The sequence below is a fragment of the Hypomesus transpacificus genome, chromosome 17 (assembly GCF_021917145.1).
Source record: "Hypomesus transpacificus isolate Combined female chromosome 17, fHypTra1, whole genome shotgun sequence".
NCBI lineage: Eukaryota > Metazoa > Chordata > Actinopteri > Osmeriformes > Osmeridae > Hypomesus > Hypomesus transpacificus.
The window spans coordinates 14,170,502-14,292,707 of NC_061076.1; the positions used below are offsets into that span (position 1 = coordinate 14,170,502).

Sequence of the window (122,206 nt, forward strand, 5' to 3'; positions counted from 1 at the left end):
TGCACACACACACGTTCCAAGCATGTTACGAAAAGCTTAAAAAATGAACAACACCAATTACACATCTCTCTGAAGTTGGGTGTGCGTGTGCGTGTGTGTGTTTGTGCGTGTGTGTGTACAAGACGGGCACAAATGTATGATGCCATCTTTTTTAGCTCTCTCACAAGAGAGTGTCAGAAAACCTCCATATATGGTCAATAACGTATAGAGTGTATCTCAGCTGTGGAGAGAGAGGGTAAGGCTCAGTGGTGATTCTGCCGTGATGGGCAGCGTGGCTCCATTGATCAGCCCACTGCTGTGTAAGTGGGGTTGCAGGACAGAAAGGCCAATTCCTGGATTCCGTTTGTTTTGATGCGAGAGAGAGAGAGAGAGAGAGAGAGAGGGAGAGGGAGAGGGAGAGGGAGAGGGAGAGGGAGAGGGAGAGGGAGAGAGGGAGAGGGAGAGGGAGAGGGAGAGGGAGAGGGAGAGGGAGAGGGAGAGGGAGAGGGAGAGGGAGAGGGAGAGGGAGAGGGAGAGGGAGAGGGAGAGGGAGAGGGAGAGCACTCCACAGAATTTGTATTGCAGGATGTCAGGCAAGGTAGAACAGTGTTATTTGGTCTGATGAATAAAACTGTTAAAAGCATTGCAAAGCAAAAAAAAAAAAAACAGTCACACACTCTACGATCCAAGGGCATTCCAGGAAACCTGCCTATTGACTAAAATGTCTGCTTGGCAAGGGCAAAAGAAGAGAGCTGCATTCACAATCTATTTATGTATGTATGTATGCGTTAGCATGTCAGTTTAACAACCAGGCCTTGACGCAGACCAGGAGGTGCGGCAGGTCAGGTTCTCATGGGATCCTCCATATGGCGACCTGGACAGCTGGCTAACGCTCCCTGAGGACAAATAACAGGAAGTAAAGACGCTGTCGTCTCTCCAAGGTTCTTCTTCTATATTACTTGGTGGAAAATGTTCATGAAAGTATGAGTTGTAAGAGTGTTCACGCCACACCGGTAGGGATGAACGAGGCTTCAATTGAAAAACATAGTTGAGCTCTCAAACCTTTTTCTTGATAACGGCTTCATTTCTTGCGAGAGCGAGTGTTTCTCTTGTAATTGGTCTTGCAAATAGAGCTGCAAGTGGATGTTCGTTTTGTGAGGTGGCAAATGAGAGTGAGGCAGAGGAGGTCGACGCAACGAGAATGTCACGCCTCTATGAGAAATAGATATGCTTCCACCAGCATTCTGCTTTCTCATTAACCCCCAGGCCCACCGCTGTAGCGTGGCCTACCTACCCAGGACTCATCTGAATACTAATGATGAGGTGATCTGCGCCTGTGAAAAGGGGGGGGTGGGGGGGGGTGAAAATAAACTAAGAGAGATGTAGAGAGTAGCTAAAAGATGTAAACAAAGTGGGGGGGAAGGGGAACGAGAGAAAGGAGTGAACGTAACCACAGTGGACAGTTTAAGGAGGATTTTCTGTGTGAAACGAAAAAGAATGAGAACGACATCCAGTGACAAGGAGGGAGACAGAAATAGAGACACAGGGAAAGAGGTTTAGAGGAGAGGGGTCAACATGGCCTGTGAAGGGAAGATGGGTAGAAGAGGAGAGCAGAGGGGTCAACCAAGCGGAAATTCCTGGGCGATTTAGGAGGCTAGAGGAGAGCAAGAGGAGAGAGAGAGAGAGAGAGAGAGAGAGAGAGAGAGAGAGAGAGAGAGAGAGAGAGAGAGAGAGAGAGAGAGAGATGTCGCGAGAGGGGAATGACAAACAGACAGTCATACAAAGCGACAGCTTGAAAAGATAGATGAGGAATGCTCGAACAAGCATAATTGAACACGAGAAACACAACGCCCAAGTGAATCCAGAGGTGACCAAGACCGTATACACTTTAAAAGAAACTGGTGCATCATGTGACCTTCTCACTTTTGTTTTGATAACAGACAGTAGACTCGTCAGACACGGCTGCACAGGATAGTGGAATGGAACGTGTAGAGCAGGGGTGTCAAACTCATTTCGCATCGTGGGCCACATACGGCCTAGGGAGATGTCAAGTGGGCCGGACCATTAAAATTATACCATACTCTGCTATAAATAACCAAAATATCATGTCTTTCTTCTGTGTTATCTAGTTTAATTGATATAAAGACCATATCGTTTAAACTCCGTCCAACCGCTTTAACAAGTAATGATCTCTTCGGTGGTGTAGTTGGTTAAAGCGTTGTACGGCTACATATTGTTAATGCGAATCTGGGATCCCAAGTTCGCGCCCCAGTCCAGTGAATCTCGTACGATATTCTTTAACTTTTACTGTGAGAAAATGACATAATTCTAAAGGCCTACGGATGTATCACAACATTTTAATGTGTGAGCACTAATATCAGATCAAAATGAACACATGTAGCCTTAATTAAATATTGAATAACGTAGGGTAGTCTACCGTCGGAGACAACCACTACGCCTCATTCAGCCAGTTTAAACGGCTGCTAGATGACGCTGTTCATTTTCAAAGCGCCGATAGTTCGGCTCTTTGGGCCGGCACAATCCGGAAGAAACCACCAAAGCTTCACAAGGCATCGTTCGCCCATCCCTAGTAGAGACCAAGGTATTAATTGATACCGTCTGCTGTTTTCAGTCTGTCTCAGTGATGCGGCTTGTCTTCTACTCTGATGGAAAGAGTGCGCCCCTTAGCGGATAATCCATGAATTACAGCGAATTAAAAATATTAATTCCATGTCTTTTATGCATTTTTTCCACTTTCAAATTATCCTGCGGGCCTGATCGAACCTCCTTGGGGGCCGGTTCCGGCCCGCGGGCCGTATGTTTGACACCCCTGGTGTAGAGACAACATTTCTATCGTACAATTTTGACATTTGTCATATTCATTTATTGTATGCTGTGTGGGTACATCTCATAGGCTCGGAAGTGAGCACCTGCTGTCAACATGTGTTCCTCTGGCCATTTGACAGGCCATAGTGAAGCTGGGTGCCCTACCACATTAGGTGATTTATCGTGAGCACACAAGGAGCCACTCAATTAGTTAACCCCCTTCTCTTCCAAAGCCTGAGGACTACACAAAAACGTAGCTGCTTATGCAAATGTAGCTCAACGGTTGCTGTGCTGTGTTTTATTCCTGTCAGGACGCTCAGGCGGGCCAAGGTGACATTGGTGATGACGACACCTTCATCTAGTTCCAGGCACTGTTTTACCTAACTCTGTCTCATCGTCGAACCCCCCAACCCCCAACCCCAACACTCTCCTCAGCCCAAATTTTGCTCATGCTTGTCTTAGTGAGTCACATTATGAAGTAGAAAGAAGCACTGCCTGTCATGTTCCAGTGTCAGCGGAAGAGGCCGGAAAGTGACTCAGTGTTATTCTCACAGACCGACGTAGCAACATGTCAACTACTTTGCCCTGACATGAGTTTAACTAATTTGACAGCGGTTTTATGTTTCTCAATTTGAACCCAGCATTTTCCATTGGAATGGAAGCCTGGAAGCTTCCATTAAACCAAGGAGAAATTACTGTATGCCTGAAAATACCTCCACATGAGTCATTTGAAGGCTTGAGCTAAAGGTTCTTCAACTCATCTTCAGTCAATCACATCTGTCACTAAGTTTATTTGATCATATTATATGGCTACTCTTAGACCTACTGTATATGTGTGTTGAGCTATACCCTGCAAAGTCATACTGGAAGTCACAGAATTACAGTTTTAAAACCTGGAGTAAAACCTTTTAGAGATGGAGTGATTGAAGGTCACTAGATAGAGCGAGAGCGCCCCTTGGTGGACAGTTCTGGAAGAGCAGCAAAGATAAACAATACTATTACTCCGTGTCTGCAAATGATGCGTTTTGACAGGACTGCCACCGAAGTACAGGGCGAGTATCATTTTCCCTCTCTCACTCATTCTGAATTCTCCATGGGTACTGAGACGTGTGTTTGTTTGTGTGTGTGTGTGTGTGTGTGTGTGTGTGTGTGTGATTGGGGGTTGTATCTAGACTAGCATTGCAGTTTCACTACTGAACCAAGAGTGAAGAACAAACGGTCAAGTAATTGCACAATAAAAGTCAAATTAAAATCTGCAATCATTGGCTTTATTTATAGATAGATACAAAACAAGTGAATAAGCAAATGCCAAATAATATTTGCTATGACATAATATGACTTTTATAAACAACCATACACAAATATATTATTATCCAGAAATATATATTGAAATGTCTCATTACAAGTAGCAGCCAGCAGTTATTAAATCCTGAATCAAGTCCTATAGCATGTAAAAGTATAAGGTGTGGAGGGTTTGTGTGATACGTTTCAGTGGTCAGGTTGGCTGAACATCATGCAAGTGAAACCCAGTGAGTACAAAACTCAGGTGATGGCCTGGGCTCGATTGCAATCTGTCGTCGCAACATACACAAACTACTGTGGGAACCACCCATCTAAATACAGTATTCCATCTGTTGTTTACAGTCTGCTCGGCCCAGAGGAGCTCTGTTCAGCGCCACTGGGAAGAATGCTTTTTTTGGTTTCGTTTTTTTTTGTCAAGGCATATGTCGTCTGATGTCTAACTCATCTGAAGTCGTTTTAGTCATTTTCTAATGAGTTTTGATAGGCTAAGTGAATGTGGTTTTATTGCCAGCCCTGAAAAGCTCACAGGACATTTGGTCGGAGTAGGTTAAACGGTTCAGTCTATGTCCTCTAGTCTCAATAACAAAGAATTCTCTTGATATTTAAACGATGTCAAGCACTGAAGTATGTCTGAATGACAATAAAGTGTGACTTTTTAAAGTAAAGTGAAAATCGAAATGGCAACTTAGAGCATATATTGTAAACTCAAGCCTGGTGCCAGATCTGCTTTAAACCAACTCGAGGTTATAGTCTTCATCGAGATAGAACCGAACCGTGTTACTGCTGATCTGGTGCTAGGCTTCTAACACTGATATGACACTATCTCAATGTAAACACAACCACACATTCACAGTAATAGAAACCGTGTGTATGCGAGAATGCAAAACGAATGATGAAGGCACAGGGTTGTATGCGTCACAAACACACACAGATGGCAGGTGTGCCTACCACACACACTCTGGTGGGAGGTCAGCAAGACCATTGAAGCCCACACCCTCCTGGCCAGAGATACAAGACAATAGTCTCATGAATCATATATGAATCAATCTCAAAGAGACATTCTCTAGAATGCTCACGATGGACATATTATTCAGTTTTCATTACAAAGTGAATTCAGAATGTCAGTTAGTTTACACAAATAGGAAATAATCAAGAATAGCATTGCTGATGGGGAAAGAATCAAATCATGACCAACAAAAGCACGAAAAACCAAGAGACTGACTACTAAACTCACTTTTAGTGGATCAGGTATCCACTTCTTTCTCCAATCACACAATTCCAACGAAATGTGAATTTATCGTGTTTACCTAAACGTGTATGTGAGCGTGCATAATGGCGGGTGGGGTGAATTGCGATCTGGCAGATTTAACTGTTGTGGCGTCCGTTGATGACGTTGCCCCCTGGAGGGGCGATGTGAATGGAGTTCAGTATGGGCCGCAGTATCTGACCGAACGGCCTGGTGGGGGCAGAGAGAAGGTGTGAACAAGAGAGCTCAAGTGTGGGATAATAGTGAGATGAGTCATCATGCAACAGCTACTAAGATGCACCTGCGTGGAGACTGGGTTCAGCTGAAGAACAATGTCAGGTATATTTATGACATACACACACACACATATATATATATACATACACATATATATATTATATATATACACACATACATATAAATACACACATATATATATATATAATAACTATATATATGTGTGTATGTATATATATGTTGTGTGTGTGTGTGTAAATATAATGACAGAAAACAGCTCATTCTACACAGTAACAGGAGAAAAATTAACTGCCAAGGTCATGAACTGCCAAATCTGTGAGAGGACTCTCCTCTGGCCCAGTGTTAATCCTACATCCTAATACAGGTTCTAGAGGCCTATTATCTGTGAGGCTCCCACTCACGTGGACAACACTTCAGAAGGCAGGTCTGTGATGTAGGAGGGAATGTTGCTGCCGGTCAGGAACTGGGCTACCTCATTGGTGAAGGTGTTACAGTTGTGCTCAAACAGCCTGTACCTATCACCTCTGTGGAGAAGACAAAAGAGAGGGTCTGTCTCAAGCAGTGTGTATGTCACTAACAGAGAGAGGAGAGAGAGAGAGAGAGAGAGAGAGAGAGAGAGAGAGAGAGAGAGAGAGAGAGAGAGAGAGAGAGAGAAATAACTCACCTATATGCACTCTCACCCAGAGAGGCAAGATAGTCCATGAAGATATCCTCTGACACTTCTGTGTCTCCCAACTCGACCACATTGTCTGGAGGCCCAAGCATGGTCCCACCCTATAAAACAAATACATTCTTCAGACATAACTAGTTGGTTATGGTAGGTAATAAACTGCACAGATATTCTTATGTGAGCGGGAGAATAGTCCATAGGGTTGGTGTCCTGTTTCTGTTTCTGTCGTATGAAGCAGCTGGATGTACAAGTGAACCCCCCTGGACTGGGAATGTGGCACACCAGTCTATTCTGAGTCCAAAAGCTGAACGATTCCATTTTGAAAGTATTGGGCATGGGATCACAAACATCAAATAATCAGGCAGACATGGTTTTCTCCTGTGAATTTTGTTAACCTAATGTCTGATGTCATGCTGGACTTACTGGTGAGCAACTAGAGATGCCCACTCCTCCAAAGAAGAACTCGTCTCCATACACCACAATGGCAGTGTGCCTGTGAGGATGTACACACACAGAGAATCCATGTTGACCCACAAGTCATTGGTTCTTAACAGTGTATGAACAATTCTGGTATCATACAACATGGAAGTCCATTGTAGGTCTACATGTATAGGAGGGCTCATACCAAATTCCATCAAGTTGTTTTCCTGCAATAAAGAGGGTTCACATAATTAGCTGGCAGATGTTCAAACAATGTTAATGCATCGCAGACCTACGTTCACCGGTCACCTGAATTGATGACTCATGTGAATGACATATTCCTCATGCAAATATTAAATCATTAACGTCAACTATGGCCCACTGTCTGGTTCGCTTGACAGCACCACAATTATGTTCCTTAACTCCAACACTAGCTGACTACTACTGTAGCTATACCGATTAGATCATGTTTCCAGACAGCCATGCTTACCCAACATTATGGGGCTGAGACTACGCGCCATTCCTCTTGATAGGTCGTATATATACAGTTGTACACTGTACTTCATGCCATTTGTATCCATCACGGTAAACCCGATCAGTTTATTCGCCGGTAGTGTCTTGCAGCCCTTTTGTCCTGAACTGACAGCTGCAGACCGGCTGGTTTTGCTTTTCCGTAGTCAGTGAAATGTGAAACAAAAAAAACTGCGAAATTATTTGAAGGTTACCTAAATCGGCGTTAGACGTATAACTCTTAAAGGTCGACGATTCGAACACATTCCCAGCGACAGTGGTCTCTTCTCCCTATTGCAAGAAGCTAGTAAAAGCTAGCTAGCTAGCTGTTAGCTAAAACAAGGTGCTTTGGCGCCTCCTTCGGAACACATTGACGATAACCATTCTAGTTCTTGATTATTAGCTAGAATCGAACATCTAACTTGCTGGTTCTAAATCGAACATCTAACATGCTGGTTCTAAACTAGATGGTCGTTGTGTGTTTTCTCCTGAAAGAACCAAACAATGTCATTAAAACATACTGGATTTATGTTGTCAGGTCAAGTCCTTGACTTTGTTTTGTCTGAAAGAGATTTGTTACAAAATCTAAATAAATGTATCCTGACAAAGACCGATGAGTGACCATATGACCATGTGATTTCTAATACATCCATACATTCACCTAGCCTGGCTGCCAGCCCAACTTCTCCCCGCCCCCAAAAAAATTTGGTCGGGAAGTTGGGTCTGGAGGGTCTCGTATTGGGGACCAACTACAGAAAACCAGAATCTGGGCGAACCAATTAAATTGCCAGGGCGGGCTTTATACGATGATGGACAGATGATCAACAGTAACGTAATCACCCACGACACAAAGGAGCGCTTCAGTTGAATTCGTTTTGAACAAACATGGCTACCGCTGGAGATCTGGGATGTTATGATTCTGCCATCGAGTCTGTTTTAGAAGACATCGACAGCGCATTAATTTTGAAAGAGGAACAGAGAGACGCAATCAAGGCATTTGTCGATGGAAAATATGTTTTTGCCGTCCTTCCTACGGGAATCGGTAAAAGTTTAATTTCTGTTTAAACTCTGTTGCTCTGATTGGTTGTAGATCTATCCAATTGAGCGAAGAGGCATTTGTTTTCCAGGCTCGTTTGAAACACGCCTCGTAGTCAAAGCCCAACGGAGAGTTCTCAGACTCATATTCTGACTAGAATTATGAGTATGACAACGTCAGGCTAACATTCACCCACCATCATCGTAGACTGGGAGATAATTACTTTGTGTTTAGATCAAAGTATGATAGAACTTGCAACTGAATCAATGCTTGAATGTGTCCTGTTAAATACATGGCGTGGACAGAGTATCCGAAAGAGAATAGGTGTGTTCGACTTCATGCAGCGCCCGCGATGCTGCAGTCGGCTGAATTGAAGCTGAGAATGCCATTGGCTGCTTCAAGTCAGCTGGGCTGCAGGTGGCTGCAGCCACTTCGCGGCCCTTCGCGGCGCTTCCAGGCCCTTCGCGGCGCTTCCAGGCGCTTCTAGGCGCTTTGCCGCGCTTCCAGGCACTTCGCGAAGCATCCAGGCGCTTCGCAGCAGATCGCAGCCAGTGTGTCTTAAGACAATGCGGTCTACCGGGCGACATTCTCACTCAAATTTCAAGAAGTGACCCAAATCAAAATTCTGATTTGACAGATCAATGGGGAATCGCATTCTCTCTTAAATGCTGTTCTACTAGACCTTTTTGGTCTTTTTAAATCTAAGTATGTGTTTTATCAATCCATTTAATCCTCTAGCCGTTATAAAGGCTATCTTTTCCCGGTTTTCTACCACCATGTTGCGGGCCCATCCCGGATGTTTACAAACAAATAATTGGTCTATATCGTAGGGCTATTAAGTGTTCTGTTGTTAACTTTTAGGTTTGAAGGCTTGTGCTGCTAAATTCTGAAAACATTATCACTATCTCTCCCTGCCGCTGGCACACTCGTGAGTCATACATGAGTCATGCGTGTGGGTGTATGTGTTCTGGCTTGTTTGCTTTTCCACCCATCCTCACTTCACTACTGAGTATAACAACAGCTTGTTAAAAACAAACCTTTGTTTGTTTTTATATGTAAAAGTATGTTTGCCCTTTAGACCTCTTGAGCAGGTCAAAGATGGGAATGTAGAGGAATTGACCAGGCAACAGTTTTTACTCTGACCTCCAACAATCAACACTCCTCCATCATTTCACTGATTACCTTGGAAACAGTTACCATGACACCCAGGGCCCATTGGTGATGCAAGTAGGCTACTACCAGGTGCAGAGAACTGTGGCTGTGGCCAGCTTGATGGAAGTTTGTTTGAGAACGTTGATATTGCAGGGAGAGGTAGAATGAGCTGTATACATCCATATACCGCCCATCTATTAGCCTATGCATTCCATTAATTCATCTAGCTATCCATCCATTGATTCATCCATCAATTACATCAATGCTGTAGCCATTGAGTCAACATTGGGGGGGACAAATGTATTTTTTCATGATCATTTCGGACAGCGTGGGTGGTTACCTGTCGTAGCGTAGCACGTTTATATTCTTATATCAATATATTGGGGGGGACATTTTGACAAGATTTGAATATTGGGGGGGATGTGTCCCCCACAATATGTATTATGATTACGGCCTTGAATTACATCTACCTACTACCTACCCACTCAGTCATTAATGTATTCATTCATCCATCTATCTGTAGTACTTTCATCCATCCTTTCATCCATCCAGTATATTCAACAAGGTTTTTTTTCCATGTTCTGGTTGGAAGACATTGTTTTGTGTGTGCTGTAGTGATGTTTTTCCACTATCACTGTCTACATTGTAAATAAATAGGCTATTACAAGAAAATAACATTCTTTAAGCCATTCTACGCCTTCGGCTGTGCATGATTTAGCTGAGGCAATACCAATAACTAATAATATACACTGTTGGGAGAGTGGGTATTTTCCAATCAAGAGCAAAGGGCTTTCATTTCCAATGCAGATTGCAATCTTTCCTGTCTTTTTAACTGTTATGTAATTCTTTGCTTCAGACTTGTGCTGAACTGTTCATTCAAACATAAATAGGATGGCTGAAAAGATGTCTTCCTTTCTCAGCTGTGACAATGCACTATTGTCAAAATTGTGAGAATAAACATATGAGAAATGTAAAGCAACATGCTTTTTTAGGCGAAACGTTTAGACCTATATTTAGATCTAGCCTAAATAAATAGGCATATGCTTAAAAACTGAGGAAACGGAATGTTCGAGTGGTACATGAAAACAGCGGTGCCACTTTGCAAACGTCTCAGAAGTAGGCCTTATTATTGTTGTCCCATCCTTCCCACCATTTCGGTCTTTGCGCTCTACTCTCATTTGCGTGCGCGGACTCGCAGGCACGCAACTTGGGGGCTCGGCGCATCGCAATGGAAAGGGGGCGCGCCCTAGCGAAGCACGAGCTAGTCAGTGTTGATGTGTCGCAGATTTTAAAAACTCAGAAAGAAGCACAGTTTTAGCGCTCAGCGTAGGAGATTACCTGCATTTGAGGATGAAAGAAAAACCCAAATACCATAGAACGGGTTCAAATGGGAAATTTCGATTAGTTCAGTCGCTCCTGCAAGTTTTTTAAGAAATTATTATTTCTTAGGAAACGAGAAAAGAACAGTGCATACACTCGCGTCCTACTGCGTGCTGCCAGCTCTGTGTATGAGGGATGGAACTGTCATCCATAGGAGAACAAGTGTTTGCAGTTGAATCGATAACCAAGAAGAGAGTTAGAAAGGTAAGAAATGTTGCCAAGTTTGTCCATAGTTTGAGTTTCCAATATACAGAATGTGCTGCTGCTTAGTCTTTAAAATACATTATCTAGGCTACTGAACAAAAGTCCTACGCAGTTTTCGTATGAGTTTACGCAAGAGAACATGTTGTTGGTTAACATTTTATCTTGTAAGAAGGACATTCTATAGCCCCTATTAACTATAACGCAAAGGTTTAACATTGTTTTAATGGTGTGACTATGTTTAAGGACGGAAAAGAAGTTCCCCTTTGTACATCGACTGACTATTTTTCAGCGGAAGCTTGTTTTAAAGCAACTTACGCTATTGTAGTAAAATGTAAGGGGGGTGTGTTTGTCTATATCGATTCGCCTCCGCTGTATAGGGATTACAGCCATATAGCCGATGCGCGCGGCCAATGTGTGGAAGCTACGCAGTTTATTTGTAGGTTACGCCAATGGGAGAATCAAGGGGACACAGATGAATGGGGTTTTGTGAAACTGCTGCGTAATGTTAAGTTGAATTTGTGAAACTGCTGCGTAATGTTAAGTTGAATTCATGCACATCTCAGAAAACATAATGCTATGAAATGCCCTTTGGGCAATTGTATTTTTGTGGTGGTATTTTGTTATTCATCCTAATGTATTTATTGTCTTTCTAATTGAAAACAGTTCGGATGACTAGAGGTTTTTGTAAGCTTTGTGATGTTGCAACATCATTCGATAAAGAGCAAGGCGAGTTGCACATAATGGTAGGAGGTAGACGTAAATGAGACCTTAGCTGCACAGCGCGTTGCGCAATACCAGTTGTTTACATGTTACCATGGCCCCACCTATTTCCATCACTAGTGTTCTAGTCGTGCTGCTACATTATTAAACCCCACCTATACCACATGTGCGACCACGCAAGCACGGTAGTGCTGTAGGCAACCGAGACCCCTTGTCATTGACGTCATCCTGCACGATCTCCATTCGAAAATAAAATTCTCCCAATGATCTCCTCACGGTACTTGCCCATTAAAGAGACAGTATTTCTTTTTTTGCACCCGTTGAGTTAAGCATTTTTATTGTACTAGAATCCAGAGTGCGTGTATCTTTGAGATGTCTTTTGCTCTCTGTCTCAGGGTAACGTGGAATACCTACTGAAGTGGCAGGGATGGTCACCAAAGTAAGTGGGGGACGCCATTATCTGTTCATGAATACCTGTGTATGAGTCATGAATGTGTCATCGGAGAGCTCCTTGCACACAATGTGGATGTATTCACATACACAATGTGGTGTGTGTTTGATAGGTACAGTACTTGGGAGCCGGAAGACAACATTCTAGACCCACGTCTGGTTCTGGCCTATGAGGAGAAGTAAGTCATCCTGAAGGTGTGCTGATAGTGACAACACTTCCAGAATGAGACCAGTCGGCTTGAGCCTAACGTCTTCTACTTTCTGTGTCATCCTCCTTCTTTCCTCAAACACCCTCCTTCTCACACTCCCTTCATTGCTATCCTACTCGCTTTCTTTTTCTCTAACACTCTCTCTCTGCAACTCTTTCTCTAACTCTCTAACTGTTTTTCCAATTCTTTCTTTCTATCTCTAACTCTCTTTGTCACTAACTCTAACTCTCTCTCTAACTCTCTCCTTTCTCTACCTCTCTTTCTCTTTCTTCTGTCTACCAGGGAGGAGAAGGACCGGGCTCTAGCGTACCGGAGGAAAGGCCTGAGACCTCGAAGGCTGGTCTTACGGGTAGGACGCCTACCTTTGTCCATGTCCAGAGACACTCTTCCGTAGCCTATTATAAAGTATAGCAGACTGTGGTGTTGATAACATTACACAGCCGTAAATAACAAAAGCTCATTCAGAAGTTGTTACATGACAGTTGTCTTTGTTGTCCTGGGACACACACGGTATGACTGAAGCCAGCGGGGCACATTTAACCTTGTGGATACGGTATCCCTCTTGTAGAACATCTACGCCATGGATCTCCGCAGCTCGCACAAGGAGAAACCCCCCCCTCGCCTCCGGCTCTCCCTCACCCGCTCCTCAGTAAGCTCTGACCCAGACCAGGGTGAGAGGGCGGGCATGCTTCGCCGCCTGGTGAAGCGCAAGACCAGGCAGAGAGCGTCCAAGCTGGTGCCGGACAGAAGCCCGCCCCAACTGCAGACTGCCTTACAGAACCCCGCGGAACAAGACTGCGGAGGCACCGAGGAGAGGCAGGAATCAGAATGCACCACAGAGACACATGATGACAGTCTGTATGGTTGGTTATCAGCGATTGTGGGCTGTCAGTTGAGCATTAGTCAGTGTTCTTATTCAGGATTAGTCCACTTGTTGGTTTATTTTTGTTCAGCACACTATATCTGTATCCTTGTTTTTACAGGGCAGTCAGAGTGCAGTTCTCCTCCTGTTCTGGAGCGGGAGGTTGAGGTGGACGACATGATAGGCAGCATGGAGGAACAGAACCGGGACATGGAGATGATTGACAGAGTGGAGTACTGTGGCTCCCCTAAGGAGTTGTTGCTGGGCGCAGCCTCAGAAAAGATGACAAGGGAAGTGATTGTGACTGACAGGTCAGAAGGTGAGGCTTCCGACCTCAGACAGGAAGAAGTTATTGACCTATCTGAGAGTTATATGTCTGTACTGGAAGGGCCAGAATACATTGTTATGAGCAACGCTTCAGACAGCGTTGTGGAAGTGGGGGACGATATTTCAGAGGAGAAAGTATCAGAAAGCCACTCAGATATAGAGTTAGGGAGCGAGGAGGGAAGACAGGGTAACACTCCAGTAGAGGAGGTGGGAGCAGGGGGAGAAGAGGGAGGAGGAGCCAAAGAGGGAGAAGGGGCCTGTGGTACAGTGGCCGAGGGTCCAAACACCTGCCCCGGGGTGGTGGAGGTCAGGGAGGACCTCACCAAACAGGTAGACCAGTTGGAGAAGACAGAAATCCTGGACAGTAGTGCCTCAGCCTCAGGGCAACCAGGTAAAGTGCTTGTGACCAATGTGACTATCAACTCTCTGACTGTGACCTTCAAAGAGGCCCTGACAGCAGAAGGGTTCTTCAAAAGCTGTGGGATGGAGGTCTGAGAAAATGAGGAAAGAGAAAGGAAGTAGGGGGAGTGGTGGAATGGTTATAGCTGAAATGTAACTAATGTTGAATTTACCGTTCATGAATTGCCATGTATATAATCATGTAGTATATAAGCGTAATATAATTTAAAAAAAGCTTAGATATGAAATGCATACTACTTCCTATATGTTGAATGAAGAATATTTCCCTTTGGAAAAAATGGGTGGTAAATTTGACTGGTGGTTAGGTTTTCAGGACAGTAGCTTCAAGTATAAGAAAGACTGGATTAGGGAAAGTGCAGCAACTGACTCCAGAATGTCATCTATTACTACTTCCAAATGATAAATTCTACTTCCCCAGTCTGTTGTAATGTTAAGAATATAGCTAACCTGCTAATTTCAAATGTGTTCGGGGGCTTGTTTCAGTCACTCCGTTTTTTAAGAAAAAGTTTTTCTAAAGTCCTGATTTTTCATCTATTCTATAGTCATTTGTGCACCCCCTGCCAGTGACAAAATACCCTGTTATATCTTTGAAAGTTTATTTTCATTACAAAGGAATACAAGGTGGTCAATGTTACCTGAAGGCATAGAAGCAGATGAGCAATTCAAGGAAATTTGAGGCGCTATATACAATGGTGTTGTGTTGCTGTTCTGTCTTTTATTAAGTATAAAATGATACCTGGTTCTATTTTTGTATTACCAAATTGATAGTTCATTCTTGTCATGAAGCCTTTGTGCATTAAAAGAGATCAGTTGACTCTACTATGCTACACTGTAGGAACCGTAAAAACTAGGATAGATGAACTGAAGTCGTAGGTCTTTATCGCATGTCACATGTACTGTATATGCTAACTTAAATTACGTCACGTGTCAGAATGAGTCTTGTCATGACTTGTCAAACTTTTCTCTATAACAAAAACCTTCCTTTTTTGACTGTATTTCCAATAAAGACACACTTCAACCTTCTTGTTGCCAAGACATACTTAATATAATCTTTTTGCACAGGTGATCTTTTTTTTATTTATTGTTTATGTAATATACCACCATTGTGCCACCCAATATGACCACTAGGGGTCATGTTTCACTTAGGGATGGGAAACCCAGCAGAGTACTGCTCTGCTTAGCCCTTTGTCCTAGCAGTAAGACTTGGCATGTGTATGTGAAGAGAATTTTCCAAACACTGCATTACAAAGCCACCGCTCAGTTGTTCCAAAGCCAGACACAACTGAGTCATTGTAAGATAAGACACCCACTCGGCGTACATCATATATTTGTCATTTTCATTTTATTATAAAAAACAGTATTCGAGTCCACAGTTTGTGTATTCTTTGTACAGTAAAAAATATTAAATTAAACTCCCAAAGTTCTGAGCAGAAAGATAAATTGAGAAGGTGGGGTTGTCTGGGGAGGAGTGACAGCGATTCACCCACGGGTGGGGTGGGGGACTGGAGGAGAGCGACGGGGGTTGCAGCGGGACCAGTGCATTCGGAGCTCTTAAGCTGGGGTGAGGGAAGGGTGGGTTCAAGTCCAGAGAGAGGAGCAGCATGGAGGGGGCGAGACAGGGGGCGGGGATGTCTCCAGTCCCTCCCCCACCTCAGGTGCAGTACAGTCATTTAGGATCCATTCCCAGAGCAGAAACATCCTACTACAACACTAGTGGACTCTCCTCCACGCCCACCCCGTGTTCTCTCCTCATTACAGGCACACAGGTATGCACCTCCCACCTCCAGTACTCAACAAGTGTCTTTAAAAGGAAGGAGTGCACACACATTCAAGAGGGGGCTTGTTTGTAAGAAATGTCCCTTCCAGTAAAAATGTTCAATGATGGGGGCATTTCCATGGTAGCAGGCCTGTATCCATTGGCCCCACTCCCTGACGCCTACAGCAACACCCGCAACCCAAGAACACTGACATTTATTCCAGGTTAGATAGGCCCAACCTATGACATAGCATGTGAAATGAAATAACCACTCCCCCGATTTTAACATCCAATAACAAAAATATATTTCTATGTGAATTGTAGCAGTCTCAGGGTATATACCAACCAACAAACCGTCCCAATGGAAAAAAAAAATTAAGAAAATAAATAAAGTCAAGCAAAACCCAAACATTTAAAGGAAGATATGCATGATGTTTGGATTCATAATTATAACAATAATAATATTATCCACTTCACTCTGCAAAAATGATAAGACAGACTGAATGGAGAAAAAAAAAAAAAAAAAAAATACAATTAAAAAAAGTCAATTGCATTCAATCATTTGCTCTTTAATTCTTAGTCACTTTTAAAATCTTAAAAACATTTCTTAAAAAAAGGCAAATACTCCCATAATCCTCCAAACCCCAAAAATATCACCTGTTGTATTCTTTAAGGGAAAGAGACCATCCCCCTCTTTGTACACAATTGGCAAAAAAATATATTAACAGCAATAACTTACCATTCATTTATTTTAATTCATTCATTGACTTGTTGATTTATTGTTGCATCTCCCATAGGAAGTTCAGTTCAATGTATCTTTATTGAAAACATTAAATAATAACATTAAAAGTATAAAAAAAGGCTAACACTGTCCTAGGCGAGTGCAGTTCTGCAAAGCAGGAGGCGAGTCTCTGACACCCTACATGATGTCTAAGGTGTGGTTAAGGTCCTGGCTGTTCCCAGACAGCATATCAGCCCCCCCGGGTCCATGAAGGCCCCCCATCCCACTAAGCTGGGACAGCATGGCGTTCTGCTCCGACCCAAACTGGTCCATAGAGTTCTGCTGCTGCTGGGCCGCTTGCTGTTGCTGTTGTTGTTGTTGTGGGACCACCATCCCAGGGTGGTGCTGGTTGAGGTGGCCCGGGTGCGGAGAGCCCGTCTGGGTTTGAGGGGAGATGTGGTGGGGGGAAGGCTGGGGCTGCATGCGGGGGGACGGGCTGGAGTGCGGGGGCTGAGACTGGGGCCGCGGGGAGGGTTGTGGGGAGCGGACCTGGTTGCTGAGGGAGCCTGCGCCCAGAGCCTGTCCCTGGAGATGGGGGTGGGGCGACTGGGCCATCTGCTGCTGTGGGCTCATAGGGTTACTGTGCTGGGCTGGGGAGCCCCCTCCCAGGTGCTGCTGCTGGAGCAGCCTCTGGTGAATAGCCTGCTGGAGAAGGGCCTGGGAGGACGGTGGCTGGGGGCCTCCCTGGGGGGGCTGCGGCTGCTGCTGGGGGCCTCCTACACCCCCACCGGGCCCCCCGTCACCCGCCTGGAGGCCTGCCATGGCATTCTGCTGCTGCTGCTGCATCTGGAGGTGGTGCTGGTGCTGGAGCCTCTGCTGGAGCGCAGCAGCCTGCTGCTGGGATACCGTCCCTGGGTAACCCTGCTGCTGCTGGCCAGGCTGACCTCCAGCCACCTGGGGAGGAGGGGGGCCTCCAGAAGGGCCCTGACCCTGCTGGGGTGGCTGCATCCCAGGCTGGCCCATGTAGCCCTGGCCCTGAGGGGGCTGGGGCTGTTGGAACTGGGCATGGTTCCCCATCTGTTGTTGTTGTTGTTGTTGTTGCTGCTGCTGCTGTTGTTGTTGTAGGTGCCGTCTCATCAGTAACTCTCTGAACTTGGGGTTGATGTTGGCCATCTGAGGGCCTTGTCCCGGCATGTTTCCTGCTTGCTGCTGCTGCTGCTGTAGGGCTGCAACCTGCTGCAAACCAGCCAGCATTGGCCGCTGTTGTTGTTGTTGCTGCTGCTGCTGCTGCTGCTGCTGCTGTTGCTGCTGCTGCTGCTGCTGCTGCTGCTGCTGCTGCTGCTGCTGCTGCTGCTGTAACTGTTGCTGTTGTTGCTGCTGTAACTGCTGTTGCTGGACCTGCTGTAACTGAGCCATGGAGGGCATGTTGACATTCACCCCCTGACCCATGTGACCCATTCCAGGCTGGCCACCTACAGCGTTGACATTCACCTGCTGGCCACCCATGACGTTGGCCCCGGGTAACCCTGCTGGTCCAGGCCCTCCGGGGGCCCCTGGCCCTCCCTGGGCCCCCTTGTACTTGGAGGCCCTCTGCTTGATGAAGGCAGCCATGAGCTGGGGGTTGGAGCGCAGGATGTTGAGGACCTGCTGCTGCTGGAGAGGGGAGCTGGGGGAGCGCAGGGTCCGTAGGAGCTCCTGGAGGGCCGCTTGGGGCAGGTTACCACCCCCGGGCACCACTGCTGCACCCCCCGGGACACCCCCTCCAGCCTGCTGCACCATCCCTATAAGCGCATTACGCCCCTGGACTTGCTGTTGTTGTTGTTGTTGTTGTTGTTGCTGCTGCTGCATTTGTTGTTGTTGTTGTTGTTGCTGCTGGGCAGCCACCATGCCTGGATGTCCCATCTGGTTCATCATGGCCTGCCTCTGCTGGGGCGGCATGCCCTGTCCGGCCCACTGCTGCTGGGGGTTCTGGAGAGGGGGGCCCCCTACCCTCTGTTGCTGAAGCTGGACCTGGGCCTGGGGGGGCAGCCCAGCCTGGGGGTTAGCCTGCTGGGGCTGCTGCTGCATGGGGCCAGGCCCCACCATCATCCCCGGAGGCCCCTGCTGCTGCTGTTGCTGCTGCTCCATGTGAGCCCTGGCCGCCACTGCTGCAGCCTGGGCCTGGGGGGGCAGGCCCTGGGCACCTACCATACCCACTGCCCCGGGGTGAGCCATGCCCATCTGCCCCTGGGGCTGTTGGTGGTGGGGGTGCTGGGGCATCATACCCGCAGCTTGGGCCGCCTGCCTCTGCAGTGCCATCTTCCTCTGGGCGTCTGCCACCTGTTGGATCTTCATGGCGATCTCCACGGCTGCCGGAGGTGGGCCGGACTGGGGCTGCTGTTGCTGGGGCTGCCCAGGCATGGAGACCTGGCCTGGGGTGGGCTGCTGCTGGGTGGCCTGGGGCTGCTGCTGCGGAGGGGTGGCTGGGCCCAGCCCAGGCTTACCCTGGGACTGGGGGTGGAGAGGAGAGGACCCTGGGGGTCTGTTGGCATAAGGGGGTAGGCTGTTGGGGTGCTGCAGCTGCTGAGGGTTGGGACCCTGGTTCTGCTGCTGTTGGACCTGGGGAATCATCTGTTGCTGTTGCTGCTGCTGCTGAGGAGAGCTCATTATGCCCCCTCCGCCCTGTTGCATCTGCTGCTGGAACTGGTGGTGCATGTGGTGCTGGGGGGGCATGCCTCCACCCTGCTGTCCCTGCTGGAGCTGTCCTTGTTGGGGCCCGGCCCCGGGGCTGGGGCCCATCCCTGGCTGTGGGCCTGGAGGTAGACTGCTGGGCTGCGTAGGGGTCTGGGGCGTCGGGGGCTGGGTCCCCACCGAGGTGGGGGTGCTGGGGGCTGTGGTGCCGTTGTTCCCCGGGGAGGGAAGCCCTCCCACGGGGCCTCCTCCCCCGGCCGGCTGGCCTACCCTCTGCATGCTGGCCATCCTCCTTCTCAGCATCTGGGCCTGCTGGAGGCGGTGCTGCAGCTGCTGCTGCCTCAGCTTGTGCTTGATGTTGAGGCAGAAGGGCACGGGGCACTTGTTCTCCTGGCAGTGCTTGGCGTGGTAGCAGCACAGGGCGATCAGCTGCTTGCAGATGGGGCAGCCGCCGTTGGTCTTGCGCTTGCAGCCCTTGGTGTGCTGCACCACACGTTTCATCTTCTGGCAGGACGGTAGCGAGCAGTTGGCGTTGCGACACTGGCAGGCGTGGACCAGGGACTGGATGCAGCGCTGGATGCTGAGGCGGCGCGAGTCTCCGGGGCTCTGGGTGGCTGCGGCGGCCTGGCTGTTGCTCTCGTCGTCCAGACCCAGACCCAGCTTCTCCATCTTGTGCTCGTGGCCCTTGGTGTTGTAGCAGGTGCCACAGAGGTCATAGTCCTGGGGAAGGAGGGAGGGGTCAGTATTTTTGTATATTATCTGTGAATGGGGAGTTCAACCATATGCCCTTATTCCTGAACATTGATCAAATCTCATACTCATACCATTAAAATATAACAATCCAATGTCTAATGCTTTACTCAGTCCCCCCAGGTTTTCGCAGGCCTTTTTTGTGATAGTTGCGGGCTAAAATTCCTGATTTCGCAGGAGCTTTTCCAAAAGGTTGCGATGAAGGTTGCAGTGTTTTTTAGGAGTTTGTTGCGATGAAACTGCGGGTGCAATTAAAAATTGCAATAGAAAGTTGCGAATGTCCCTCTTTGTAATTTAAATATAGTTATTGGTTGAAAAATAAGTCATTAACAAACATTCATTAAAGAATACAACTAGGGTGACTAGACATCTTCTTTTACCCTGACATGTCCTCTTTCGAGACCTAAAGAATGCATCCGGAAGGGATTCAAAAATTGTGTGGGATTTTGCCTCGTCGGATATTTATGTTTCTCTGGGTCTTTCACCAGCTATTATGACCTTACAAGTTTTGGAAAGGGTATCTCCCTTACGTTCCACCTTCTTGCGCAAGCACTGACTGTAGAGAGAACTGTCATTTTAATCAGATAGTGCGGCATGCAATACACGACCAGCACTACTCCACCCCCCCCCACACTTCGACACGATGAAGTGTCCTCTTTTTCACAAACTAAAATCTGGTCACCCTAATAAAACCATTGAGAAATGGTCCCCTAAATAATCTTACCAACACGCCAATTTTAATCATATCCAATTTGTAATCCTTTTCCAACCAGGATTACATTCGCCTTGAAGGGAGGAATCTCCCTTTTTAACAAAAAAGATTGAAATCTCTATCTGTCTGCAATACCGTTCTACGCCTCTACGCAACTTTGGCGCTCTCACGCTTGCCAGACATAGACAGTAGAAGAAAGCATGTTGAGCGGAATTTGCGGGGAATAGTTGAATTTGCGTGAATTGGTGCGATCGCAACATTGCGAATTCCTGGAGGGTCTGTTTACTGAGCCAAACTATGTAATCCTATCTTCATTCTTATATTTCTTTCATTTCTTCTCACCTACTCAATTTCATGGAACTGATTCCCCCCAACTCCATCATCCCTCCCTCCCTCATCTATCCTCCCTTCCATATCCATTCTTGCTCCCTCAGCCTCCCTCCCTTCCTCCCTCATCTATCAACCCCCCTCCATCATTCCTCCTCTCCATCCCCCTCTCCCAACCTTATCCCTCCTCTATCTATCCCTCCCTCCTCACCTCGCAGACGGTGCAGTGGAAGCGTGTCTCCACGTGGTGCTTGCATTCGTTGCAGGTGTAGACAAAGCGGTCCTGGCTCTGGTTGTGCAGCTCTACCAGCATGCACATGGAGCTCCACTTAGCCCTGCGCAGTGAGCTGAACTCCAGGTGCTTGTCCCGCGCCAGCGTCAGGAAGGCGTCACGTCCATCCATCAGGTCGCACGCCATCAGGGGGTCGGGGTCCGTGATGGGGGGCAGGGAGTTTGCCGTGGGGGCAGCGATAAGGCGGATCACAAAGAACACCTGCAGAAGAAAATACGAGAATATGAGAGATAGTGATGACACCGGCGGCATTTTGTGTGTGTACACAGTACTAATTGCTAGGAGTCATAAAAAAGGTTTTACTATTACAACAATACACTAAACATGGATGCTCCACGTCCAGAAATGTGTCTGTGTAGGAGAGTGTGTATGTGCTCAGGAGATAGAGTGTACAGGAGTTTGGGTGTTTGTACAGGAGAGAGTGTGTGTACCAAATCGCTACTCTAACAAAAAGGTACAAAACCAGATATTCTGAAGTTATAGTAGTACCGAATCTACCCGGTACCCATGCAGAGTTGGGAACTTTTTAACTTTTTAAAGCAGTATTGCCAAACAAATCTCACGCGAATTCGTTAGTGCCAATCTGAAAAGACGCTCAAAGTCACTAGCTTGGTCGCTAATCATCGGATGAGACTTTTTTGTTGCTAGGGAAGGCGAAAAGTCACTAAATTTGCAACACTGGACGAGCATAAAATGCCGGCATGGTGACAAGCAGCTGATGATGCGGGGGCTGCACTAAAACTTGTCGACAAGATAAATGGAAAGATCCAGGTATAGAAATACTGTGTCAGGCAGATGACCATGGAATGATATTGGATCACCAAAAACTAATTTGCTTACGTAATACCTAATACTGGGGCATACGAATGGAAAGGGCACAACAGGGTAAACAGAGGCTTTTAGATGACAGTTTGCCAAAATGTGTGTTGGGGTTTGGGATGTACATTTACGTTTAACAGCGTTTTGCCACTTGTGCTTGTAGCGCAAACACAATTTGAAGAGCCCAATGAAGCGGGTTGAATCCACTCTTTCTCCTTCTTACAAATTATGTTTAAGATTTCAATTTTTTAGATATACAAATGATCTGCAGAGTTTGCTTAATGTCTACACTCAGTCCACACACGTTTTAGGCCTACATGCATTTTGATTGTATTCATGTTCTGTTGTCATAGGTAGGCTGCAGACATGAATTGTTCAGTAACCCGTTTTAGTTTTTTGCTTTGGTATTGAGTACCGTGAAATTGTACTGGTATTGGTACCGACTACTAAAGCTTTGGTACAATGACAACCTTAGTGTGTGTAGAGGATAGACTGAGTGTGTATAGGAAAGTGTGAGTATGTGTACAGTAGGGCTAAATGATATTTTCAGTAAAAGATCATTTACTTAACTCGTTTGATTTAATTTGAACTATTTTAAGGGCCAACAATAATGCGATTTGATCAGTGCAATGCTGTAGCGCTAGACTGTAATGCTCCCGTATGCAATCCAATAATAGACGAGATGACACGGTGCTTATGAGAATGTTGGAGTGCAAACAAAGCCGAACTAGCAGAGTGTTTTGCAAAATGTCAAACAATAAATGCTGTTGTGTGTAATACATGCAGGGTGGAACTTGCATTTCATGGGAGCACAACGTGCATGTGGAAACATCTCGGCACGAGAAGACACAACTAGCCGGGGTAGCTGCTGTTAGCAACACCAGGAGAAAAAAATAAACTCTATAAAATGCGCTAGCTGTGTGTGTACTTCAAGAGAAGGCTCAAGATGCACTTGTTCCGGGAGTACAATGGTACTTAGGAATGGTTTGCTGAACCCAATGCTAGTTTCCTCAAGGATCACAATGACTCTTGCTTAGAGACTTGTTGCTCTTGTTGGTTAGTGGTAACTGATTTAAACTGTTGTATTCGCTGCGAAATATTCTATTTTAGTTCATCTTATGTAATTGTTATTGTTGCTTGCTTTTTCTACAGGTACACTTGCACTTTGAGATTCATGTTGTTTAATTGTAACTTGCTTAACTACATGCTCTTATGGTTCTTCCCTTTGGCACTTTTTGGTTGTTCACAATGTGTGCTTCTTGTTTTTGGCTACCCGCAATGCTTTGCCCTTACAAAAAAGAAGTATATTAAAGTATACTATAAGTATACTAAAATATGGATAGTACACTTTTAGTTCACTTTTGATATACTTTTAAGAAGTATGCTTTGAAAATAGTTCACTTTTAATATACTTCTAAGGAGTGTACTTAGAAAAAAGTTCACTTTTGATATACTTTTAAGCATGCTTGGAAAATTGTTTACTTTTGATATACTTTTAAGAAGTATGCTTAGAAACGGAAAATTGTATACCTTTCTTCTGGAGTAAGATGTACGTTTTCTATTATTATACAGCAAAAGCAGTCAAAATAATTTTGAAGTACATTACAGGTTACATTTTTTAGATCCATCTCATTCTAATTATTCATGTCCATGAAAATCTATTATGCATTGCACATTTAATCTTTTTTTGTTACTGAAGCTGTAAACTTAATTACTGCCGAAACATTCTGAAGCCCTATACTCTTATACTAATAATTATCAATTGGAGTATTAATGGAAATAAAACGAAAAAGCTACTTGAGAATTTGAAGGTTATACTGTCAAACTGACTGAAGAACGAAATAACGACGTGAAATAATGAAGATAGTGTGGCGCATTGGCTAGTCAATTCCCATGATGCAAGGCGGTAAATAGTGTAAAAAATTGCTGATAAGTTTGCAGTTTGTTCAAAATACAAATGTAAATTCATGAATTTCGTTTTTTAAATGTGTCTGCTTAGAATGTAGTGTTTTGTTGCATGGTAATTGTCATTGTTGTGCTGGTTTACCATTGTAACCATGAGTTAAATGACTGTTACGTTTCATGAGAAGAGCTGTATTCGTAAATCGTTGATACTCATGCAGTAAGTAGCTTCTTTCAGAATCTGCAGTGTGACTTTGTGAGGGCCCCCGTTCTCGCCATATGATGCAAGATCTGAGGCGTCTGAGGGGCCCATAAACATTTTTATTTATTAGTAAGTCATAGTAAAATTATATTTATTAAGTTTACTTCTTGAGGTACTTACATTAATTGAAAGTGCACTTGAAAGTATTGCAAACTATACTTTGAGGCTCTTTAGGAAGTATACTTCATGAACTGAAAGTGCACTACACAGGTTACTTTAGAGTATTCCAAGGTATACTTTTAAGTACTTTAGGAAGTATACTTTATGAACTGAAAGTGCACTACACAGGTTACTTTAGAGTATTCCAAAGTATACTTTGAAGTACTTTAGGAAGTATACTTGATGAACTGAAAGTGCACTACACAGGTTACTTTACAGTATTCAAAAGTAAAGCTTAAAATACACTATAAGTGTACTTTAAAGTGTACTAAATGACCTAAAAAGTGGGCCAATTCAGTTTACTTAGTACAAAAATAGTATATAAATAAGTACACTGCTAGTATACTTTAAGTAACATGATAATAGTATACTTTTTATACTAAGTATACTTACAAAATAAACTTGAAGTATACTTCTTTTTTGTAAGGGTGGGGCTATCTTGTTATTATCAGTTACCTATGCACTTTGTAAAGCTCTCTCTTGGAAGTTGCTTTGGATAAAAGCGTCTACTAAATGAATAAATGTAAATGTAAAATGTAAATATATTAGGTAGAGTGCGGCATCGGTTAGCAAGTTACTTGTTAACACGGGTTTCCAAAAAAACACCTTTGTAACGTCACAAAGGTGGCTCCACTTTTTTGGCTCTGGTCTTTACCTTAGTCACAACCTAATCTCAGGCTTAGCGTACATCTCAGACACTAGTTTAGCTGCGCGATGTACTTCCACAGGAATTACAAAGAAGAAAGTTTGGAAGTTTTTCAATGATATTGAAAATGGACCATGGTCGTAAATGCAGTGTTCCAGGCAGTACTAGGAATGCTGACACTTTTCATAATCTTCCCAAGGAACCAAACACTCGACGGGCATGGCTGATGTTTGTCTATGAGAAGATCCCTGTGAAGTTCGACACTCAATTATTCATTTGCTCGAACCATTTTGACAAACACAGTTTTGAAAAAAGATTTGCTAAGAAGCTGTTGCTGAAAAGAGGTGCTGTTCCGACCGTATGCTCATCACAACCTCAAGCTGTATGATTTTGTCGCTAAAAGTTATTAGCAATGCTAACGTCTTCTATGTCTTGTATTGCTAACGTCTTCTATGTCTTGCATAGGTAGAATGTGTGATGATTTAGTTTATTGGCAATGGGGCTAACATTATTACATTTTCCTTTTTTTGCGATCAAATGTTTTCATTTTCCTGATTGTGTTTCATTCGAATTAATAACCTGTGTTGTCATGTAAATCTAAAATTCACGATGCATGTTTGGCTACGTTGCGTCTTTGGTTTGTTTATAACGAACGAAGCAGCGGAACAATCAGCGCGCAGCTCTTCTAAATATTTATGAGCATACCATAAAAGGGAGAAAACCTCTCGTTTTATTCTAGGGCTATCTCACAGGGTTGCATAAGGGCGCATAGAACAGCACCCGGGCCATTTCCAGCCCAACCAATGTTACATACCCTATTCAGAGACCTTAAGGAACAGTGTGAAATACACTATAAAATCAGTCAATGACCCCTTTAATACAATCACAATGCATGTAGGCTTAAAGGCAATAAAAGTGTGTGGACTGAGTGTAGACATTAAGCGAACTCTGAAGATGACTGTTTGTTCATTTATAGAGTTCAAAAATATAAATCTTGAACAAAATTGATAAAAAGTTGAAAAAGTGGATTCAACACGCTTCATGGGCCTCTTTAAATTTGGATTGCACATCAGCACAAAACGTAAATATTAGAGCTGTCAGTTAAACGGGTTATTAACGGCGTCAATTTTTTTTATCGCAAGATTAACGTTCTTTTTGGCGTAGCAGACTTTGTTGTTTTTTTTCAGATGCCGTTGCAACAACTACTGACGTTAGAAAACTACAAAATCACACTGGATCTAGCTAGACCGGAAACAAAACAACAGGCACGCCGCACACACTTGTTTGGGTTTGCGAGCCGGCTAAAGAGTAGTAGGCTAATGTTTTGGTTTTTTTGCCAAATGGTTCCATTGACAAGACCAAAGTGATCTGTGTGTTTTGTCATTGTGAACTGATCGCAGCAGGTCCAGTCTGAAATACAACTTGATGGCCCAGCACACAGCTGATGCGAATTCTCCGCCCCCTCGTCAAAGCCGGGAATTGCAATGTTGTTTTCAATTGAAAAAAATATTTGCACTAAGCAATCCGATCCACTTTTCCACGTTGATCAAGAGCATTAAAATGAGAACAAATTATGGGACAAAAAGAAACCAAGTGACATTTATAATAGATAAAAATGTGCAATTAATTGCGAGTTAACTATGACATTAATGCGATTAACCACGATTAAATATTTAAATCGTTTGACAACACTAGTAAATGTACATCTCAAACTCCAAAACACAAATTTCAGCAAACTGAAATTTTAGCTGCTTGTACAAGTGTTGCCAATTTAACAACTTTGTCAATAGATTTAGCGTCTTTTCGCCTTCCTTAGTGACAAAAATTCCCATCTAGCGACCAATCGAGTGATTTCCCAGCCACTAGCAACTTCTGGTGAGATTTCCTGGCAACACTGTGCTTGCCAGTGTCCAACTCCATGGGTACCGAGTAGACCCAGTACTCGGTACTATTGTAACCTTAGAATTTCTGGTATTGTACAGTTTTTTTGGGGGGGTTTGAGTACCGACTTGGTTGGTAAACACTAGTGTGTATACAGGAGAGAGAGTAATACCTCCTTGTGTTTCTCCATGGTGGCGTAGAGCTTCTGGGAGAGGTCATTGGACACGTTGGGCATCCCCGGCTTCTTCTTGTTGGCTCGGCTCAGACTGCTCTTGTTCTTGCTCGTCTTTTTACTGTTCTTCTTTTTGGCATTCTTGCTGTCACCTTTCGTGGCCTTAAACAGAGAGGGGGGGGGGGGGGGGGGGGGGGGGGGGGGGGGGGGGGGGGGAGTTTAGATGGACATTGATTCCTGTAGTGTATAACACTGCTTCTTTCCTGTGTTCATTCGATAGTGCAACAAACCCCATTAGGCTACCTAACCTCGCCTCAGGCGTGCTTGCGGACACCAATACCATAGCCCTCCCCTCCTGCCGTGTTCCAGCGCTTCCTACTCACATCGATGCTCTCGCTGGAGGTGCTGTTCTCCTCCCTCTTGCGCTCCTCCTCCTCCTGCTCCAGCTCCTTGATGCTCTCCTCCAGCACGTTGGGCCAGAAGTCGCCCTCAAAGTACGGCAGCTCCTTGGCGCTGGTGAGACGGTCCTCCGTCGCCTGCTTGAAGATGTCCTGAAGATAGGAGAGAGCGAGAGAGAGAGGAATCATTCAACGAGCAGACGGTATAGATTGTCTATTGGCAGTAGGGCTGGGCAGTATGGCCTAAAATATGTATCGCAGTATAATTCTGAAGCACGGACAGAACCGGTACATATCACGATATTTTAGTTGGGTGTGCTCACGCCTTTGGCGAGCGCAACCATTGTTCTCTCACATATATATTTATTATTATTTCTATTCCCACCCCTAAGGATCTGTCAATATTTGGACTACATAGATAACGTAGGTGTCAAAGGTTTCGTCTTGGTGGCGATTAAGTTGCTTGTATTTTTATTTACATTCCATTCACGGTTTAGGCTGAACTTTAGTTTTTGTGGCAAAAAAAGTGCCTTGTGTCAACAAAGGGTACTCAGTGGTGCAAACATCACAGCGTCAGCACACGTTAGCAACGACGCATGGATACAACATGCATAGATGTGCTGCTGTTGCACAGCGAGTATCGTATCATGCCGTGGTGTACTAGCACCATCATACATGTATATTTAAACAAATCAAGACTTGCATGTCCAGTAAGTAATGTCACATTAAATAATGTTTTTTAACTCAAGCTTGTGCATCGCTGTCTTCAATGCCACAGCCTAAACTTTAGGTCAAAAGAAACGTTTCTTATTTCCCATGCATTCAAACAATCCACTCAGTGAAGTTTGGCTAGCAACAGCAGCTAGCTTGCTCGTAACAAACTTGTTTTGAATTAGCCATTTCCACCTAAATAAATGTCAAGTTTTTACGGTTTTGGGGGGCATATTTTCAGTTAGCAGATGGTACTGGTTGAATCGAGATTCCATCTGAAATACTGCCGGTGACAATGTTGTTACAGTAGCTTGTCTCAAAGGGGGTTCTTAATGAATTATGCAATATGAGCAGACTAGGCTAAATGCTCGCAAAATGTCACTAGAAGAGAAACACTTAAGGGGACGGACCCATCTGCAACCAACGCCAGTGAGCACACCCTACAATTTACCCAGAAATGGTACTCTCTCTTAGCCTGGCTGCCAGCCCAACTTAGCCCCGCCCAAAAAATAATTTGGTCGGGAAGTTGGGTCTGGGGGGACACGTTTGGGGAAAAACTATGTCGGAACAGGAGCTGTTCGGACCAATTGTCAGGGCGGGCTTTATACAATGATGGACAGATGATCAACAGTAACGTAATCAACAACGTCACGAAAGAGCGCTTGGGTTGAATTTGTTTTGAACAAACAACATATTACGTTGCTCTGATTGGTTGTAGGTCTATCCAATTGTGCGAAGAAGCATTTGTTTTACTAATTCGGTTGAAACACGCCCCATAGTCACAGCCCAACGGAGAGTTATCAGACTCATATTCTGACTAGAATTATGAGTATGACAACGTCAGGCTAACCCTCTCAAATTTTCCTTACACTTTCATGACAATGTAATCCACACCGCTGGGGCTAATCTACCGCACTCGGACGGATTTGGATAGGGTACGAAGAGTGTGCTTTTTTCAGTGCTTTGCAATGGAAGAACAGCTAATATGTAGCTTTCAACAGTATGCGATCACGAGAAAACTTAGTTCAATATTTGTAGTGAGCTAACTTTTAACAAATAATTAACATACATGGCTGAATACTCGATTCTGTTGGACTACAATACACATTTCACCATTCCAACCTGGCATCATTGCTTGCATGGCTACTCTTCCATGCGGCATTTTTTACGTTGTGTTGTGTCATACAAAGCCTGAGAACGGGCTACTCCATCTGTGCAATACTGATTATGAGGATGCGGAAGATTCCCTGCAATGTTCGCTTAGATTGATTGCAATATTTGCATTTAAGTTCTGTGCTGTACTTTTATGCCATGCCTGGTGTGAATGGGGTTGTGATAAATCTTATTTCTGGAAGGCTCTACCGTGGTTAGCACGGTATAGTCAAAATACATATCGTAGGCCAAATTCATACCGGTATATTTCGATACTGTTCATAACGCCCACCCCCTAATTGGCAGGCCTGTGTAGGACAATCTGTTCCAATTATTCATTCATCCTCCTTTCCTCTCCTATCCACACACACACACACTGACCTTGTAGTCATGTACAATGCGCTCGGCCACAGCCTTGTCCAGCATCTTCTTGTACCACTCCTGCAGTCTCTTGGGCTTGGGGATCTTCTGGTCCATGGGGTGACAGTGGAAGATGTAGTCGTCCCCCTCGCTGGGAGGGCATGCCCAGATGTGGCCTGTCGTATACCTGAGAGGAACGAGAAGAGGATTTCGTTTAGGAGGTGCAGTCAACGTAAACAAAGGCAAATCCATAGGTCAGGGGGCGACCAGTGGAGTTTGGTTGTGTTTCTTTTAAAAGTTCAAGTTTTGGCTCAAACGTGTGTTGTGCAACATCTCTTACCCCAGCCTCTTGACGTACTCCAGGTAGCCTATGAGGATCTCGTGGTAGACACCTGTGCGCAGGTGTCGAGGCTGGAAGAAGTGCACACTGTCCAGATAGGAGATGTAAACCCGCCTCTGATTGGGCGGCGGGCAGTCCGAGCCGTACTCCTGCACGTGCATGCCGAAGAAGCAGACGTCGGCTCCGTCGATGTCCTCAAAGGCAAAAAGAGCCTTGGTCCTGTAGGGGAAGGACTCGCACATCTCCCCACTATCCACAAACCTAAAGGGGGACGGGGGAGACGGTCAGCGAGCACGCACTACATTGTCTATTCACCGTCTCAGAACGACACACAACTGGAGGTGTATGAAAAATCATCTCTCTTTCTCCCCAAATCATATACTGAGACAAACCGTACGCCTTCCTCTTAAGTGTAAATTTGACCCAGGAAGAACAGTGACCCCTGACCCCCTCCCTCACCTGGACTTCATGCCCGGCTTGACCTCCACCACCTTGTCGGAGACGTGGACCACGCGTATGGTGACGTCGCCAGACTCTGGGTGGTTCAGGCGCTTGAGGTAGTCGTTCACTCGTGTCTCCAGGAAGGTGCCCAGCTTTGTCTGGGGGAGCCCTGGGAGAGACAAACGCCGTGGGAGGAAGAGAGAGGAGAAATATAGAGAGAACAGGAAAGAAGGAAGGAAGATGAGAGAGAGAAAGAGAGAGCATATTTAGGAGACCAGCCACATGTTTGGAGGAAAAAGCCAGCTCGGTCCAGTATGGATCAGGGGATGTAACTGTCAAGTTCTTCAGAGTTGAGGGGTAGACTACCGAGGTCTGCTGACATTTAAAGCCCAGGTACGGGACACTAATCTCTGAGGCTGACTAAAGGGCATGTCAGTAGCACACAAACATGTGACAGCAGCTCAACTGCAACACAGTAAGTCATCCAGGCACTTTGTCACTCCTTCAAGCGAAGTCTGAAAAAAAGCGCGATGACTGCATCAAAGGGCTTTTCTGACCTTAAAAAGGGGTCAAATAACGAGACTTCATAACAAGAGAACTGGTTATACCAGCTCGTTGATTTGAAGATCAGGGCTGAGGATGCCAGTGTGGCGTGGTAGACAGACCGGATATCAACACACTTCCCTCATAGTCCCTCCCACTTTTGACATACACACTCCATGCTCTCAGTATGAGTGACGGCTGACAGGTTTGAGCTGATTGGTTCGTCTCCGTAAGTGTCAGCCTACCTGTGGCTTCCTAAAACCATCAGCTGCATTAGGTGAAGAAGGATGGGGATCACTGAGTATATCACCAGGGAAAAGGATGAGGTACACCAAAAACGTGGTTAAATGCTCGCAAAAAAGCAGCATAACAAGAAACAAAAAATTTGCTACAATCATTGCCCGCGCGATATTTACAAAGGCTGGAAAGTCGCTAGTCATCGTGAAGAAAAAGAGGATTTGATCAAATATCTTGGAAGAGACATTAAAAAAGAAAAAGGTGGTATCGGGCATTCATTAAACTGCCTCACAAAACTGCAAAAAGGCTGTGAAAAATTGAATTGAGAAAAAGGACCCTAGGCCTTTCAGAGTGTAGCTACAGGCCTGGAAGATATGAATGAAACCAAACCACGAGGCTGCCTGGGAGTCTGGCAGCAGTGCGCTAGTCTGAGGACAGGCTTCTGAAAGGAAAAGACAAGTTTGGTTACAGGTAAAATTTTTGTTGGGGGGGAGGGGGGGGAGACACGGAGGGAGTGGGTTGGTTATGGGAAAAAGAAAGAGAAAAATATATTTTGTGTATTTTGTTGATCCACTTGATCTCGCAAGCTGTGTGTGGTTCTCCCATGGCGAAAGGACTGCCACCGAAAAAAAGGAAAAAAGGACGATTTTCTTAAACGGAAAATGGTCCCTGTGAACCCAGAGGAAAAAACGTAATAAAAAGATTCAGTGTCCGTCGAAGGCAAATAGTGCGTTTGCTCTTCACAGGAAATAATTGCTATACTTGTAGCCAGTGGGCTTCCAAAGAGATTAGTGCGTTTGTGTATGTGTGCGTCTTAGTTAAATGACTGAAGTCTGGGACAGCGTGGAGATTAGAACATAAAAATAAAGGTTAAGCGAAGGAGAGGGAGGGGAGGGGGAGGACAGACATGGACGGACGCCCCAATGAGTGATGGTTGTAGATGTGCGCCCCCCCGTTTTTTACTTACTCCACTTACTTTTGGCCGCGTACTTGTTCTCTTTTCGTGTCTTATTAGCCTTTTTAAGGCAACTTTCACACACAAAGCTGAGGAGAGGGGAGAACAGGAGAGACTCGATTGTTTTTCATGTTTCCATTTATCTCTATCCGTCGTGTCTGTGAAAGGACGGCCTTCACGGCGGAAATTTTTCATATAGGACTGGATAAGATGGGGTGTGATGTCGGAATGCTTAGTATGTGTATGAAGGCAGCTTGGCTCACCCTGCCGGCCATATGGTGTCGTTATGAAGGACACAAATCTGGTGCATTTTACGACCGCAGTCATTACATTCCACAAGCCTACAGAGAGAGAGAAAGTGAGGGAGAAAGATAAATGGAGAGCGAGAAAAGTCCAGAAACAAAAAGAGAAGAACAAAGGCCATTAAGCTGTGTCATTCAACGTAGGAATAATCATTCTTTTTTTTTGCAGAGGGATCTTCAATGAAGTTGGATAATCTGGTGCTTGAGGACAAACAATCCACTGTGCTAAGACACTAACCACAACAACAACAAAAAGTGATGAGGACGTACAGTTCGGGGTCAAGGGTGTCATTCTTCTTCCTCTGAAACTGCTCTTTGCTGATGGACCTGAGAGGCGTGTGTGTGTGTGCGTGGGGGTGGGGGGGGGGGGGGCACAGAGTGGGGAGGGGGGCATCAGAAAACAATCATCTAACACCCTCTGCTGGTCATACACATTCATAGTAACAGGCTACGTTCCACACACACTAAAAACACACGGAAAAAATAAGATAATTAATAATATAATATCTTAATGATTAAATTGAGACCTATGCACAAATATAACATTAGAAGCCTGTGTGGAAGGAGGAAAATGTCTAAAAAGTAGTAGCTCAAAATAAAGGGAAAGCAAAGGGTGAACCCTGCATTTACAGGGTTGAAAGAGGAAAGGTTTTTACTCCAAAAGTCACTAATAAGAGGGAGAATATAGTAGAGTAAGAAGAGGACAATCCTTCAGAAAATAAAACAAAGTTTAAAGAATACAACTAAGTTAGAACATCTCCACAAAGACTACATATTATTCAACAAGATGGGCTGTAAAGAAGTCAAGTATTTATATGGGGAGTAGAGTAGGGTATTTGGATAGGGAGGTTGTGGTACTCACGTCTGAGGTTGGGAGGGGTCGTCTCCTAGCGACACGCTCTCGCCCTGGATTTCGTTGAAACACTTCTCACAGAAGTGGTACCTGTCAGCAATAAGCCCATATTGTGGTGAACTACACCGTTCGCCAACAGCACAGCCAATCACAGAGTAGCCACGAGGAAGCAGCCACCAATCAGGGCAGGGCAGGGCACGGTAGGCCAGGGGGGCCAGGCACACAGGAGAAGGCAAGGTCGTCGCCAGGTGGCAGCCAATCATGATGCAGGTTTTTTGTGTGGGCGGGAGTTTGAGTTTGCACGTAAATTTCGGAGTGGATGATTGGTCACACCAAAGCAGGCCAATGCAGACATCACAAGCGTTAAAAAGGACGGAGAGAAGGGAAGAAGGGAAAGGGGGAGGGGGATGTGGAAAGGGAGGGTAAAAGGAATATTAAAATAGCGTGAAATAAATCGTTACAGGTCAGATGAGGACAATAGAGGGAGGTAGGGTAGGGATGGATGAAACAACATCCAATAGGAGACAGACAGCCAAGGCAAAAGCAGAGGTTAGCGTTGGACGCCCAAGCGGGCAACACTCAACATTACAGTAACACAGTTAACAGGCGAATCTGCTGGTTGTCAGAGGGGACAGGAGAGAGGGGAGAAGAGGGGGAGGAGGCTGGCAACATAAAAGACGGTTAAAGAAATCAAGTAGTAGTTGTTGCAAGAGACCCATCATCTCTTCAGTCCATTTAGAAGGAGGGTACCCATCTTGTCAACATTGGTGAGGCTGTCCTTTCCCCTAACAGCTCTAATGTATCATTAATTTAATATAATAACACCTAATGTGAGATTTTTATTTTATTTCAGTTTCAGTTCAGAGTTTTGAGTACTAAATAGCACAAACGGGTTTAGGACCCAAAATAGACAAGTCCAGGTACCCCCTTTAGAAATGACCAACAAATGGGGGGAAAAAGAAGGTGACAATGAAGATGAGAATGGTGGCAGGGTAACCAGTTAAAGCCAAATTAAAACGTCCCTAATTAGTGATTGAACAATGCTGTATTACAGAATATCATTGTGCACAATGTCACTTGGGTATAAGCCCATTACCCTGTGTGTGTGTGTGTGTGTGTGTGTGTGTGTGTGTGTGTGTGTGTGTGTGTGTGCGCCTGTGTGTGCAGAGGTGAGGTGTGATCTGTTTGTCTGCGCCCCTTACCTGTTCTGGTAGCTAAAATAAGCAGCGTCTCGTTGGATGGTGCATAACTGTTTTCCATAGCAGCATAGAGTTTGGGGGGAAAACTCAAGCTGTACCATGGAAAAGAAGAGAGAAGGGGAGGGGGGGGGGGGGGGGGGGGAGGGAGGGGGGAAGCACAGAGCTTAGTAAGATGTGGGTAGATTCAGACACAAAACTGCATGGTGTTATTGATTTGATGGAGAGAGGAGTGTGAGATGCCATCGTTCACTGATGTTACAAACACGCACGCACGCACGCCAAACACGCCACAAACTCCCCGCACCTTCCGCCCGCAGCAGTAGCCCATGCCCTGCATGACGGGGTCGATCTCCTGCTCGAACACCTCGGCCAGCTTGGAGCAGTACTTGTAGACGCGCGACGTCTTGCGGTTGTACAGCCAGGCGTTGTTGAACATGAGCCAGATGTCGTCCACGTACTGCCAGGGCTCCTGGTACTGGCCCGTGTCCAGCTTCCGCTTGATGGTGGACAGGTCCATGGGGGTCTTCACGATGTCAAAGTAGTCCTGGTGGGGGGAGGCGGAGGAGGGAGGAGGGAGGAGGCAAGGCCAGGAGCCGGAGGGGGGGGGGGGGGGGGGAGAAGGGGAGGGAGAGCAAACGGAGGCAGACCCGAGGCGGTGGAGTGGTCAAACGTGGGAGAGGAGGACATGAACGTGGTCATCGAGGCGGTGGCGGCGGGCCGCGAAGGTCCAGGCGGGGCCGGGGCAGAGGAGAGAAGAGGGTGCGGGGGGACAATGTTGAGAGCTGCAGAGAGGAGGTTCATGTGCAGACAGAGAGACATGACAGCTTCTCCCCTCCAACCCTCCGCTTTGCACCCAGACCCCCCTGCTGCAGCTTATCTTGGGGGGGGGGGGGGGGGGGGGAGTGGGACAAGCCGACTCATAGGTAAGGTCAGGAGCCATTTTACAGGGGTTGTACTGAAGTTCACAACATGGGAGGAGTCAGGAGCTAGGAGTCAGGAGCTAGGAGTCAGGAGCTAGGAGTCAGGAGCTAGGAGTCAGGAGCTAGGAGTCAGGAGCTAGGGGTCAGGAGCTAGGAGTCAGGAGCTAGGAGTCAGGAGCTAGGAGTCAGGAGCTAGGAGTCAGGAGCTAGGAGTCAGGAGCTAGGACCCCGGCAGAAAGATGACTCTACTACGCTTGTCTAGGTGCTACTCAAGAGTCTGCAGTCAGCTAGAGGGGTCTGGGTGCAGAGGTGAGGTCAACAGAGCAGACAAGATTCACACTGTGGAAACACCGGTTGGTACACTCTCTCCGCAGCTTTTGGCGATTGGCCTTGCTGAGCCAGCGGTGAGGGTGGCAGCATGGCACAGTCAAAGCCAAGGGCACAGAGAGGCACGGCACAGGCGAGGGGATTGGGAGGGAGGGGGTGGGGGTCGGCGTTGGAGGGCACAGCAGAAGGTCTCTCTGTCACCCTGGAGCAAGAGATGAGACCTTTTGGTCCGACCAGAAACGGCTACGCCGTGGAAGCCAAGCGATGACGTTCCTTCCTTCATGGATGTGTTAGACCCGTTGTCATACGGGTGAGGTCGAGGCCGCATTCAGAAGAGGCTTCTGGGGTGATGATTCAAATGGATTTTATTTACAGGGGCAGTGCACATTAATAAACATGATTGTAAATGTGCCAGAAGTAGCCAAATGGCTATTTTTCACCTGTAGACCGGAAATCGTGCTGGTCATTTGAGGCTGTACGTTTAAGTTTTGATTATGAAAAGCCTTGTGGCATTTCTAGATCCGTATCAATAGCTACCATGATACAAAGCCATGGATATATGACATTGTTTATTGACAAATTCTCAGTATGTAGGTGTCATTCTGATCCAGCGAGAAGGGGAGGGGGTGGGTGGGTGGGTTGTGGGAGGGGTACTGGGGTGGAGAGATGTGCCAACCACATACCTGCCAACTGAACAGTATGTTTAAAACCATCAAAAGTGGAATAAGCGTTCCAGCGTGTGGTACAACTGACTGGCTATCCAAATACAGTCAACATGTGGCCTTTGACTGGGACATGTATTCAGGCTTGTATCTCTAACGGCTGGAGGACTGAGAGTTGGCACACCTCAACACGCAACTAAACACACCACTCAACTCCGACACAGTACTGACTACTGGCGAGGAACTGACTAGGAAGCTATGAGTGAGACGAAAACAACAAAACCATAATACAAATTAAAGTCTACGAAAGCAAAATAAAAAGCTTGGAAGCATAAAAAAGGCAATTAACTAAAAATAGGAGTATGGAACATGATAAAATAAAGCAAAAAAGACTATGAACATTCTTTGGGAGGCCTTTACAAGTCAACTTTATTCCCGTAGGATTTGGTTCATTGAAATGCTGAATGGTGATGTGCCAGTGATAAAATGGCGGCTTATTTTGCCTCTTTGATGCGTGATGAAAGAGAGAGAAAACAAACAACCATTAACTAGGCCCGAGGGGGCAGAGGGATACACAGCCCGGGCCAAAACGCCCAGAAAGGTGATATTCACACAGCTAAATCAACTGACTAAATTGCAAAGGACAATCAACAGTACAACACATTTAAAATGAAAGTCTATGCCCATGTTAGAATGTTCATAGCCTTGCTTTGTTTTATCTTGTGGAAAAAGTTTTCTATTTTTGTGTATGCAGTGTAGGAAACTAACTAAAGCAGTCATGAGCTGTCACACAAACACACACAGACACACACACACGCCTTCCCAACAACCTACAGTCCAACCAATTGACCTGTACGTGGTGTTCAAACTACCTGAGTAGAGACAGAACACACTCAATTCAACACATTCAAGTTACCACACATACACATTTCCAGGCACCAAATGTCAATCTCTCAACTTCTACACTTGCACGCATATCATGTCACTAAGATGGAGAAAGTGAAGGATGAAAGAAAAAGCAGGATGGCAAATAAAAGAAAGAGAGAAAGTGAGAACAAAACCCAAAAAAAAAAAAACTAAAAAGGAGTTTTAGAGGGGAGCAAAATGGAGGCCAGCGCAGTCCCTTACCAGGTTAGTTTTGTTACTAGTTCGAATACGTACGGGTATTCCCAGTAACTGGGGGTCCACCGGCTGTCTGAAGGGCAGAGACTCTGGGTCCTGGCGGTACAGAGCCTCCAGGGTGGGCATGAGGGCCTGCCTCAGCTCCTCAGGCTTGAAGACTTGAGGGGGGGGGGGGGGGGGGGGGAGATGGAGAGGAAGAAAGATACAGGAGGTGGGGAGGAAGAAAGGAGGGTTGAGAGGAAGTGGTTGGCAAGACAGGATAGATGGTCGAGAGAGAGAGAGACATTATATGAAGGAAAGGGGGGTGGGGAGGTGGAGGGGTTACCACAAAATGTATTGTTATACATTCATATGAACTAAAAGGATAAAACAGCTGCATTTCCAGAGATCCGATGAGATCGGTCTGGAGAGAGAGAGAGGAACGAGGAGGGCCGACTTACTCTTCTTCTTACTCTGAGCGCTGGCGGGGGAGCTGTGCGTGCCTGAAGACCCCGACCCTTCCTCTTCCTCTTTGGGCTCCGTCTTAATCTCCGGCTTCCTGTCCTCGCTGGCCGTCCCCGACGACGACGAGGACGTCGTCGAGGACGTCGAGGTGGACGTGTCCATGGGCTCGCCCTTGCACCCGTCGCCCGAGGGCTTCTCCTTCTTAATCTGACGGGACAACGGAACAAGACATTGTTTAGTCACTCGGCTGCACCGTTACGGCGTAGCATCGTTTGATGACGAAAGATCCTCTGATCCAACGCGACAGGGCAGGGTGAAAGCATGTGCTTTCCCAGCCCTGTCGTTAGCATCACTGTCCCACTGGATCAGTGACGTGGGGAGGGCAGGACGGCCGGCAGGGACCTGTCCTCGACCCACCTCTGGCTTCTCCTCCGTCTTGATGTCGGCCTGTCCCTTGCCCGTCTTCCCCGAGGCCTTGCCCTCGCCCTGGGACTCGGCGTCCTCCTCGTCTTGCTGCTTCGCGCCCATCTTGGACTCGCCGTGGGCGGGGCCGTGGGCGTCGGGCGGGGCCAGTTGGGAGGAGGGGTCAGTGCTGCTGACGGAGGCCGGTGTGGAGGCCTGGCCGTCGGCCGTCAGGGACGACTTCTGAGACAGCTGGAGAAGGAAGGGGGGGGGGGGGGGGGGGGGGGGGGGGGGGGAGGGGGAGGGACAACAGAGTCAGAGACTGAATTTGAAGAAGGGACAACAGCAGAGAGGTGAGAATGAGTGAGAGAGAGCAGGTGCCCGTGGAGCAGGGACGTTGCCATGGGAACCTGGGAGAGGCGTTCGAATAAGTCAGGAAGGAGCCCGGTGGAGGCAAGGGACGCCCTCTCACCCTCTGCAGATGCTACCCACCAGCACCAAGCTGCTGAATGTAAACCAGGAGGGATACTCACCGGTGTCCGTGGTAACTGAGTTGGCACATGTGCATTCTGGGTAGGCACAGACTGAGCCTGCCCCGTCTGGGGGCCTCCTGAAGCTCCGCCTCCATGTGGCTGCTGCTGCTGATTGGCCTTCTCAGAGTTCATCCCCTGCCCCATTGGCTGCGGCTGCTGCTGCTGCGCCGACTGCTGTTGCTGGGGCTGCTGAGGGGTTGCAAGCTGGGGGGGGTTGGGCGTGTGCGGCTGCGGCGTCTGCGAGCCAGGCAGCGTGGGCGGAGTCTGGTGGGGCGTGGGGGTGAGGCTGCGCGCCGGCGAGGGGGAATTCTGTCGGATGGGGGGGCAGTGCGGGTGGGAGTTAGGCTGGGAGTTGGAGGATGGGGGCAGGTTGGAGGGGGGCCCTCGATCTACGCTGGGGGGGCCCAGGGAGCCTGGGGGAGCCCCGGGGCCAGTGGCCGTGGAGCCTGGCTGGGCGGCAGGGCTGCTGGCCGGTAGGGAAGGCGGGGTGGACATCTGGTTTTGCTGGGGAACACCACAGGGACGAGGAGACGAAGGTTAACAAAGGTTCAAAGCTCTAACCCTGACCCATCGAAACCAAAAGCATGCAACTTTATGTGGCGTTACCTGTGCCATGCCTCCTTGCTGCCCAGGCTGGTTCATGCCCACAGGGCCAGCGCCAAGGCCAGGACTGGACCCAGGGAAATGTCCAGGAGGGAGGTACTGGTTCTGGAGCTGGCCCACATTGGGCTGGCCCATCCTTGCAGCAGCCATACCCATCTAGAAGACAGTGATGGAAAAGTATGGATATCTTGCAATCGTTTGCGGGAACGATGATCTTGTATTTTGTCATTCGCACATCTTGAATTTTACATGAGGAACATAGAAGACACTCACCTGATTTAGTGGAGTTCCAAGAGGAAGGGGCGGGGTTGACCTCTGACCTAACGACTGCAGTCCCATCTGACCAAACTGGTTCATCCCTGCTGAGAAGACAGACAGACAAGCGCACACTTTAGACAAATACAAATGCAACTTCTTGATAAACATGTGTCCTTTCATTAAATACTTGGTCCGATTTATACCAAGGTTATTGGGTGTGTGAGTGTGTGTGTGGTGTGTGTGTACCTGCAGGGTTCTGCATCCTGTTGACCATCTGACCAGGTCCAGGGGGTCGGACCATGGAGGGCTCAGCATGGGGACCATCTGAAAGAAAGGAAAGACAAATGCGTGTAAAACACAACCAAAACACTGGGACCTGAGTGAGTGAATGTCTGTGTTACACAACATCTAGTACCGTATTTTTTCGGAAAATGAGCCGCATTTTCTAGAAACCGCACCCCACCAGAATGGGAGCTTTGTGTTTGTAAATCTGAGTATAAAACGCACTGGAATATATGCCGCACTTGATACGGGAACAATGATACCAAGCAATGCACGAGTATTGGTGATCTTACAGCATGCCGTGTGTAACATACTTCGAAAACAAAAGTAAGTAAGTGCGTAATGTATGTTTTCTATTGCCCAGGAATTAAGTAATATTTACCTATAGACGTGTGAGTTCTAAATATTTCCAACGGTCCCCAAATCTGAAGTTATTTTTCCGAAACGGTGGATAGCTAGCTTTAGTTAGCTTCTGGGCTAAGTTAGCTAGCATAATACTCGTAGCAATGCTACTACCATGCTAGTGTACTTGTTAGCCTTCTCATTTGTACATTTTTAAGCCATACTAAAGTGTTTGTGGCATAGTTGTTGCTGAAAATCAGAAAATATTCAGTTGGAATGTTTTAAATCGCATATATGCGACGTTACGCTGTGAGACTCGCATTAGGACGATCGCATATGTGCGACGCTACTCCTTAACGGGTTGAATAGCATTCACAAAAAAAAATATTCTACTGTTGTTTTGTCATAAAAACGTGCTATAGTGCCCACATCGAAATATAAGCCTCACCACAAGAAAAATTTCAAATCTGGGTATAAACCGCGGCTTTATTTCAGAAAAATACGGTAACTGTGCATGCGTATGTGAGCGTCCACTCACTTGGAGGCAGTCCCGGAGCCATCGGCGGCTGGCCCATGCCAGGGTGCCCCTGAGGCAGGCCTGTGGGCGGCATGCCAGGCTGGTTGGGCATCATGCCCTGCTTCTGAAGCCGCGTCCTCCTCTTCTCCTCCAGCTCCTTCTGGATCTTATAGATCTTCTCGGCTAACAGGTGGTAGTACTCCGCCTGGGACAGAGAGAGGAGACATGCATTAGAGAGTATTTCCCCTCTCTATTATTATCACTCTACCTGTCTGTGTGTACAACGCCAAGACTCATTTATGTGATTGAGTGTGCCTGTGTGTGTGCATGCCTGTGTGTGTGTGTGCCTGAGTGTGTGGTAATAGTTTTCCTACCCTGCTGTTGGCCGACTCGTACATGTCTCCCTCCACCTTCCTGGCGTAGGCCACCAGGTTCTCCATGCGCCGGTCCTTCAGCGCAGCCGGGTCCGGGGTGGGGAAGATGGCCTGCACACTGCTCACCCAACACACGCACAAACACAGAGAGACACATATAAGCCAAGAGGACGCGGGTGTCCTCCCCTGACCACACCTCCAACACTGCCTGGTCAGGGAGCGAGGCCAGGGGAATTACCTCAGTGGTGCACGGGCAGCGTGTCTTGCCAGTCTGACCATAAGAGTTATCTTGTACACAACGCTTTTATTGTATTTTTCGACATCTTCGATGTATTCTGGCTGTGAGGAAACGCGCCGACAGCAGTGCTGTAGGTCAACACTGCTAAGGATCTGCGCCGTTTGGTTCAAAAGCTCTTCGGGTGCCGTTTGTTGACGTGTTCGCCGTTCATGTTTGTGCAGACTGCGCGCGGGCGCGTGTTTTTTCATTCAGAAACGGTGCGTGTCTGGTGCAGTGAGGGCGGACTCACAGCTTATGGACGAGGTGGTTGCGCAGGTCCTGGGTGATGTCCTCATGCCAGGACTTCCTCATGCCCGGTGCTGAGGGAGGAGTTGCCGTGGGCATGGAGCCCAGACTGCCCACCCCACTGTCATTCATCAAACTGAAGGGAGGGAGGAGGGAGAGGGAGAGAAAGAGGGAGAGAGGTAGAGAAGGAAAACAGAGGAGGGTGGCGAGGGAGAAAAGTAGAAAAGAGAGAACTTGAGTTATGGTGCGAGCCCAAAGCCAAGATAGATAACAGAGATGATGACTTGCCGATTCAAGGGAAAGGATGGTGTGTGTGTGTGTGTGTTACCTCTGTGCGTTCATGCTGTTGTGCAGCATGGCGTCTGGGAGCAGGTTGGACTGTTGGTTGGGCTGCTGCACCCCACCATTCACTCCCATGGGGTTCCCTCCTGGTGGACACAAACACACACAGAGCAGACCCACAGCGGTCACAACACAGCTCCTGCTGGCTTCCACTTCTGTGGAGAACTAGTTATGCAAAACAGCACGCACATTTAAATCATGCTAAAATAAAACTATTCATGACTGAAATGTACTCAAACGAACTACATATGAAATTGGTTTTCAATCACATTTGGTCCTCAAAACAACCCATGGTTGTTTTCTAACAACCCATCACATGGTGGGTGATCCAAAACATATAGGCAAGAGTGACTGTGTCAGACTCTTGATACCTGACAACAACATCCCACTCTAAAGCAAAGCTGTGACAAGCTCTCCTAATTCAAAACAAGATTGAGTTACTCCTGTGTGGTGATCAGTGACTCGGAGCCCTTTGCAACAGCCAGCACAATTGCGCTGAGCGTGCGAGTGTCGAGGCTCTCCCTTCTGCCAACTCACCCATGGTGTTGAGGGACCTCATGCCGGGCTGGCCAGGCAGGCCCTGGTTGGCCATGTTGCCCTGGGGGGGCTGCTGAGGCATCTGGTTGCCCTGGTAGGTGAGGCCCAGGGCTGCGTAGGCCCGCTCGATGGAACTGGGGTCGATCTGGCTGGGGGGGTTCAAGTTGGGGGTGCTGGGCTGGCCCCCAGGTACGGTTCCGAGGGAGCCCAGGCTTACCCCTGCACTACTGAGGAGGGCTGTGGAAACAGACGACCGCTATGAGACATGTGAAGGCATATCAACAACTAGGAAGGTCTGGGACCACACGTACACACACACAAACACACACACAGGTCTGTACACTCACACTGCTGGTTCCGCTTGTCTCCAGCGTTCTTTAGCGGAAGGCAGACCGGACAGTCGTGTCGCGTGCAGTTCTTCCAATGGGAGATGATCTGTCTGGACGAGGCACAGTGCGCCACTGACAAGGGAAAGAGACAGAAAGAGGAGTTTGAGTATAAAGACAAAGCGTCCGTGAGGAGAGCTGATAGTGGCAATAGGAAGATCCACCCAACAGTAGGACTCAGGGAAGACACAACACCACCTCCAGAAAAGAGGGAGCCATAGCCCTCTGTTTCAAACGTAAATCAGCAGCTGCCTTAGTGACCACAGGTCTTGATGACTGACCTGACCTCGCTCAACCAGTGTTAGGACAAACAGGACTGTCAAGAGTGGCCCGACTCACCCTGGCAGGACTTGCCGGCCTGGCAGTGGGTCATGTGGTTGAGGACGTTCTTCATGGTGCGACAGTGGGGCAGGTTGCACTGGCGCACCTCCCCGTTGGCCTGCTCCCGCCGCTGGCACTTGTGGGCGTGGAGGAGCAGCACCAGCTGCTGCTGGATCAGCTTGCGCTTCTCCGGGTCGGCCGTGGGGGGCGCCGCCCCCGGGCCCGTTCCCACGGCGCCGAGGCCAGCCTGGGCCCCGGCCGCGCCCGCTGCTCCGCCGACGGCCACGCCTCCGATGCTTGGGGGCTGCTGGGAGGCCTGGAGGGAGAGAAGGGGGTTCACGTGATTGGACTAGGGGACTAGTTCTCACTGACTGGAAGGATGGATGAATGAATGCTGAAGCTCGGTTTGTCAGGCATAACAAGTGCGTTACACTTGCTGCAGAAAATAAGAAAATAAGACCTCTGCCATGTTAAATTAGGGATGGACCAACGATCAAGGTTGGACAATATGACCTTTATTTGTGATGAGGACAGATATATGGTGCATTAAGTGTGAGAAAAGGGTCTCTACATTTTCTACAGAGGTTAGTATTTAAGATTAGCAACAAACTGATGAGCTCTGACTTCATATCACCCTGCATTCAACAGTAAGTTTAGTTAAGTCAATAAATCAAGGTTGCTAAATTGGAAGTGACAGAAGTTCTAAAAAAGTAACTGGTATGCGAGTACATTTTAGATCTGACGGGCCAGATGGTAAACTGATCCATCCCTTATCTACAGACAGCAACAAATATTCACGCAAAGAGAAACGTGACAAAGACAGGCATGTGTGTATCTCCTACCATCCCAGCCATGCCCTGTCCTGGAGGCGTCTTCTTGTCCAGGCTGAACTGGGCATGACTGTTGGGCAGCCCTGCCTTGTTCTGGAGCTGCGGGCCCAGCCCTGCCCCACCCAGCCCCTGGCCCCCCGCCTGACCATACGGACCACCATAGGGGCCAGCGTTAGCCATCATATTCATCTGAGGAAGACGGGGACAGTGAGGATGAAAGAGGCAGGAAGGAGATGGTGGACGAGGGATGGGAAGGAGAGCAGGGAGACAGAGGGGAGGAGGGAGGGAGGGATGGAGAACCATAGAGTCACAACACAGTTCTCAGTCAGGCTCACTGAAGTCAGCTCAGGGGTTGACAGTATGACATGCAAGTACAGGACCACAGGCTCAACCGACTACTCCAGATTCAGGTCCTTCCATCTCAGGGCATTCAACTATAGCGTAGCACTAATCTAGCATGACGGACATTCTCTTCATTGAGGGTTGCAAACATCCCCCGCGTTATATCTCCCTTGCTGCACCAACAAGTATTTGAATTTAATAATGCACCAATCATCTCAGCAATATCAATAAGTTGGCTACTTAACTTGGAACAAATTTGCCTTTAACATCGGAGCAAAGTCAACAAGAACCTTATCGTGAATTTGCCTATGTCAACGTGATAGCTGGACAGCAGCAGCCTTCAGATGCACTGTCACTTTTGCTCCATGGAGGACGAGGCTCTTCATGCTTAACGTCAGCCTACTCAACCGGACTTGGTTGGCAATAACTGCCTAATAGACCCAAGCTACCTATTCAGTATGAGAGAAAAGACACCGGGGTAATGTCTGCCGAGGAAAACGGAGCAGTGATATGTCAGAGAATATTTTTACAGCCCTGAGATGAAAGGATGATGCGCTGCGTGTGACACCCCTGCGTGTCTTACCTTGTTCAGTGCTCCAGGTTGCTGTGGCCTCATCCCGGACTGTGGCCCCGCCCCCATCGGCTGCCCCGCCAGGGTCTCAGCCAGCATGTTACTGTTGCTACCCATCCCAGGGTTGCCGGGGTAACCCATCCTGGGAGAGCCGTTCATCACCTGGCCTCCCATCATGCCTTGCTGCTGCTGTCCATTGGGGCCTTTCTGGGCCCCCATCATGGCCGCCCGGTTCAGTCCTCCCACCATGCCCACCTGCTGCATCAGTCCAGCCTGTTGGGGCCCAGGGTGCTGCTGGCCCTGTGGCCCCCCAGGGGAGGCATTCATCCCCCCCATCATACCCATGGAGGCCCCGCCTCCTCCTGGGCTGTTGGTGGCACCCTGCTGTGGGGGTGCTCCGGCTCGGAGAAGCTCCGACAACTGTTTGTGTTTGGCCGCGGCGTCCTGACCTCCTCCCACTCCCATGCCGACTCCACCTCCGAGGCTGGTGTGCAGCTGGCTGAGGTCTCCTCCGTTGACCAGGCCCAGTTCCGAGGAGTTGATGAGCTCGTCGGGGAGGTCGTGCTCCAGGTCAAAAAGTGAACCGAAATCTAGGGAGGTGAGAAAGGGGAAGTAAGAGTCACTGAAGCATCTTCAAGGATCTTTTGAGAACTTCTGTTCTTAAGGTCTTAAAGTCTACATATCTGTTTACTTTATCAGTTAAAAGTGCACATATCATAAATCATATGATATTGGATACAAGTGTAAAACAAACATTACTAATATTCACAGAAAATGACTGAGGCCCCCCCAAATACAACTACTCTGTCAAACAGCAGTAATGTACAGCAAGTGTGGCTGTGGCCCAGCCCAGAGCTGAGCTCTCCGTACTCAGCATGAGTTTGTGGTTTGAGGTAAAGCCAAAACACAGACAGTAGATGTGGTAGGCTCAGGGTGAGAAGCCACAGACAGGTAAATACTGACTGGGCAGGTGTGGACAGTGTACATGGCTTGGGCCTGAGACTACCGGGTTAGAGAAAGCTACCTCTTATTTCGAATTTTCTTTCCCCGTCTGTTTCTGAAAAACATTTGGAGCAAAAGAACAATTCTGTCTGAAATACCTCGACTTAAACCTTATTCTCCAACGTGACTATAGTAGGCGGCAGTTGGTCCCTTGTCTTAAAATAAGTGTCCCACCTGAGGTTATCAACATTATCGCATAGCCATTGAATCCCTCACCATTGGTCACATACATGTCAGACCTAACCATTACGTATGGTACAGATAGAACTGACAGATTAATCCAGTTGTTGTAGGATGCCTTTCCATGAATCAAACACTTTAAATCACTTATCCCTGCTTGATTCCCCTAAAAGTCTTATCTATAGGGTTATCTGGTCGGCTTCATATCACTCAATTCAGACATGTTTGCAAAGATTCATGATTTTATTGTTGGTTCCACATAGAGTTTAGCCGAACAAATCCACCGAAAAAGGTTTTCAACAGCCACTCTTTCTAGAGTTTCTAGAAAATGGAACATGAGCAAATAGTCTTATTTTAATCAGATATGCTGACTTTATCGAACCTTGGATTAGTACGTTGTACATATCGGAATCAACCATTATCTTAAAGCTACGGTTATAGCCGCCACAAGTCAAGAGGGGCGCAATAGTCAGACAAAAGCGATAAAAGAGCCATATTGAAGGCTACCAAGCAGACAGAATCAATTCAGTCTATTAAACACTGCATCCAGAATGGCAGAATCTCCATGCCTGTGTGCAAATCACACGTTACGTTCACCTGCTATTTTGTTGCGGCAGATGTGACCGTTAAAATGTTGGCAATATTTTAGTCGGCTTGCGAGGTAGCCTACTTCGCTATCATCAAGCCAACAGCAGTAGACAACAATGCAGTGCTCAACTTCATTGAATCAGAGACACGGGGCAAAGTGATGAGGGCCCAGCGTTCGTGAGTATTTAGGCAAGTTAGGCATTTCCACACTTTCTACAAAACTTGCTGCATTTAAAAGTCATGAATAGATAATTGATTAAACCTCCCTGCCCTCGGTTTTGCTCCAAAGCAATAGCAGATTCTGCGAAGACGATTCCGTTATTTTGGGAAACGTCTTCAAACGCACTGCAAAGCCGAGTAAGAGGCTTTTAATTGTGTCACTTTAGAATTTCACACGAACCCAAATGTCTGTCGGAAACAACATAGCCCTACCCTGATATTAGCAATTGATTTTGGCTAACTTGCTAACGTTAGCTAGCTCGCAAACCATCCTCAAGTAGCTGGGCAGTGATCTGACACAACTTGCATGTCCCATTGTTCCTGGCAGGCAGAACTGAGTTACCAAGTAACGTTTTTGCCGGCTGACCACAGTATTACTGGCTACATTTACCATATTAAAACACATAACACACGAATACAGTGTTTTTACCTGTGAGCTCGCTAGCTAAGAATACTTTCATAATTACATGTCATTTAGCACAACAATAACAAGATTTGACTTGGTTACAATGATTTATACTCCCACACGTAATGTTTAGCTAGCTAGCTAGCCGACTGATGTGTGCAAGCAATCTAGACCAGCTCAAAGAATACACAGAAATATGAAAAACACGTATCTCGTTTGGTAAATAATGGTATATTTTGCAGATATGCATGCAATACGTTTACCGTTTCCATCGCTTGCAGACACTGAGAGAGCCGGGGAGGATAGTTTAGGCCTCTTGGCTGAAGGCGGGCCGGACTCCAGAACATTATCGGCCATATTTTTCACGAATTAACAATTTGCTGTAAGTCCACAAAGGATAAAAGTATTCCCTTGTAAGCGTCCTTCCGATTCCTTTTGAACCTCCGTTAAACGTTTTTGTTTCTTCCCCCACCGTTTGGGGACGGTAGGGGGAAAGAAGGCGATTGCGTTCAACTCTTCCTTTCAGGGCTCCACTCTCGATTTATCCTTCGCTGTAGCTATCAATCCCCCTCCCCTGTCGGATATTTTGTTCCTTTATAGATTTTCTCTGACTTAAACAGGAGGAGGTGGGAAGGTGGAGTCGGTGAAAAAGATAAGTGTGCAGGCCTTCGACAACCTCATGTAGCCTCTTCGGCAACGCTGAAATTGTCCCAAGAACTGTCCTCCATGGTAGCATCAGTCTTTTCCGCCATAGTCGGCGGCGAAATTGAGTGTTTAATTCTACACTGCTCAGATTAGGTCAAAAGGCCGGGGAAATAAATATGGGGATCTGATAATGGAACGTAGTCCAAACGTTCCCCGGTCGTAACTTTGGGGGCCTCGTCTCATGCAACAGTTATGAGAGCCCCGAAAATGGATAAATCTTCCACTTGGTCTGGCTTTCCATTGCAGTCAATGCAATTTGTTCCCAGCATCACCACAAACAAGGTGGTCAATTAGTGGGATGTTAAATCGCGATGTCCAGCTTTAGTAGACTAGGTGACAGTGGTTTCAAGTGCATTTAATGCATGTACGGCGACCATTTAACCCTGCAAGAACGACATACAGTGTTGTCAACAGATTATCAGCATCGAATGCAGTTCTGCAGAAAAAGCCTGATCAAGTTCCATTCACTTGCAATAAATTGGTCTCACAAAGAGTTCTATTGGAAATGTCGAATTCCATGCATCATAACTTTCTCTTAGGATGTTCTTGCAGACTACATCTTGCAATTTGATGTTCGTTCGTCAATGCAATGCAAGTCAAAAATAACGGACTCGTATTGCACACTTGGATGCTGCACCCCTTTGCGCGATTATGCCAATTGCAGCCAGTTGGTTAAAAATGGTTGCAAAAATCCTCAACAATTGAGTTTTCACATTCAGTCTGCTGACAAGAATTGCTTTCCGACGCGTAGGATGAGCTTCCTTTCCCGAAATTGTTTCAGAAATCACAGTTCCTCCCAATCAATGGCCGATCAGATTGATCCAATTAGTTTTATTTAGCAGAGGACGTTCCATAGGGATTCTTGCCCTGGGCTTGAAAGAAATGGCACTGATTTCACTGCTTGTAAAATTACGCAGCTTAATGCAATCGGAACACCTTTGATTACAAAACATGAAACCGTTGATAAATATCGCAAGAATCTGTCACTGCGTATACTGATTTGTCTTGCCATGCAACTGAAGGAAAAAAATCCCAACCAAGAACAGGAGAATAACGATGAGAGAAAATCTGATAAAGCGGGGGGGTCGCTACAATATTATGGCTATTTCAGAAGTGGGCAGCTTCGGATCCGTCTGATAATGATAGCAACACCCCCTAAATATTTTGGGTCCACAAAATCCTTTCATTGACTCTTTGTGATGGAGAATGCCCCCCTTCGCGTTTACCCTGGAAATGTCTCCTTTTCTTAAAATACGGCTTTTGCCCTTTTTTCTTTTTCTTTAATGCCTACGGGCAATTTATCATTACTGATATATTTGCGGACATTTTCTTTTTGCGGTGATGGGCTCATAATGGTTTTTCATGTTCCATTTTTTCTTCCGTTCGCAGGTTTTCCTTCGTTAAAATATATTGCCCTCTTCCGCCTCTCCGTCTCCGCTCCGTAAAAACACCCCCTTCCTTGGATTTCAAAGAGAATTTCCTTTTTTACAGCCTCGTTTGTCTTCACTCTTATCACAGATTTTTACTTTTATCCCTGTTTGCGCTTCGATACGACACCGCCACTCATTCACCGGCGGCTCCCGGAGTGACAGTTATCGGTGCTGAAGTCGCTCTTTCTCGGTATCTCCTGCCTCTTTCGGTCTGTCCGCACAAACAAAATGGCGGCTTGTTGTTTCTACTCCTCTGATACGGGGGGAGGGTTGGAGGTACAGCAACATTAGGCGTGAAGGGGGGTTGGTGTTCGGTATTGCCCGGATAGTACTTTCGTATTTGCTCGGAGTTGCAATACCCCCTCTAGCATCTGTAGGGGGCAGTCGTGTTCCACCGCACCATGGGTGGACATGGGACGAGTGCTCTGCGCACATAACTCGCTAACCATTTACCTCGGTAACAAACATTGTAAATTGGATTTGAACTCATCAATCCAAAACCCGAATATTATTTTACTTAGTGATGCTGCCTTAAAGGAGCAGTTAAGTGATATAACTGAAACCAAACGGTGAAATACTCATCTTTACTAACTAGGCAAAAGCAAGCAGCCATTATCCTTCGCTTGGTGTTATGCTTTGAACCTGTAAAATGTGATTTTATTGTGGGGGCAAAAAAAGTGGTTTGTCGTATTTCTATAAAAGATAGGTTGATGAAAACATGAACATAGACACCAACTGAGCAAAGACAAGTCATTTTAGAACCCACAAAGTGCTCCCATTCAACCCCTAGGAAGGGGTTCATGATTTTTTTCGATTCACATTTGCTCCTAAGCACTCTGACCACGAAGGAACATCCTCCCATTGGCCCACAGATGAATCCAGTGTCCTTCTAAGTTCCCCTCCATCAGCTCGATCTCTGAGCACAAGCTCTTTCCACCTCCAAGATGGTTTTGGGAGTGTCAGAGGACAGAATCAGAGATCCTCCTTCCTCTCTTATCACAACATCGTCTTCTATCCTCACCCCAAGCCCTCGGAACCTCTCTGGAACCTGGTCATCATCGTCACAGATGTACAGCCCTGGTAGACACGGAGGATAGACAGACAAATGCATTAGCTAGAAAAATACTATTGGGTGTGCCTTGAGGTAAGTGAATGTGTGTGGTGCAATGTCTTGATCATGCACAGGCTTACCTGGTTCAATAGTGATCGCCATGCCTGGCTGTAGAGGCTGGGAGCGGGACAGGTCAGGGGTATCATGCACATCCATACCCAGGTAGTGGCCAACATGGTGGGGGCAGTACTTTTTAGCAGCCTGGGGAAATCAAAAGATGGAAGCAATCATGCATTCTTTATTAATTCTCTATTGCTTTCCATGTTTGGGTTGGGGGACAAACTTATGTTAAATTGCTGTGGTATTAGAGATTTCATTGCTGGTATACTTTTTTTGTTACAATGGAACTAAAAAGAGCCTTACTCTACCATTTGTCTGAGTTGAACTGTTATAGCAGTGTCTATTATAGGGAGTACACTAGGATATTGTGCTGTAAGAAGGGTGTAATTAGGTCACTATTTCATAGTTTAAATTGTCCAGAAGAACGTAGTAATTTCCTGACCACAGACCATTGGAAGAGTCAAAATAAACACTCAACACAGCCTAGGCTCCTAGATTCCTTCTCCTAAGTTGTGCTAGCTATAAGTGTTAACTGTAAGTGTTTTTGATAGTGTTCATATTTCTTTATTTAAACTTTCATTTGTTTAACTCCTGTTAAATCGATCAAATATTATCTGAATTGGAATACCATGAGTTACCATTAGTTTATTAAGATAAACCTGCATCAGGAGCTTTACATGGCTCCTTCTAACAACAACAAAAATCACTGTTAATTCTGTTTTTATAGCTTCATACTTTAATTCAACAAGGTTTATATTTATTATGCTTCTTTTCCCTACCTCCATTCTGTTATTCTGGGAAGGCAGAGAACTCATGTCGTTAAATGACGATTGGTTAAGTAATTCAACTGAACTAGCAGCCATCATTGGGCAGAGATGGATAAGCAGAGTCACATGGGTTTTGTCTCCACTCCTCTATACCTAAATTTTGGGTTTAACTTCAGCTAAGTGTCCCGGTGGGAGTATGAACCACTCCCATCGGCCTCACACCATGACTCTGGGGTATTTGGGTTTAAGTTACAAAAGTATTGGTCTAGACGCCATCCCTTTAATTCAACCAAATTCAGTTCTAAACTTGATATCCGTATGTATTTGGTAAAACTTCCCGTCTGTGTAAAACAGCCTACCTTTACAGCGTCGGCATCAGAGGTGGAGGTCCTGACGAGGCCCAGCCGCCGGAGCTGCCGGCCCAGCAGGGCCAGCATGGTGCTGTAGATGTGGTCCAGACTGACCCCTGGCGAGCACAGAGACAGGCAGGTTCTCTGCACCTCCAGCACCGCCTCGTACAGCTCCACCTGGGCCGGGCTGAACCTTGGGTCCAGAGGACAGAGGAAGGGCAAGTGAGATGGCCACACACAGAAAGGTGAAAATGGAAGACAGTGGGAGAGTCGTTTATTTTAGTGCCGGCGTCCGACTTGTGAAAATCCTACTTACTTTCCATTCACGGGCCAGGTTCGGGTGACATCACTAACGTAACCAAAATATTCACATCCTCCATCGAGTAGAACCATTTCCCCAGCCTGAGAAACAAATTTGGGAGGAAAAAAAAGTTGGCTGTGAAGTATTGCTGGGTGTAGCCTGAACAGCTTCCAAAATGTCACATTTTATATGGTATACATTTAGTTACGTGTAGTTCGGTGATGTGATGGATGATATCTGTTGCACTGTACTTGTTGTTTCACTGTCCTATCATCAGAATTATACATTTTTGTAGTATTGTATGTTATTATTTTATTGTAACATACAGTATTGTATGGGTGTTATTGTTGCACAGTGTCAAGTCAAAATACAGACAGTTCCTTGGCACTAACTACTGACATACTGTTGAGCTGTGCTCAACTGACTGAGCTGTGCCCTTCTGGTCCTAGATTATCTGCACTTACTGTATACACTATTTGAATGTCATATTGGATGAAACGGGTCCAAATTGAATACATGTAAAAATGTCTGGTTTCCACTCTGGTGAGATCCTTTCCAAAAAGAAAACCACAATAACGGATTCACCTTCACCATCTGGTTGTTGTTTATGTAATGAAGTGTGTTAGCTCTGTTTCCACCTGCCACTACAGGAGGATAGGCCAGGAAGTTGGCTCCATGGGCACGGCACTCAAAGTCAAACTGAGATGAGAAGGAGACGGAAACAAAAGGGATTGAAACTTCTTAACTGAGAAACATTAAGTTCCAAATACCATACTTGGATACTTTCCCTGGGACGACCAGGGCCGCTGAACTGAATGCATGCACCTCACCTTTGCATAGAGCAGCGCTTCGTCAACGTCCCCATGACATATACCCATCGTCTTTCTGAAAGCCTGAAACCCAGGACAGGGTTCTTATGAAGTAGCTTCATCCCTTTTTCGTATATACAGTTTAAAAACTGCATATAGCTCTACAATTGTCACTATTAAAAACACCCTGTTTCAAAACAAGGGTACAACATGGAAATGGCTCCCATGTTGAGCTAAATCCTAGTTACCTGTGCTGTTATGCAACCAGCCTCCATCATTAGGGCCACCTCTGCAGGGCTCTTGACGGCCCTGAGGGAGTGGGTGAGGGGCCGGAGGGAGCGCACCATGGGCCCCCCCTCCAGCAGAGGCCTGACGTGGCTCTGGTGAAGCCGAGGGTGGCAGGGCTGGGAGCCGTCATACCACACATTGCTGCCTGAAAGAGACAACAGGAGGCAGGAAAAGTTAGCACCTAGCAGCAACACCCCACTGATGGTGTTTTTCCCAAAGAATCGGAACAGTTTTGAAAGTAAATAATGCCCTTTACCGTCGTGCAGGATTCCACAAGCAAAAGTGCCAACATAATTCTAGTGCTTTCAACCAATGCAGGACGAACTGCTCTGGGAAGAAGGTTCCTTTGGTGGACCAAATTGTGACTTGTTCTCTACAGAACTAAATATTATAATATAAGTAAATGGTACACGAGATCAGAGACAAACCCCCCTGGCCTTCACGTACCTTTGAGGCTCTTCAGGATCAGGCCTAGCTCCTCAGTACTGTGGACCCTCTCTATTCCTGTCAGCGCCCTCGCCCCATCCTTCCCTGATCTGGGTCCATCCCACAACTCCCGGGCCGGGTCCCTCCGGGGCACAAAGAGGATGGCCTGGTCCGGACGTCCGCTCCCACACAGGACCAGGGCGCTGTCAGGCTCCATGATGCCTGTGAGGTAGAGGAAATCCTGGTTCTGGTGGAAGGGGTAAGGGATGTCATTGGTCATGTAGCGGGTGGGGTGGGAGAGGACCACCACCACGTGAGAGCTGGAGGAGGCATCGGGTCCCAGACGATCCGCCTGGTCCTGGATGAGTGAGGCCAGCTTGTGTCTGCGCAGCTCATACTCTGTCTGGGTCAGGCCTGGGGTCACCTCGCCTGGGACAGTGATGGAAACAGGAAGACTTTTAATGCTGAAATGGTGGGAAGAGCCATGTTACAAAACAACAATCGTTTGTGAGCTATGATCTGCGTTTGTGTTTGATTTGTGTAGCCTACAATACATTCAATGTATTGTATGCTACATGAAATCAGTACAGAAACTGTACAATCATGTACATTTGGGATTACACAACATATACATTTAGTCATTTAGCAGACGCTCTTATACAGAGCGACTTACAGTAAGTACAGGGACATTCTCCCCGAGGCAAGTAGGGTGAAGTGCCTTGCCCAAGGACACAACGTCATTTTGCACAGCCGGGAATTGAACCAACAACCTTCTGATTAATAGCCCGACTCCCTAACATATATGGTGGGAGGATATGATGACCCATAATAAACAGACTTACCATGTTTGATAAGGTGTGGATGTGTGAATGGACTCGGTTGGCCAAGGTATCTCGGTGGAACCTTCTTCTTTGTCCAACCTCCGGGTTCGATTGACACATGTCTACATGGACACCAGACCCACCCTACAGACAAGTTTCTTCCAGTTAGCAGAGGATTTCTAGATTTTTACTGAATGAGTAACTGCAAATTCTGCTGCTGACAAATCATGGTACAGAATTTCTACGAAATTACACATTTAGCAGTACAGAGATGTAATATTTCACACTTAAGGACAAGTCCTTTTAGTTAAGTACAATGGCAGGTCTTATACTAAACATATAAGACCACTTGCATAAGACATTTACGTACTAACAACGGCATTTGCTAACAACTTATTTGCTAGATAATCTTTTGGGATACATAACCCAAACAAGATATCAAGCCTAACCTTGACTCAAATTAGAGGATGAAAGCAATCTGACAGACGGTCTGGTAAGAATATTAGATAAGGGCAACATTGCTGTAGGTCAATATGAGTCAGCGACCGTGAAGTTCCACCATGTCTGGTCTATTCCGGTGTACACCTCCTTTGCCTGTTCTGACGGCGCATGTATTGCATAAAGATAAATTACATTGTATCATTTACGCTACTGATAAAAACGTGAGTAGAAACGCGCCGTAAATGTCTACATGTTGAAACCAACGTGACAGACAGCGAAATGATTTCTATTGATCAAACTGCATTGCTAACGGCCCATGGGAAGACGACAGATTGACCTCCCCTTTAAGACCTGCATTGCCATTGGTTGAGATGTTAAATGTGGGCTTGATAATTGGACGGACCTTATATGACATCATTTGTTTGCGACTGAAGTGGTTTGCATACGACAGGACCTCCTCGCTGTTTTGATTGCCATTTGTTTTTGTTACAATTAAGCCTGAGTAAAATTGTCAGACCAACACTAGAAATTCAGAGAAGCTTTGAGAGCACACTTTCCGCCTCTCTGCTTCCTTGCCGTTGAAGATTTAACTGCTCGCACAGGTAGCGAACCGAATTATTTTCTCCATTGTAAATCATGTGATGGGCCATAGTTGAATGTTCGAATTATTTTGTTGTTTCAAAACTATCACGAGGCACGGCTAGATAGCTAGCCCAAATTCTAGAACCTTCCAGCTAACCAGATCCACACTGGAAGTTGCGTTAGCCAATGCACGTGTCCTGACTGACGTTAAAGAAATACATTGACTGCATTTGTTGTGCATTCTACAGCAGTGGGTTGCTGAGTAGCTCATTTGTTTTCTAGCTAACTAGCCGCATCGGCTCAGATTAGCCTTGCAAGCTATAGCTAGCTAGTCTAACTCTTTCACCATAAATCACGCTAGCTAGCTTGTAACATACGAAAACTGTGGTTTATATGTTTCTCTCTTTAGTGCGTTGTGGTGGACCTGAGAGACCAGAATGGACTCCCGGAAAGTGGCAGAGTTGAAGGCTTTTGTGGAACTATGCGGTTCAAATCCATCCATATTGCACCTGCCCGAACTTGGCTTCGTTCGGGCCTGGTTGAAGGGGTCAGTAATCGCTTTCTGCATTAGCGAACTTTGTCAGTTGCATTTGCGTCCCATTTCAACGTTTTTTTTTAACATGGTTCGAAAGCAGTTTTTTAACAGTGTTTTCACTCCAGTCGGGTTATTTCTACGCTAACAAATATTATTGCCGCAGTCACGCCCACCCAAATATACCGTACTCCAGAGTGCATCAGAACGGGTGGTGGGACTGCAACTAAATGTCCATAGCCGATAGCACAAACTAATATAATATCGTATTAACTGTATAATGATCGTATTAACTGTTTCAGAATGGGAGCCAATATTCCACTAGCACCCAAAAATGATTCTTCATGCAAGGTAAGTATCAGTCCCAAGTCCTATAAACGCTTTTTTAACCATTTGCGACATTAAAAAGGTGTAATGGTATATTTTGTAATGGCTGTAGGTGTTTAGAAGACCCACTGCTGATGCAGCCATTCAGTTGTCTCCTCCCTCCTCTGTTACAGGGTGGTTGTCCATGTGCTGGAGCCCCGCCCCGTACCTCAGCCCATTCCTCTGCTGAGCCCATGTCCTCTGAGAGTGAGGAGAGCGACCTAGGTACCTTGACTCGCACACATGCACATAAATAACAGTCACTGTGCAAATCCTAAGAGTCATTCATTTTAGAAGCGCTCCAATGCAGGATGTTATTTTGTCACTCTTTCCCCTTTTCTTGATCAGACATGTAAACCGAGAGAGACTCATTGAGTTTGTAGTGCTACAATGTCATGACCACACTGGGTCAACAGTGCAGCACTGTTCACAGCTCAATCCACTGCCAAGCATGGGTTGAGCAATTCTTACAATGCATTCCATTCCTGAGGAATTACAATATTTCAAATTCTGACATTCAGACCACACGTTCTTAGCACTTATTAATCCTTAACACGCCACTTTTGTCGCTTAGAGATTGACAACGAGGGGGTGATTGAACCAGACACAGACGAACCCCAGGAGATGGGAGACTTTGAAAACCTGGAGGTGAGGACATACGAGAGAATCTCCGCTCATAAGGCTTAGGAATTGGATGTCGACATCAATAATGCATAAAGAAAACCATCAGCACAGAATGTACAGCACTGAAGCTATGTCTTACACCTGAATGTGAGCCATCTCTTTTAAGAATGCATTCTAGACCACTGTTTCCTACTCTTTCAGGTCACAGAGGAAATGATGGATCAGGCCAATGAGAAAAAGACAGAGGCCATCGATGCATTAGGAGAGGGTAGGTAGTAGGGTTGGGTCCTGAAATCCAGTGCTAAAATGGCACCAGTACCTACATGACCAGTATGTACTGGACCAAATCAGAACGCAGATTCCAGTGCCTCATTTTGGTGCCACTTAAATGCCAGAGTTGTCGCCAGCGGCGTAACAAGGACTTGGCGGGCCCGAGTGCAGATCTCACCAACGGGCCCCTTACCGACCTATCGTCAGGCAAAATTATTGAGTTTTCAGCTTAGCGATGCACAAGGAAATTTAGGCTACTCATGATGTACAATTAAGGGTAACGACTGCTCCTTCTATGTGAAGATAGATGACGGTTTAAAAAGTGAACGGCTCTGACTCGCGAGTCTCTGGCTCTAGATTATGCTTGCTACAACACGGAATGAGCATAATGGAACAAACAGTCAGTTATGAGCCGACGTATCTGCGACGTTTGAAATAGAGCACAGAGATGAAAAGAAAATCTGATCATTTACCGAGGCTTATCCGACGTTGTGAATGACGTTTCGATCTGTCATGTGTGCTATCTGGGTACTAGTAAAAAAAAAAAACAGTCACTTCGATGGTGAATATTGATTTTATGTTCGTTAGATATGCTAGTTTACATTTAGTCTATCTAGCTTTAGCCATTTTCCGACTACATCCTGCACATAGTTTACTATATCTAACCTGGCCGCTGCCTGGTAGCCTAGGCCTATATGTGCATTTTTATGACGTTTAATAGCCATGTCAACTGCATACACCAGACAGTAAACGTTATGTAATTATTAGCCTACCCAGGTGGCTGAGTTTCACCCTCATTGCTGTTGCCGGGCTGGGGGGTCAGACGTAGCGTCCTCTTCAACACGCTTCGCCACAAATCCAAATGAGGATAGTTTAGACAGCTTTGCCACCCTTACATCTTGCTCTTTTCGTTCCTGCCGCTTTCTGGAGCCACTTATGTTAAAGGGCATGGCATGGGGTAGCCTAATTCGCTTCAAAACGCTAATGCAACACAACTGTAGTATCCCAACAACAACTGTCTGTGGTATTCCAACAACTGGATGGGAACAATCGTGTGTGGGTGGGCGGGAATCTTTGACAACAATATTACCCAGACATCATTGCTATTTTTCGAGGGCAATATTACTTAATAAAAACGACATTTGTTTCATTCAGCAAAAGGCAAATGAGGAAAAAATAATTATTTGCTGTTGTTAACACTGACTGTTTTTAAAATGTTTATTGGGCAGGTGATAGCTCATAATTCTGAATAACTGACACCATAATTGAGAAATGTTTGCGAATTGATAAGAGTGGATCATATGTGATCCACAACTTGCGGTTTTACAGCGGTGCAAGGGGCCCGGTCAGATTGCCTTAAGGGGCCCGGTCAGGTTGTCTCACTTTTACGGTGAGATCGAGGACGGGCCCCCATTCGCCACGGGCCCTAGTGCAGCTGCACTCCTTGCACTCCCTATAGTTACGCCACTGGTTGTCGCTTGAAAAATGTGACCTCTGCTCTGAAACAGACGTAAGAAGCATCATCACCGCACATGATCGCTAGTTAAATTATAGCCTACTGCATTCATGTGGTGTCGGTATAATCAGGAAAACTTTTTCTCGACTGAGAATTCGCGTGAATGCAAGTCGGAACACAGAAAGGAACTTGGCAGACAAGTGATAAAAAATAAAAAAAAATTGTAATTAAAAATCAGTTCTTTACTGTCATCCACTGTAGTTTTGTTGCTCTTTTGTCTTTCTTTTTATTTTTTAAGTATCGGTTCAGGCACTGTTTAGGCACCGGAACCATTTTAAAAGTATCGATTTGGCACCAGTAAAAAAAATACAATACCCAAACGTAGTAGGTAGTCTTGTCTCTCAGCAGTTTTTATTTTAGCTTCACAAGTAACGTTTTCTACCCATTTTCCTCTCGTTAAATCTAGGTGATCTGAAGAAAGCCCTGGACCTTTTCACTGAGGCCATCAAGCTCAACCCATGTTTAGCCATCTTGTACGCCAAGAGGGCCAGGTGTGTTTCCAAGCTTTAGAACAAGCAGTATCATAGCCCCACTAACACAACAAGACCATCCAAGGAGCGCTTACCTTTATTAAGCCTTTTCTCTCCCCAAAAATCAATCAAGTATATGTTGTAAGACTGTCATCTATTTAAGATGCCTCTGCAAAGCTCTAACCCTGGACACACTGCTCTACATGGACACAGCTGCATAAAACTAACCAACCCCTGCTCTTCGTCAGCGTTTATATCCGGATGGAGAAGCCCAACGCAGCCAAGAGGGACTGTGACCGAGCCATCGACATCAACCCAGACTCTGCACAGCCCTACAAGTGGAGGGGCAAGGCTCACAAGTACGCTGCTGGACATGGCATACCAACTCACAATAGCGATCAGCATGCCATATTGTTTGAACGTACAGATGCTTGTACAGTTTGTACCCAAGCATGAATGGGGATATGGGAACTCGCGTTCCATCCTACCCCACAATTGATTACACCTGTTTTGTGTATCAGGTTGCTTGGGAACTGGGAGGAAGCCGCTAAGGACCTGGCCACTGCCTGTAAGCTGGACTATGATGACGATGCTAGTACCATGCTGAAAGAGGTCCAGCCCAAGGTACTTGGAATGTTGTTATAGTTACTTCAGTTAAGATGCCACTATAATAATTGTTGTTCACTGCCCCTTGTGGCTTAAGATGTGGTTACTTGGTGCTGCTGCAAGTAAATGCAGAGCGTTACTTGACTGATAACCGACATACTGTTAGAACTGGCACATCCGATCCTAACTCTAAGGCTGTTCTTTTCAATATATGAGCTGTTTGTACATCACTCGCCTAATGAATCACATGTTCGGAGCTCTGCCCTGTTAATCGAGATCTATTTTCTCTTGTGGAATTTCTCTCAGCTTTCATTTCTCACGGTTTCGCTGTCTTTTCCCCAGGCAAATAAAATCATCGAGCACCGACGCAAATATCAGCGCAAGAGGGATGAGCGTGAGCTCCAGGAGAAGAAGGACAGGATCAAGAAAGCCAAGGAGGAGCATGAGAAAGCCCAGAGGGTGAGGGCACCGCCAGGGGCACCACCAGGGGCAGCTGCAGCAGGGATAGGACTGGGACAGTGAAGGGGGAGGATAATATAATCTGGCTACATTCTCTCCTGTGTATCCTTCCCCAGGAGGAGGAGGCCAGACAAGCAGCAGGAGGGGGAATGCCAGGAGGGATGCCAGGAGGGATGCCCGGGATGCCTGGAGGTTTCCCAGGGTTCCCAGGTGAGAAAGAGGGGGCCTGGTTACACCCCACATCCACATTGACAGCTACCGTATCATTTTTCGATGCACTGTAGTATGTGTTGGGGTTAATTGCATTGCTGTTGTCTTGACCTCCAGGTGGTGCCGGTGGCTTTGGAGGTGGAGCGTCTCCGTTCGGCATGCCGGGACTGGGCGACCTCTTCAACGATCCAGAAGTGCTGAACGCCATGAAGGTAAAGGGACACGAGTCTCTCTGCCACACCTGTTGTCTAGTTTCTCAATAGATCTGAAAACCCTGTTGGGGGTGTTATGTCTTACTGCATGTCTAATCGTGTATGTGGTGTCGTCCAGGACCCTGAGGTGATGGCAGCTTTCCAGGATGTGGCTCAGAACCCAGCCAACATTGCCAAGTATCAGGGCAACCCCAAGGTCATGGCCCTCATCACCAAGCTGAGCTCCAAGTTTGGAGGACCACAAGCATAAGCCGGCGAAGGAGAGAGAGAGGAAGGCAGAGCAGAAATTGGTGGGGGGGGGGGGGGGGGGGGGGGGCTCAGGAAAGGAGATTAGGAGGTGGTGAGAGTTTTAAGTGGAAGTTAACCTGCAGCGCAAAGAAGCATCGACATGAGTTTTCCACTGTGTCTGAGTCAAATGGGGAGGCAGGTAGATTTGTATGAGATACAAATGTGTGTTTGTGTGTGTGTGTGGTGGGGGACGCTAAAGAGAGGCATGCCGCAAATTTTACTCTAGCCAAGGGTTTGGGAGGGAGGGAGGGGCAACAGAAACTAAAATCTTAATTGGGGGCCAGCCTTTTAATGGCGATTTGCACTTAGTGGTTCGGAAAAAACCTGCTTAATGGTTGTTGATGGGGAGTGAGGCCTGTCGGAGCCTTATCATATAGAATCCCGTCAATCTCCCCATCCATCTCCTTTAGGGCTGTGCTTACATACCGGTTGATCTACCTTTAACCTCAGTCTGGAATAGTCACACTGAACCTCTCACTTAAAAGCTACCAGAAAAGTCAAGACATCATGAATCCACTGATGGTTCATTTTCTGGGATCTAGAGTGAGCTGACCAAACCATTGCCTGTCTGTTATCAGGAGTTGATGTGTACAGTAGGGTGTTTCCAGTAAAGTTTTTTTCTTTTTTTTTCTCAGGTTTTGTAACGTTTTCCTCACCTTCACTGTAATGTAACATGTTTCCTGTGTCTCTCCTTCCAAATGCAAAAAAGCAATTTAATGCATTAATCTGTCCATTTTGATTTTGATTGTTTGAAAATATCAATTCAAATCAATAAATTTTGGTTGTTGCAAAACTGGCAGTTTCATTCTAGTTTGTATTTCCTTTACAGTGGATAACATGGTCAAATTGAATTTAAGTTGTCTTTGATCACGTGTGCTGACTATACAAGTCTGTAATCATAATGTTCTGTAATCATAATGGTAAGAGTATGTCATCACAGTTGTTTAAGTTAACATCCAAAGTGTCATGTTGAGCCTGTAACTATGAAAGATTGTGGCCAACAGGCTGTTCTCACCCTTACTAGCCTGCTAATCCTTCCAGCTAATTTCTGGAGGATTAGCTTCCCTCCCTGCCACATGGGTCCAGACTTAGACAGATGAGGTAGTGACCCTGACCATGTACTAGTCAGATCACTAAAGGTTCAGTATCAGTGGGGAGTATTACTCAATCAAGTGGAGTCTCAAAGGAGGAAAGGGAAGACCATCGGTGGAAAATACAAATAGGGAAACAAAAGTTTAACAATTGATTAAAATACACTTTAGCAATGAAGGTCTGCAGTAGCTTCAACAGCACTGGGATAGCACCATTGTGCAGCAGCTAGAGGACACCTAACCTTGCGAGAGCTGGATTTGCAAGATCACAACCATGCAATAATCCATTTTGCCAAGATCAAAGTTATTAGTTTGTGGACCATGTCCTATGGCAGCTATGTGCTGTGATAGATGATTCCTGGCCTCTTCCAAGGACGACTTCCCAGGTGCTTAGGTGTAACAAACCATCTGGTGAGTCAAGTTAGGCCTCATCCCCTTCCAGAGGAAATCCTCTAACCAATCAAAGCTTTTGCAAAAGAAACTGACATGCCGTCTTTCCAATTTTACCATTTGGATCAAAGAACGTATCTGTGATTGTGCCATAGAGCATTATAGGGGTTCTATGTGATGAGAAACTGGGTGACATGTTGGACAAAGGTTAAGAAAGGAGTGACGGTTGAGAATTTTTGGGGTGACGGAGGGGTATGTTATAAAAGTATTGGATTTAGAGCTGTATTTTTGTGTCTAGTCAACATTAGACAGCCTTGCTATCTTAAGTAGAAAGAAGCAGTAGCTAATAGTGAGGGAGCATGAGCAGTTTCCTCCACCAGAATGACTAACGCTACCGAAAATGTTGTGGACTTTATGTTGAAGAACCCCTTTGATTTTCTGGGGTACACAGAAAAGTGTGAAGAAAAATGAGGGTTGCTTGCTTCGTACACATTTAATCACTGCTGCCCCTCCCAACACTAAGTAGCCATCTCATTCCCTTCCCCATAATATTTTCCTATAAATCTCTTTATTAAATGTTTTAGAATTCAAAATGATTTGCCTTTGATGAAAGTATGCACATGTATTAGTTTGTAAAAAGTATAGAAAAAGTGAAACAGTAAACATGTTTACATTTTAGACAACAAAAGCTTGGCCAAACATCAATGTTTAATTATAATTTACAACAACATTGCAAATTCCAACTTAAAAAAAGGTTGTTTTAGCTAACCTAAAACAATGACAGGGGAAGATGTGGAATAATGTCCTTTGATAGACTGGTTGCAGTGAGAGAGATACAAAGGAAGGGCAAAACAACAATAGCCTAAGCGTGAACCTGGCAGAGGAGGCAGAGTCCAGAGGGTTGCACCTAGTGTCCATACCTGCATAAGGAGAAAGGAAGAGGTCCGTCAGTCTGTGAGACAACACAATACATTCCATCGCTCTAAATGACTGCAGCTCATCCAGTGACACCGAAGACACTGAACAGGTGGCAATACTCACTTCTGAAACTCCCACTCTCTGTTGTCCAGAGGGCACACCTGCCTAGTCTTCAGCCAACGGGAGATACAGTGGAAATGGAACGCATGCTACAACAAAAGTTGAAGAGAAAAGGATGAGATACATTGATATCGATCCATTTGAAAAAGGAAACATCTTTAATCCCGTCGCCTTGTAACTACAGCACATCAACTAAACCGTTTTTTCTTCAGTGAAACTACAGCAAGTATGAACTTGCATGTGTCAGTTATGATCGTGTACATTATCTGAGATGTGTAGCTTATAACAAGCTCCAACTTCAAATTGGATTATCTATTGGTAACAATTGAAGAATACCACTAGAAAATGTGTTACTCACATTGCAGACTCCCCAGGCTACTGTGCATTCCTCAGACGTGGCAGAAGCCTGGTTGGCCTGGCACTCTATACCTTTATGGAACCAGAACAGCAGGGGACATGTCAGTTTGTCAATATTAAAAGGGAGTGTCATGGGATTGACCACAAAGACTTATTTCCCAGCTTCCTTTTATCCTCACTTATTGCCTTCAGTGTAGTGAGAGGAGGGGAGGTAGAAGCAGGGTGAAGTGTATAAAGATTTCTCTAGAAACTACTCACAGAGATCCATGATGTGGTTTCGGCAGATGGCACAGTTGTCCACAACAATGTCCCATGCCCAGAGTGCAACAGCATTCCACTATGGAGCAATAAAGAAATGTGTAAAAGGAGGCTACATCTTAGCACAATGGTCTTGTTTACGTACAAGTTCATATTTGGAAATACATATGGTCCACACAGCGTCAATATTCGATAAACTAATTATTTTGTCAGATGTGCAACATGCTGGGTGAACTACTGTGTTAGTTTCCGACCCTAGCTAGTGACAGGGTACATTCGCTAGCCGGCCTTAGCCTGTCAAGTGCCATTTCTTCCAGTAATTGAAAGACTCTACTCTAACTAGCGATCAACATAGCCACCTTTGAGTTGACAATAAGTCTCAATCTATATCAATTAGACCTGTGGCAAAAGTCAGGAAGTTGACTTGCTAGCTTTTAGCTGCACTATAGCATAGTGCAAATTCATTGTTCATACCCTAATCTGCTATGCTACCTTGAACTGCTACCTAGCTAAATTAGTTAGCTAGCTAGCTAGCAAATGGCTGACTAACGTTAGGAAAACCGGTTTTGACGTTGTTAAGACTGACTTCGCCTAGTTTGACAAGTTACAACCAGAAAGTAATCAAAGCAGTATTTAAATTAATACCTTCTTCACTTCGAAACGTTTCTTGCTCGCTCCACTGTTTGTGCCACTTGGGGTATCAACATCCATAGCTGCAGCCATCTTGACTCTGAAAGTAGTTGAAGTAGTATAGAATGCGCGAGACGTAGTGTAGTGTGCATCCGGGAAAATTTGTACTGCGCGAATTTTAAAGGGGAAGTCAGCATGTTCATATCAAAATAGTTGTACAAAGAATAATCGATAAATATAACCACATTTTAATGTAATGTTTCGAATTTTGTATCCTGCCGATACTCACAATTAACATTTTAAACGTTCAAAACACAGGTCCTACCGAGATTTGAACTCGGATCGCTGGATTCAGAGTCCAGAGTGCTAACCATTACACCATAGAACCGCTGTGCGCAATATTGCAACAAATATTGTTTAAATATCATAATTTGCCATCATGATCTAAGTCAATTTGACACCTTGGAATATAAAACACCCAGTCTCTGCCAGTTCTGACCCTGACTGATCAGAATTGGTTTTATTTACCTTCACTTACTCAACACAACCACTATTTCATTGGGATGGAGTTGCATCATATAAATGTAAAAATGGTTGTGGTAAAATCTACCCCAAAATGAAGGACACTATTGATTATTTTTCCATTTATTATGTATGACAAATCAACGACAGTGCATGCAGAAAAAAAGAGAAGACTAGGGTCTCTGATCGTAGACACGTATGACACCTGTTGGACAGATTGGGCATTACAATGTAATTCAACAGTACACCAAAACACCTCATCTTCATTGTATGTCTGTTAAATTTGTAATTTAGGCTGTACAGCCTTCTTGTTATATTCAGTCAGTGGGGGCTTCTTTTCAGGCTTGGCTTTGGCCTTATTTGGCTTGGCTATGTTTGGCTTGGCTATGGCTCTTACTGGCAGTTTGACTTTCCCTTCTGTCACCTGAAGAATGGTGGGTTTAGGCTTGCTGGATTTTGGGGTCTTTGGACCCTTGAAGGACTTTCCTGGGATGACCTTTTCTTCTGGACAGCCCTTGAAGACATGGACGTCTCTGACATTCTGACCACGGAGTTCAGGAGGGTGACCGCAAGTGGCAGTCGTCTTTAGGGGAACTTTCTCCATCCACCTGGGCAGAGAAAGGAACAGAGCAATGAAACGGATAGCCTAACTCTGTATACAGGTGCGAGGGCATATGTGCATGTGTGTCTGTGAGGGTGAATCAGATTTACCTGCGCAGGGGCAGCAGCAGGCAATCACACAGAAAAGGGTTGCCAGCCAGGTTGATGGCCTCCAGGCCAGAGAGGGGCCTGAAGTCTGGCAGCTCCTTTAGCTGGTTCCCCCCCAGAGAGAGCACCTTCAGCCCAGAGCCCAGTCCTGCTAGTGAGCGCCTGGCCATCTAAGGAGGAGGGAGGAGACCACACACAACTATCAACACAGAGGAAGGACACTGACTAAGAAAAAGACATGGAGGATAGATGAAGGGGAGGACCATGAAAATGTAAAAAAAAATAGTTGCAATTGAATTTAGTACTGATGCGATCATCAGCTGATGTGTTAACGGATTCCTTACTGTAAGGCAGATTTTCTGTGTACATGTATAGCGTGAGTCTCTGTAAGGTCAAGAGGTCATACAGCGAGGCCCCCTCTGAACAGAATATAGCACACAGCCCAGACAGAGGGGAGACAGTAATGAAAATCATGTACAAATAGGGCTTATTTGATTAACGACCACTTCACCTGCTGAACGTTCTAGTGTATCAGTGCACTGACCACTGAAGACCCGTTAAGGAAGCAATTCTGTGCATTCTATTAATGTACTGTCCAACTCATGTATTTAAGCATGGCTGAGAGAGAGTCTTCACTCATGCTATCAGTTTGTCTTGAACTGATTGTTTGATCCGGGCAGCTCGACTAATAAACCAAAGTCAACTCCTTTCCTTTGTCGTGACTCCTTCCGGCCTACCTTCTCCAGAATAATCATCATTTCACTTACCTTCTCCAAACCCATGTCATCCATATGGAGCTGCTTCAGACGCCCAGAGAAAGGAAGAAATGCCTTTGGTCCAACCCAGCGAATAGGATTCCCTGAGAGGCGGAGCTCCTCTAAACTGGGTGTCTTGGACAGAGCATGAGTAGGCACCTCTGGAAGCTTATTGGCCTCCAGGTGAAGTGTATCAAGGTGGGCAGAGTCCAGGGCGCCAGGGGCAATGCTTGATATAGTGTTGTTAGTCAAATAGAGTCCTCTCAGCCCGGGGGCTGTGGAGAGCAGGCCTGAGGGCTCCAGCTTAGCGATAGCATTACCCTCCAGGTGGAGCACCAGTAGGCTGGACAGGCCAGAGAGGGCAGCGCCAGGGAAGTTGACAAGCCTGTTCCCCTCCAGGTGAAGATAGGTGAGTTCCGGGGCCCCTGTGAAGGTCTCTGGACCCAGTGAGGTGAGATCATTGTTGGATAGATAAAGGTAGACCAGGCTCTTCATGCCCCGGAAGGCACCAGACTCGATGTCATGGATCTTACAAAAGTCCAGGTGCAGAGACACCACCTGTTCTGTTCCAGGAAAACTGTTGCCAGGGAGATAGTGGAAGTGGTTGTCACGAAGGTCCAGGAGCTGGGTGGTGGAGGGATAGCCACGGGGAACTTTGGTAAAGCCCCGCCCCTCACAGGTGGCATGCTGTGCCTCAACCTAAGCAGGGGATGGAGAGAGAGACGTTGCATTCAGTGATGAGGAGGATTCAACGACTCGTGTTTAAAGGGTATGTAGGATAGCTGAATATTACATCTGATACATCATATAGACTTTGACTACTAAAGCTGAACCGCAATAAAAGTGTATTAACGATGACCACTCACATCACAGTCACAGTCGTCCGGGCACTTAGTCTTCTTCTTAGGCTGAACTGTGGGCAGGGCCTCCTCCCTGCTCTGCACCTTCTCCTCCAACTCCTCGTTCAGCATGTCTTCCCTGCTCCGACAGCGCATCTCCAGGGGCCCCACTGCCTCCAAAGGCTCGTCAGACAAGTGAGGGGGCCCCGCACAGGCCCCCAGCAGTTTCACTTTGCTCTTCTTGGCCCAAACCTTAAGGGGCCGCAGATAGCAGCTGCACTGGATGGGGTTTCCTGTGAGGTTGAGGCGCGCAAGCTGCTTGGGTCCAGAGAGGGGCTCCAGGTACCTCAGCTGGTTGTGGCTAAGGTCCAGGTGGGAGAGGCAAGGAGCTTGGGTCATAGATATGTCTGAAATATCCTGCAGGGACATGTTGTCCAAGTATAGGTGGGTGAGTTTGGGCATGGACACAGCCTCCTCACCCAGGTAGGTCATAGGGTTGAAACTCAGGTCAAGTCGGGTGACCTCCGGTAATCTGAGTTGGATAAAGAGACGTCAGTCAAACACAGGGGTGGATGGGTGTGTGTGTTTGTTTGTTCAGGAGACCATATATTGGGGGGGAAAAACAATTAATGCTCTATTGTCCAAACCCTAAATACTTTTTGTTGAAATGTCCCTTCCTCTGGAATGCAGCTAACGGGGATTTTACTATTCATTTATGATGGAGATAGGAGTCCAGGTTTATGGTCTGTTTATGGTCCTGGCATCTGGTTTCAAGGGGGGACTCCCCTCACAACCTACATAGCATTCATTCTTTAGACTATAAAGGGAGTATCGCATGCACGTGGTAGAAGCACTTTTGCTAATGGCCGGGTTTCCCAGATTCGTTGAGAAGCTCTTAACGCTAAGAGCTTCTTAGGAGCATTCTATTTTTTAAAGACATATTTCCACCCCAACCTCACCTGGTCATGGTCAAGGAAGGGAAGAACTGCAACACGTTGTGGTCGAGGCTGAGGCGTGTGAGAGTAAAGAGGCTGGCGAAGGCTTCAGTAGCCAGGTTGTTGAGAGAGTTGTGGCTAAGACGCAGCCATTTAATGTTGTGCAGACCCTGGAAGGCCATGTTGGGGATGTAGACCAGCTGGTTGTGTGTGAGGGAGAGCATGTTGAGGAAGCCCAGCTGAGTGAAGGCCCCAAGTCGGATCTCCTCAACACGGTTGTGTTCCAGCTGCAGCTGCTTCAAGGAGGAGAGGCCGTCAAAGGACTCCTGGTGATGGAGGGGGGGAGGAATGATAGAGAAGTAAGAGACTGAAGTCTGTAGCTCAATTGGACAAACTCACTGATGTGTATTTCAGTCCAGAAGGTTGTTGTTCCCCTGTTTGTGTACATCTACACACGAGACCTATAACCAGGTAAGGGAGAGGACTCAGGGTTGTGAGCAGCATTCTGAAATGGACATACAAAAACTTTTCACCTGGTAGAGGATCTCTATGTTGTTGTTGGCCAGGTTGAGGGAGACCAGGCGACTCAGGGTGCGAAAGGCCCCCTCCTTCACTGTCCTGATGTTGCAGCGCTGCAGGGTGAGGTGGGTGAGATATGGAGTGTGCAGGAACGTGCCTGGCAGCAGGACCTGAAGATTGTTGTTCTTCAAGTCCAGTTTCACTGTGATCTAAATTAATAAACCATTTGTAGGTATGAGGAATTTGTAATAATATACTGTTGTATTATTTATATTATATATTGATCTACAACAATTACTCATAGGGTCAAAAACATTCTTACTGTAGGATGATTGAATAATATTCAAAGGAATACCAGCATCTTTGCAAGAATGCATGGGGTTTCCATGACAAGGTCATGAGTAGTTTGGGATATTTTAAATTTACCTCATCTATGGTGAGTGGAACTTCAGTCAAATTCTTGCCGATGCAGGCTACCGTGAGTTTGGAGCTGTCACAGATGCAAAACTTGGGGCACTTGTCTGCATGCAATGGCAAAACTGCTCCCCAAAGTATCATCACCCAAACCGAGAGCATTGTAACGCAATCCGCTAAGGAATGCATCTGTGTTGGAATAAAACGTATTTATTCACGTAGGAAACGCTTTATTCAAAGCTACGTAGGACCTACAGTGAATTTAGAATGTGCAACTGAAGGATTAATAAACGAATACAATTGCTCTGATAAAATTAGAAAATGCTTGGTTTGATCAAACGAGGTTTAAATAAACCCTCAGTTGGCTATTATCGCAATAATCCTACTAGGCCTAATACTAAATAACCTATTACATTTCTAAATGAGACTAACAAAATAAACTGTATATTGTAACGGATTTGGTCGACTTCTTAAAGCCTAAATATCTAAAGTTGTCTAATAGCCTAAATCTATTAGACCGAGAGGAAGTTGAATATATTTTAAAATAATAAAGATTTGCAATACCTTTCTAGCAGAAATCTATAATCCCTCATCCAATGCGATAGCTCTTCGATAAGTGTATCGGGTCCGAAATTAGGACAATTGTCCTGCGCGCCACGGATGTGAGGCTAGGTTATTCACGCACACACTATACTTTGCATTGTTAAAATATCTGTGCATTTGAAAGAGTGAAGAGTCTCAAACACGGCTTTGGCAAATTCTTCCGTTGTGAGTCTAAGAACCTGCGCCCCCCTTCTTTAAATTAACACCAGGTCAATACATTTCGGACAGGTTGGAGGTAAAGGTCTAGCCAAGCACACTTTGTTGTCTTGTATTTGCTAAAGTATTTCATTGAGCAGACCTGATTTGATATAGGGAATGCAACTATCAAACAATAAATTTAAATCAAGGCCAAAAATTGACAATGTGATGCTACCTTCTCCCTTCAAGTGAGCTGTGCAAAAAGAAACTCCAAGGTTTCTCTTCTAAGTATAACGTTGAAACTGTAAAAGATTTCACTGGCAAAGTGCTCAAAGAAAGTTGAGCCTAAACAAAGACCGTAGTCTTTGAGAATAAGCAGAGGAATGTCTCTTAAGATAGTCTGAGGGAGTCATTGGCCTTCACATTGCTTACTAGACAGATAAAAGTGCCCCATAAAACATTTGTCAAAAAAGAAAAGGATGATTTTTGTGTTTAGATTGCTTGATGTGCCAAAAAATGACCTTAATGTCTGTTGGCAATGTCTCATGCCATCATGCCATGTCCTAAACTAGACAGATGACCAGATCTACTACAAAAACAGTATTCATTATAATGAGCACTGTCAGCCTGATATAATTTCCAGATCAAGTCATACTTCAACATTTACTTAAAGCCATGTCCTCTTCAACTGAATTATATCCCACTTTGTGCTGTACTGTAAAAACGAATGTGTCAACTAATTTTTCAGCGTTCAGTTTACCCGGACATATTGGCACATCATTAATTTACATTTAAATCGTTGGTCAAAGCCAAGAAACAAGCTACTTCTGCAGTACATTTCAATTGAACTATATTTTATTTTGAGGTCTGTATTATTCAAGCTGGTTACAACTCAGTACTGTATCAGATCAACAACATTAACAAGCAGAGATCCAGTTTTTCTGCTCTTCCCTTTTGATTGTTACTACTGTATTAATACAGATAAGATTTGTTGCTTTCTGTAGCCCCAGACTTGTGTTCTAACATTTCTCCATTTTTTTTTTTTAACCTTTCATATGTATTTTGTGAGTACAATAAAGGAGTAAACCAGGAGACCAGAAGTTTGTCCACACCACCTCACCACAGTACAATCTAAAACTCCCACCATCGTTGTGTCCCACTGTGAGAACGTGTGTGCGTGTCTAAAAGTTCAGTCAGTCAGTCCCACAGTTAACAACCAAATTCTATTCCACAAAAAAATCCAGGATATAGCTCCCATGCTCGTGTAAGTCTGTTTATCTCCTCTCTGTCAAAGGCAGGGATCAGAGCAGAAGTGTGCTTCAATGTGGTTAATCCTTGTGTGCGTCGGCTCGCTCCTCTGTGTCAGCGGAGTGTAAATTCTTCAGTCCGTCGGTGTTCAGTGCCCCTCCTCGTTGGGGTTTAGTCCAGGTGGAGCGGGTGGGTTGTGCATTGGTGGTCTTGTGTGGCTCAGCTCTCAGACTGGACCCTCTGCAGTGTGGACTGGAGGCAGGTCCTGGCTCCGCAGCACGACTGCAGGGCCTCGCTGGGTCTGGCGAGACACACACACACACACACACACACTTTATAAAAGCAAAACATGCATTTTCCACTTAATAGCACCAGAACAAGACTTAGCAACATTAGGCGTGTAGAGCGCCTGTTTGTGAGAGTACGAGAGGGAAACAGAGACAGACGCGCTGTGTGTCTGCAGTTGGAGGGGGTACCTGTGAGCTGTGCCGCTGCCCCTCACACGTCCTTACCGGGACATGAAGGCCTCCAGCACGGCGATGTGCTCCTTAGGGAAGTAGTCCTGACGCACAGCGTGCTCCAGGGCCTGCAGGTGACCAGGCACCACGCGCACCGGCTTCACCTTGTCTTCACTCTGACACCCACACGGGCAGGGCAGGGGGAGAGAATGAATGTGAGGGACAGCAACAACAAAAATTCTCTCTTAAGTCTTCACTTGACCTTCAGGTTAACCTTCAGGTAAAGTGAAGAACCAACCTTCAGGTTAAGTGAAGAACAAACCTTCAGGTTAAGTGAAGAACCAACCTTCAGGTTAATCGAAGAACCAACATGAAAGTCGGTGTCCCTTTGTAAGGATGATTCCCCTGTCGCCAGATATTATGAGTTGCGACGTAAGATGAGGGGACATCTTTTGTTCAAATAAAAACATTTCTCAACAGTTCCCCCCCCCCCCCCCCAAACAGGATCAAAGCAGCATGGAAAGGAAGATGTGTTTAATGGACACATACCTTGAGGAGTCCCAGCATCACTAATATAGATGATACAAAGGTGTAGCCTACAAAGGAAGGACTGGAGAACGCTTTTCTTAGAACTGCATCTGCATGAGGAACAAACAAAAAAAGGAAGAACTACACATATTTTCTCTCTTTAAGAAAATAAGAAAGACCCATAATTTCCTACATGGTAGAGGTTTAAGTCTTCTAAGAACAAAGTCTTTTCCGCAGAAATAATGCTTCTACAGTGAACACCCAATGCCTTGAATATTAAATATGAAAAGTAACCCGTTTCTTAGATGGACTCTTACCAACACTGTCCAGTACTGCAGCTTTGACCTCCTCATCCTCCTCCTTGTACACTGAAGCGATCTTGAGGAAAGCCTCTGCAGTCTTACCAGCATCCACCACATCCACCTGTAGAGACAAGAAAGTCACACGTTCAAGTTCAAGTCTTTTATTGTCAGGTACACAGAACAACACAAGGTTAGACTGGGCACTGAACTTCTTAAGACAAGACAAACGCAAGCACCTGGCATAACATATATGTACACGGAACACAATTTACATCAATGCTGAGCTTAAATAAGTGAAACACACCACCTTTCCGGCTAACAGCACCATCGACCGGATCCTGTTCAGAGTCAGACCAAGTGTAACCAGCAGGTGTGGGGGGATGAGAAGGTGTGTGTGTGTGTGTGTACCTGTTGCTGGATTAGAACAGCCCTCTTGGCCCCCAATCGGAGCAGCTTATCTGGGGAAGGAAAGCTAAGGAAGGAGGACACGTCTGGGGGCCGCGGGGCGGACGGGGGGGTGGACACCTGTGAGGGACAGGAAGGTCGGAGGTCAAGCAATAAGCAAAGTGATATGTTCTCATCTAAAGCTGTATGGGTGCTATGTCTCCCTGGACAAGGACTGGTCTAATCGACAGAGCAAGAGGGTTCTCTTCAATCCTAGAGTCTCTAACCTGGTTCACACTGCCATTCTCCTCCTCCTCCTCTTCATCCTCCTCCTCCTCCTCTTCTTCTTCTTCCTCCTCCTCATCAACATCTTCCTCGTCATCCTCCTCATCTTCGTCTTCATCGTCATCGTCCTCTGGCTCCCCTTCGTCATCACTGGGAAATAAGACATGATGAGGAAACCAGCGTTAGATCTTAGATATGGATTTTAAACACTTCACAACCCAGACCATCACGTTTCCACCTGTAAGTAGAAGATGACAGAGCATGTTTGTACTTCGAAACTCTTGAACCCACGTCCCAGTTGTGAAACACAAAAAAAGGAAAGAAACTAAGGGCCTCATTTACTAACATTGCGACCGCAGCTTAATCTGCGCCTTTTCCCAACCGCAAATAGCGCACGGTGTATTTCCGCATTTCGCGTTGTATTTATCAAACCAGATCCTCGTCGGGCAATCAGCGCACATTAGTGTTAATTAGCGCGCCGTTAAAAGACGTGAGAAATCGCTATTTTACTTCTGAAATGGGCGCAATCCTGTTAGTAAGTGAGGCCCTAAATGTGTGATTTACTAATACATTTTGCAAGGTCCAAGCAGACTTTGTTTGACTGTTTGTCTCCCAAAGAGTCATGCGTACCTGAGGGATCCCAGCAGGTTTCCCATGTCCATGCTGTCCATGGTCTCTCTCAGAGCTTCACAGCCATCCTCTCCTAGACAGTTACCTGAGGACAGGAAATGGACATCGTGTGGTGCTGATTCAGTTGCTAATTCAAACAGCTTTTAAAACGAAGGATTCGAAGCGTGGGACATGTAAAGAATGTTTCATGTGATCTGTGAGCGTACCATTCAGGTCCAGCTTCTCCAGGTGGTCTTTGCCCTGGACAGACTGTGCCACTACAAGAGCAGCTTCCTCTGTGATCTCCCCGAACGAAAGATTCAACTCCTGAGAGGATAGAGACGAACGCAGGGTAATCCATTAGAACAAACGAGGAAAAACTCAAATCTATGAGTTTGAAAATCTGTCAAGCCGTGCGCAATAGATGTTCTTTGTGACACGTGACGGATGCTGACAGAGACTGTGGCTACCATTCCACGGCCCCAGAAGCCCCTCCATTAACTATGTGGGAGTCAGATGGCTAAACGGTGAGGGAGTTGGGCTAGTAATCAGAAGGTTGCCAGATCGATTCCCCGCTGTGCCACATGATGTTGTGTCCTTGGGAAAGGCACTTCACCCTACTTGCTTCGGGGGGAATGTCCCTGTACTTACTGTAAGTCGCTCTGGATAAGAGCGTCTGCTAAATGACTAAATGTAACTAATAAGTACATTTACATGTTGTCATTTAGCAGACGCTCTTAACCAGAGCGACTTACAGTAAGTACAGGGACATTTCCCCCGAGGCAAGTACGGTGAAGTCCCTTGCCCAAGGACACAACGTCATTTGGCGCACCCGGGAATCGAACTGGCAACCCTCTGATTAATACCCCGATTCCCTAACCGCTCAGCTATCTGACCCCCCCTAGTACAACATCCAGTATGTCCCAACAGGTGTCCCTGCCCTGAAGGGGTGTCGGTCACCTTGAGGATGGGCAGGCCCTCTGACACGGTCTCTGCTATAGCAATGGCCCCCTCGGAACGCACCAGGCAGTCACCAAAGTTAATCACCTGGACACTGCGGAGATGTTTCAGGCCCTTGGGAAGACGCAGAGACCGTTAGTACAGAAATACACACTCGCCGGGACAAAACACACGCGTGTGGCCAGTCCAAATGTGTGTACCTGTGCCATGGCGATGGCTCCTTTCTTGGTGAAGGTGTTGTCGTTGAGGTTGAGGACGCGGAGGTCAGGGTTGTGCTGCACGGCCGTGGCCAGGGCTGTCACCCCTGGGTGGTTGATGCCATTCTGGGGCATGTGCACCTCCTCCAGACTGCCCATCAACTGTGGGAAGGGGGAGAAGAAAGAAAAGTGTTCAGTGGACATGGAACTGATTCCACAGTAATGATCTAAATATCACAGTAATCAAAGAGCCAATTTTCTTTTTACATTTACATTTAGTCATTTAGCAGACGCTCTTATCCAGAGCGACTTACAGTAAGTACAGGGACATTCTCCCTGAGGCAAGTAGGGTGAAGTGCCTTGCCCAAGGACACAACGTCATTTTTGCACAGTGGGGAATCGATCCGGCAACCTTCTGATTACCAGCCCGACTCCCTCACCGCTCAGCCATCTGACTCCCATCGACTCTGATCTTTATCGCAACAACTTACGACGAACAAATCTGGATGTGTACAATGCGGGGTGTGACTGCCAGAGAATGTAATGGGAACAATTCTAAGTGTGTACTTGTACCTGGAAGGCGTGGGCTAGAGCTGTAGCCCCATCATTCTCCAGGCGGTTCCGTCCGGCGATGAACACTTTTAATCTGAAGGGGTTACCTTTGGCACTGGATTGTTTATGGCACTCTGTCAATGCTGCAGCCAAGATCTGCAAACAACACAAATACAGCTACATTGATGCTCCATGTATCTAAAGCAGCAGGCAAAACATGTCATCATAATGCCAGAAAAGCTTGATCAAGGCCAGTCTCAGTACACAAGGTTCAGGCTAGTCACAGATAAGGAACAAATCAACTTAAAGCTCTTTCAATAGTGAATCTCCATGCACTTTTTTCAAGTTGATGAACTCAATTTATATAGTGTCTAGGGAAACGGGTCTTATAACCATTCAGTTCAGTTCATCTTTATTCATTTCCTTGGGCAAATTGCGTTGCAGCATATGAGCATCTAAAACAATCAATCCCACACAACCAAAACCAACACATAAACCACATTTAAAGTCAATCACTTTAACGATCGTCCTACTACACATTACCCCCAATTCGAAAACTGTACAGCTGAGGGGGGATACATGAATCGCTAATCCGATGGGTCTCACCTAAACCGCCCACACTCACCTTTCCTCCTCCGATGCCCATGCCACAGTTATTGAGCTTCAGCTCCTGCAGCGTGTGGCAGGCACTGCTCTTCAGCAGCCTCTCGATGCCCTTGACCCCATCCGGCCCAAAGGCGTTGTCGCTGAGGTCCAGCACGGTCAGCCGGGCCCCTGCCTTCATCAGGGCATCGCCCAGGGAGTTCTACCAACACGACAGACGGTCAAACGTTTTTTTGGAGGCTCAGGCCCGTTGTTGTGTCAAACTTTGCTCTCGTCAGTAATCAGCGACCCTGACAGAGTTGCAGAGAGAGAGAGAGAAGGGTGCGGGCCTATCTCTCCTACCCGCTGCTACATTCACATGAGATTACTGATTAGTCGCAGTTGAAGTCCAGAGCAGTCAAACGCGCCCTGACACCAGATATCCATCATTAGAAAAGGGGAGGTTCTGATTTGGAAATGCAATCCTGCATTCAATTTAGAGGTAGACATATCTTACCAGAGCAGGAGGGATCTCAGAACGCAGTCGGCCAGTGAACATGTCACTCCAGTAACAGCACTGGAGAAGAGACACAGAAAGCAACAGCGAGAGAAATTGAGTGACACCGACAGCATTTCGGATGATCTTCTTTCAACATGACTTCTGGTTGGAACAGCCCGAACACCCCCACACTGAAACTTTTAAAGACAACCCGTAAACCACTCTACGGCTGGTTGGCACCTTAAACTCGCTCTTTGTCTCCAGAGCCTTAGCGATAGCCTGTGCAGCCTCCACACCAATGGTGTTCCCCTCCAGCCTCAGAGCCTGAAGACCCTGGAAGTCCTGGATCTCCTTAACAATTTCCTCCACTGAAGGAGAAGAGAGGTGTGTGAGAAAGAGACAAACACAGAGACAAAATGGTGAGTTGGAGAATTGTGTATGATGATCATGTCAAATTGGCATTTGAGATTTAGTGCTATAAAAATAAATTTGATTCGACTGGAAATATCAAGAGAATATGAGCATATGTGTGAATATTAAGGTGTGACTTATATCAAGGTATAACATGTAAGGTGTACATGCATACTCACCAGACTGTGCATTGTCCAGTTTGCGCCCCTGGCCCTTATAGCTCAACTCTCCCTCAACCACCTGAGTTTTGGCCAGAGAGTCAGCCAACTGTGATACAGCATCGGTTGCCATTGGAACACCTATACACATACACAAACACACTTAGACCATGTGCCTGTTCTCTTTTATAAGCTCTAATGTTCAGTGCCCAAATTACATAATCATTTGTTTACACGATACTAACGGCCATGTAAGGATTATTGTAAGTGCCTCAGTCATGAGGTAGTTTATTCCCATGCTGATTAATGCTGCCTACAACTAGTTTAGTACACAACTAGCTACATAGCAAAGTATAGAGCTGGCATTTGAATATAGAGCTAAGCTTACGGGTAGTCAAAACGTTTGCCGTCATTTTTATGCTAAATGTTTACATGCGACTCGACGTTCATTCTTCATAACCAAGCTACAAGTGGCAAGCACTACTACAGTAGAACGGCCTTCCAGCAACACACATTTGCTGGTAGCTAGCTAGCTAATGTTAAACAGCTAGCTCTTCCTTGTCAACTGTCCATAGTCAACAGCTCTTATTGTTGTCATTAAAACGTATTTCGTGCAAATTATGAATAGTGCTTATAAGCTCACCAAATGCAAAAGTTTATGGATCTCAACCCTGTTGTTAAGAGTGCTATGTTTGAGGCCGAAGCTAACACACTTGCTGTCTCCCGCTCGCTCTGTTCTTTCAAACCAGACCACACAACCCGGTCTGGTAAGTGAGAGAAACAGCGAGATGGGGTGATGGGATTTGTAGTTCTAATAACATTTGGATAGTGTCTGTCTTCAGTTGTTTTGCTATTAAAAGCAAGCCCATCAACAAATCCGATTGTCATTTTCAGTAAAAAAAATTATAATAGTGAAATATAGTGTTGCATTTTCTTTCATGTATTTGGATGTCGCCTTCCACGAACCATACTATCTGTAGGACCTAGATTCAGTAATACGATGGGGTGGTGAGGGCTTTTCGAGGAATTGGAAGTGAAACTGTTCTGTTGAATCTGCTCACTTATGCTAGCTGCTAGAGAGAGATACAGTAGTATTCTTCAGGGTTGCAAAGGATATTGTTGTCCACGACGGGAAATGTTCTGTGCTGTATGTGTAAATGTAAACTACCACTACTAGTAAAACACCGACTTTGTTTCTTGACAGGTGAGTCTCGAGTTTATTTGTTGCACGTTCTTGCAGAAAATGTAATTAGGCGAACGCCCCTAACATGTAGCTCTGGTAGCTTTCTGCATATATATTTTTATTTTACAGATACTGTGGTCCTACAGTGTCCATCTGTATTTCTTTTATTTGTAAAAAGTGACTTTATTAACTTATGTTAATGAAGTACTGTACCTGCCACTCAGTCTGCAGATATTCTTCAAAAAGCCTGATGTTTACATCTGTTTTCGCGCATGTGATTTTGCAGCTATGGACTCGGAACGGCAGAAGCGCAAGAACGAAATACAGAAAGGACTTTCACTCATGCGGTTAGAATAGATTCATACTAATATTGTGTTGCTATAGGTTTACATAAAGATTTTTTTGTAAATGGCTAATATCAAATGAGTGGAAGGATATGGGTAAAGTTTTAGCTTTCACTTGTTGATATTGGAAAAAACTCGTTTCTCCTATAGGCCATCTTTGCCTCACCCAAAGCCCAACAGCAATGAGGTAAGGTTAAGAAAACTGTATAAGACTGTCTATTGTGACCATGGTCATAATTCCCACAAACTCAACTTACTGCCCCAAATATCTGTTGGAAGTTTGTGTGCATTCCCATTTCCCAAACATTTCCCAACTCCTTTCTCTTTACTTATCCTCCCCCTCTGTCCTTGCCCCTCCCACTGTTACAATCTTTGCTCCAGGGCGTTTTGACCCAGCTTATTTGCAACCTTCTGGATGAGGGAAATGTGTCATTCAGGAAGGGGCAGTGGGACCAGGCCATTACAAACTTTACGGAAGGGGTGAATGTGGCTCAGTATGCCCAGTCAAAGGACCTGGGCATCCCTCCAGCCCTGTTGGAGAGCCTGTATGTGAACCGGGCCAGCACCTATCATAGCATGGTAAGATATATATATATATTTACATGCACGCACACACACACACACACAGAACCCTCAGTCCACTATCATTGATTCCTTCCCTCTCAGGACAAGTATGAACGGTGCATTCAGGACTGTGACCATGCGCTGGCAGTGTGTGAGGGCAGTCGCAGGGCTCTGTACAGGAAGGCCCTATGTCTTAAGGAGCTGGGACGATACAGAGAGGCCTACAACTGCAGCATTGGCTGCCTGCTCACGGCTCCTAACGTAAGTCATCTATAGGACAGTCGCAAGACAACTTCATCGAGATTTATATCTCTATGCCCCCATACTTAGCTATCACACTTTCACGTGACAAGTTGATTGAGGTGATATCATTATTGGGGTTTTGTAAGTGACTATACTGTTCGTACGGATAGTTTGTGTCCTTAAATCATTTTTTATCTCCACTCATAGGACAAACAAGCCAACGAGCTGGCACGGGAACTGGCTAATAGACTGGGCATGAGGGTCCGCAAAGCCTATGTTAGCTCCAAGGTGAGCATCCTTTTTTCTGACTTGTTCCAGGACTTTAAGGGGTTGCTCAAAGCAGTTGATCGTTACTTTCATAAAATTCTCCACAACAACTTAGAAAATGTTGAACATATAGAGTAATTGAAACTCCATATTGAGTATTTGAATCCCCCCCACTCCCCCTTAAAGGAGCCAGCTGCTACTGGAGGTGACAGTAATGGTACCACAGGTCCTCATGTGAATAAGGCAAGTACTTTACTGTAAATACTGTAAGTGATCTGACTGAGGTTTCATATATTGCGGGATGTTTGCAAAATGAGCCAGTGCCATCTTTTTTTCTTCTTCCTTCTCACCCTCTAGACTTCAGCCAATATAATGGATTCCTTGAGGGACATCGCACCAAGTAGGAATTACATAACATTTACATTAACATTTCAATTTAGTCATTTAGCAGACGCTCTTATCCAGAGCGACTTAAGTACAGGGACATCCTCCCCTAGGTAAGTAGGGTGAAGTGCCTTTTCCCAAGGACACAACGTCATGTACACCGTCCGGGAATCGAACTGGCAACCTTCAGATTACTAGCCCGATGCTCTACCCGCTCAGCCACCTGACTCCCAATTACCCTGAGTTTAGATGATCATCACCGTCAGTACATGCCAGAAACCGATTTCCATTTCAACTCTTGTTCCTCTCCTGTCCCATTTTCAGGTGGCTTCTCAGACACGCCTCCACCTGCCAGGATACCAGGCCGTGATGGTGACACCTCACTCCTTGCAGCTGGATGTATGAGTTCCAGCCGGTCTGTCGACAGCCTTGATCAAGGCCCCCAAGGCCTTCTCCACTCAGGGCTCGAGGCCCCGGGAGACTTGGATTTGATAGGGGATGATCTAGACACCCTCCTGGACAGTTTTTCTAATGAGCCAGAAGCAACTGAGGTGAGCATCGGGTTGCATGACAAGTTGAGAATAACAACAACAACAAAAAAGTTGCGTATTTTTCTCTCCATTTTCCTGGATTAATAACCATCGCCACTCGCCTCTCTCTCCCATCTCCTTCCCCCCCCCCCCCCCCCCCCCCCCCCACCCATGTCCCTCACCCAAACCCATCTCCAGGCTTCCTTTCCCACTGAGCCCTGCATTTTCACATCGCGCCCTGTTCAGACTTATGGCCTGGCCCTCCCCGCGCCCTCTCCCAAGCTCCCCCCAGCATTCTTCACCTCTGCTGTCAGCCAGCTCAACTCCCTGGACACCTTTCGCCCCAAAGAGGAGGACCCCAGCACAGCACCGAGTTCCCTGGATTCCCTTGATGGCCTGGATGCCTTGGATAGTTTCCCAGCTCGTGGAGGGGGTGGCGATGGCAGTGCCCACCAACCATCACTAAATGCCCTGATGGAAATGAATGCCCTGGATGCTTTAGACAACCTGGCCCCCTTTCTAGGCAGTGGAGCTGAGGCTCCCCCCAGGGCAGCCACCGGAGATGAATTGAGCGACCTCGACCTCGAGGGACTTGACTTCTTGAATGGCCCCGACAGCATCCCTGTCCTGGGTGATGAGGGCCCACCTGAACTGGCTGGGTATCCCCTGAACGCACTGGATTCTCTCGATTCACTCGACACTTTCTCGCCACTAGAGGGCGCCTCTGCACTCACACTCACGTCCAAGGTAGTTGGCGGAGGCAGGCTGGTCTCCTCCTCTGGGGTCACTCAGTCTGGTGAGTGTACTGAGGGTAGGAGTATGTAAAAAGCAAAAACACGTAGTGTTGTTTTTGTACAATACAGTCAAATGTATGTTTAATAGAACGTCTCCTCTTTTAACTAGGTGGTGGGAGGTCCGTCAGTGCGCCGCCTGCATCGCGCTCGACCAAGTCGAACTATACTGTGAGAATTGTCTTTTTCTCTCGATTCTTTTCCTCATTGACATGTTATATTTGTCTTGATGGCATTGTAACTGAAAGCTGTTTTGCGTACCAGAACAACCATGGAAGCTCAGTCATGTCCCGGCTATACCAGAACCCTCTGGCCGCCACCCACATATTCCTACAGGGCTGCTTCACCTGTTACATCAGCACAGGTAGCATCCCCACCCCTACACACACACACACACACACACACTCTGACGTCTGCTCTCTCTGTCTCCGACAATCTCCCCTCTCTCTCTTTCTAACTCTGCCCCCCTTCTTCCTTCTTGCCTCCCAGGCCCAGGGATCTTTGATGTCCAGCACCAGCCAGACTTGGTCCATAACTGTAGGCGGGACATCCTGCTCTGCAGGAGCAGGGCTGAGTCTCTCTGGATGAGAGTGAGGCCGAGGCCCATCAAGAACCAGGTCTTCGGACACTATGTCCTCTGCAAGGGTGAGGACTGCTAAACTCTGTTCACACTTTCAGCTGGGTATCATCATCAAATTCAGAAAAACTCAATTTTCATTTTGCTTCTGTACTGCATCTGGGCTTAAGGTATATTGGTCAGATGTCTCTGGTAAACTTTTTACTGGTCCAATCAGCGAACAGAGGGAGTGGCTAAGAACGATGACGTTGATGTCGTGCGGTAGTTTGAGTTGTAGTTCCGTAACGGCGGCGGAGAAAGATGCGAGCGAAGCCATTATGTCCGTTGTGGCAACACTGCCGAATATTCAGAAGTTAAAGCCGGAGCAAGAACAATCTTTGATCCCCACGGGGTTCGTTTGATTTTCCAGCTAGCTCCGTTAGTGGTGAAGGAGTTGGCTAAGGCAAACGCTAGCGATTGGTTATGGCAGATCCAGAGTGGCTCTGGGCAGACCCAATAGTTTTAAACTTCAACAGAGTACCCGCCTTCAAGGAAGTTAACGCTCGTCAATGGATCGAGCCCAGACTCTCTGTACAAATGCAATGAACGTAGTCTGGTTAGGACCAGGCTAGGTCATGATAGCTTCAGTTTGAAACTACGTACATACTGTACTGTGGTCCAAAGGAAGAATGTTGGAAGGGCTTAAAGATCCTGAACCTTAAAGACAGACTGGGTGAAACCCACATGAACACCAGTGGTTAGAGTAAAGGCCATTTGGATAAGGACCAAAGATTCATCTCAAGGTCAGAAGAAACATGAAGCATATCAAAACAAGGGAGTTAACACTACGTAGTTGTATAAAAGGATGTAGCACATATACATACCACATGCTACCCAATATCAGAGTATAGAGTACTAGTAAAAACGGAATAAAATGTCTGCACAGACATCTGAATAAAAATGATGTGCCGCATATAGCAACTTAACTAAATATATATAGCACATATAGCACTCTTCACTTATGCTGTGACATCAATTCTACTTTTTGGAGATGGAGTTGTAGAATCAAGGAAATAACTCGACACAAGTCTCTTAGTGGCTTTGCAAAGTCAGAGAGCCCATTATAAAGTATTAACACTTGATATAAAAAAACAGCCCATTAGTTCAAATTATTCAGAAATGAATGCCAGTTAATCCCTCTCCACTAGGGTCTGCACCTGGAGGTGCCAGTCTAACACAACACAGATTATCCCTATCAGCTGTGTCCTTGACCGACGAACACAGAAGGAGAGAGAAAGATGGTTCCTAGGAATACAAAATGGCATAAGAATTTTTGCCCTACAAAGAGGCCTTCAAAGTTTACATTATCACTGTAACTTACTCCTTGTTACGACATAATACAAATCTAAATCTCAACAGCCTGTTTGACGGTTACTTAACTGTTTCTTATGCAAAACGTTGAGAAAAATACACATTCCGACTTCACACGGTGTGCGAGTATGGTTAGTTGTTGATTTAGAGAGGTTTGGAGAACCGTGTCCTATTTGCACTAAACGGCCCCGAAAAACAAACACTTTTCAAAACGTCGATACCTACTCACAAGTGTGTTCATACAGGTTGTAGTTGATGGCTGTGTCCCCTTTTCCCCCTATCCAGAGATACTGCAGTCTGGCTTGAAGAAAGGCTGTAAGTTTGGGGAGGCCTGCATGTTTGCCTTCTGCCAGCAGGAGATTGATGTGTGGACCCAGGAGAGGAGGGGAGCTCTGAACCGGGACCTGCTGTTCGGCCCGCCCGACACCAGCCCCGGATCTGTCCCCACGATCAAGCATCTGCTGCAGCTCTACAATGGCATGTTCATCTTCCTCTGTAAGGTACAATGGACACAAACAAGAACACACAAGCACACAAAAGCATGAGCTTATTTCCTCATTTGACCATTGCAATTATTGGCGCTCTGTATTCACCGATTGTCCCTGTGGAGGAGAAAGTCCTTGTTTTAAACTGGCTTGTTTTTGTGGGGAAGGTCTTCGAAAGATATCAAACAGCACCCAGTTTAGTTATTGTAGGAGTTTGTTCAAAAGGATTTAGATGAAAAATACAGTCGGAAGATCTTTTAGAGTCAAGATGGCTTGATGGTTTATTCAGCAATGCAGCAGCAGTATGCGTAAGACACCAAAAGCAATCACACACGTGAACACATTTTATTATATAGGCTGATATGAGGAATATCTCCTGCCCTGCATGATGATTTCACAATGCTCTAGAAGGTTCTCTTCCCACGTTTTGGCCAAGGCCAACCTATCTTCGATAAAACCGACATGCGTGCGCACTCCCTATATCTAATGTCTACTCAAAACCTCTCTCTATGTTCCCTTTACTCCTCAGTCCCTTTTTCACCCCTTCTCCCCATCCAATATGTTTCACCCAACCTCCATATGTATCTCTTCACTTCCCTGGCTAGGTCAGCTTGGCCTGCCACTCTTAAGGACCTAGATCCCGGAATCTGAGGCAACTGAACCACAAGGCCTTCAATCATGAATTTTCCCAGCTGTTAGCCCTTGGCACCTCCCTTCCTCACTGTCCTAGAGAGCCAAGCACACAACAGTCTCCTGTAACGCTGACTCACCCTGGCCCCCCTTTCTCCTTCGAGAACATTCTATTTTCCTCGGGCACCATATCTGCTGTTGTCTTTTTCTCAACCTTCCAAAACCCCTGACTAGTTCAGGACATGTGTCTTTGCAAAACGAGGCCTATCTACCTCACCACTGAGTACCACCCATGCCCAATAATCAATAAACCACGACATTATATAGAGAAACGATGAACCAATGAACCAACTGATTAACCAATTCAAACAGACTCATTGACTAACCAATAGATGGACACATTGGTAAATACTGATGCATCAGAGAACCGTTCAACTTTACATACAGTTTCTCAGGCTTATCTAGGTCTCCTAGGTCAGTCTCCTTCCCTGGTTCCCTAAAGCGGTCCTGAATACTCCCAAATAACACAAGTGACCTAGAGTTCTGTGCATCAGTTAAGTTTAATGCAAGCTTGCAGACAGAAGGCACTCAGTCCTTCTATAACAAGAGCCCTCATTGACATATGTCTCTACCAAAGGTCTGTACTATTAGGGTTTTAAATGAAAAATAATTCCTTGTTGGAACTAGTAGTAGGTACCAGGCGCTAACTGGTTCTTCCTTTTTCCTCTCCAGCTCACAGGCTGATTTGATCAGGTTACCTGAACAGTTAAGGTCCCAGACACTGTGCTTTTATGTCAGCCTCTTTTACACAAATGAATAAATCATAGAGCTGAGAACTGCACAGAGTGTTCTTGACAACTAAATACGACGGTCTACACCTTCATATCAAGGTTACAACATTCTGATCTGACGTATTCTACCTTATGCAAAGCGTCAAATAAATTGTCAGTGTCCACATTTTTTATAGTCATGGTTTGCACTTGTTTATCTTGTAATCTTTATCAAATAAACTGAAGGATATTGACAGGGTCACTCTGGTCATTCCTCGACAGTACCTTGTCCCATGTCACTTATAAAACCACACATTTAAATCCTAAGCAACTATTGCTCAATCCACACATATTTTAAGTCCATCCTAACCTTGAGAGATTACGTACTTCATATCAAACAACTGATTGACCACATTTTTCAAGTCATAGAATAAGCATAGATCAAACTAACTTCAAACCTCTTCTTCCTCTTCTGTACTTTTCTGTTTATGTTCCTTTTTTTGTGGCCTTTCGTGGTCTCTCCGTCTCCTCTCTCTTTGTCTTGCGCTCCATTTACCGGTCTGCCAGGAGTGTTACGACAGTAAGCCCAGGATCATAAGTAAGCGCAGTGAAGAGGCCCCGAATGTTTGCTCCAACCTTTCTGCTCCTCACCCGTTCGACGGCAACAAGTAAGTAACATTCTTCACACGCACCCACACCCACGCTCCAACCCCCTGATAGATGTTCCCAAACACTGAAATACCACACACGGGCACGCACAGACACAATTCCCACACCTCACACATACACACAAAACTTGGCTAGAGCCCCCCTCCCCCCCTCTGTTCCTTGCAGGTGCCTGGTCCACGCGGTGAGGTCCACCAGCGTGAGCTACAGTAAGATCCGCCCCCTGCACGCCCTGTGCCATCACGACGTGTGCCGCCATGCCATCCGCTACGGCTGCCAGCGGGAGGACGCCTGCCAGTTTGCCCACTCTGTCATCGAGCTCAAGTGCTGGATGCTGCAGAGAGACACAGGTGCAGTCAAATCCGTCGGTGGAGCCAAGAGTGCGCGCGAAACATTTGAACACACAGTCGCAGAGATGATCACAGGAGGAGCTCCCCGCGATAAGCGTTCTCATCTTCTGTCAGTAGATGGCAGTAGCTGTCATGTCGTTGTCCATTGTTTTTGCTGTGTGTGTGTGTGCTTATGTGTGTCTTTTACCCAGGTATCTCTCCTGAAGAAATTGTGCTAGAGTCTACAAAACACTGGCAGAAACTGGAGCAGAATGCACACAAGCAAAGAGGGAACAAAGTAAAAATGAACTCTGGTTGCACAACAGCAGCCTTTTACATCTCGATCACCTGTCGCTTTCAAATAAATACGGCGTATAGCTTTTGTGTGGATAAAGTCTTTAGCTTGTATAAGATATAGTCTTTAGCTCGTATATCTCCATCTCCGTAGGTTTGATTCATTCTCTTTTTCATTTTCTCGTATTTCCATCACCGATGCTTATGGCTGCTGCATCTGTGTGTTTCTCATGAACCTAAAGCCTGAGAGCGTGCCACAACCTCGAGCAACAGGAGGCGCAAGAGGAGGAGGAAGTAAAGGTCTGAACATGAGGATGAAGTTTGTCTGTGGTCAGTGCTGGAAGGACGGTCTGGTCAGTGAGCCAGATAAAGCCCTGAAGTATTGCACAGCCAAAGCCAGGCACAGGTAAGGAAACAGCCTAACTAGTACATACTATTGAGTGTGCAGTCTATGTTGAGTGCTTTTACCTCTGTTTAGCTCCTAGCCCCTTCTTTAGATTACTGCACAGTAGTAGTGACACAGCACCAGCCCCTCTATGTTATTCTGCTTCACCCTCTTTATATTCCTCCTGCCCCCTCATCCCTCCCTCTCTCTCTCTCTCTCTCTCTCTCTCTCTCTTTCTCTCTCTCTCTCTCTCTCTCTCTCCCTCTCTCTCTCTCCCAAGCTCACACACACACTTCCCTGCTTCTCATCCTTCCTCCCCCTCTCCATGTATGCTAATTGCGGTTACATGTTCTCGCTTCCCCTTCGGTCACACGTCTTCCTTCTCCCGGTCCCTGTCCTCCGGCCCCAGCTGGACAAAGGAGCGCCGGGTGCTGTTGGTGATGTCCCTGGAGAGAAAGAAGTGGGCGATGGTGCGCCCTCTTCCCTATGCCAGAACCTTCCCCCAGCAATACGAGGTACGTCCACTTCTCCTCGTATTCCTCCACTCCCCCCCCCCCCCCCCCCCTCAGATACGGAACTACTTCATGTGAATAACGTACCAAGGAGCCTGACGTCTTGCTGGAACCTGAATGGCCGTGACGGTGCGCAAACGTGTCCCTCCTCAGATATGCGGCCACATAGCGAAGCAGAGGAAATGCACTTTTACTGGGAACTGCACCTACGCTCACAGTCTGGATGAGAAGGAAGTGTGGACGTACATGAAGAACCATAACTGTATGTGAACCCACACACTGTAAACTGCTGCTCGTTTGTTTTGCTAGCTACGTTATTTCGCTTCTGTGCTTGTGCTATTTTGCTTCTAACCTGTCTTTGTATATTTGTTTATGCTGTAGGCTAGATATTTCTTTTTATATGTATGTTTCTTTGTGATGCTACTTTAGATGTTTAGATGTTCGCTTGCCAGGTCCCGATAATTTTACCTTCTGGATGATGCTATGCGGTGCATGTGACAAATAAACCTTTGACACGTTCACATTCGCTGCTCTTTGTTCACAGTATATCAGTCTCTTTGTTCACATTCCCTATCCTGAAGTGAATCTGGCTGGACCCAAGGTGTAACATTTCTTGCGATCCCCTTTCTGCAGTGAAAGATATGCAGCAGATGTACGACATGTGGATGTCTCTGACCAGTCAGGACCGACAGCCCGATGGTGCCTGGCTCTCCCAACCTCCCGCTTGCTCCGAGGATAAGTACATCGTCATGCCAACCGACTTTGCTGAGCCAATGGTGAGCGGCTCGACGCGCCTCTGACTCCGTGCGCTTCAATCCACGCAGGCGCGGCGCCATTGCGGTTTCTGATGCGTCGGATTGCTGTGTTTGTGCGTTTGTGACAGAACGGCTTCCACTGCCGTCTCTGCGGGAGGCACAGTAACGGCGAGCGCCAGTGGCAGCAGCACATCTCCTCCGAGAAGCACAAGGACCGAGTGTTCAGCTCCGAGGGCGAGGACGAGAGCCTGGCCTGGGCCTACCGCTTCCCCGGGCCCCGCTTCGCCCTGTGCCCCAGGTCAGTCTCGTCTGTGTGAGGCTATGTTGCTCATTCAGCCCTTTGTGATTCACTCAGATCACTGATGCTTACGAGTCGCGGAGGTTACGCCTTTAAGCTTATGATGTGGAGGTTATTGTAGAGCCAGAGGGGTGGAGCTCTTACCTGTGCAAACGACACCATGAACCAAAGTTGCTATGATTGACAGGCTGGAGAGCATCTGTGAGGATGGTGTGAGCTGCGACTACGCCCACAGCGAGGAGGAGCTGGTGGAGTGGAAGGAGAGGCGGGACTTCCTGCGTCGCAAGCTAGCCAAGGCCCGTGAGGACATGCTCATCATGCCAAACGAGTTTGACTTTGGGAAATACAACTTCCTCCTTCAGGGTTGAAACCCCTATTTCCCTATGTAGCGATGCATACTACAGTATACACAATAACATACACAAACCACACAACATCTCCACCCACATACTCATACCACATACTCCATGGATTTTGCGGTACTCTCGCTTACTCTTCGTATTTCTCTTCTGTCGAGCTACACAGACCCATAAATGGGCTAGATTGACTGGCTTACTTTAGAGTAAAACGTCAGACTTAAACGTGTTTAATTTGACCTGTTGATAAACGTTTAGTCAATTGAAAGTATCTCTGTGCTGAGTAACTAGACCAGTGCTTTGAAGTCATGTCTGTGTGCCTAATTGTTCTGTTCATAATATCTTTGCCGGAATGGTGTTTGCAATCTTCGTTTAACCTTATGTCTGCACTTTGAGTTAACAGAAGGGGACCTTCCCAGTCAACCAGTGGTGCACTTCCATGGATTGGATGTAGAATTCTGATGACTGATGTCACCCTTTGATGAGTTCTCTGCTCTATAATGTATGGGTAACTGGGGTGCCTGCATGGCATCCTACTATATGGCAGGAGTGTAGGGCCTCTTTTAACTGGGGAATGTTTGAAGCATAGGACTGCAACTTCCAGAGGATTTACCTCTGAATGTGTAGTTGACCCATAAATGATACCAAATACGTATGTTTTGCTTACAACACAGACAGAAAGATGTATTTTGTGCATGGAGAATATTTACATTTATTCATTTCATTTAATTTCATAATATTGAATGTAAGAAACTGCTTGTAGCACAACATAATCACAAAATTGTGAATGAGCAAATTTATATAATTTCAGATTAACCACTTCTTTTAAACTTAATGCACTAAAGTTGTGTACATTTTTTGTTTATCAAGTCAACCCTATGTTCTTCTAGGGAGTCATTCAGTGCCTTGAGATCAATGACATGACTGTGGAAAACACAAAAAACAGTGTGGAAAGGTTCAGTAGCCTACACATCAGTGGTGATTATGTGGAAGGGATGTGTTTCCAGACAGTGTGTATTGTATTATTTGAAATAATATACAGGAAAAGCAGTATGTACTGTAGGTTACTTTTACTTGTGAATGACAGCTGTTTATCATTTATTTTGTTACAGAATAAACTTTTTTTTAAGAGGGTTGTTTTACTTGTTTTCTATTAGGACTATTAAGATTTATTGAAGATTAATGTCAGGCCTATTGGACTCAAATTCTGTGATTTATTTATCTGTCAGGATGTTGTCTACATTGTGACCCACGTGCCTTAGAATGTGACGCATTAGAAAGACATAGCCTACACAACATTATAATTGGACGTGAGAAATGACTGACAGTCCATACAACCAATTGACATGGTGTTTCCATTGAATAAACATTCCATTATTAATTTCATGAGGATTCATTGATTGTCGGACAAGATAATTTAAATATTCAGTAAGTCGGAAAGCGTGACCACTGACCAACATGTTGCTGCACCGCGTGATAATACCTGAGAAGTTGGAAAGTAGTTGGGAAAGGAAATAGTTTTCTACGTAAAGTGTAGCCTCAAGTCTCTTTACCAGGATTTGGTGATTCGTTTACTGATAAAAGCACCTCAGTCTTGTTGTTTAGAAATGTCAACAGCTAATAAAATATTCGGGGACAATGGTAATGTTAATGAAGTCTTCAAAACTCTTTTGGACTACCCATTATTTTTCTCTGCCTTTGATGACAACGGTAAGTCCGTATTCTGCATGAATAAACGTAACCAAATCTGTTACACTATTGTGAGTGTACAGCGACGATTCAAGCTTACTCAAAATGTGTTTTAGAGTAATGTGGCAACATGTTATTACTAAGCTGTAGGCCACTCTGTTTGGATAGTGCGTTCATTTTGTGACATGCAGCCGGTGCATCTACTCCCTATGACATGTTGACAAAATAAACTGATGCAGTAGCTTAGAAATGGGCAAAAACCTTCTCAGCGTAAAATATCCCTGTTTGCATGCCACTTGCCACCCTATTATGTTCTCATACTATGTGGACCTAATGTTGTGATGAAAATGTCTAAATTGAAATCGGGCCCATTGTGGTGTATCCAATGTTACTCTATTGAGGAATCTCTGTAAACATTTTGTCTCTGCAACCCTTCCCACCCACAACCACTCTGCTTTCGAAGTATCCTTTACCAGAACCAGAGAGGGAATTGGCCTAATAGTAGCCTAAGCCTACACCCCAAGATTTCAGAAGGGGTACCTGTAGTAATATGACAGAATGACACACAACGCACGTTAACCTTGGGTGTCAACCTATTATAATTTCCTTCTTAGAAAGCACTTTCTTTACAATCCATAAATCCTCTGGCAGGTTGGTTGTTTTCAATGCAAGATTACGTGAAAATACTTCTCCCTTCAGTCCTCTGTCCTTGGATCTGCCTTTTGAGACCTTATATTCAATGGTTGAATCTCATGTTCCTCCTTGAATTCCTCACAACCTTTCCTCTTAAAAACATGTGTTTTGAGTATGAAGGCTATACAAGGAATCAAGAACATACATTTAACATTCAGTCCTTTCGGCAAATCCATGAATTGTGATAATACACAAACTTGTTTGCATGTTTACATTTCAATAGGCAAAGTAAATGGTGTGGTGTTGTAGAAGGCGGTCCTTGACCTGTTTAATGTTGCTGAGATGAACACAGTCTTCATCGCCAAAATTCCATCTGTTCTGTGGGCAAGAAACAGACGAAGATTGGCATCATCATCAGTCTCTTGGCAACCAAAAGCACTGTGTACTGTCACCGAGAGCTGTGTGCCCTCTGGTCTCCTCTGAGGAGAGCGAAGCAGGACAGGATATCACAGAGGACATGTTTTGGCTTGACATTGAATGCAAAGATTAGTGTGAAACATTAGATTACTTTTTGTTGAAAAGTTGATTTTGATCCCTTAGATCCAGTGTTAGGACTGATGTGAGGGATCACGATCAGCCAAGACAGTGTTCTAAGGTGGCAAACTCTAGCTTATTTATTGATAGCTAAACATATTCAACTTCCCCTCTGAAGATAAATCGCGTCGTTTTATTCCAGTGAAATAAAAGCTATTGCATAAAGATTGCAATTGAAGTGGGTTGTTTGCTTGTCCTCTAAGGCTTTTTGTTGAAGTGAGAAAATATATGCGGCGTGCCATGGAATGGTGTCCAGTAGGCTACATTATATGTCCCTGGCTAAAACCACACTTTAGCTTTGTACGATTCATATTGGCACTGTAATAAATAAATAAACAAGATCGTCGTGGTTCTGTCTGTGTAGTTGGAAGTTTAAATATGTCCCTAACCAGATCCACACACATGAACATGATGCATCAGAAAGGATGAGGACAGAATGTTTTTGTCAGTGCACACCATCGCACGAATCTCATCTGGTACCGCCTTACTGCGCACGTGCCATAAACACGCCCACCAGACAGTTTGTTCCTGCACGTGAGTGGAGGGCACGTGTTTGGTCACCAGTGGTGTGTCACCTTGTGGAAGTGGATGAAACAGCGTAGGCAACGCCTATCTCCTTACTGAATTATTGTTGGAATGACCATCTGACAGATTTACAAATCTCATAAAAAGTCGTCAGATTTCTGCCCTTTCGCCAACTGTATTGCTCAAACAGAAAGAAAGAAAAAATCCCTATATTGTTTTCATCATAATTAATCACCCAGCATTGCTACCTACAGTAGTACAGCATATTAATATTAAGGTGCCTGCATATGCCACCCGTTCACACGTGGGTTGGTGATGAGGCTGTTCTTTGGGCTATGAGTAGCCTAGTTTGTGGTCATCAGTCGAGACAAAATGTTCCCTTCTCTGTTCACGCACGTTGTACATATCTATCAGCCTTTGCAATGTATAGGAAATGTACAAGGTTTTGCTTCAGCCAATAGATTTAACGGGCGTTGCACTGCTACAATTCAGAACGACACTCCAGCACTAAATATTAATGTCGGGCATCCAATCAGCGTTTACCATTGCCAAAGGAGGCGCAGCCAAAAGCTCATGAATAACGAAACAGCGCTCCCCGAAGCGACTGACAGGTCTGTGTTGTGTTGTTTTGTTTCTGAAGCTTGAAATTGTCAAACAGGTTTCCAAGCAACATCGAGTCTGAAACAAAAGGGATCACCGTCAGTATATATTTGCTTACCTTTTCCCACGGAATATTTCCATTTGCGCTATAGAAATGGCCGAAAAAGCGACTGTCGATGGGACACTGGAGCTTAAATGTAGTCCTCAGAAATCGTTCCCTTTTGTTTTAAAGAAGATTATGGACATCCCACCTCCTAATATTCTCGACGAAGGCGACGACGGTAAGACGAGTCTTACATTTATGGGGGAAAAACCCACGTATGAGGTGTGATATTCGTGTCTCCATGCAAGGCATCTACAACTTGACCCACATTGAATGAGGACTATAACGTTGTCAAGCTTGGCTCACCCTTAATTGTCAGCATTCAAATGGAAACGTAGTAATGCATGTTTAAGGTGCAAGTAATCACTTGCGAATAGTGATGTCCGTCAACAATGAAGTTAGGAAAGCTAGTCTATTGTAGACTACAGTTGGTGGTGAGGGCTGTTACAGTCCTGTTTCCCCTTGGCTTCAGCACATAAGTGGGTGGGGGAGGGGAAGGAGGTGACGGGAAAGGAACAAAAAGTTCTAGCACCTCTCAGTATGCTTAAGAGCAGTGTACCCAAGTCATAATGAGGAATCAAGACAAGCAACTCATCACATTTCGCCTGAACATTCTACTGAATTTTGGGAAGCTCATGTCATATCCATGGTCGCACTTTTGCGTTAAGTGCTAACTTTCGCTCCCACCCTGGTTTGTCTGCTTCTCTCATGCACCTTCCTGGCTCCCGTTTCACGTCCATTATTGACCTTTTTTTTTTTTTACTATACCATGACATTGAAACCTACTTTTGTTTGCCCATGTTTCTTTGTGTGTTAAACATGGTCACGCCCCCTTCTCCACTCTGACCCCCCCCCCCCCCCCCCCCCCATCACCTTTCCCTTCAGTCCCTCTATTTCGTAGATAAAGATCGACGTCCATCGCAGACAACCGTTATTTGGATGTATTTGATAATTTTGGTGAAGCATTGATTTGACATTTAGTTGTGACAGTGCAAAGCCTCATCCCGTGTCCATGTATCAGACAGACAAGTGAAGTATTTCAGATCAGAATCAGAATTCGGTTCATTCGCAACGGAATTTACAGTGGCAGGGAGGTGCAAACACTAAACATATACGAATCTTAAATTAAGTAAAGGTACAAAAGTTTAACCATTCCTAAGAACTCAATAATCTAAGAATAAAACAATTTAAATATTTAAAAAAATATATAAAAATACGAATAAGAATGAGCAGCAGGGATGGTCAACATAGTGCAAACAGATACTGGGTTAAATAATGAATGAATGAATTTATATTTCTCTCTGTCCTGTTTTCCAGAAATAGAGAAGGAGAAATTGTGTTCGACTGAAAATGTGGAGACCGGATCAGGCGGAGGGGACAGCGGAGCCGGGGGTACAGGCGGCAGTGGGGGCGGCGTGTCAGCGTCCCTGACCCCAGCCATATGGGAGAAGACCATCCCCTATGACGGGGAGAAGTTCCACCTGGAGTACATGGACCTGGATGAGTTCCTGCTGGAGAACGGGATCTCCAGCACCCTGGAGGAGGAACTTCAGAAGAGCCTGACCCAGGAAGAGGACAAGGAGAGCAAGGCCCCTTCTACCTCGGCCTCCGCCACCATCTCCTCAGCCTTGGAGATTGTCACCATCACCCTGAAGACAGCCAAGATGGAACAGGAGGAGGAAGAGGAGGAGGAGGAGGAGGAGGGAGGGGAAGATGAGGATGATGATGATCAGGATTCCGTGTCTGTGGCTGATGCAGCCGAAGTCGAGTTGGCCGATTGTGGAGGTGAGTCTCAGAGGCTCAGTCAAATGAACAATATGTTGTGTTCCGGGTAGCATTGACAACAGTCTGCCTTGCTCATCTATTTATGTAGTCCCCACCAACATACTCTTCATCTGTATACAATATCATGAAGGGTTGCGGGTATGGGTAATGTTTTTAGCCACCAATATTCTAATGCTACTTTGCATTCATGATATTCAAATCAGTCACACCCACAAACCACAGACTGCGACACAGAATGTACTAAACTTTCACCCACTGGTGCAGCATTACCATGTGTGTATGTGTGTGTTTATATATATATATACACATGGTCTGGCATGTTGCCCTAGGCGGCTAGAACAAACATGGATACATACAACATGGGACTCGTGTTACGACGCTATATACAACCTTCCCCGATGGACTGTCCTTGGGAAAGAATTGTCAAACTAAACAGCTGTCCACTTCAGTCGAGCAGCTTAGTTTTAAGGGTCTTTTTTTTATTAACATTCTAATTATCCAGTACACCACTTATAAAACAACAATACTCGTCCATAAGTAAACGATCTTGCCGTCAAACCCCGACCTCATTCAGACCCTCCCGTTTCTCCTGTAGATGGCAAAGCGGTGGATCGCAACCCGTCCTCTCCCATCGACCCAGAGGCCATTGAGGTTGATGTGAACTTCCAGCCTGATCCCACCGACCTGGTGCTGTCCAGTGTTCCTGGAGGAGAGCTGTTCAACCCCAGGAAGCACAAGTTCTCAGATGAGGAGCTGAAGCCACAGCCCATGATCAAGAAGGCCAAGAAGGTGTTCGTGCCCAATGAGCAGAAGGTAAAATATTCTAATCCGACACAGTTGTCGACATTATTGTGGGTAGTCCTGTTCATGTCTGTTGTTATAGATCACATTGTGCTATATTATAACCTTATTATATTTATATTATAACAGACCCATTAGGTGACAATTGTATTAGTGTTGGAACCTCATATGGTACAGTAGGGGTCAGAGACCTACCATGAGGGATTAGAGACCAAAGATTATAGCTGTTTCCACAACAGACATTCCCTATTTCAATCCACTGTTGATGCCCGTTCGTCTGCCCCTTTCCTCCTCTCTCTCGCGCCCCAAGGATGATAAATACTGGTCCAGGAGAAAGAAGAACAACATGGCGGCCAAGCGTTCTCGCGATGCCCGACGTCTGAAGGAGAACCAGATCACGGTCCGCGCCTCCTTCCTGGAACGGGAGAACGCGGCGTTGCGGCAGCAGGTGGCCGAGCTGCGGAAAGATTGCGGCCGCTGCAAGAACACCATGGCCCGATACGAAGACAAGTACGGGCCACTGTAAGGCACCGACTCTTCCCCTTTTAGAGACTGTATCTGTCGTCTAACGACACAGAACTCCCCACCAAAATACAAGTTGCAGACACAAAACACAAAAGGGATTTTTTTTTTCTTTCCAAAATGGAAGTGCTGTCTTGTGCTGAGCGCCAGTCAGTCCCTGCGTCCAGCCCCAGACCGGCTAGGAAGCTCCTCTGGAGCTGTGAGCCCACACTGACAGGGAAACCCCGCAGCTGCACAGGAAGGGGGGGGGGAGACAGGAGAGCCCAAAGGAGCGGCTGGCTCCTACACACAGAGAGAAGGGTTCTGGACACTCCCCGTGTCGCTTATACACGGGGAGATGTCGTGAGAGTAGTCCGAAAAAGTCAACGAATATTGGCTTTGCTAAAAAAAAAAGCGGTCTTAGGAATAGAAGAGCCCAGGCCATATGTTATTTAACCACTGCCCACACCAACAAGTTCTGTAGTGGACCAAAAGCATGAGTACCGTTGTAATCGTTGAAAGATGTCCCCACCACCCATCCCTCTGTTTGTGCAGTAACTGACTGTGTTGTCTCCTTTGTTCAAAGAACTCGTGCAGAGGCTCTGAAGAGGGACATGTGAACCAACTGTTGATTTATTCATAATGGGTCATGAGTGGAGCGGAACCAGTGAATAAAATATCCAATGGAATGGAGAGAACCAGATTACACCTTCAGGATTGTAACCATGCAGAGGAGGCAGGAGAGACTGAGATGATGAGGGATTTTGCTAGACAGTCACAGTTCTTCCTCTTTTGTAAGCCTTTGCTTATACTGCACACCCAGTGGTGTGCTCAAAGAATTTCTCTGTACATACTCTTCTCCCCGCACCACGTAGACGTGTGTGTTTGTGCGTTACCCCTGTTTTGCTCCCAACCTTCCCCCCCAGAAACACTGTGTGTGATGGATTAGCTATGGGTGTGGGTGGCCACCATTAATGTACAGTTGGAAGGTATAGTAACTTGAAGAAGAAAAAAAAAGAAGCATGATCCACAATTTTAAGTCATTGTGTATCTTTGTTTTATAACACCCAAATCTTCTCCCAATATCTCACACATTTCAGTTGTTTGGGATATTTCCAAATGACCATTTTGAAAGGAGCAGGGTAAATAATGGTCTGCCAGTATGTTATTGCTCATAGACGAAGGCTTACGTTAGGCATTTATCAGGGCCCTCATTAGTTGAGGGGTATGTACTGTGTAGGGTTGTTTATTTAACTGCACACACTGCAAGTAGGGGGCACTAGAGAGCCAGTGCCCCATATTGTCAGTCACAGACTTTTTGTAAGACCCAAAGATGCCTGCTGTTTATGGTTCCTATGGTTGTTTTTCTGAACTAAGACTATATCTTTGTCAATTTTACCTGTCTTTTTACCCTATTGACTTACTGCTTTTCCTTGTGTTTGTGGAAGAGCTATTATGATCAGTGCTGTATTTATTTTGATAATAATACATCTATTGATTGTGATGTGTGTCAGTATGTATTAGATTATATTTCCTCTGTGGAACAAACCATAAATGAAACAATACATAAAATGATTTGGCAGGGATTTCAATTTTGTTTTTGAAACAAGATTTTGCATATTTTTGAAGCAGAATTGAATTGGAAATTTGCATCTGTCTCCCATTAGTATGCTCCAGTCCAATGAGATTCCATTTAGAACGTGGAGATCCAGGAGGGGTTTAGTCCTGTGAGGTGGAGGCAGGTATGGAGCAGTCAGTTTGGCAAAGCTGAATCAGATCAAAATAACCACGTGAAGCTCAGCTTGCCATGGTGCCTGTGCCTGATTTTATTGTTGCAGACAGTATATGACAGACTGTTAAGCTGTGGGACTCTAATGTCTTCAGCTGATGTGAAACCTGTTAGTTTGTGTTTATTTTGTACTCATTGTAAACAAACAAGCAAAATACATATGGCAATAATATTCTCTTTGACGCAATGCTTGATCTTCCAAATGATTTCAATAATTTTTATGTAGTATGCTACATTTTGAAATGGTCATTGTGCTTCCAGTTTAGATACCCAGTTTTGGTATTTGCTGCATGAATTTAAGCAGGCAAAATTGGGTCATTTTATTATGAAATTCTGTACATAGTTGTGCTTCAGTATCTTCAAATTCAAAATGGATGATATTGTAAACCCAATCTTATTGGCTTAGAAACTGGTGGTTTGTTTGGCCAAAGGGCATGAAGTTAAACTAACCCCAAAAGCGCAAAAAAATCTATCATGATCTCCATATTTTTCAAATGAAATGCTGTTTTTCTTGTTACATGTCTTTCGGTAATAATGGATCGACCTTCCATCCTACAGTGTGATGAGACAGCAGAACTCCATTCTCCGACTCTTTATACTTCCTGTTTTTACTGTTTCTTTACTGTTTAACAGAACCACCTACGCTGTGCAGCTTTTGACCTTGGTTGAAATCTTTATATGTAGCAATCACCATTTTTCATATCAATCACCAAACTGCTATAAAACTCCTCTCACCATCGAAATGACTTTAAGATAACAAGTGCATTTTTATTGTTGTTTTTATTTTATCTGGTAAGGTAATTTTGTCTATTTTATATACAGATACATTTATTGTGATTTCTATTCTCTACCCATGTTTAAGATGCGTGTAATTTCAGTCGGTCCAACTGTACAATCTTGTATCACACATATTAAAGTGGAATTTGATGAAACGCGAGCCCTTGTGTTGACCTTGACTGAGTCATCCGCCAACCGTGGCTGTTCTGCCCGACACTGATGGGATGCAGGGAGATAAACACGGTGCATCACATGGAAGACGGACGACCCCCCCCCCCCCTCCTCCTTCGTGCCTTGTGCACATAATCCATGAGCACATCTGCACACATGCGTATCATCACAGATGGACACACATAAACCCTCACACAAGAATATGTGTGTGTGAAAACATGGTCTCTAGCAGATGAACCCTCACCTATCGAAGCACGATCATTTTGTTGTCTTAGGTCCTGTGTTGTCCTGCCCATCCCTTGTCTTCCCCTCATCAGTATTCCAGTGGAGTTGGGGATATTGCGTAATGATCACATCCACACACAGGGGAGCAGTGTTGCGTAACAGCAGCCTCAAATATGGGGGGAGGAAGGAAGAGAAGGAGAAGGGAGAGACGAGAGGTTGGGAAGGGTGTATTTTGGAAAACAAGAGGGTGGGGGTGGATAAAAGAGAAGCAAAGAAGAGAAACAGGGTGTGGGTGAGCGCAAAGCCTGAGATAAAGGAAAACATGAAGGGGCGGGGGGGGGGGGGTGACAAATGGTGAGTGGGCGATGAGGAGATGGAGAGGAGAGCCAAGCCAAGGAGAGGACCGACCATGCATGTTAATGTCAAACTGTGAAACGCCATTGGAGAGCAGCACTCTGGGTATTCACATCACAGCAGACTGCCTCGGGCTGCCTACTCATGAAAGGCATTCAGAACAGGCTCACTATCTAAACATTAAGACACATCTCCGCTGATGAAATTAGAGGTAATGCCAACTGACTTATTTTAGAATGGTGAACATCTTTCTAACTGAATGTTTTCCACTGAATGTCGACCAAAAAAACATTTGACCAGGGCTCACGGGTTTTGTCAAAAATAAGACATGAGAATGTTTGTTCATAAAGAGATGACATTTCTCCTCAAGGTAATTCAATTTAAGATGCCATGTGTTCTAATATATTTCTCAGACGCTAACACAATGGAAGCTACACCTCTCATACTTGAGTAACGTTAGACACACAAGAAAGAGAATCAAACAAGCAGGTTATTTTCCATGCTTATTTTTGCCATTCGGTTTTATTACAAACTTAAAAAAGAATCTGATACAATAGGAAACTGCAGTAGTAAGTCCCAGTGTTACCGGGGCAGCACAGAAAACAGGTCATTGCATTTCAGTAGTGAAAGATTCATCATATACATCTACAGGGTGTACAGATAAGATACAAAATAGGAAAAACGATAACAAAATACAGGCAAAAAAGAAAGCACTATATTAATATAGCTTCTTTAATTATAATATTTAGTCTTTACAGTTTAATCTTACATAGAAAATAAATGTATTTTTTATTACAACAAAATATTCCAAAGTGCAAAATAAAATACATAGATGTAAGCAAGGGACACAAGAATAGAAAATGGTTCAACCGCAATCAGATTTCATCCTGGTGACAGAGCAGCAGAGTTTGTGGATTTTAAAAGCCTTTTTTATTTTTATTAATAAAGATATATGGAACGCCTTTTCTAATCTGTTATCAAATGTATTTAAATGATGTAACAAAACATGCCATGTAGTGAGATCCCCTCCATCCAGCAGATGACCTTCAGGTCACTTAACTGTGTAGCCATCAAGACACCTCTGGACCTCTCACTTCCAGGCCCCAAGAATTAACATCAAGCCATGTATGCCTACAAAGTAATCGGACCAAAGACAGAAAGCAGAAGGGAGGGAGCCCTTTTGCAAGTTTGGGTTTGGACTAAAACAGATGTCACAGAAAAGGAACAGAAAGAGAAAGAGTGAGGAGAGCGCAAACAGGTTCATCTAGCTTGCCTCCATCATTAGAATAGCCGTCCATCACCAGGATTCACTAATCACGGAACAATCACATTCATTGCTTATCCATCTTCACCTGCTTTGAATACCAATGTCTTATTTAATAAGGATGGACTGGAACATCTGCACTAAGGAATATGACCCCCTGAACCACCTCACTGAACTAGAATATGGTGACGACACTGCTTAGAAACAGGGTCAGCCCCTATGGCTGTGTCTGTAGGACATGACAAATATGGAGACCAACAAACACTATATGAAAAGTATGCAATTATATATATATATATATATAAAAAAATAAGTAATCTCAACATTCTCTGTTGTATGATCTTGGTTTAGGTCCCAATTCAGCACTTGTCCACTCCCCTCCATAAGTGTGGTGTACATATAAATGCTGACATTTAGTCTACATTCCAGTATCATGTATGGGAATGGACAAGAACACACCCCAGATTAAGGACTGGAAACCAGAGGTTGACATGGTGGGCTAAAACAAAGGACGTGTAACATGATGAGACGACAAAAATGAGGATTATGGGTGTGAAGCAATAAGAGGGCATAGAGACTGGTAAGAAGCCAGACACCGTGGATTAATTCAAATTTGCAAGCAGATCATTTGGGATTTTTGGTTGAGGTCATTTAGGATTTACAGTTTTGACCAATCCTTTTTAAATATCTATGGTTGCAGTGATTCAACATGGTGTGAGGGAGCAGGAGACTGTTCCCAGACTGCCTTTTTGACAAACTGGAAATGACTGAGTACACAAACTAGATCAAAGTTTGAGTTTGATTTCCAATCAACGTACCATTGTAAACATTCATGCCTGAAACCCTCCACAAACCCAACTTGAGTTTACATTTACCCGTCTTTTATTGGAGAAATTCTATACAGGAACAATACACATTCAATACTTTATACATCAATTTTTTTTGTCTCAACTTGCATATATATTTATATAGTTCTGAAAAAATAACCTCAGCAAATAAGAAACTAAATGAAGGAAATCTGAACATAAGAAATCTTTACATATTTCTATAGTTATAGTATAATGTCTTACCCTTATAAATGTACTTTGATAATTCTTTTGAAAAAACACAGGGAAAAAAAAATATAGAAAAATTGTAAATAAATTACAAACAAATGTAAAAATGCACCCTTCCCTCACAATCGCAACATTTATATAAAGTGATCTCGGTTCTCCCCACCCCACCCCCCTAAACTGAATGAACAGAAACAAAGACAACTCTCAGGACTGCGTGCATGCATATGACCGACCGTCACATAGCAATGCCAGTAAGCACAAGTCAAGGGTCATCAGGTTAGCTTATACACAGACATTAATGGGCATAGCTAGAAGAAAATAACATTCAAATGATCGCTAAACTGCCCCCCACCTCCACCCCACATTACACAAATCTAACTCACTGACACCTTGCAAATTTAACTAACACAATGGGCCATCGTAAAAAAAAAAAAAAAAAAAAAAAAAAAAAGGGCAAGGGAATGAGAATGTTAAGCAGCTCCCTTCATGGCTGGGAGGGAGGCGGGGGGAACGTGTTCTCTGTGGCCCAGAAATATATGTACATAAAGTGCTGGATGGCTCAAGAAGGACATTGAGGACTGAGGCTGCCCCGTCCCCTCATGACAAACTAGCTACCATCTATTCCACAGAGCTGGAGGATCACTTGGATCAAGTAATTCAGATGAAAGGCTCAAATAATTACTAAAACACTACATCGCATCATATTTGTAGTCCTCACTGCAACAAAAAAAAAAAACTGCTTTTTGTTTGATTTTCATCTTACACAAGAGCAGCAGCAACTGGAACAGAGATAATCAGGGATTAAAAGAACAGGGAAGCAAGTGAGCTTGTTAGGGTGAGTTGTTGGCTGCTATGCAACACAGGCTCACCAAAAACGGGCTCTGGGTTTATAAGCGTTGATCTCAGCCAAATGTACCCCAACTGCCAAAGGTGATCGAACTTTCCAGATATCCCAGTCTTGCCCTCCCATCCTTGTTTCTCTGCAGAGTAAGAGCTCTCCTTCATAGACAGTCCTAAGCCATTTATCGCAATCCCCCACTACTTAAATGCATCCCATCCCCCTCCGGTTCACCGTCACACACTGCTGACTTGGGACAGTGCGTGTGTTCGTGCATATATATTTGTGTGTATTAGAGATTATTATGTTGTATCCTAAAATGCAAAGATCAACTCGCTCTCTTCCTGTCTCCCCTCACGTTCACCAAGTTCCTCTGACCTTCACAACAGTCATTTTTCCTTTCATAACACCAGTGCTTTAACCTGCCCCACACTCAAATGCTTAGTCCGCTACACTGACTCACAGACAAAGCAAACTCACTTTCAGCTGAACAGATTGGAAAAATGGTTTGGACTGTGTGTGTGTGTGTGTGAGAGAGAGAATGAAATCTTAGTAAATAGACCCATTATAAAATCAAAGGGATGTCGAGCATTAGAGCCAACAGAGAGACACAGGATTATACATCAACACAGCACAGTCCCCTCTGTTATCTTGTCAACGAGTGCAGCACCAATTGCAAAGCAAAGAGCTGCACTTCGACCACCATTCTATGAGACAATCCCTCTTCACAGCATGACTGTGCAGTGCAAAAAATTGCAAACCAACACACACACACACACACACTTCTGCCAGACCAGCAAGCCAAGGACATCTTTATAAGTGGAACATTCAATGCAAAAACAAATGTCACTGTGCAACAGGAGGCTGGTTACTCCTCTGGTTGAAGACAAACTCAAAACTGAATCTCAGAACAGCCAGACAAAACTGTGCCAAAAGTGTACTTGAGACGGATCACATTAAATGTTTTGGATGTGGTATTAACAGAAAGAAAAATAACCCTTAGCTGTAGAATTGTTAAGAACACGTTTAGAAAAACATGACAGTAAATATTTAAGAGCATCACTGTCCACCATCTGTCGTAGCAATACTCAACACATTATCGTAACTGGGTAAAGGCCTAGTTGGCCAGCACCACAGACTGGAAGGCCTGGCTGGGATATTGCAGGTTGTAGCCTCCTAGGCCCTCCACGAAGGGGGGCTTCTCCATGTAGGAGATTCCACTGTTGCCCCCAATCAAGCCCACGGCTGGGCCTGGTGGGGGGCTGGAGAAGGGGTCGAAGGCGGGGTGGGAGTGGGCAGGGTGAGGGGGTTGAAAGGGGCTGGCATGAGCGGGCAGGGGCCCAGAGCCATCTGTGTCAAAGTAGAGCGGCCCCGGGGATCCTGGGTATACAAACTCTTTGGCGTTGGGGGAGAGCTGGCTGGGGATGCCCCCCCCCAGGGAGTGCAGGGAGAGGGACAGGGGCTTGTGCTTCAGCAGCCCTGGGGGGGAGATGGTGGTGGGGGAGCGGGAGAGCATCCTCTGGGGAGGAGGGACCCCCACCCCTGAGCTGCTGCCAGACCCAGACACGCCACACTTCTTCATCTTGGTGGAGCCAAATTTAGTAGCAGCAAAACTAGCGGTGGTGAAGGTGATGGGCTGCAGGGGCGGCCGGGTGTTGGGCAGGGCGGCAGGAGGCTGCTGCTGGGAGGGGAGGTAAGGGAGAGCCCCGCTGGGAGGGGAGGGTGTCGAGGTGTTGGAGGAATGGGTGGTGGGGTTGGTGGGAGTGCTGGAGCCAGGGTAGCTGTAGAGCCCAGGGCAGGACGAGGAGGAGAGGGGTGTAGGGGAGCTGGAGAGAGAGGGGAGCAGGACCGGGGACACCTGTCCTCCAATGGGAACAAACACCTGTGCCTCCGGGTTGAACCCAATACTCTTGGCCTCTTCTGCATCGATGTCTCCTTTGCTATCGCCATTCCCTCCTTCTGGCCTCTCTCCTTCCCCTCCTATGCCCGGTGGGTCCTCCAGGTACAGAACTTTCACAGCTCCCTTCTCCCCAATCTGGTAGGACACCTCGTAGGGATCGATCCATACACTCAGCTCTGAGGGGACGTTAGCACGCACCTCCTCTGTGTCCAGGCCACTCCTCCGGGCTGCCAGCTCCACCACAGGGTCCCAGGGAGCGCCGAGGTGCAGACAGCGGAAGGCAGATCCCCGGAGAGGAGCCTCGGGGTACCAGTGGCCCTCAAAGCGTGAAACCAGTATCCTCTCCAGCTCTTCCCCAAAAAGGTCTGCTCGGCGACGAGGGAGCTTGTTATACAGGTAGGACACAATAAAGTTCAGGGCAACCTTCACCTCCAAGTGCATGGTTGAGCCAGGCCAGCGTAGTCTGGGTCTCGGTATTCAAATTGTGTGTCAGAAGAAGAGGTATTACAGTACTGGAGTGGCTCGTAGCAGTCTTATATTTTTTGCTACATTTGATGAAGCCAGTAAGGAAGCAAGCTGAGGAATCGTATTTCTCCTTCAAGGAGGTCAGACTGAACTGACTTGGAGGCCAAAAGATAGTCCAACCTTCTCAGCAAAGTCTGAAGATGCTTGTCTGGTGTAAATATGCCAGTTTCACACTGTTAAATGAGAGGGAAGGGGAAAATGTGGTTATTCATAAGAGAAAACTAAACTACTTCAGGACAAAGTGAGAAAAATAATGCAGTTGAGGAAGAAATGCTGAGAACAGGATTGAATATCTTGAAAAGCTGAAGCAAGATGCTACACTGTTCTTGACTACACACTGAGAACATTGAGTTTCAGGAAAAACTCGATAAGCTTGTTGTAAATGCATTCAATCTTTTTTCCCCCTTGTGAGAACAACATGGTGTAAAATGGCAGGGCAGTAACCGATGACTGTAGAGAACACAATGTCCCACCATGCAATACTTCTACGTCATCATCACAACACGTGCACCGCCTCCGCACCATAAACATTTCACCTCGTTCCATTTAGCTCTTTGCCAGGTGTAACAACAAAATAAGAACAACAACCTTATTTTAATTGTGGATGAACTGATAAGAATCAAATGTAAGTTAATTACATTTTTAAAAGGTTCTTAGTCTTATTGTACACCAAGTTTGTATACGAACAAGACGAGGCATATCATGGTAAACCTCCACACATATCCCTTTGCTATAGCAGGCTGCCATCAGGCTTCAATGCTGTATTCACACAATTGGATTGTTGGACAGACTTAACTTGAGAATATATTCCCACTTTCCTATGAAAATACCCAACCAGGATACATTTATTTTCGACATCCAATGTCATTCAATGTCATTTGGTTAAAATCTCGTTTAGAGGACCTGTTTCATTCTAAAGGTCGTGGGCTTAATGTTAAAACAAACCTGACTGTTCGACCATGTCCAGCCAAAACATGCCTCTCTCCCCATCCTTTCCATTTGAGAAATCTGAGACGTTGTTCGCTTGTTTACTCATCAAATTCTACCAACGTTCATTTAGGCCAATAGCAGCTATTTCTATAATCCCCTGTATTTTAAATTAATATTAGCCATACGAGTGACGGTTGCTTTATGGCCTTTATTGACTAACGACTAGGCCTACCCTTCTTTCAAAAAGTAACAGCTTGAAAATTCATTGCAACAATGTAAATAACCAGGGGAGTACAATATGCATTCAAATGTGTCGCCTATTCTATCTTAGGATACAAGACGGAAATGGAATGTCATATAGACTCTTGCATACGCACTTTTAATATAAAACAAAATGATGCGATAATAAATCCCATGCAGCTTTGTAGCCTGGAACACCAAAGAAACCTTATCCATCAGGATTGGAAGCTTGTAATGATTACACAGTTTGATGTTGGCAAAGTGATACCTATTATGGTGTCACTGTCAATCTACACCAGCTCTTCTATATAATTGAATTAAAGGGTGGCTAATAAAGTAGTGAGTGTTGCAGTCTCAAGTCTGTCGATTGACCGAGGGCAAAAAGAGATGAGCCCGGAATAAATTAATCTTGTCAGCAAAGAGTAAACCTGCAACCAGAAGCTATTCAACCTTTGTTATTAACAACCAAATTGTTTTCCCAGAATTTAGCAATATCTTCAAATCAAAAATGGATGACAACACAGAACCCATATGTTCTCGACAGGTAGCGCGTCTTTGGTAAATCCCAAACCGTCAGAAGATCACGATCTACAACGAATAAATGCATCTCTAGATCAGTTTCTAAAGATGTATGATAAAAGCATGTTTATAAGTGGATATTCTTTATCTGTACTTACAAATGCCAAGGTTGTGTTCAAGTCCTGTTCTTTATTTCCTGTACGAAACAATAGATTTTTAGGATGTTTTTTGCTGCCGAACGCCGTTTCACAACGATAGGTTTGGTCTCTTTTGTATGATCTTATCTCAAACGTGAGATTCAAAGCTTCCCCGTTTCCTCAACCGACAGGTTGAATGAAACATCCAGAGAACTTTACAGTTTGTCAACCTTGCGCATTTATACAGAACCATTCGCCCACACCCCCTGTGCTCGGATTTGGTCCTATCTGGAACTACTTTCTTGACATTATAATTTCTTTTTTTGACTAATCATTGCTCTCATGTATGCTTTTCTTTATTTCTTAGTTAGTAGCCAGTGTAATATGCATTTGTACTCATGTTGTTTGGACTACCACCCACAACAAAAGTCTTATGTTTGTTATTTGTGCATTGTTTGCACCTTGTTGTTGGGTGAACGTAAATCTAATTTGTTGTGGTTAAAACTAAATCAACAATTTGTTGTGTCTCAAATCTTAATTTGATTAGCTATCAGTATCACAGTCAGGTCACGGCCTGCTCTATTTTAGTCGGCGAATGTATATTAGTATCTTCGCGTAGGTGCTATGCCATTGCTAAAAATACAAGCTGTGATAGCAACAGAGTCTCCATTGGCTGAGATGGGGGAGGACCCTCAGTTTATTGGGTTGCAGCGTACAGTCAGCAAGTAAAGCGATATGAAAATGTTGAAGCGTTATGGGTAATGTCGTTTTGGTAATCTGCTTCTGTGGTTTGTAGTAAAGCATCGGTACGTGGCAGAGAAATAGTAACATGTTATTTTAGATGGATACATAAATATATAGATATATAGTCTTACAGGTGCACTTTTGCAAAGGTGATATACCATTATGCAGGCTACTGTTCAGCCAGTCAACTGAAATTTAACATCACTTTTTACACTTGATAAAGTTCCTTATTCGCCACACCTTATTAAGACAATAAATAACTAGTAGTGGTATCTTAAGGATGCATTCCATAGCGGAATAGAAGTGCGAAAAAGTTGCAAACTGGCATACGTTATTTTACTGGTCGTATTGCAGTAGCCTACAGTTTATTATAGAGAACAGGTACGTTTATTATAGGGAGCTAGTTCGTTGAAATCCTCACAGGTGAGTGTCCATATAAACCATCAAATCCGTTTCGTGGCTTATCCGCAAATTATGTACGCCAATCTAAGTATTTATATAGATGGTAAAATTTCTATCAGAAAATGTGAAGTGGCTCAGTCTCTCTCGATTAAAATAATTAACAATTGCATTGCTATATCTTTCAGGACAAAGATAACGGGTTGCCCCCCAACAATCTGACGTCACACCACAGCGACTCAGTAAGCAAAATGGCGTCGTACTGTATGACTGTCACTCGGCTACGGGTAAGAAAAACCTTATATTCTTTTTAAGAATTTTTGATTTTCAACACTCTTGAAATTTGAGGCAGCTGTTTGAATATACAACTATTTCAGCAAGCCTCTAACTATAATGTTAACATAAAATGTATTGTGGACAGATATCGTAAGCAATCCATCCCCGCCACAGGTCACCGTGTCCCCCGTTGCGTGGAGTTGTTGACAGCAACAACGGCTAGCTAATCTTTAGATAGCTTGCTGTCTGGCTAGCTACGGCTTCTCGTTCATGAAAGCAGATGTGACACACAATTTATTATAATAATATATTATCTCATTGTGTGATCGTTTGGATATTTTTGGATCTAATGTTAGTGGCCCAAGTGTACAGCTATTTTACAAGGTGATCACAAGGTTATTGAATTTATAGCTAAGTGCGCATTGACTTGCCAGACAACAGTCTTAGTATTCGTGCTAACGCCGGTAGCTGCTAACGTTTTAGTTACAAACGAGGCAGTAATCCGTGGATGTACGATTTGTGATGATGAAATAAAACGTCTTCATCCTCTCATTATCTCATGGTTATTCCAAAATATTTTCACATGGGGTTATATCTGCCCTGTCTCAAGTCGCATGTTCATGATTAGGCCTACGTCTTAAACGATTGCCCATAATTCATCATAGTTTAATCTTCTGTACTTCACTCACGTTCATTGTTGTTAAACGAACCATTTATCTTATAGGTAGACTTATAATTTATGAGCAATGTAACGTTGTCTTTGCTTAGTGCAGTAACTTAAGCAAGATAGCATGTGTTTGATCGTGCACCAGCCCTTTTTCCTAAAACGACATCAAAATAATTGATGTTCTGTAAATTATTTCCAATTCTATCTTTGGTTGTGTCACTGACCTAAAGATTTGGTTTCATCATTATGAACTCTGACAGTAAAGTCTACACCTATAAACAGGGTTGCCAGGTCTGTGTGACAAAACCAGCCCAATGGCCAATCAAAACCAGCCCAATGGCCAAACCAGCCCAATGGCCAATCAAAACCATCCCAATGGCCAATCAAAACCAGCCCAATGGCCAAACCAGCCCAATGGCCAAACCAGCCCAATATCAGAGCTCAAAATGTGCCCCTGCCAAACCATCTACACTGTTTTTAAAGTCCAACAGCATTGCTATCATTGCCAAATGTATTGTAATATCTACAAAGTAACACCAAATGTTTAGTATGCCAGCATTAAAACCAGTTTTCAGGAGGTTTTCTCAGGAGACTGAGAGCATTAGGCACGTGTGCACACGCACAGTGCATGTGTGCACGTGCTGATCTGGAGTCAGTTTGGTAGGATTTGGGAATAAATACATGATTTCATTTAAAACATGGATTTTTATTTAAAGATATTCATGTAATTTGCATGCAAAATAGGTCTACCCGAACCAGCGTACAAAAAATTCAACCCGCGGCAACACTTCAAAAGTGGCAACACTGCCTACAAACTTACAGTGCCAGACCTGGAATGACCCCACTATTTGCCAATTTCATCATCTCATCAGTCAATCAATGTTAGCTCTTGAAACAATGGAAATAAATCAATCTAGTTCTGCCTGGGATTAGGCTATAATCAAGGGCGTAGGTTTGGTTTGAACATTGGTCGGACACAGTTTTACAAAATCGTTAACAAATACTTTTACAAGTTTGCAGGTACTAGCTAGCATAGGTTCGACCGCAACGTCTCCATTCAAGACAAATGAAAGCCCAATAGCTAGCAAGCAGATAATTCTGTAGTTGTGTTCCAGAGCTAGCCAAAGCTTGTTAACGTTAGAAATACTAGGCTATACATTTTCAACAATAATATACAGGAGTGTAATATAATTCCATTTTTATCGTTTATTATTCACTCAATGTTAACGTATACCTTACAGGAGTAGCCTGCCAAAAAGCCAATCATTAAATCTCTTCTCACAGTCCCGCTTCGACGCTCACCTGACCACTGTCAGCTGACAGGCTGTTACACATTCTGATCAGCGCTCTCCTGCCAATAAGGAGTGACGCTGAACTTAGAGAGAGTTATTGATTAATTGTGGAGCAGAAAATGTTAAAAGAGCAGAACATTTTAAAAGAATGACAAAAATATGTTTAGACTCGCAGTCATTTGTGGGGACAATTACATGTTTCCTAAACATTGGTGGGAACATGTCGCTACCGTCCCACCCTAAATTTACGCCTTCGGCTATAATTGTTTACTACAACCTATTTAGGCCTAGTTTTCCCCTCACATTCTTATGTGTAACCTGCGTTCAAACCAAACTTTGAGTAGGATTTAGGTGTGTCCAGCATGTCGTTATATAATAAGCCAGCAAAGCAAGTCATAAAGGTTTGATGAGAAGTAAAACTTTTAATTGGCTTCAATGACTCCTTCCTTCATCCCTCAGCTTGTCCTTGGAACAGGGGCAAGGCGACTCCATGTTTCCGCCGCCTTCAACGCAAAGGCCAAGGTCGCCATGAGCCGCTTTGAGCCTGGCTCCAGCATCAACTATGAGAAATTGCGTGAGAACATCAACATTGTCCGCAAGAGGTGATCATCTGTTTTACATACCATACACACACATAGCCCAACTCTGGCAAATGTCTCGACTTGCCCCCTTACAATGATAACTAAAAAAGACCTGTTGCACCTATATTGCAGGCCAAATGTTGCCATTTATGGTGTTGAATATGGCTTGCATGGTTTGCTGACTTCACCCGTTGACTGTAGTTTGTAAAAGCATTTGTAGCTCGTCACATGGCTACCTAGCCTTAGGAACTCAAAACCTAAGCAACAAATTAGGGTTCCACTGTGAACTGGTTCAGATGATTAACATCTCACTGACACGCTGCAACTTTCAAATCCCCCGGTCTCTTCTCCTTCTCAGGCTCAACCGCCCCCTTACCCTGTCTGAGAAGATTGTGTACGGCCACCTGGATAACCCAGAGGGGCAGGACATTGCTAGGGGCCGAACCTACCTGCGCCTGCGTCCGGACCGCGTGGCCATGCAGGACGCCACAGCTCAGATGGCTATGCTGCAGTTCATCAGCAGCGGCCTGCCCAGGGTGGCCGTGCCCTCCACCATCCACTGTGACCACCTGATCGAAGCTCAGATCGGTGGCGTTGAAGATCTGCAGAGGGCGAAGGTGCGAGGTCAGGGGTCAGGCCCGGTTGGCATGTGGGGGGGGGGGGGGGGGGTTTAAAGAATCTACAAAGACTTGTTTGGATCTGATGTTGTGAGAGTGTAGATGTCATGGGTTTGCGAAAGCGTTCTGGATCGTTAATGTTGTTTTCATTAGTTAAGGTTCCGCAATCCCCATTCCACCTGCTCCAGTGGTGTAGTCTTAGTTTTTTTGTAGTTTGTTGTATACTGTGACTCCTGCCTCTCGGCCTCATACTCACCCGTCCTAGAGCGACACCCCACAAGCACCACCACACTCACTAATGCATACAGTATGCATCTACATGTCATTGCGAGCTTTCTGAAAGACTATTTATGTGTTATCAACATGTCAATTTATTATAAGAGACACAATACCTTAACAGCTAATTACGTTTAATTAGCTGTTAAGGTATGTTATTATATGTTTAGTGTTAATCACCATCAGGGGTGGAGCCAGATGTTGTCAACATTAGGGGCTTTAGCCCAAACCTAGGACCTAGTCTCGGTTTGATGTGAGGTTCGATAGGGACTTCCAAAGGTAATGTGAGCAAAGTTTTTTTTATCATTAATTTGAGCACAAAATAGTTTTTTGAGCTTTATGTAATATAAACATTACGTTGGACTCGTTGGATTTTGATATATTTGCCGAAAATAACAACCCAAATTTTTACCCAAGATTCTGGGCTTTTGAGAAAACATATGGCTTCGCAACGCAAACGGGGTGAAATGATGAGTGAAAGTTCTGTCACAAAACTGTGTCACGTATCCTTGCGCTTTTTAAAGTGGGTATACGGAAATCCTTACCCTTCCTACTGGGTATACGGTGTGTATCTGCGTATCACGTAGAGACTACACCACTGACATGCTGTATACTTCAATGCTGCAGTGAGGGTTGTAACTAAATGAATTTGTTTTTAATAACCAGCCAGTACAAATTAGGACTAGCAATATTAGGTAATCAGGGTCACTCACTCATTTTACCGCACTGAGGTCAAGTTGAGTAATGAGCATTAAGGGAATTAGGGACTGCTACCTGGACAAACTGGTGCAGGGAAGATTAGTAGCAGTAGCAGCTGAAAATATCACTCATGACCTTACTCCCCTCTCTTTCACTGCCAACCCAGGAAGTGAATCAGGAAGTGTACAACTTCCTGGCAACTGCTGGAGCCAAGTATGGAGTCGGCTTCTGGAAGCCTGGCTCTGGAATCATCCACCAGGTACAGTGCAATTTTATGGTAGCACATAAAGTAAATGGTGATTGGAATGAGTGAGTTATTCTGAGGTGAACACTTGGGCAGTGTCCATTGATGGCTGTGCATGTCCTTTTACCTGGATAGATCATCTTGGAAAACTATGCCTACCCTGGAGTCATGCTGATTGGCACAGACTCCCACACGCCCAATGGGGGGGGGCTGGGGTCCATCTGCATTGGAGTGGGAGGAGCCGACGCCGTGGACGTCATGGCTGACATACCCTGGGAGCTCAAGTGTCCCAATGTGAGTGCTGAGATTGAACACATACCATGGTCCTAACACGTCTTCAACATCCCTGTTCCCGACCATTCACCTTTGTCTCCTTCCCTCCCTCGCTCGCTCTCTCTTTTTATTGCTCTCTGTCTCTCTCTTCATCCATCCCATCTTCCACTACAATCATCCTCAAATCCTGTCCATCACTCTCTGTCTTTGGAACCAGAAGGAAAGCATAGCTGTTATTCGTGTTCTGAATGACCTTTGACCCTCAGGTGATAGGCGTGAAGCTGACAGGCAGCCTGTCTGGCTGGACCTCCCCCAAGGATGTGATCCTGAAGGTGGCTGGCATCCTGACGGTTAAGGGTGGCACCGGAGCCATCGTGGAGTACCACGGACCTGGGGTGGACTCCATCTCCTGCACAGGTGAGGTCTTGGCTTAGTTTGTTTTTAGCTTATTTGGGGGGGGGGGGGGGGAATCTTAAAATGGAAGTATACTTTGTCATTGATGGCTGCACAAGGTTTTGCATTTTCAAGGCTTTCCAGTTGGTATATAAAGTCAGTCAAATCAAATCCACATTTGTATAGCTTAGTTTTTTTGTTTTTGTTTTTTTATACAAGCAATGTCACATGCTTCACAAATAGTCTCGCTATATATATTCCTGTCCTGCTGGTTTCAGGCATGGCCACTATCTGCAACATGGGGGCTGAGATTGGCGCCACCACCTCTGTGTTTCCCTATAACCACCGTATGAAGACCTACCTGGAGAAGACCGGCCGTGGAGGTCAGCACCAACCCAGCCGACCTCCTCCACCACTCTCACGTTCACATGTCTGTCCTCCACGCTGAAGCACTTTAGAAGACTACTCTTTCTCTTCCATTCTTTTTTCCGTTGTTCACCCTCCCATTGTATTCTGTCAGATATCGCTGCCCTGGCTGACGAGTACCACGAAGACCTGGTCCCTGACAAGGGTTGCGAGTACGACCAGGTCATCGAGATCAACCTGAGCGAGGTAGGTCCACTCTGAAGTCTTCCTTCGTTTCCATCCAGCGGGGATTCGTGCCTCTTTCCATTTTTGCCCTGATCGTAGTGCATGTTCAGAAGAGATGACCGTGTTTGTCTCATGTGCTTCTGGCAGCTGAAGCCCCACATCAACGGGCCCTTCACCCCTGACCTGGCCCACCCTGTGTCCGAGATCGGGGCTGTGGCTAAGAAGAACGGCTGGCCCCTGGAAGTCAAAGTGGGTCAGTGTTTGCTCTGCTGTCCAGTTCCACCTCCTATTCCCCCGAATGTTACTCCCTAATCAAACTTCATTAGTATAGCCCTTTTGACATGCGGTGTCACAAAGAGCTTTGCCAGTTTCCCAAAGATCAGACTTGAAACCCTATGGTCCATGCAAAGTATCATTACAGTTCCCTCTTCGTCTTCTAATCTCCCTTTATGGGTGACCTGGTTGCGTCCGCAGGTCTGATTGGCAGCTGCACCAACTCCAGCTACGAGGACATGGGCCGGGCCGCCTCCCTGGCCAAGCAGGCCCTGGAAAAGGGCCTGAAGTGCAAGGCTGCCTTCACCATCACCCCCGGGTCAGAGCAGATCCGGGCCACTATTGAGAGGGATGGCTATGTGAGTCTCCCTACCTCCCTGCAGTGGCTTTGAAGGAGCAACCTACTGTACTGGAAGATAGACCGAAAAGGATTTTCTTTACCGGACAAACTTCTCTGTGCTCTATAGGCTGACGCAGTTTGTCTCTTTATCCTGTAGGCCAAGATCCTGAGTGATGTTGGAGGAGTGGTTCTGGCCAACGCCTGTGGGCCTTGCATCGGCCAGTGGGACAGGTAAATCCTCTACAACTCTCATCCAGTTTTACTAGAATGTTCTAGATCTAGAGATAAGGCCTTCTCACAGGGAGCGACGGGAGCAGTGACCCTGCCGCATGTCTCCCTTTTCAGAAAGGACGTGAAGAAGGGAGAGAAGAACACCATCGTCACGTCCTACAACAGGAACTTCTCCGCCAGGAACGACGCCAACCCCGCCACGCACGCTTTCGTCACCTCCCCTGAGGTACACGTCACCCCCACGAACACACGTCGGCAACCTTCTCATTGAAATCCCCTTCTGACCCCGGTCTCCCCCGCCCACACGCCCTTCCTCCGTCCCCCCAGATTGTGACGGCCATGGCCATCGCCGGCACCCTGAACTTCGACCCTGAGACGGACTACCTCACCGACGCCAACGGCAAGAAGTTTAAGCTGGAGCCTCCTACCGGGGATGAGCTTCCTACCCGCGACTTCGACCCGGGCCAGGACACGTACCAGCACCCGCCGGCCGAGGGACGCTCTGTCCAGGTGGACGTCAGCCCCCAGAGCAACCGCCTGCAGCTGCTGGAGCCCTTCGACAAGTGGCACGGAAAGGACCTGCAGGACCTGCGCGTCCTCATCAAGGTGAGAGAGGGGAGGGGGGAAGAGAGAGAAAAGCGAGCAGGGAAGGAATCGAGACAAGGAGAATCCATCCTCTCCTCTTCGTCAGCCGTTTCTCATCCTCCTCCTCTTCTTCAGGTGAAGGGCAAGTGCACCACCGACCACATCAGCGCCGCCGGCCCCTGGCTCAAGTTCCGCGGTCACCTTGACAACATCTCCAACAACCTTCTGATTGGAGCGGTCAACACCGAGAACAACGCCGTGAACAAGATCAGAAACCTGCTGACCGGGGAGCACGGAGGCGTGCCCGATGTGGCCCGCCACTACAAGGTGAGACACCCAGGAAGAAGCGTCCTAACATAATACATAGGGGTGGGAATCTTTTGGTACTTCACGATACGATTCTAATCGATTCTTGGGGTCCCGATTTGATAAAATATCGATTCACGATTTTTTGGATTCACGATTTTTAAAATTTTGAATCAAATTTCGATTCAATATATGCTTACATTTGATTCCAGTTTGCTGTCTAGTGTTACCTGTTTCTATTTGACTGTGATAAGCAGTTGTGTTGAAGAAAAAAATCCCAATGCATCAAAACCTTAAAATGTATAGCTTTTCCTTGCAGTTTAGTAAACTAATTGTCATAAAAAAAAAAAAAACGATTTTGGAAATTTATGAATCACTAGAAAACGGAAACGCGATTCAAACGCGAATCAATTTTTTCCCCCACCCCTAATAACTCAACAACACTCTTCTCCAAAGTTGACTTCAGGCGTACGTAGATCCGCGTTAGCTTCCCTGCCGCCTCCATCTCAGTTGTGTTGCCGTGTGACTGGGCTGCTCTTGGCACCGAGTATGTGACCGAGGATCTCCTTGTCCTGCAGGCCAACGGCGTTCAGTGGGTGGTGGTGGGAGATGAGAACTACGGCGAGGGGTCCAGCAGAGAGCACGCCGCCCTGGAGCCCAGACACCTTGGAGGGCGCGCCATCATCGTCAAGAGCTTCGCCAGGATCCACGGTACGCACACGCGACCTGAATTGGAAGTTATTTGATGCGTGTTTTACTTCACAGACACACAGTCGCAGGCTGGCATGAGGGGGGAAAGAGTCGATACTAACCATCACAGGGCTCGAGTAGAAGAAGAAACATTGCTAGACACTAGATACAAGAGTGTGTGTAAAAGCACACACTCACACACACACACGTTGAATGTGGGCATTGTTCTCCTTGACCTTGATTTGCGGCGTAATAAATCTGGGCACAGATACAGAGAGCCTTTCTCTGTTTACACAATGGCTGTTCGATGTGAGCCGGTTCCCCTCGGGCACTCTTTTGTTTCCCTTTTTCCCCCCTTCCTCTGTCTGTTTGGTTTTCTTTCTTTTTTCCTTTCTTGTCATTGTCTCATTTTTGGCCCCTCCTCTCTTTTTTCTCAGAGACCAACCTGAAAAAGCAGGGTCTACTGCCCTTGACCTTTGCCGACCCTTCAGACTACGACAAAGTCCGTCCAGACGACAAGATTTCTATTACTGGACTCCAGTCCTTTGCCCCAGGCAAGGTGAGAGACCGTTCCCCCTGATACCTGCTCTGATTTCCATATCATAGGGATGAGGATCCAAGACCTAAGAGCTGGTCCCATAGGACTCCCTAAGGCAGGGCTGTGCATCCCTGCTCCAGGAGATCTACCCTCCTGTAGGTTTCCACTCTAGCCCCAGATATGAAACATGAATCAGCGTGTCAGCTAGTTACCAGAACCAGGTGTGCTGCTGGTTTAGTGTTGGAATGAAAAGCCCTGCCTTAAGGCTTTTGCACGGTGAGATCCTAGTCAGTTTAGCAGATGTAATGGATGTTGTCATGGTATTGGTTTACCAGACTGGAGTTGTGCATAAGATCCTGATTCTCTCTATGTCTGTGTCTTTCTCTGTCTCTCTCTCTCTGTCTTTCTCTTTCTCTGGGTCTCTCCTCATCAGCCCCTGACTGCTGTGATCACGCACATTGATGGGAGCCAGGAGAGCATCACGCTGAACCACACCTTCAACGAGACGCAGATCGAGTGGTTCCAGGCAGGCAGCGCCCTCAACCGGATGAAGGAGCTGCAGCATTGAGGCCCAGAGGCGGGGCTAGTCGGGCCTGAGGGGCGGGGCAGCTCAAGGGAGGCGGGGCCTGGAGATAGTGAGAAGGATGGGCTTCATAGAGACCGAGTGAGATTGGGGATTAAAGGGAGTGAGAGAGAGCGAGGAAGGGGAAGGCGTTCTGGCATGGTAGACTTACCTTGTGAGCATAGGGACACCTGTAGACAAGTACCATCAGACTGCTACACATTGGCACTACACTCACACATGGATACACACGTGCACACATACAAGCACACAACCCCGGTCGCTGTACAAATGAAATGCGCACACACACGACACACACACAGGATTACTTTGAATGAACTCCCCCCACAGACACACACCACATGCGTCTTTGTTTGAGCATACCATAGTGTGTTACTGTACTAGGCAGCCCTACTCCTATTGGCGGTGCTACAATCTGTGGGGCAATCCCATTCATCAAGCTTCCTTCCATTGACTCATCCAGTCGTATTTAGTGTACCTCTACCTGACATGCACACACAGAGAAAAGAGCCCATCTTAAGATGTTTACTGTTTAACTCCCATGCACAATCCCTGTCAATACATTGTTGCTGTTGTATCATTTGTGTTCTTTCCATCCAACACAGACGTATAAGCTCTATAATTAGGTTGTACCTTCAACTGTAATTGAATCTACCCCCAGTGTCCTGAGTTTTCTATCACATCTAATATTTATACCCTGAGAGAAGTTGGCTGTGCGACTAGCTGATAGCTTATCAGGCTTGACTTGAAAGAATTCGTTTTATTCACTGGTGGTGATTATAAGGCGGGTTTCTCTACTCTATCAGAATGCTGGACTGTACCAGGCTGTAAGAGCACACAGAATAGGAAGGAGTTGTCTGAGGAATAGTAGTTGGGTGCAGTCTTATTTTGTAGGGATATTTTTTCAGCTGACCTCTTGTCTTAAATGAGTTTTTAACTGAATTCTCTGCCCTGTGGTAGCGGTGTGACGGCTGTAGGCCTCAATCTCCAAACGCATCCCTACACCAGTATTGCTGCTCTGTGCATGTCGATTGTAAATGTACATTCTTTTTTTTATTGAAAGAAGTGTTCCATATCATGTACGAAGAAAGCTCGCGGTACTTCTTGAGCTGGGGCCCCTCTTCTCTGTGTGAGTCTAGATAGGTAGGAGTTGACAACTGAATTTGTGCAGCTGCTGTGAATGTTGCCGTCCACGTGCGTTGGTCCATATATGGTGGTGTTTGCATGCTCAACCCCGATCGACAGACGTTATTCCGTCCATGTTCCTGTCTCCGTCTGTCCACTTGTGCTGCCTCTTTCTCTCCGTTCAAACACGACTCCAGGCCCTCTCACTGCAAAGTCCTAACCTGAGACCCGCAGGAGCTGCGGGAACTTCAGCAGGGTTGATTTCGGCAGGATATAAACTAGAGGTGTTATTTTGAGTGGAGTTATCTCAAGTTAGGACTTGGACTGGGGAGCCTGGAGGGGAAGGTCGTCTTCTACTTCGGCATCTATGAAAATTAAACGCACAATCTAGTGTTCAGATTCCTGTTCACTAGCGCTATGTAGTATTCGAAAGGCTTTCTTCGCTTATTATGTGCTCCTTTTAGTCAGCAATCGCTGCACTCCTTAGAATCCAAGCCCAGTTTGTGTGTCGTTTCACAGGACTGAGGCGTTTTTTCAATATGAAAAATACTAATGTAACGGATGAGATATGTTCTATCGTGTCATTGTTTTAATCCTGGTCCTGATGTTTGGTGTAGAATCTTGCCATATTGTATGTGGAGTTTGCCTAGACTGATGAAAGTTAAAAGTTTTCTACAATGAATGCTTGAGAATGATGCAGTGTGATAAGAGTGACACTTGTTTTTGAGTCGTCTTGGGAGCATTGTCCATCTCCTTTTCCTATGATTGTTTCCGCGTCAATACATGCTATCATTGAATTGCATCAATAAGAGGCAAGTTCTGATGCCAAAAGGCACACAATCTCCACACTTGGATCTCAATATTCCAAGATCCCCATGGAGGAATTAAATATAATGGCCAGTGCTCCCATGAATGATGATATGACATGATTTATGTGTATGTAAAGGCACTCTGGGCCTCAGGTGAATCATATACCTATATGACATAGCAGCATATTGCATAAAAGAGTGTACATATACAATATCTATATATATATATTTACACAGAGAGGAAATGAGCATGATGTGTCACAGTTTAATTTAGAGCTTTCTGCTCTCTGTGTGATGCACTGTAGCCTAATTTCAGAATACAATGTTCCAATAGTCTTCATATAACAAATATCTCCAGTCTCCTAGTTTCACAAACCATTCAACCATTTGACAGTCAAATCAAATGAAAGATAAAGTGTGTGAAAATAATGTGAATTGGATTGTACTGCAAGGTATTGGACTGGAAGTTCAGTAGTGTACTTGATACTGTTTTCCCAAGGGATGTGACATGTCAGGTTTTTCCATTGAATTATATTTTTACATGATTTCATGAGCAGTGAAGGTGAATGATACCCTGATTTACAGAGGTAGTCTGAAGAGGTTCTACTGAGAGCACAATAACTACTAAGATTCAATTCTGTTTAATCATTTCCTCAACTTCAGAAAATGTGATGAATTGCTGGTCATTTGCTTCTTTGATCTGTCTATTGCAGTAATCGCCAAAGATGCCTCCATCCATTTAATCAATCTAATGACCAAATACAAATAAATCCCTGTTCATACCAGCTGTTGTGTTACAAAATAAATACATTGGTTTTGTTAGGTCAATTATCCTTGATTCTTCTTTGATGAGCTCTCTTATTAAATATTGTGTCTGATGTGTACAAAATGTGCATGATGTCTTTGTATTTGAACCGGGTAAATGCCAGCACAACTTCATGTTGTGTGAGGCTTTATTGATTACCTACTCCACTGCAGGCTAAATATTTCAGTTAAATACTTGTGAGGCAATATAAAATCTGTGAGGGATTGCTAAAATAGAACAAAGCATGTCTTTCACTTCTCTGACAGAGTCCCCCAAAGATTTAATATTACAAATGTGTTCTTAAAGTCGGGAATTGGGCCTGTTCAACTTCAAACCACTTTAATTATGGATCAATTCAGACATTGTAGTTAAGAGTCACAACTGAAACCCAATGTAGGTGTTATTGTTTTGTCAACGTTAACTCCCACGCTGATTCCATCTCGTGTTGATTTTGAAAACTAAATGCTTCCAAAATTATAGCGTACAAGAATATCTTTATTTCCCCTATAAATGGTCAATAAATACGATTTATGATTACCAAGAATGTATCAAGTGTATCAATATTTCTCGCCTCTAGGGAGAGGTTAACATGTTCGGGAGTCAGTGTACCAGCGAGCAAGAAAGCGCCTGAGTGCTTCTGTCCTGGAAGACTCTCAGGTGAGCCCAGTCCCACGGGACAGCACAGAGGAGGTTTTGCCTGCTGGTGCAGTGGGGGAAAAGACTGTGACTATGTCTGCTGTCCCTTTCCTGGTTAGTAATACAAAAAAAGTGGAAGTTTGCTGTGTCTCGCTGAAGAAGAAGAAATATGGCAGTAAATGACTATGTAATCATCATGTAATGTACTCAGTTACTTTCCACCACTGTACCTGTTAAGGTGTATGCTCTTTCTTCCCCTTCAGGTAAACTGGACAGTGCATCTGACAGAATTAAAGAGTTGGAGCTGCACGTTTAGTCACTAGAACTTAAGTACCACAGGAACTTATTCTGAATCAAGTGTAACCTGTTAATAAAGACATAACAATGAGTGTTGTTGCTGTACAGAATAGTTTTTTTTTAGTTTAAGTATTACCATTCAACAGAGAACAACCCCATTTTTTGTTACTTTTACAAAGTTAAGTACAACTAATTATACATTTAAATGGTACAAATGTTATGTTAAAAAACGTTTTACCAATAGTGTCTACAAAAAATAATGTATATATAAAGATAACAGTAAATGTGTCAAATTTAAACATTTTTTTTCTGATTTATCACAATCTTTAAAAAAAAAAAAATTGTGTAAAGCGACATTAAGTCATTGACTGCATACTGAGAAACACTGAACTACAGTGGAACTTCGGAACGCGTTGCAATTGAAAATGTATCTGCAAGTCGCTGTACATCATCTAATGGTACTTCTGGCAGATCAGATGTAGAAGTGACTGGGTAAACTTCAGCGTTCCACTGTGCAATCGGACGGAAGTAAATATAACCGGCATAAAAACGGAAATGGTCGGACCTCATGTGAAAAGGGCAAAACCTTTTTTGTGTGTGTGTGTGTATATTTTTGTATTGAAAAGGAACAAACCGTACATTGCAACATTGATGCTCTTTTAGTACATGAAAGGTACAGAACATTTGCCA

At 45.5% G+C, this 122,206-nt stretch overlaps 12 protein-coding genes and 1 non-coding gene across 24 annotated transcripts; 5 read left to right on the plus strand and 8 right to left on the minus strand.

Moving 5' to 3' along the window:
• Window positions 1–4,051: 4,051 nt before the first annotated feature.
• desi1a (desumoylating isopeptidase 1a) lies at window positions 4,052–7,566 on the minus strand. Its single transcript, XM_047038078.1, has 6 exons — window positions 7,192–7,566; window positions 6,907–6,928; window positions 6,705–6,774; window positions 6,276–6,385; window positions 6,013–6,135; window positions 4,052–5,563 (listed from the first exon to the last, which is right to left on the minus strand). Exons 1-6 carry the CDS (start codon window positions 7,280–7,282, stop codon window positions 5,473–5,475), a joined length of 507 nt encoding a protein of 168 aa, XP_046894034.1. The 5' UTR covers window positions 7,283–7,566; the 3' UTR covers window positions 4,052–5,472.
• Window positions 7,567–10,639: 3,073 nt separating this feature from the next.
• Window positions 10,640–14,993, plus strand: cbx7a (chromobox homolog 7a). 2 transcript variants are annotated; one of them, XM_047037982.1, is made up of 6 exons: window positions 10,640–10,983; window positions 12,099–12,142; window positions 12,267–12,332; window positions 12,645–12,711; window positions 12,931–13,225; window positions 13,346–14,993. In XM_047037982.1, the coding sequence occupies exons 1-6, from the start codon at window positions 10,915–10,917 to the stop codon at window positions 14,044–14,046; spliced, it is 1,242 nt and encodes a 413-aa protein (XP_046893938.1). In that variant the 5' UTR covers window positions 10,640–10,914; the 3' UTR covers window positions 14,047–14,993. The 2 variants fall into 2 exon arrangements, with proteins under 2 accessions (XP_046893938.1, XP_046893937.1); XM_047037981.1 differs by having other exon boundaries at window positions 12,931–14,993.
• A 303-nt stretch (window positions 14,994–15,296) lies between these two features.
• ep300b (E1A binding protein p300 b) lies at window positions 15,297–50,231 on the minus strand. 6 transcript variants are annotated; one of them, XM_047037853.1, is made up of 30 exons: window positions 47,828–50,231; window positions 45,182–45,759; window positions 44,269–44,445; window positions 43,445–43,742; window positions 43,067–43,180; window positions 42,720–42,956; window positions 42,169–42,268; window positions 41,845–41,976; window positions 41,318–41,435; window positions 40,965–41,148; window positions 40,049–40,126; window positions 39,818–39,903; window positions 39,548–39,700; window positions 38,942–39,445; window positions 38,424–38,660; window positions 38,003–38,213; window positions 37,602–37,720; window positions 34,836–35,075; window positions 34,535–34,623; window positions 33,342–33,422; window positions 32,750–32,806; window positions 32,441–32,518; window positions 32,199–32,266; window positions 30,461–30,611; window positions 30,002–30,262; window positions 29,683–29,848; window positions 27,424–27,591; window positions 27,041–27,202; window positions 21,119–21,400; window positions 15,297–19,838 (listed from the first exon to the last, which is right to left on the minus strand). In XM_047037853.1, the coding sequence occupies exons 1-30, from the start codon at window positions 47,919–47,921 to the stop codon at window positions 16,647–16,649; spliced, it is 8,415 nt and encodes a 2,804-aa protein (XP_046893809.1). In that variant the 5' UTR covers window positions 47,922–50,231; the 3' UTR covers window positions 15,297–16,646. The 6 variants fall into 6 exon arrangements, with proteins under 6 accessions (XP_046893809.1, XP_046893808.1, XP_046893806.1 ...); XM_047037852.1 differs by having other exon boundaries at window positions 32,190–32,266; XM_047037850.1 differs by having other exon boundaries at window positions 32,190–32,266; window positions 39,818–39,906.
• A 100-nt stretch (window positions 50,232–50,331) lies between these two features.
• Window positions 50,332–55,419, minus strand: xpnpep3 (X-prolyl aminopeptidase 3, mitochondrial). Its single transcript, XM_047037958.1, has 10 exons — window positions 55,082–55,419; window positions 54,654–54,776; window positions 53,833–54,240; window positions 53,346–53,530; window positions 53,119–53,181; window positions 52,874–52,987; window positions 52,304–52,389; window positions 51,997–52,180; window positions 50,891–51,011; window positions 50,332–50,776 (listed from the first exon to the last, which is right to left on the minus strand). Exons 1-10 carry the CDS (start codon window positions 55,149–55,151, stop codon window positions 50,604–50,606), a joined length of 1,527 nt encoding a protein of 508 aa, XP_046893914.1. The 5' UTR covers window positions 55,152–55,419; the 3' UTR covers window positions 50,332–50,603.
• A 97-nt stretch (window positions 55,420–55,516) lies between these two features.
• st13 (ST13 Hsp70 interacting protein) lies at window positions 55,517–62,001 on the plus strand. 3 transcript variants are annotated; one of them, XM_047038008.1, is made up of 13 exons: window positions 55,517–55,675; window positions 56,065–56,202; window positions 56,490–56,538; window positions 56,688–56,778; window positions 57,128–57,201; window positions 57,379–57,445; window positions 59,370–59,454; window positions 59,682–59,792; window positions 59,955–60,057; window positions 60,382–60,498; window positions 60,615–60,700; window positions 60,827–60,920; window positions 61,039–62,001. In XM_047038008.1, the coding sequence occupies exons 2-13, from the start codon at window positions 56,093–56,095 to the stop codon at window positions 61,168–61,170; spliced, it is 1,119 nt and encodes a 372-aa protein (XP_046893964.1). In that variant the 5' UTR covers window positions 55,517–55,675; window positions 56,065–56,092; the 3' UTR covers window positions 61,171–62,001. The 3 variants fall into 3 exon arrangements, with proteins under 3 accessions (XP_046893964.1, XP_046893962.1, XP_046893963.1); XM_047038006.1 differs by having other exon boundaries at window positions 55,519–55,675; window positions 60,615–60,708; window positions 60,826–60,920; XM_047038007.1 differs by lacking the exon at window positions 55,517–55,675 and adding an exon at window positions 55,833–55,905 and having other exon boundaries at window positions 60,615–60,708; window positions 60,826–60,920.
• A 1,378-nt stretch (window positions 62,002–63,379) lies between these two features.
• rbx1 (ring-box 1, E3 ubiquitin protein ligase) lies at window positions 63,380–65,109 on the minus strand. The gene is made up of 5 exons (XM_047038097.1): window positions 64,988–65,109; window positions 64,343–64,421; window positions 64,086–64,156; window positions 63,731–63,816; window positions 63,380–63,609 (listed from the first exon to the last, which is right to left on the minus strand). The coding sequence occupies exons 1-5, from the start codon at window positions 65,063–65,065 to the stop codon at window positions 63,597–63,599; spliced, it is 327 nt and encodes a 108-aa protein (XP_046894053.1). The 5' UTR covers window positions 65,066–65,109; the 3' UTR covers window positions 63,380–63,596.
• Window positions 65,110–65,288: 179 nt separating this feature from the next.
• Window positions 65,289–65,360, minus strand: trnaq-cug. The gene has a single exon. It is a non-coding gene; the product is annotated as a tRNA-Gln (tRNA).
• Window positions 65,361–65,771: 411 nt separating this feature from the next.
• chadla (chondroadherin-like a) lies at window positions 65,772–69,826 on the minus strand. Its single transcript, XM_047038275.1, has 7 exons — window positions 69,677–69,826; window positions 69,265–69,459; window positions 68,756–69,057; window positions 67,824–68,328; window positions 66,970–67,656; window positions 66,206–66,372; window positions 65,772–66,102 (listed from the first exon to the last, which is right to left on the minus strand). Exons 1-7 carry the CDS (start codon window positions 69,824–69,826, stop codon window positions 65,772–65,774), a joined length of 2,337 nt encoding a protein of 778 aa, XP_046894231.1.
• Window positions 69,827–71,249: 1,423 nt separating this feature from the next.
• rangap1a (RAN GTPase activating protein 1a) lies at window positions 71,250–78,337 on the minus strand. Of its 2 annotated transcripts, none has more exons than XM_047037937.1 (16): window positions 78,222–78,337; window positions 77,600–77,719; window positions 77,250–77,377; window positions 77,028–77,087; window positions 76,554–76,733; window positions 75,950–76,084; window positions 75,380–75,538; window positions 75,180–75,293; window positions 74,447–74,546; window positions 74,241–74,325; window positions 73,613–73,760; window positions 73,350–73,466; window positions 72,957–73,062; window positions 72,661–72,749; window positions 72,166–72,287; window positions 71,250–71,954 (listed from the first exon to the last, which is right to left on the minus strand). In XM_047037937.1, exons 2-16 carry the CDS (start codon window positions 77,709–77,711, stop codon window positions 71,873–71,875), a joined length of 1,737 nt encoding a protein of 578 aa, XP_046893893.1. In that variant the 5' UTR covers window positions 77,712–77,719; window positions 78,222–78,337; the 3' UTR covers window positions 71,250–71,872. The 2 variants fall into 2 exon arrangements, with proteins under 2 accessions (XP_046893893.1, XP_046893894.1); XM_047037938.1 differs by having other exon boundaries at window positions 72,130–72,287.
• Window positions 78,338–78,578: 241 nt separating this feature from the next.
• Window positions 78,579–90,424, plus strand: zc3h7ba (zinc finger CCCH-type containing 7Ba). The gene is made up of 23 exons (XM_047037893.1): window positions 78,579–78,782; window positions 79,048–79,108; window positions 79,256–79,292; window positions 79,487–79,684; window positions 79,772–79,930; window positions 80,120–80,200; window positions 80,366–80,422; window positions 80,537–80,579; window positions 80,888–81,114; window positions 81,292–81,889; window positions 81,997–82,055; window positions 82,149–82,248; window positions 82,374–82,529; window positions 84,097–84,311; window positions 86,264–86,364; window positions 86,531–86,712; window positions 86,904–86,989; window positions 87,228–87,391; window positions 87,780–87,885; window positions 88,036–88,144; window positions 88,516–88,658; window positions 88,766–88,935; window positions 89,123–90,424. The coding sequence occupies exons 1-23, from the start codon at window positions 78,728–78,730 to the stop codon at window positions 89,301–89,303; spliced, it is 3,288 nt and encodes a 1,095-aa protein (XP_046893849.1). The 5' UTR covers window positions 78,579–78,727; the 3' UTR covers window positions 89,304–90,424.
• Window positions 90,425–90,718: 294 nt separating this feature from the next.
• Window positions 90,719–99,248, plus strand: tefb (TEF transcription factor, PAR bZIP family member b). Of its 2 annotated transcripts, none has more exons than XM_047038015.1 (5): window positions 90,719–91,001; window positions 94,753–95,220; window positions 95,816–96,033; window positions 96,332–96,543; window positions 97,109–99,248. In XM_047038015.1, the coding sequence occupies exons 1-5, from the start codon at window positions 90,899–90,901 to the stop codon at window positions 97,140–97,142; spliced, it is 1,035 nt and encodes a 344-aa protein (XP_046893971.1). In that variant the 5' UTR covers window positions 90,719–90,898; the 3' UTR covers window positions 97,143–99,248. The 2 variants fall into 2 exon arrangements, with proteins under 2 accessions (XP_046893971.1, XP_046893970.1); XM_047038014.1 differs by lacking the exon at window positions 90,719–91,001 and adding an exon at window positions 93,296–93,613.
• A 1,096-nt stretch (window positions 99,249–100,344) lies between these two features.
• Window positions 100,345–107,477, minus strand: LOC124479303 (protein Tob2). 2 transcript variants are annotated; one of them, XM_047038003.1, is made up of 2 exons: window positions 107,268–107,477; window positions 100,345–105,593 (listed from the first exon to the last, which is right to left on the minus strand). In XM_047038003.1, exon 2 carries the CDS (start codon window positions 105,334–105,336, stop codon window positions 104,113–104,115), a length of 1,224 nt encoding a protein of 407 aa, XP_046893959.1. In that variant the 5' UTR covers window positions 105,337–105,593; window positions 107,268–107,477; the 3' UTR covers window positions 100,345–104,112. The 2 variants fall into 2 exon arrangements, with proteins under 2 accessions (XP_046893959.1, XP_046893960.1); XM_047038004.1 differs by lacking the exon at window positions 107,268–107,477 and adding an exon at window positions 106,366–106,802.
• Window positions 107,478–108,577: 1,100 nt separating this feature from the next.
• On the plus strand, window positions 108,578–120,662 carry LOC124479249 (aconitate hydratase, mitochondrial-like). Its single transcript, XM_047037903.1, has 17 exons — window positions 108,578–108,676; window positions 111,084–111,226; window positions 111,564–111,822; window positions 112,964–113,056; window positions 113,177–113,335; window positions 113,581–113,731; window positions 113,986–114,090; window positions 114,228–114,319; window positions 114,446–114,551; window positions 114,773–114,930; window positions 115,069–115,142; window positions 115,257–115,368; window positions 115,470–115,748; window positions 115,863–116,054; window positions 116,612–116,744; window positions 117,161–117,282; window positions 117,695–120,662. The coding sequence occupies exons 1-17, from the start codon at window positions 108,641–108,643 to the stop codon at window positions 117,827–117,829; spliced, it is 2,349 nt and encodes a 782-aa protein (XP_046893859.1). The 5' UTR covers window positions 108,578–108,640; the 3' UTR covers window positions 117,830–120,662.
• Window positions 120,663–122,206: the final 1,544 nt, after the last annotated feature.

Excerpts from the sequence above, each read along its gene's own strand:
- desi1a (XM_047038078.1), bottom strand. The coding sequence starts at position 7,282 with ATGGATACAAATGGCATGAAGTACAGTGTACAACTGTATATATACGAC. Across the intron at positions 6,929-7,191 it reads TCTCAGCCCCATAATGTTGG|GAAAACAACTTGATGGAATT; the intron begins GTAAGCATGGCT and ends TCTTTATTGCAG. Across the intron at positions 5,564-6,012 it reads CCTTCTGAAGTGTTGTCCAC|GCCGTTCGGTCAGATACTGC; the intron begins GTGAGTGGGAGC and ends TGCCCCCACCAG.
- cbx7a (XM_047037981.1), top strand. The coding sequence starts at position 10,915 with ATGGAACTGTCATCCATAGGAGAACAAGTGTTTGCAGTTGAATCGATA. Across the intron at positions 10,984-12,098 it reads CCAAGAAGAGAGTTAGAAAG|GGTAACGTGGAATACCTACT; the intron begins GTAAGAAATGTT and ends TCTCTGTCTCAG. Across the intron at positions 12,333-12,644 it reads GTTCTGGCCTATGAGGAGAA|GGAGGAGAAGGACCGGGCTC; the intron begins GTAAGTCATCCT and ends TCTGTCTACCAG.
- ep300b (XM_047037847.1), bottom strand. The coding sequence starts at position 47,921 with ATGGCCGATAATGTTCTGGAGTCCGGCCCGCCTTCAGCCAAGAGGCCT. Across the intron at positions 44,446-45,181 it reads AACCTGGAGCACTGAACAAG|ATGAATATGATGGCTAACGC; the intron begins GTAAGACACGCA and ends CGTCTTCCTCAG. Across the intron at positions 39,446-39,547 it reads AGCAAGGAGGCATGGCACAG|CAAAACCAGATGTCCACCCC; the intron begins GTAACGCCACAT and ends GGTGTTCCCCAG.
- xpnpep3 (XM_047037958.1), bottom strand. The coding sequence starts at position 55,151 with ATGTTGCCCTTATCTAATATTCTTACCAGACCGTCTGTCAGATTGCTT. Across the intron at positions 54,777-55,081 it reads ATCCTCTAATTTGAGTCAAG|GGTGGGTCTGGTGTCCATGT; the intron begins GTTAGGCTTGAT and ends ACTTGTCTGTAG. Across the intron at positions 52,988-53,118 it reads AAGCGCTGCTCTATGCAAAG|TTTGACTTTGAGTGCCGTGC; the intron begins GTGAGGTGCATG and ends TTCTCATCTCAG.
- st13 (XM_047038006.1), top strand. The coding sequence starts at position 56,093 with ATGGACTCCCGGAAAGTGGCAGAGTTGAAGGCTTTTGTGGAACTATGC. Across the intron at positions 56,203-56,489 it reads GTTCGGGCCTGGTTGAAGGG|AATGGGAGCCAATATTCCAC; the intron begins GTCAGTAATCGC and ends TAACTGTTTCAG. Across the intron at positions 60,921-61,038 it reads AAGTGCTGAACGCCATGAAG|GACCCTGAGGTGATGGCAGC; the intron begins GTAAAGGGACAC and ends GGTGTCGTCCAG.
- rbx1 (XM_047038097.1), bottom strand. The coding sequence starts at position 65,065 with ATGGCTGCAGCTATGGATGTTGATACCCCAAGTGGCACAAACAGTGGA. Across the intron at positions 64,422-64,987 it reads AACGTTTCGAAGTGAAGAAG|TGGAATGCTGTTGCACTCTG; the intron begins GTATTAATTTAA and ends ATTGCTCCATAG. Across the intron at positions 64,157-64,342 it reads AAACCACATCATGGATCTCT|GTATAGAGTGCCAGGCCAAC; the intron begins GTGAGTAGTTTC and ends GGTTCCATAAAG.
- chadla (XM_047038275.1), bottom strand. The coding sequence starts at position 69,826 with ATGCTCTCGGTTTGGGTGATGATACTTTGGGGAGCAGTTTTGCCATTG. Across the intron at positions 69,058-69,264 it reads ACATAGAGATCCTCTACCAG|GAGTCCTTTGACGGCCTCTC; the intron begins GTGAAAAGTTTT and ends CTCCATCACCAG. Across the intron at positions 66,373-66,969 it reads ATGACATGGGTTTGGAGAAG|ATGGCCAGGCGCTCACTAGC; the intron begins GTAAGTGAAATG and ends CCTCCTCCTTAG.
- rangap1a (XM_047037937.1), bottom strand. The coding sequence starts at position 77,711 with ATGGCAACCGATGCTGTATCACAGTTGGCTGACTCTCTGGCCAAAACT. Across the intron at positions 75,539-75,949 it reads CTCTAGCCCACGCCTTCCAG|TTGATGGGCAGTCTGGAGGA; the intron begins GTACAAGTACAC and ends CCCTTCCCACAG. Across the intron at positions 73,761-74,240 it reads AACCTGCTGGGATCCCTCAG|TGATGACGAAGGGGAGCCAG; the intron begins GTACGCATGACT and ends CTTATTTCCCAG.
- zc3h7ba (XM_047037893.1), top strand. The coding sequence starts at position 78,728 with ATGTGTAAATGTAAACTACCACTACTAGTAAAACACCGACTTTGTTTC. Across the intron at positions 86,713-86,903 it reads GATGCTGCAGAGAGACACAG|GTATCTCTCCTGAAGAAATT; the intron begins GTGCAGTCAAAT and ends TCTTTTACCCAG. Across the intron at positions 87,886-88,035 it reads CCTTCCCCCAGCAATACGAG|ATATGCGGCCACATAGCGAA; the intron begins GTACGTCCACTT and ends GTCCCTCCTCAG.
- tefb (XM_047038014.1), top strand. The coding sequence starts at position 93,487 with ATGGCCGAAAAAGCGACTGTCGATGGGACACTGGAGCTTAAATGTAGT. Across the intron at positions 93,614-94,752 it reads TCTCGACGAAGGCGACGACG|AAATAGAGAAGGAGAAATTG; the intron begins GTAAGACGAGTC and ends CCTGTTTTCCAG. Across the intron at positions 96,034-96,331 it reads TCGTGCCCAATGAGCAGAAG|GATGATAAATACTGGTCCAG; the intron begins GTAAAATATTCT and ends TCGCGCCCCAAG.
- LOC124479303 (XM_047038003.1), bottom strand. The coding sequence starts at position 105,336 with ATGCACTTGGAGGTGAAGGTTGCCCTGAACTTTATTGTGTCCTACCTG.
- LOC124479249 (XM_047037903.1), top strand. The coding sequence starts at position 108,641 with ATGGCGTCGTACTGTATGACTGTCACTCGGCTACGG. Across the intron at positions 111,823-112,963 it reads AAGATCTGCAGAGGGCGAAG|GAAGTGAATCAGGAAGTGTA; the intron begins GTGCGAGGTCAG and ends CTGCCAACCCAG. Across the intron at positions 113,732-113,985 it reads GGACTCCATCTCCTGCACAG|GCATGGCCACTATCTGCAAC; the intron begins GTGAGGTCTTGG and ends TGCTGGTTTCAG.